The sequence below is a fragment of the Oncorhynchus tshawytscha genome, linkage group LG20 (assembly GCF_018296145.1).
Source record: "Oncorhynchus tshawytscha isolate Ot180627B linkage group LG20, Otsh_v2.0, whole genome shotgun sequence".
Classification (NCBI taxonomy): domain Eukaryota; kingdom Metazoa; phylum Chordata; class Actinopteri; order Salmoniformes; family Salmonidae; genus Oncorhynchus; species Oncorhynchus tshawytscha.
Window position 1 is genome coordinate 18381708 of NC_056448.1, and position 144179 is coordinate 18525886.

General features: G+C 42.3%; 4 protein-coding genes across 7 annotated transcripts; 2 read left to right on the forward strand and 2 right to left on the reverse strand.

The window, feature by feature from the left end:
• Positions 1–1981: 1981 nt before the first annotated feature.
• Positions 1982–23121, forward strand: LOC112219351 (glutamine synthetase). Of its 3 annotated transcripts, none has more exons than XM_024380518.2 (7): positions 1982–2153; positions 8498–8681; positions 20291–20452; positions 20626–20772; positions 20964–21091; positions 21198–21397; positions 21502–23121. In XM_024380518.2, the coding sequence occupies exons 1-7, from the start codon at positions 2142–2144 to the stop codon at positions 21809–21811; spliced, it is 1143 nt and encodes a 380-aa protein (XP_024236286.1). In that variant the 5' UTR covers positions 1982–2141; the 3' UTR covers positions 21812–23121. The 3 variants fall into 3 exon arrangements, with proteins under 3 accessions (XP_024236286.1, XP_024236287.1, XP_024236288.1); XM_024380519.2 differs by lacking the exon at positions 1982–2153 and adding an exon at positions 3174–3292; XM_024380520.2 differs by lacking the exon at positions 1982–2153 and adding an exon at positions 3180–3257.
• A 4734-nt stretch (positions 23122–27855) lies between these two features.
• LOC112219731 (arrestin domain-containing protein 1) lies at positions 27856–68115 on the forward strand. The gene is given in 9 exon segments (XM_024381258.2): positions 27856–28070; positions 55569–55679; positions 57686–57736; positions 61469–61623; positions 62000–62182; positions 62389–62565; positions 65371–65797; positions 65800–65835; positions 65944–68115. Coding segments are annotated over 9 exon segments (1332 nt in total). The 5' UTR covers positions 27856–27952; the 3' UTR covers positions 66018–68115.
• Positions 68116–82113: 13998 nt separating this feature from the next.
• Positions 82114–132599, reverse strand: LOC112219350 (myosin-IIIb). Of its 2 annotated transcripts, XR_002948746.2 has the most exons (31): positions 132269–132599; positions 131249–131314; positions 130864–130994; positions 119213–119315; positions 114502–114604; positions 114119–114275; positions 112992–113094; positions 112591–112716; positions 107387–107495; positions 106714–106830; positions 106480–106580; positions 101834–101920; positions 100984–101049; positions 100761–100874; positions 100239–100350; positions 98280–98323; positions 98029–98094; positions 97730–97849; positions 91250–91335; positions 91061–91108; positions 90803–90850; positions 88885–88976; positions 88244–88420; positions 86471–86592; positions 85972–86165; positions 85785–85874; positions 85462–85627; positions 84842–85204; positions 82762–82834; positions 82370–82475; positions 82114–82190 (listed from the first exon to the last, which is right to left on the reverse strand). XR_002948746.2 is itself a non-coding variant. In XM_024380517.2 (30 exons), the coding sequence occupies exons 1-30, from the start codon at positions 132368–132370 to the stop codon at positions 82468–82470; spliced, it is 3294 nt and encodes a 1097-aa protein (XP_024236285.1). In that variant the 5' UTR covers positions 132371–132599; the 3' UTR covers positions 82114–82467. The 2 variants fall into 2 exon arrangements, 1 of the variants encoding a protein (XP_024236285.1); XM_024380517.2 differs by having other exon boundaries at positions 82114–82475.
• A 5551-nt stretch (positions 132600–138150) lies between these two features.
• On the reverse strand, positions 138151–141068 carry LOC112219840 (putative Kunitz-type serine protease inhibitor). Its single transcript, XM_024381340.2, has 6 exons — positions 140891–141068; positions 139695–139904; positions 139163–139327; positions 138710–138778; positions 138461–138539; positions 138151–138323 (listed from the first exon to the last, which is right to left on the reverse strand). The coding sequence occupies exons 1-6, from the start codon at positions 141060–141062 to the stop codon at positions 138266–138268; spliced, it is 753 nt and encodes a 250-aa protein (XP_024237108.1). The 5' UTR covers positions 141063–141068; the 3' UTR covers positions 138151–138265.
• Between the last annotated feature and the right edge of the window lie 3111 nt (positions 141069–144179).

Consider the following 144179-nt stretch of genomic DNA (forward strand, 5'->3'; position numbering starts at 1 on the left):
TGTTAATGCGAGTGTAGCGAAATGCTTGTGCTTCTAGTTCCGACAATGCAGTAATAACGAGCAAGTAATCTAACTAACAATTCCAAAAAAAAACTACTGTCTTATACACAGTGTAAGGGGATAAAGAATATGTACATAAGGATATATGAATGAGTGATGGTACAGAGCAGCATAGGCAAGATACAGTAGATGATATCGAGTACAGTATATACATATGAGATAAGTATGTAAACCAAGTGGCATAGTTAAAGTGGCTAGTGATACATGTATTACATAAGGATGCAGTCGATGATATAGAGTACAGTATCAACGTATGCATATGAGATGAACAATGTAGGGTAAGTAACATTATATAAGGTAGCATTGTTTAAAGTGGCTAGTGATATATTTACATAATTTCCCATCAATTCCCATGATTAAAGTGGCTGGAGTAGAGTCAGTGTCATTGACAGTGTGTTGGCAGTAGCCACTCAATGTTAGTGGTGGCTGTTTAACAGTCTGATGGCCTTGAGATAGAAGCTGTTTTTCAGTCTCTCGGTCCCAGCTTTGATGCACCTGTACTGACCTCGCCTTCTGGATGACAGCGGGGTGAACAGGCAGTGGCTCGGGTGGTTGATGTCCTTGATGATCTTTATGGCCTTCCTGTAGCATCGGGTGGTGTAGGTGTCCTGGAGGGCAGGTAGTTTGCCCCCGGTGATGCGTTGTGCAGACCTCACTACCCTCTGGAGAGCCTTACGGTTGAGGGCGGTGCAGTTGCCATACCAGGCGGTGATACAGCCCGCCAGGATGCTCTCGATTGTGCATCTGTAGAAGTTTGTGAGTGCTTTTGGTGACAAGCCGAATTTCTTCAGCCTCCTGAGGTTGAAGAGGCGCTGCTGCGCCTTCCTCACGATGCTGTCTGTGTGAGTGGACCAATTCAGTTTGTCTGTGATGTGTATGCCGAGGAACTTAAAACTTGCTACCCTCTCCACTACTGTTCCATCGATGTGGATGGGGGTGTTCCCTCTGCTGTTTCCTGAAGTCCACAATCATCTCCTTAGTTTTGTTGACGTTGAGTGTGAGGTTATTTTCCTGACACCACACTCCGAGGGCCCTCACCTCCTCCCTGTAGGCCGTCTCGTCGTTGTTGGTAATCAAGCCTACCACTGTTGTGTCGTCCGCAAACTTGATGATTGAGTTGGAGGCGTGCATGGCCACGCAGTCGTGGGTGAACAGGGAGTACAGGAGGGGGGCTCAGAACGCACCCTTGTGGGGCCCCAGTGTTGAGGATCAGCGGGGAGGAGATGTTGTTGCCTACCCTCACCACCTGGGGGCGGCCCGTCAGGAAGTCCAGTACCCAGTTGCACAGGGCGGGGTCGAGACCCAGGGTCTCGAGCTTGATGACGAGCTTGGAGGGTACTATGGTGTTGAATGCCGAGCTGTAGTCGATGAACAGCATTCTCACATAGGTATTCCTCTTGTCCAGATGGGTTAGGGCAGTGTGCAGTGTGGTTGAGATTGCATCGTCTGTGGACCTATTTGGGCGGTAAGCAAATTGGAGTGGGTCAAGGGTGTCAGGTAGCCACACCAGGTAACCACACCAGGTTTGTGGGCTCATGGTAATGACTGGGGCGGAATCAGTGAAATGGCTTGCAAAACAGCATTCCTTTGTGTGAAACACATTGCATTTATTCGGCATCTTTTTTTAAATAAGATGTTTGAATTCGGTGGCTTCATACTTACCTTTCAAAAGATGATTCCTAAAGTTTATGCTTACATAGTGTCTCTCCCAATCTCATTATGCCTGGAATATTATCTGATTATACACAAGAGACACCTGATCTCTCCCTTCAGTAGTTGTTGACTCTGTCAGCATACATGTGCTTTGGGCATTGTGCCTCATCAGCATGGAAACAGACTCCGAAATACCCACCCCTTCTGTCCTTTGGCCAGCCCCCAATGTCAGAGCAGTAGTCAGTGTCATTAGAAAACTGCGTCCGTATTAGAAAAGCCAGCCTAGTGGAAAGTAGGTACGTTTAACAAGGAGCCATCCTTCTCCCTACTGGCCCGTGTTGTGTAATTGTGTGCTCCTGTGCACTGAGCTGCATACAAGGCCTGGTTCAACAAACAGCCGTAGTTCTCTCTCAGCAGATGGCCTGCCTATGAGGGCACAGGTGGGTGCTCATGTTTATTTCTCGTGGGAGGGAAGATTTTGGCTGCCTCAGTTGTACTGGTCCAATGTCAATGTTTGTCTAAATCTGGTTGTATGTTTTATGAGGGGTTTTCATGTTCATTTAGTGATTCATAATGTATAATCTCAAGAATTGAAACTGAATTTAAGAAATGTATGATAGTGTTTGCACATAGAAACACATTGTGGAATTTGAGTGGGTCAGTGCTTATGCATGTTTTAAGCCCTTTTTTGCACATATTGTGACACTGAACAGTATATTTACATCACAAGCAGTGATGGCAACTTTTACTTCACTACATTCCTAAAGAAAATAATGTACTTTTTACTCCGTACATTTTCCCTGACACCCAAAAGTACTCGTTACATTTTGACAGGAAAATTGTCCAATTCACACACTTATCAAGATAACATCCCTGCTCATCCATACTACCTCTGATCTGGAGGACTCACTAAACATAAATGCTTTGTTTGTAAATGATGTCTGAGTGTTGGAGTGTGCCCCTGGCTTACCGTCAATTTAAAAAAACAAGAAAATTGTGCTGTTTTGCTTAATATAAGACATTTTAAATTATTTATATTTTTACTTTCAATACTTAAGTACATTTTAGAAATTCCATTTACTTTTGATACTTACATATATTTAAAACCAAATACTTTTAGACTTTTACTCAACTAGTATTTTACAAAGTGACTTTCACTAGAGTCATTTTATGGTATCTTTACTTTTACTCAAGTATGACAATTTAGTACTTTTTCCACCACTGATCACAAGACACTATATTTATATTACAAGGCTTACAAAATTGAATCATGGTTAAATAAACTAGTCAAAGCCTGATGTAGATTAAAGAAACCTTTTTAGAGACAAGTTTAACAACATGTCATTATTTCTAGGAAAGACACTGAGCTTCAAAGAAGGTAAACTGGATGATTGATAGGTCAGATGTCAGTGATGAGACTACGTCACAATAAGCGCATTTACATAACCTGTGAAAAACCCTAAACCGGTTTAACTGTCTCAGTCGACTTGGATGATCTAAGGCTGAGAGGAAAAGAGAGGAAGAGAGACCAGAGCACTGCTTCGGTAAAATCAATTCTCCTTACTTCACCCATAAAACAGTAAGTAAAGATGTTTCTCTATAATAACTTTGGAAGTACAGATGATGTCATAGAAAGTGAAACTCCTACGACATACTGCAGTTAGTTTCACAATGGGTGGCAAGGAATAAATTAGTCCTAAATATTTCAAAAACTAAAAGCAATTGTATTTGGGACAAATCATTCACTAAACCTAAAACCTCAACTAAATCCTGTAATAAATAATGTTGAAATTGAGCAAGTTGAGGTGACTAAACTGCTTGTGAGTAACCCTGGATTGTAAACTGTCATGGTCAAAACATGTTGATACAACAGTAGCTAAAATGGGGAGAAGTCTGTCTATAATAAAGCACTGTTCTGCCTTTTTAACAACACTATCAACAAGGCAGGTCCTACAGGCTCTAGTTTCGTCGCACCTGGACTACTGTTGAGTCGTGTGGTCAGGTGCCACACAGAGGGACCTCTGAAAATTACAATTGCACACAACATTAATGATATGCATGTAAGTCGCTCATGGCTCAAAGTGGAAGAGAGATTGACTTCATCATTACTAGTTTTTGTAAGACATGCTTAATGCACCGAGGTGTCTGCATAAACTACTAGCACACAGCTTGGACACCCATTCATTACCCCACAAGACATGCCAGCAAAGGTCTCTTCACCATCCCCAAGTTCTGGAGTTTTGTTTTTGCATCTTTTACTTTCGGTTTTGTACAGCTTCAAACAGCTGAATGTACAATATTTTTGGTTATTGAAAATATATTTCACAGCGGTTAAAATTTTACAATCATTCAATATACAATGACTGCTTGTTTTGCCACATAAACTGACATTAGGTGAATGAAGCGTTTGTGTTTAGTGAGACCGCCAGATCAGAGGCAGTGTGGATGACCAGGGATGTACTCTTGATAAGTGTGTCAATTGGACCATTTTCCTGTCCTGCTAAGCCTTCAAAAAAGACTTTTAGGTGTCAGAGAAAATGTATGGAGTGAAATGTACATTATTTTCTTTGTGAATGTAGTGAAGTAGAAGTAAACAAACATTGCAAACAGCAAGATGGATGCTTATAAAAAACTTTGTCCATCTGTTTCAAACAGCAAGATGGATGCTTATCAAATCAAATCAAATTTATTTATATAGCCCTTCGTACATCAGCTGATATCTCAAAGTGCTGTACAGAAACCCAGCCTAAAACCCCAAACAGCAAGCAATGCAGGTGTAGAAGCACGGTGGCTAGGAAAAACTACCTAGAAAGGCCAAAACCTAGGAAGAAACCTAGAGAGGAACCAGGCTATGTGGGGTGGCCAGTCCTCTTCTGGCTGTGCCGGGTGGAGATTATAACAGAACATGGCCAAGATGTTCAAATGTTCATAAATGGCCAGCATGGCCAATAATAATAAGGCAGAACAGTTGCTTATAAAAACTTTGTCCATCTGTTTCAAACACACGATACCATCTTAACGGGATAGTTTACTCAGAATAGAAACATGATTTTCCACCTACCGTGGCTATACTTGAAGGAAGTTTTGGGATATTACATTTCCTTTCAACACTTAATAGCCATATTTTGTTACTGTTAGCATTCTCAGTAACACTTAACATGAAACTGTTCTTGTGCCTGTGTAATAAAACTGTAACTACTTTTGGAGCAACATTGTAGTAGCATGTCACATAATACTTTAGTAATTGTATTTTAAATACATAGGAATGAGCTGAGAGTTTAACTACTGTACACAAGAGGAATAGTGACTGTTCCTTATTCCACTTGTGTAATAACTTCATAAGAACTTGATGTTCAAGAAACAGAAACAATGACGCCTGGGGAAGGAACCAAAGGGAGTGGCACATATAGGGCAGGTAAATAAGGAGGTGATGGTGTCCAGGTGAGTGTCATAATGCGCTGATGCATGTAACGATGGTAACAGGTGTGTGCCATAACGAGCAGCCTGGTGACCTAGAGCCCGGAGAGGGAGCACACGTGATAGTACCCCCTCCCAGATGCGCGGCACCAGCCGCAGGATGCCGACCAAGATGACGATCCCGGGGATCAGGAGCAGACCGGTCACCTCTGCTAAGGCGCAGGCACCTGTCGATCCAGCTGAGGCACGGGCGCATGGCGACCTAGAGGCCGGAGAGCATACGTGACAGTACCCCCTCCCCGGCGCGTTCGCCTCCAGCCGCAGGACACCAACAACAAGGACGATCCCAAGGATCAGGTGCGGACCAATCGTCTCTGCTAGGGCGCAGAAACCTGATGAACCGGCTGAGGTGTGAGAGCCTGATGACACCTTCCTGGTTGCCTACGTCAAGGCACGGGAACCTGTTCACCCTGCTGAGGCATGGGAGCCTGTTGATCCCGCTGAGGCATGGGATCCAATCAATCCCGCTGAGGGAGGGGAACCCTTCGAACCCGCCGAGGCATGGGAATCCGACAAACCGGCTGAGACCTCCCTGGTAGCTCCGGTTCTGACACCCGAACCCGACATCACCTCCAAATCAAAAACCAAAAAACGCTCCCTGATGCTTCCCTTTGGTGAGGCGTCACTCTGTAATGTATGCGTTGGGAGTCGGGTAGCAAGTTCAGGGAGTGAATCATTTAATAATAAATAAAAACAATACAAAACAAGAACAACGCACAGACAAGAAACAGAAACAATGACGTCTGGGGAAGGAACCAAAGGAAGTGACAAACTCAGCAAAAAAAGAAACGTCCTCTCATTGTCAACTGCGTTTTTTTTTCTTCAGCAAACTTAACATTTGTAAATATTTGTATGAACCTAACAAGATTCAACAACTGAGACAAACTGAACAAGTTCCACAGACATGTGACTAACTGAAATGGAATAATGTGTCCCTGAACAAAGGGAGGGTCAAAATCAAAAAGTAACAATCAGTATCTGGTGTGGCCACCAGCTGCATTAAGTACTGCAGTGCATCTCCTCCTCATGGACTGCACCAGATTTTCCAGTTCTTGCTGTGAGACGTTACCCTACTCTTCCACCAAGGCACCTGCAAGTTCCTGGACATTTCTGGGGGGAATGGCCCTAGACCTCATCCTCCGATCTGACAGGTCCCAGACGTGCTCAATGGGATTGAGATCCGGGCTCTTCGCTGGCCATGGCAGAACACGGACATTCCTGTCTTGAAGGAAATCACGCACAGAACGAGCAGTATGGCTGGTGGCATTGTCATGCTGGAGGGTCATGTCAGGATGAGCCTGCAGGAAGGGTACCACAAGAGGGAGGAGGATGTCTTCCCTGTAACGCACAGCGTTGAGATTGCCTGCAATGACAACAAGCCCAGTCCGATGATGCTGTGACACACCCTCCCAGACCATGATGGACCCTCCACCTCCAAATCGATCCAGCTCCAGAGTACAGGCCTCGGTGTAGTGCTCATTCCTTCGACGATAAACGCAAACCTGACCATCACCCCTGGTGAGACAAAACCGCGACTCGTCAGTGAAGAGCACTTTTTGCCAGTCCTGTCTGGTCCAGCGATGGTGGGTTTGTGCCCATAGGCGACGTTGTTGCCGGTGGTGTCTGGTGAAGACCTGCCTTACAACAGGCCTACAAGCCCTCAGATCCAGCCTCTCTCAGCCTATTGTGGACAGTCTAAGCACTGATGGAGGCATTGTGTGTTCCTGGTGTAACTCGGGCAGTTGTGATTGCCATCCTATACCAGTTCTGCAGGTGTGATGTTCAGATGTACTGATCCTGTGCAGGTGCTGTTACACGTGGTCTACCACTGCGAGGACAATCAGCCATCCGTCCTGTCTCCCTGTAGCACTGTCTTAGGTGTCTCACAGTACGGACATTGCAATTCATTGCCCTGACCACATCTGCAGTCCTTATGCCTCCTTGCAGCATGCCTAAGGCACATTCATGCAGATGAGCAGGGACCCTGGGTATCTTTCTTTTGGTGTTTTTTTAGAGTCAGTAAAAAGGCCTCTTTAGTGTTCTAAGTTTTCATAACTGTGACCTTAATTACCTACAGTCTGTAAGCTGTTAGTGTCTTAATGACCGTTCCACAGGTGCATGTTCATGAATTGTTTATGCATGAGAAACAGCGTTTAAACCCTTTACAGTGAAGATCTGTGAAGTTAATTGGATTTTTACGGATTATCTTTGAAAGACAGAGTCCTGAAAAAGGGATGTTTCTTTTTTTGCTGAGTTGATATAGGGCAGGTAATCAAGGGGGTGATGGAGTCCAGGAGAGTGTCATAATGTGCTGATGCGTGTAAGGATGGTGACAGGTGTGTGCCATAACGAGCGGCCTGGTGACCTAGAGGCCGGAGAGGGAGCACACGTGACAGCTATAGGCTGTATTAAGATTCATATCTACGAGCCCTCCAAACCATGTGCTTTTGATCGTATATATTTAGACTAATTCAACAAACTGTTATAGTTGTTGGTTCTTCATCAAATAGTTGGCAGCCATCAAATAAATATTTGTTTATTTTCAAATAATGTGCATATATTCACATACCTTCAAATATTATTTAGTTTTCTGACAGGTATACTTTAAAATGTTATTTGTTTTTCTGAGACCTGTATTTGAATATCAAATAAAATAGTTGCCTTTTAGTTTCAATTCTATATAAACTATATTCGACTACCTCTAAGTTGCTATTTTCAAATAAACAAAATACAATTATCTTCTGGCCAGGTCTGAATGTGTGCACATCCAGTGAAACTTACCAGGTGTCAGGTAGAGCAAATAGTTCAATGCAAGAAAAATAAACCCACAAATACGGTTGTGTGCTCCCAATATGATTTGTTAAAGTGACTTTTGATGAAGACCCATTGACAAAACATTATTGTTCTAATAAAACATTTAAATGTTTTATGCTTTTACCTTTTGTATACTGTACTGGTATGTCTATCCATCATGGCATTCAGATGACTTCAGATTGCATTTAGGCTTTCCTTGTTTGATTTTGCCCCCCCCCGTGTAAGTATCAGAAATCCACCAGGCTTTGGGTGGATCAAAGCATTTGTCAGACTAAAGGATTGGAATGAAAATACATTTTGTAAAATAGAAATGTGTTCATGAGGACAAGTGAATGGAATGGTACATGAACAGCAAAACAAATCATGATCTTGTTCAACACTTCCTGATGACACCAGCTGATGAAAAACTATGAGGAATTACCTGTTGAACTATGTGTCACTATACAGCATGTGTTCTGAGTGTCTGTTTCTCTGTTTTTTTTTACCCCCTTAGACTCTACACTTAGCCATGGCATCTGTGTCAGTCAGCTCTCGTCTAAACAAGGCCATCCATCAGCACTACATGTCCCTTCCACAGGGGGACCTGTGTCAGGTCACCTACATCTGGATCGATGGCTCCGGGGAGGGGCTGAGGAACAAGACTCGCACCCTGGACAGAGAGCCACAGGGAATAGAGGGTAACACATTGAATCAAATGTATTTGTCAAAATAATAACAAGAGGAATAAATACACAATGAGTATAGATAACTTGGCTATATAAATAGGGTAAGTACCAAGTCAATGTGCAGGGGTACAAGGTAATTGAGTTAGATATTTGTATTCATTTATCCCTTATTTTACCAGGTAAATTGACTGAGAAGACATTCTCATTTACAGCAACAACCTGGGGAATAGTTACATGGGAGAGGAGGAATGAGCCAATTGTAAGCTGGGGATGATTGGATGACTGTGATGGTATGAAGGCCAGATTGGAAATTAGCCGGGACACCAGGTTTAACACCCCTACTCTTACAATAAGTGCCATGGGATCTTTAGTGACCACAGAGAGTCTGGACACCTGTTTAACATCCGATCTGAAAGACAGCACCCTACACAGGGCAATGTCCCCAATCACTGCCCTGGGGATTTGGGATATTTTTTTTAGACCAGAGGAAAGGGGGCCTCCTACTGGCCCTCCAACACCACTTCCAGTAGCATCCGGACTCCCATCCAGGGACCAACCCTGCTTAGCTTTAGAAGAATACCAGTAGTGGGATGTGGGGTGGTATGCTGCTGGCAATGTATATATAGGTAGGAATAAAGTTAATAGGCAACAGGATAGAAGATAAACAGTAGCAACAGCGTACAGTATGTGACTAGTCAAAAGATTGCAAAAAGCGTCAATGCAGATAGTCCGGGAAGCCATTGACCATTTTTAAGGCCTTCCTCTGACACAGCCTGGTATATACAGTACATGGCCAAAAGTAAATGGACACCTGCTCGTCGCACATCTCATTCCAAAATCATTGGCATTAATATGGAGTTGGTTCCCCTTTTACTTTTATAACAGTCTCCACTCTTCTGGGAAGGATTTCCACTAGATGTTGGAACATTGCTGCAGGGACTTGCTTCCATTCAGCCATGAGAGCATTAGTTAGGTCAGGCCCTGATGTTGGGCAAGTAGGCCAACCTCCTAGTCGGCGTTCCAATTCACCCCAAAGGTGTTCGGGTCAAGGCTCTGTGCAGGCCAGTCAAGTTCTTCCACACCAATCTCAGCAACTATTTCTGTATGGACCTCTGTGCATGGGGGCATTGTTATGCTGAAACAGGAAATGACCTTCCCCAAACTGTTTCCACAAAGTTGGAAGCACAAAATCCTCTAGAATATCGTTGTATGCTGTAGCGTTAAGATTCTCCTTCACTGGAACTAGCCCGAACCATGATAAACAGCCCCAGACCATTATTTGTCCTCCACCAAACTTTACAGTTGGCAGAATGCATTCAGGCAGGTAGCGTTCTCCTGCACCCGCCAAACCCAGATTTGGCCGTTGGACTGCCAGATGGTGAAGCGTGATTCATCACTCCAGAGAATGGGTTTCCACTGCTCCAGAGTCCAATTGTGCATGGTGATCTTAGGCTTCTGTGTGGCTGCTCGGACATGGAAACCCATTTCATGAAGATCCCAACGAACAGTTCTTCTGATGACGTTGCTTCCAGAGGCAGTTTGGAACCGTTAGTGAGTGTTGCAAACGAGGACAGGCAATTTTTACGTGTTATGTGCTTCAGCACTCAGCGGTCCCGTTCTGTGAGTTTGTGTGAACTACCACTTCACGGTTGAGCCGTTGTTGCTCCTAGACGTTTCCACTTCACAATAAGAGCACTTACAGTTGACCGGGGAAGCTCTAGCAGGGCAGAAATTTCACAAAATGACTTGTTGGAAAGGCGGCATCCTATAAAGGTACACCATTGAAAATCAATGAGCTCTTCAGTAAGGCCATTCTACTGCCAATGTTTGTCTTTGTAGATTGCATGGCTGTGTGCTCAATTGTATACACCTGTCAGCAAAGGGTGTGGCTGAAATAGCCGAATCCACTCATTTGAAGGCGTGTCCACATACTTTTGTATATATAGTATAGGTCCTGGATGGCAGGGAGCTTGGCCCCTGTGATGTATTGGGCCTTACACACTACCCTCTGTAGCACCTTGAGGTCGCATGCCAAGCAATTGCTATACCAAGCGGTGATGCAGCCATTCAAGATGCACTCAATGATACAGCTGTAGAACATTTTGAGGATCTGAGGGCCCATGCCAAATCTTTTCAGCCTCTTGAGGGGGAAGAGGCTTTGTTGTGCGTTCTTCACAACTGTGTTGGTGTGTGTGGACAATCATAATTCCTTAGTGATGTGGACACCGAGAAACTTGAAGCTCGTGACCCCCTCCACTACAGCCCTGTCGATGTGGATGGGGGCATACTCGGCCCTTCGTTGCTTGTAGTCCACGATCAGTTCCTTTGTCTTCATCACGTTGAAGGAGAGGTTGTTGTCCTGGCACCACAATGCCAGGTCACTGACCTCCTCCCTATAGGCTGTCTCCTCATCGTTGGTGATTAGGCCAACCACTGTTGTGTCATCAGCAAACTTAATGATGGTGTTGTAGTCATGCGCTGCCAGGCAGTCATGGGGGAACAGGGAGTACAGGAGGGGACTAAGCACGCACCCCTGAGGGGCCCCTGTGCTGAGTGTCAGCGTGGTGGCTGTGTTGTTGCCCCTGACCACTTGGGGTGGCCCATCAGGAAGTCCAAAATCCAGTTGTAGAGGAAGGTGTACAGTCCCAGGGTCCTGAGCCTAGTGATGAGCTTGGAGGTCGCAATGGTGTTGAACGCTGAGCTATAGTCATTGAACATCATTCTCACATAGGTGTTCCTCTTGTCCAGGTGGGAGAGGGCAGTGTGGAGTGCAATAGAGATTTCTGCATCCGTGGCTCTGTTGGGATGGTATGCAAATTGGAGTGGGTCCAGGGTTTCTGGGATGATGCTGTTGATGTGAGCCATGGCCAGCCTTTCAAAGCATTTCATGGCTACAGATGTGAGTGATACAGGGCAATAGTCATTTAGACAGGTTACCTTATCGTTCTTGGCCATAGGGACTATGGTGGTCTTCTTGAAACATGTAGGTATTGCAGACTGGGCCAGGGAGAGGTTGAAAATGTCAGTGAAGACACTTGCCAGCTGGTCAGCGCATGCTCTGTGTATGCGTCCTGGTAATCCGTCTGGCACGTCCTTGTGAGTGTTAACCTGTTTAAAGATCTCAAACCTCATTCACATTACAAATAAGCATGTTGCGCCAGATATCATGCATTTCAACGGGGACGACCACAATGGAGTGAAAAAGCAACTCAACTCCTTGCGGTTGAAGGCTGCATACTTTGACTTTCTTCAAACTTTGCGTCGTCTTCCGTTCAGCCAGAGTCAATCAAAGAACACGAAGTTACCAAACAGAAGTAGATGAAAATATTCGGTTTTCAGTGATGGCTTTATGGAATAGCTAGCAACTTGTAAACAATTACCCATTCCCTCTGTCTGTTAAGCCAACTATATTATATGAATGTTGCCTACCGTTTAAGTTTATTGTGATGGTAATGACATTTGTTTTTTATCATAATTTTCAGGTAGAGGGCGCTAGCTACAATGGTATCTTCAACCTCGCATAGCTTTCAGCTGCAAGCTAGATTGACATGCTATAAAGTTAGAGAAACAAGTTGAGGAAAAAGTTGCTTAACAAAACATGTTTTATTATCACCTGAGACAGTATATGTATCCTGTCTTGAATGAAAATGTCATATTTTGCAATCTCCGAAAATAAATGTGTTCTCTGACGAGGCAGGTTCTTCTCCATCTTGCAATACAAACACTACACTTGTCCATTCAGTAGTGGGACAAGACTCTGTGAAGATGACTTATGGTGTAACGAAATACGTCACAATGTAAACTGGGGCATTACTCACATCGGTTACGGAGAGTGAGATTACACAGTCGTCCGGAACTGCTGATGCTCTCATGCATGGTTCAGAGTTGCTTGCCTCAAAGCTTCAAGATTAATGTCCAGCTCTAGCCTTTAGCTCAGTGCAGATATCGATGGCTTCTGGTTGGGATATGTACGGTGCCTTGCAAAAGTATTAATCTCCCTTGGCGTTTTTCCAATTTTGTTGCATTACAACCTGTTATTTAAACTGATTTTGACTTAGATTTCATGTAATTGACATACAGAAAATCGTCCAAATTGGTGAAGTGAAATGACAAAAATAACTTGTTTCAAAAAAAAACAAAAAAAAAAAAAAAAGGAAAACAGAAAAGTGGTGCGTGCATATGTATTCACCCCTTTTGCTATGAAGCCCCTAAATAAGATCTGGTGCAACCAATTACCTTCAGAAGTCACATAATTAGTTAAATAAAGTCCACCTGTGTGCAATATAATTGTCACATGTTCTGTCACATGATATCAGTATATATACACCTGTTCTGAAAGGCCCCGAGTCTGCAACACCACCAAGCGGCACCATGAAGACCAAGGAGCTCGCCAAACAGGTCAGGGACAAAGTTGTGGAGAAGTACTTTTAAAGTTAATATCTCGTATCTTACTCCGCTATATTAGGCTTCCCTGCAATTTCTAGAATATATTTCAGTATTGTTTTTTTAATTGGTTGGGTTTTCCTGTTCGCATAGAATTACCGTATATTTCACAAAGACAAAACCCATTTAATATCCTCGCTGTATATCAACCAGTTTTCATGAGGACTATTTAGGTATGTCTTTTGAATTTGATCTATGGCTAATACTACGTTAATTAACCATTTAAGTTATCCTATTTGTACAAAATCCCTGTCCTATCTCACAACACCTATTCAAATCCGGCTTTAACAAACCTTGCAGGCCGTCACAAAGGTGACCAGATCTATTAAGCTAGTTTTATTTCATGGTAGTGCACATGTACCTCAGGTCATTGCGGACCTGCACAATTAGTTAACTATCGACGTACACAAAAGTGACGCTTGGTGATATCTTAAATCATTCCCCCAAATTCGTGAATAAAGATTACTGACCTTGTCTTGAAGACTGGGAAAAGCAATGTAGGTTGGATCTTGTCACCAACTCTGTCGTGTACCAGTTCACCACTGGCCTGAAATAAACCCTCAATTCAGAGGTCAGGTCTTTGTCTTACGGATCCTGGATCCGCCCGTGCATGGTTTTCAGCAGTTCCTTGGGACGACAGAGGTAGGTATTGAGATCTGGCTCGAAGGACCAATTGATAAGAGAATTATGTTCTCCAGGTACATAACCCAATTTAATTATATTACTCTCAGTCTGCAAACCAGAATGTGTAAGATCCTGGTCGAATGAAACAGACGGAGGCCCAGCTAAAATAGTCAAAAAGGTTTATTCACGGGAACATTCTAAAGTCAAGAATACAAAACAATTAATTTTATACTGACTTCTCATGCACACACGCACACACATACACACAAACAGACGCACACAATGTCCTGCTACGCACACACTGTCTGTCTCTCTACCCAGCCGACAGAGATCAGTGACCTTGTCCTTGAGACGTACTTCCTGTACTCTCCCAAACCTCTAGTCAGGTCGGCACCAAGCTCAGACAGTCTGTTTAAAATACCATAAAGACATATTGTTTTACCCTAATTCTGGCGAGAACTACACATTTATTGCTTATGATTTTATAAATTCTATTCAATTCCATACAATTATATGTTTCAGGGGGGAATATTCTAATCATTCAATTAACAGATAATTCTCAACTAACAGTTATGAAAAAATATCAGAAACTTTGAACATCCCACGGAGCACCATTAAATCCATTATTAAAAAAGGGAAAGAACCTGGCACCACAACAAACCTGCCAAGAGAGGGCCACCCACCAAAACTCATGGACCAGGCAAGGAGGGCATTAATCAGAGAAGCAACAGAGAGACCAACGATAACCCTGGAGGAGCTGCAAAGCTCCACAGCGGAGATTGAAGTATCTGTCCATAGTACCACTTTAAGCCGTACACTCCACAGAGCTGGGCTTTATGGAAGAGTGTCCAGAAAAAAAGCCATTGCTTAATGAAAAAAATAAACACGTTTGGTGTTCACCAAAAGGCATGTGGGAGACTCCCCAAACATATCAAACAGGTACTCTGGTCAGATGAGACTAAAATTGAGCTTTTCGGCTATCAAGGAAAACACTATGCCTGTAGAAAAACCAACATCTCTCATCACCCCGAGAACATAATCCCCACAGTGAAGCATGTGGTGACCACATCATGCTGTGGTGACGTTTTTCATAGGCAGGGACTGGGAAACTGGTCAGAATTTAAGGAATGATGGTTGGTGCTAAATACAGGGAAATTCTTGATGGAAACCTGTTTCTGGAGTAGAGACAGTGTCATTGACAGTGTGTGGTTTAAGGCAGTCTTGGAATGGCCACTCAATGTTAGTGGTGGCTGTTTAACAGTCTGATGGCCTTGAGATAGAAGCTGTTTTTTGCAGTCAAAAATCCCAGTGGCTAGGTCCCAGCTTTGATGACATACCTGAGGCTGACCTCGCCTTCTGGATGACTTTGGGGGGTGAACAGGCAGTGGCTCGGGTGGTTGATGTCCTTGATGATCTTTATGGCCTTCCTTGTAAGCATCGGGTGGTTAATTTGCCACAATGTAAATGTCCCAAGTGTTTTGTGTTCCTGGAGGGCAGGTAAGAACTGTTGCCCCTCGGTGATGGCCGACAAGAAATTGGATAATATACAGACCTCACTACCCTCTGGGGAGCCTTACGGTTGAGGGCGGTGCAACAGCTAATGCCATACCAGGCGGTGATTTTGCCCGCCAGGATGCCTCATGATAAGCTGCATCTGTAGAAGTTTGTCTATATTTTTCATAGTGCTTTTGGTGACAAGCACACTCAACAAGCTGTTCTTTAGCCTCCTGAGGTTGAAATGCAGAGCGCTGCTGCAAAGAACCATTACTCATTTTAAGCGGTAAATTATGTCCTGTTAACTGTGTACCTATTGTGGACCAATTCAGTTTGTCTGTGATGTGTATGCCAGAAGAACAGAACTTAAAATGAAAGACTTCTTTGCTACCCTCTCCACTACTGTTCCATCGATGTGCTCCCGATTGGGGGGCTGTTCCCTCTGCTGTTTCCTGAAGTACTCTGTTCATCATATATGCATAGTCACATTTACCATACCTACATGTACATACTACCCCAATCAGCCTGACTAACCGGTGTCTGTATGTAGCCTCGCTACTTTTTATAGCCTGTCTTTTTACTGTTTTATTTCTTTACTTACCTATTGTTCACCTAATACCTTTTTTGCACTATTGGTTAGAGCCTGTAAGCATTTCACTGCAAAGTCTACACCTGTTGTATTCGGGCACGTGACAAATAAACTTTGATTTTTGGGGGGGGTGCTGTGGTCGTTTTAGACTATGAAAAATACAGAGAAGAGATTCAATTCAGTAATTAACGTTTCTATAGAACTGATCCCACACTGGTGCTCCAAAGGGATATTAACTCAAATCTGGAGCATGCCACATTAAACAACCTTATCTCACAGCCTGAATATGACTACCTTTGCTGCATATGTGCCATACATGCCTGTACATTTAGCTTGAATTACATAAAACACAACAAGGCAATTATCCAAGCAGCCCAGTGGTCGCAGGAATAGTGCAAACATTGCCATCAACTACAGATTTTACAAACAAGATCTCACCAATAACGGGATTAACAGAAGACTGTATTTATCTCACATTAGATGTCGAGTCTGCACACCAGCATTCTCCACACGAGGGGATGGCAGCTCTAGCTCACAACTAGTCGATCGCCAAAAATGTCTGTAAAAAAACAACGATAAAGCCTTCTGTTCCTTTTTTTTATTAGTCTCGGGCTGTTGATGGTAGGTGCAGCCAATTCAGCTGCCCTGCGCGCCGGGTAGGCAAACTGTTGCCATTTCATGTGTCTGAAGGTACAAACTCTTGCTTCCGGTGGGCCTGGAGAGGAAATCAAGTGCACTACCACACCGCTGGCCAGTCAGATTACTCAAATGACCGAGTCTGCAGCAATGTAGCAGGCATAAAAGAAAGCTACGGCAAAATGTATACTGTGAGATTTCAAAACGTTTCAAACAATGACTAGAGGGAGACTGTCAACGAATACAGCAAAGAGCTGCTGTTTGTATGAGTCCGTTAATGTTTAAATTCTTACTCAGCACTGTCAACACTTTGTATGCAACACTTTTATAAACCATAAAATGCGTGTTCTTTCTATTTCCCCTCAGCACTACAACAAGCAGTGCAGCAGTAATGAATGAGTAGGAAAGTGTATCTATAGGCTTGCGTTGTTGTTATTATTACCGGCTTGGTTTATTTTTTAATATCAAGGGATATTTCATTTTTTCTGTTCATAGGAGTAACAACATGAATTTTTGCACAAGGCAGAAATAATCCGGTGAGACTCGAGTGTCCCTTTTTTTTATCAGTGTCTGCATCTGAGACTGACGATCAGATGCAGACACCATCAGCCCAGTAAAATAAAAAGCAAATTATTTAAATGTATTCTCACTCAGCTGTGCCTCACAAGTAATACAACAATGGTTCAATTACCGGTGTGATCATATAGCCTACCTCAAATGTCCCGAACAACAATGCATTGGCTGGTAAATTCAAGCAAAGCCAGTATGCGTGATAATGTATTGGGCCTATAGCTTACTGCACAAACATCATTGCTACAGTACTGTTTTTAATTGGTTAATGTTGCATAGGCTTACATTTTTAAAAATCATGTTAATAAAAAAAAATCATCGTGGTAGATCTCGGCATACATTTTGACTCAAAGTGATCTTGACTCAGAAAAGATTGGTGACCACTGCTCCAGAGCTAAAGAACACTCAGTAATGTTCACCACCACATATACTTTGAGCTCCCGCAAAGTGGGCGACGCTGTCAAGAAACACTGGCATGATTAATCCTCGGACCCAGTTTTGTCAGCTGAATTTAAGAACTCACCACTTATTGTATCTAGGAGAGGTCGAAATTTACGTGACAAGTTGGTCTATGCCAACTGCCAGCCACAAAAGAAAATGAGCCAGGCTCTTTTACGCCCTCTTCTGAATGGTAGCTATAAATGCAGAGGCAGCACAGTGCAACAATATGATGATGTGTGAATATTTTGGCCACCCACATGCAGGAAAACGGTTCCAAATAAATGACATTATTACATGCTCCTCCACCCATGTTATCTACATGATTAAATGTCCATGTGGGTTGTGTTAAATAGGAACAACCTGTCGCTCTCACAGAGAATTAGTGAACATAAGTTAAATCAGGAGAAACGACAGGGATTATTATCCTGTTGCAGTACATTTTAATGACCAAAAACATGACATTTCTACATTTAGATTTTATGGTATAGAGAAAGTTAAGATATCAGACAGAGGGGATATAAATAATACTCTGAGCAATACACCCTCTAGACATTATTCCCAAAATGTCTTAATGATGAAATGTCCATGAATGTTATGTCATAAATGTGAACATTAACTAATGCCTTGTAGTTAAAACCACTTCAGCCTACTCAGACGTTTGTACTTGATAGGTACTTGATAGGTTGATGTCCTCATTTTGGTTTTACAGACATGTTTCATATGTTTTATGTCAATACTTTATTAGAATATTTCTGAAATGCACATTGTTATATTGGGTAACACATTCGATGCACTGAACACTCACAAAAGCTCTGACGAAGGCCTTCAGGCCTATGAGTAAAAGCTTAATAAAGAACAGTGATACTAGCAAGAGCAGTGCGGGATTCTGTTATTCAATGCTATTCAATTGTTACCATGCACCTTCAACAAAGATAGCTCAGATGTGCCTTTTGAATGCAGGGAAACTGAAATCCGTCTTACCCCATTTTTACCAGCATGTCACCTGTGCACAGAAACACATACAAGCACACCCTCGCCCTCCATTTGGAAAATCTGACCATAACTCTATCCTCCTGATTCCTTCTTACAAACATCGACAACGTCGTCCCCACAGTGACCATATATGTACAGTGGCATGCAAAAGTATTCACCCCCTTGGCATTTTTCCTATTTTGTTGCCTTACAACCTGGAATTAAAATAGATGTTTGGGGGGTTTGAATAATTTGATTTACACAACATGCCTACCACTTTGAAAATGCCAAAAAGTAACTTTTGTGAAACAAGCAAGAAATAAGACAAAAAAACAGAACTTGAGTGTGCATAACTATTCCCCCCCAAAATAAAAAGTCAATACTTTGTAGAGCTGCTGTTTGCAGCAATTACAGTTGCAAGTATCTTGGGTTATGTCTCTATAAGCTTGGCCTATCTAGCCACTGGGACTTTTCCCCATTCTTCAAGGCAAAACTGCTCCAGCTCCTTCAAGTTGGATGGGTTCCACTGGTGTACAGCAATCATTAAGTCATACCACAGATTCACAATTGGATTGACTTCTGGGCTTTGACAAGGCCATTCCAAGACATTTAAATGTTTCCCCTTAAACCACTCAAGTGTGGCTTCAGCAGAATGCTTAGGGTCATTGTCCTACTGGAAGGTGAACCTCCGTCCTAGTCTCAAATCTCTGGTAGACTGAAACCGTTTTCCCTCAGAATATCCCTATATTTAGCCCAATCCATCATTCCTTCAATTGTGACCAGTTTCCCCGTCTCTGCCTATGAAAAACATCCCCACAGCATGATGCTGCCACCACCATGCTTCACTGTGGGGATGGTGTTCTCGTGGTGATGAAAGGTGTTGGGTTTGCACCAGACATAGCATTTTTCTTGATAGCCGAAAAGCTCAATTTTAGTCTCATCTGACCAGAGTACCTTCTTCCATATGTTTGGGGAGTCTCCCACATGCCTTTTGGCGAACACCAAACGTGTTTGCTTAATTTTTCTTTTAGCAATGGCTTTTTTTCTGGACACTCTTCCATAAAGCCCAGCTCTGTGGAGTGTATGGCTTAAAGTGGTCCTATGGACAGATACTCCAATCTCTGCTGTGGAGCTTTGCAGCTCCTCCAGGGTTATCTTTGGTCTCTTTGTTGCCTCTCTGATTAATGCCCTCCTTGCCATGTCTGTGAGTTTTGGTGGGCGGCCCTCTCTTGGCAGGTTTGTTGTGGTGCCATGTTTTTTCCATTTTTTAATAATGGATTTAATGGTGCTCTGTGGGATGTTCAACGTTTCTGATATTTTTTTATAACATGATACCATGATCTGTACTTCTCCACAACTTTGTTCCTGACCTGTTTGGAGAGCTCCTTGGTTCTTCATGATGCTGTTTGATTGGTGGTGCCTCTTTCTTAGTGGTGTTGCAGATTCTGGGGCCTTTCAGAACAGGTGTATATATACTGAGATCATGTGACACTTAGATTGCACACAGGTGGACTTTATTTAACTAATTATGTGACTTCTGAAGGTAATTGGTTGCACCAGATCTCATTTAGGGGCTTCATAGCAAAGGGGGCGAATACATATGCACCCACCCCTTTTCCATTTTTTTTTCTCCCCCAAAAACTTTTTGCAAAATATTTTTCTTTTTCATTTCACTCCACCAATTTGGACGATGTCCACTACATGAAATCCAAATAAAAAAATATTTAAATAACAGGTTGTAATGCAACAAAATAGGAAAAACGGGGAAAAAGGGGGATGAATACTTTTGCAAGGCACTATATATCTAGGACATTATATTCCATGATGTTAATGTTGGTATTGCTATTGCCAGATATTCCAGAGTGGAACTTTGATGGCTCCAGCACCTACCAGGCCGAGGGATCCAACAGTGACATGTTCCTGATCCCAGTGGCGATGTTTAGGGACCCTTTTACACTGGAATCCAACAAACTGGTTTTGTGTGAGGTCCTGAAGTACAACCGCTTGCCTGCAGGTAATTGTAAACATAGCAAGAGAGACTTTTCTTACTTCAGTTGACAGACACGGAGACCAAATGGTTTTGGTCTATGATTGAAGCTGCTGTCTATCTAATTGACTGCTTTGACTGTCTCCTATTCCTATCAGTCAAACTAACCCTGCAATATACACCTTTTCCCTCCTGTACAGAGAGTAACCTGCGGTCAGGTTGTAAGAAAGTGATGGAGGAAGTGAAGCACTATATCCCCTGGTTTGGAATGGAGCAGGAGTATACTCTCCTGGGGATGGATGGTCGCCCCTATGGCTGGCCCCAAAATGGTTTCCCAGGACCCCAAGGTGACTGACCCTACTATATTTTACCATGTGTCCTTTTGTAATGTAAATGGTCTTAAGCAATTGGAAAAGCACTATATATATGAAATATATCTCTATATTTCTAGAAGTCCTACTACATAAGTCCTAATGTTATCAAATAGGCCTTTGATTTTGATCTCATCTAACTCTCTCTTTTTCTATTTCTCTCTCAGGTCCATACTACTGTGGGGTTGGTGCAGACAACGCCTATGGAAGAGACATTATGGAGTGTCACTACAAGGCATGTCTCTATTCTGGAGTCAAAATTTGTGGCACCAATGCTGAGGTCATGCCATCTCAGGTAAACATTTACCTTTTGCTACAATGCTGTATGACAAGTCTTTCCGGAAGGTTCTACAGATTGCTATATCATATTTCCTAACTCTCCTTTTATCTCCCTCTCTCAGTTTGAATTCCAGGTGGGTCTGTGTGAGGGGATAGAGATGGGAGACCACCTATGGATGGCACGTTTCCTGTTGCACCGTGTGTGTGAGGACTTTGGAGTTGTAGCCACTCTGGACCCCAAACCAATGAAGGGGAACTGGAACGGGGCGGGCTGCCATACCAACGTTAGCACAAAGGAGATGAGGGAAGAAGGGGGGCTGCAGTGAGTATGACTGCAAAAACATTATTGCACTGTAAGTAAGGTTCTGTGAGGCTGTGTAACTACAACATTTAGTCCAACACCTAAACTCTCCCCTCTTCTAACAGACATATTGAGCAGGCCATTGAGAAGCTGAGCAAGCGCCATTCCCAGCACATATGTGTGTACGACCCTCACGGAGGCCAGGACAACATCAGACGCCTCACAGGCTTACATGAAACCTCCAGCATCCATGACTTCTGTTTTGGTGTGGCCAACCGCGGGGCCAGCATCCGGATCCCACGCCAGGTGGCCCAGGAGGGGAAGGGATACTTTGAAGACCGCCGGCCCTCCGCCAACTGTGACCCGTATGCCGTGACTGGTGCCATCGCAAGAACCTGCCTGCTCGGGATGGAGGAGGAAGAGGAGAGTACATGAGAGAGTGACCAGACTCATAAACACATATAATCCTGTATTTGGTGGAAACTGTCCCTTAGATTTGGCATGATTGTGCGATAGAACTATATTGTAACCAAATAAATCTATACTTAAGACTACTGGTCGGGGGCCTCCTGAGTGGCGCAGCGGACTAAGGCTCTGCATCGCAGTGCTAGAGGCATCACTACAGATGCGGGTTCGATCCCAGGCTGTATCACAACCGGCCGTGATCAGGAATCCCATAGAGCAGCGCACAATTGTCCCAGCATTGTTAGGCTGGGGGGGCTTTACTTGGCACATTGCTTTATATTGAATACTACTCGTTGGATGCTTTAAAGTTTCATTACTTGAATGCAGGTTGAATGTTAATTATATTTTTCAGTCTTTGGTAATTGCAGCTGGTCCAATGGGCATATTATTCAGTTTGTTTAATGTTTATTGTTTGAAGTTGAGATTGAATAAAATGAAGCTGAATTGAATACAAACCACATGTTCTTTAAAATCACTACTAGATGGAATCCCAATGCAAGTTTTAATTGTCCCCCTTCATACTGGACATGAATGACAATGAAATGAGTATTTCCCACGAGCTAACCTTTTACTGTAAATTATTTGAATATATTGACAACACATGACAACCAGTCAAATAAGACTGTAAATGCATTGAATTAAGTTAGCTAATTCATTACCAACAATTCAGCAAGAGGAGGCCTGCTCACTGTCATCTGCCATGTCTCTCCATACTTTCCTTCTGTCCTATGTTGACACCCTGGCTCAACCTTAGCACCCTAGCCTTAACCGTAGTTTCATGTTTACTCCATTGCTCAGCCTTAACCCTAGCTTCATGTCCACACACCCTGGCTCAACCGTAGCACCCTAACCTTAACCGTAGTTTCATGTTTACTCCATTGCTCAGCCTTAACCCTAGCTTCATGTCCACACACCCTGGCACAACCTAACCCTAGCTTCATGTCTACACCCTTGTTTCAACCCTTACCATAGACATAACCCCAACTCTAACCCTGCTGTCTATATATTAGTGTAAACACTGTCTGTGCTGAATAACATAGCTGAATCTGGGACCAATTTAACAACCGTCATCATGCAGACCATGACGTAAAAAGAAAAACTGCGTCATGAGACCATGATGTAAAAACGAAAACTGAACTGACTTCCATAAAACTGATATTTGATGGAAAACATTCTACTGCAGTAAAAAGTTGTTACTTGTTACTGCAGTAAAAAGTGCAGTTATTATATTGCTGTAGTATTGCAGTCAAAGTGCAATAAACAGTTATGTCACACCCTGATCTGTTTCACTTGTCTTTGTGCTTGTCTCCACCCCCCTCCAGGTGTCGCCCATCTTCCCCATTATCCCCCGTGTACTTATACCTGTGTTTTCTGTGTTGCCAGTTTGTCTTGTTTGTTCAAGCTCACCAGCGGTTGTTCCTGTCTTTTCCCAGACCCTCTTTTTCTTGTCCTCCTGGTTTTTGACCCTTGCCTGTCCTGACCCTGTACCCGCCTGCCTGCTGTCCTGTACCTTTGCTCCACCTCTGCCTGACCTGACCCTGACCGTCCTGTACCTTTGCTCCACCTCTGCCTGACCTGACCCTGAGCCTGCCTGCCGTCCTGTACCTTTGCTCCACCTCTGCCTGATCTGACCCTTCGCCTGCCTGTCGTCCTGTACCGTGGCCTCTGCTCTGGATTATTGACCTGCCGTTTGCCTGCCCCTGTGGTTACAATAAACATGGTTACTTCACACAGTCTGCACTTGTGTTTTACCTTGATTCCTGATAAGTGATGTTACTACTGTACTGCTACTGCAGTACAACTGTACATTAAATGCATATAAAATTATCAGAAATGTGAAATTCAATAATGACTTTATTCAAAAAATCCCAAGGTCAATTGTAATGACATAAATTAATAAAACAAACTCTTTGCATTACTTTAAATAACTCATTAAGACTAAGCCAAGAGAAAAGCAGTGTGTGCGCGCGCATACATGAGAGAATTACGGCCTCTGCTTCAAATCCTTGATTTCATTAACGATAGGACACAGCAGGTCAAGGTGGTACAGTGGATTTCAGACAAGTGCACCACTAGCGTAGGATCTGTGCACTTTCTCGACTGTTGTACACATTGTACACTAATGACTTTAAAACCCTACCCTGGTAGATACCTGATCAAGTTTGCAGACGACACAGCACTGGTCAGTCTGTTCCAGGGTAACGAGGAGGAGCATGTGCCAGTCTTGGAGGACTTTTTCATGTGGTGTGACGACTCTCACTTAGTGCTCAATACAACAACAACCAAAAAGATACACATCGATTTTAGGAAAAATGTAACACCTTCCCCACCGACTGTTAAGGGACAAGACAGATGTAGTAGAGCAGTTTAAATAGTTATGTGTTGTACTTGACCGCAAGCTACAATGGGAAAAGTGTACTAAGCAGATTTGTACTTCTAAGGAAACTCAGCTATTTTAATGTTGATCGTGTTCTATTGTCCCTGTTTCACAAGCCATTTATTGAAAGTATCTTAACATATTAACATAATTTGCTGGTACGGAAATACTAGTGTCTCTCAGAGAAATATGTTAGCTCTGCTAGTAAGGTGCTAGGGGTCAAGCAGACAGGTCTGGATGTCATTTATGATATAAGAGCCTTCATGAAAGTCCTCTGATGGACCCCAGAAATCTCTTTACCAGGAGTTTGAGCTACTCCCCACTGGGCGATGTTACAGGGTACAAAAGAAATAGGGCCAAACAATCCTTTGTCCCAGCAGCAGGAAGGCTCCTGAACATTGTGGTTGATAGAGACCTACAGTTCACATTGTGGTTGATAGAGACCTACAACTCACATTGTGGTTGATAGAGACCTACAACTCACATTGTGGTTGATAGAGACCTACAGCTCACATTGTGGTTGATAGAGACCTACAGCTCACATTGTGGTTGATAGAGACCTACAGCTCACATTGTGGTTGATAGAGACCTACAGCTCACATTGTGGTTGATAGAGACCTACAGCTAACATTGTGGTTGATAGAGACCTACAGCTAACACTGTGGTTGATAGAGACCTACAGCTAACACTGTGGTTGATAGAGACCTACAGCTAACATTGTGGTTGATAGAGACCTACAGCTAACACTGTGGTTGATAGAGACCTACAGCTAACACTGTGGTTGATAGAGACCTACAGCTAACACTGTGGTTGATAGAGACCTACAGCTAACACTGTGGTTGATAGAGACCTACAGCTAACACTGTGGCCGCGAACCCCGGCGTCGCTGTCCTCCATTCTCTCCTAATGTCTCCCGCCATAGAAGGCGATCCTGTCCTGCCAGGATTTCCTCCCAAGTCCAGGATCCCTTCCCATCCAGAATCTCTTCCCAAGTCCAGGATACTTCCTCCTCCTGGGCACGCTGCTTGGTTGATGGGATATTCTGTCACGATCGTTGGAATGAATATCGGACCAAGGCGCAGCGTATATTGAGTTCCACATCATTTTAATGAATAAAGTGAAACTTAGCAAAGACAAAAACAAAGAAACAATAAACTAACAACGAACCATGACTACAGAGCTGCTCCATGCAATAACTCATAACAATATCCCATAACACAGGTGGAAAAAATGCTACTTAAGTATGATCCTCAATTAGAGACAACGATAGCTTGCTGCCTCTAATTGGGAATCATACCAAAACACCAACATAGAAAAAACAAACTAGAACCCCACATAGAAAATATAAACTAGACTAAACCCCTAGTCACGCCCTGACCTACTCTACCATAGAAAATAAAGGCTTTCTATGGTCAGAACATGACACATAGTGTACAGATGAACCATTGTTCGCTCATGAATTAAGCTTTTTCTACCTGTATTTATTGTCTGTATATGTCCTTTGTCTATGGTATTTCCGATTATGTGTTATGTATGCACAGAGCCGCAACCCAAATTACCCCATGGGGATAATAAAGTAATTATCTTATCTTTACACCCTGCCCTCATTATTCAGCTTCGTTCCGGATCACTGCCTTCTCTTGTACGTAGTCCACTCAACATTTCTGATTGACGTGATCTGTAGTGAAACATAAAAACACGAAGAACCATATTAGTAAGCAATAAAAACACTTCTGCTTGATTTTTCTGGTCCAAACTATATAGCACAATTAAGGCCAGCATCAAGCCAAATGCGATTAATTCATCTTGTGTGAGCTACTGCTATACTTCTAAACAGGTGTCAATAATCAGATCTCAGAAATCAAACAGGTCATCAGATAGGTTGGGATGGCTGATATGCTATAGATGCTGGGATTAGTTTAGGTATAGAGCTGAGGTTGGGTTTAAGGTTAGGGTTCTGGATAGTAGGTAAGCAATTTGTTAATAGTTAGTTGAACATTTAGGCACAATCCAAATACTGTAAAGAACATTTTTCAGTGTTTAAGTTTTAATACGTCTACATGTAGCTAAGCCTTTGTCTGTGTACATACCGATTAATTGCTGCACTTCTCTTTTGGGTCTCCCTGACAACGTCCTGGTTGCATTGGATGCCCTCCTCCCATTCAGCAAATGTGTTACCAACATTTGGACCAGTGGTTACATTATAAATGGGTTTACCTGATTTGGACCTAGTAGGTGTCTGGATGAGGACGTTCAGTGTAATGTGATGTGGGCTACTGATTTCAAGTCCTGATAGCTGAATGCCTCTATATGCTGGTGTTACAAGTACATCCATCTACAGTACACCTTCAGTTGCCGTATCATGTGACTATGAACTGCTGCTGGCATCACGTTTACATGGATTGATTTATCCTATGTAGTTGAAAATGGCACACATTTTGTAAATTACTCATAAATTGAGTAATAGATGGGGATTGACTGTGAAAGAAGATGATTATTTCAGCTACTTACTTCTACAGGCGTCTGAATCAGCAACCTGGAGGATAAACAGTATACAGTACAACACACTGCTTCAAAATTGAACAGTTATTCAAACAAGATCAGAGCCATTTCCATGGATACCGGTAGTAACTTGGCAACGACCGTGTCTGTCTGTTGTCGTGGAAGCATATGTCTCATTACATGGGATGTACTCGGCTTTTTCTGCAATTAATGACTGGGATACAGCTCAGTCATCGTCTCTCTCTCTCGCCTCTCTCTCTTTTACACATACACATGCACGCACAAGCAAGCTTGTTCGTGTGTGTGCATGAACGTGTGCATGCATGTGTGTGTGTGAATGCAATAAATGTATGTTTCACCAAATTGCACTTTTATATATCACCTATTACAGTACATGCACTATTAAAGCAGTAAAAGGTAGATGACGTACCTTAGATTAATATGGCACAACCAGCTCTTCATTTGGGAACAAAGTACAAGTCCCATTTCAGCTTGGGAGCTCAATCTCTCCAGGACACTTTTACTATTTTCTCTAAGAGCTGAGAGCTATAAACATCACATTCCTCTGCTCAGAAGCATAATTGAATCTGGGCTGAGTAGGACAAACTGATGATGTCAGCAGCATGTAGCTACACTCTGGAGATGGGGATTTCCCTGCTGTGTCTCGTTTCTAGTGATGTGGGGGTGGGGATGGATGGATGAATGGATGGAGAGAGGGGTATCCCACCATCCAGTGTTTGATGTATCCTTAGGGCTTAGGCTACTACTGAGTGGATGTGGTCTGGGAGCTCAACTCAATCAATGACTGGATGTCTGAGAAAGAGTTGTAGCAATATAGAATAATGCAAAGAAGGCCAATGTTTGTTAGCTAAAACTGGCTACTGCTGTAGATACAGTGTTACTATAATATCTACACTGGGATGTGTACTGTGAACACTGTCAAGGTGGCCTAAACACAAAGACATAAATAACCTAATATTTACATTGTGTGGTCAGTTATGGTAGAGTACCAACCTTGAATAGATTCAATGTATCCGCATATAATTTTTAAATAATGGATCAAATATTGTCGTAATGACGTCACTGCTACTGGAAACTGGGTGTTGTGCGTGCTGCAGCTGGGCCAAGAGAGCTCTGTCTGCTCTGTCTGCTCAGCCTCCTTTCAGCGGTAGACGGTTGCCTCGCGCACGACTAAGCGTTTTTTGTTGTGAGACGCTGAGGGTTGCGGAGTCATGGGTAAGCTTAAGGAATTCGATATTACTTTCACCAACAACAAAGTGGTCTACAGCCCTGGCGAATCCATAAGTGGGTCTGTGAAAATTACAACCGGTACCTCACTGCAATATAAGGGTAAGATTACATATTTTTTGTATGTATCACTGGCTCAATGAGGCGCATCAGGGTTCGATTTCGGTGGACGAACTGAACGGGAGGAGAGGAACTTTTCCTCTCTTTACATGGCCTAAACAGAAGATAACGTCCTTAAAGTGTTCTATTGTTAGTTTTATTTGTATTTTGCCATGGAAAATTGGATTGAAGTAGCCTATATTTATGTTTGATACATATTGCGCATTGGTGCTGGGTTAAGTGGACATGCCTGTTCTTGACTGAGACAGCTGCTGATTTCAGATGTTTACGGCAGTTTTGGTAAGAGATCAAATCAGACAGTAGGCTACATACTGTAACGTTACCGCATCCTGTTTAGTTCTAGTTTAGTATGACCTGTAGCTTAGTGTTCACAGTTTCACATCTGTTGCTGGTTATAACGGTATGTCGTGAAGCAAAACCATGATCATAGAAAGTCAACAGGTGTGGTTGTGTAATGATTTTCTCATTTTAATCTGGTCAATTGTTACTAAAATATACCGAATATTTTAGGACTTGCATAGATGTGCTGTTTTTGATATGGTAGATTTGAACCAACAGTGGATGAACAGTTCTAGAGAAGGTAGGTTAGGCAAGGTGGAGGGCAGCTTGTAAGGTTTCCATGGTGTTACACAAAGAATCTATTGTTTATATTGTGTGTGTAGAAGTGATCTTAGACTGGATTCATGTCAGATAATAGGGGAATGCAATCAGTCTATAGCCAGAGACAACTTTCACATAATGTCTATGTACAGTTGAAGTCTGAAGTTTACATACACTTAGGTTGGAGTTATTAAAACTCATTTTTTAACCACTCCACAAATTTCTTGTTAACAAACTATAGTTTTGGCAAGTGGGTTAGGACATCTACTTTGTGCATGACACAAGTCATTTTTCCAACAATTGTTTACAGACAGATTATTTCACTTATAATTCACTGTATCACAATTCCAGTGGGTCAGAAGTTTACATACACTAATTTGACTGTGCCTTTAAACAGCTTGGAAAATTCCAGAAAATTATGTCATGGTTTTAGAAGCTTCTGATAGGCTAATTGACATCATTTGAGTCAATTGGAGGTGTACCTGTGGATGTATTTCAAGACCTACCTCCAAACTCAGTGCCTCTTTGCTTGACATCATGGGAAAATCAAAAGAAATCAGCCAAGACCTCAGAAAATAAATTGTAGACTTCCACAAGTCTGGTTCATCATTGGGAGCAATTTCCAAAAGCCTGAAGGTATCACGTTCAACTGTACAAACAAAAGTACGCAAGTAGAAACACCATGGGACCACGGAGCCATCATACCGCTCAGGAAGGAGACGCGTTCTGTCTCCTAGAGATGAACGTACTTTGGTGCGAAAAGTACAAATCAATCCCAGACCAACAGCAAAGGACCTTGTGAAGATGCTGGACGAAACAGGTACAAAATTATCTATATCTACAGTAAAATGAGTCCTATATCAACATAACCTGAAAGGCCGCTCAGCAAGGAAGAAGCCTATGCTCCAAATCCGCCATAAAAAAAGCCATACGGTTTGCAACTGCACATGGGGACAAATATCATACTTTTTGGAGAAATGTCCTCTGTTCTGATGAAACAAAAATAGAACTGTTTGGCCATAATGACCATCGTTATGTTTGGAGGAAAAAGGGGAATTCTGTGGAAGCAATATCTCAAGACATCAGTCAGGAAGTTAAAGCTTGGTCGCAAATGGTTCTTCCAAATGGACAATGACCCCAAGCATACTTCCAAAGTTGTGGCAAAATGTCAAGGTATCGGAGTGTCCATCACAAAGCCCTGACCTCAATCCCATAGAAAATTTGTGGACAGAACTGAAAAAGCCTGTGTGAGCAAGGAGGCCTACAAACCTGACTGTTACACCAGTTCTGTCAGGAGTAATGGGCCAAAATTCACCCAACTTATTGCGGGGAGCTTGTGGAAGGCTACCCTAAACGTTTTACCCAAGTTACACAATTTAAAGGCAATGCTACCAAATACTAATTGAGTGTATGTAAACTTCTGACCCACTGGGAATGTGATGAAAGAAATAAAAGCTGAAATAAATTAATCGCTCTACTATTATTCTGACATTTCACATTCTTAAAATAAAGTGGCGATCCTAACTGACCTAATACAGGGAATTTTTACTAGGATTAAATGTCAGCAATGTCAGGAAAACTGAGTTCAAATGTATTTGGCGAAGGCGTATGTAAACTTCTGACTTCAACTGTAAATGGAGAACCTGACGAATTACCCTTATTCAAAAAGTTATTGCACCTTCCTGTCACGCCCTGGTCTTAGTATTTTGTGTTTTCTTTATTATTTCGGTCAGGCCAGGGTGTGACATGGGTTTATTATGTGGTGTGTTTAGTATTGGGGTTTTTCATAGGATTTGGGATTGTAGCTTAGTGGGGTTTTCTAGCATAGTCTATGGCTGTCTGAATTGGTTCTCAATCAGAGTCAGGTGATTATCGTTGTCTCTGATTGGGAACCATATTTAGGCAGCCATATTCTTTGAGTGTTTCGTGGGTGATTGTTCATGTCTCTGTGTTTGTTGTCACAAGATAGACTGTTTAGGTTTTCACGTTACGTTTATTGTTTTTGTATTGTTCGTGGTTCATCTTTATTAAACGTGTATCAAAACTTCCACGCTGCATTTTGGTCCGACTCTCCTTCGACGGAAGAAAACCGTAACACTTCCTCTCTTTCACATGATATTTGACCATTACACAACATTATTAAACAGTTCCTTGCTTGCAACCAAATTCTGTATACAGTACAGAGTTTTCAGATTTGTGAGGTCACAGACTGGCACACGAGGCTAGTGAGATATAAAGCATATATTAGGCATTGAGACGTTGGCCCTCCACATTGGCAGGTATGGTTACTTGAAATGGAAACCCTTCCCAGAATCTCCATTAATGTAGTCTGACTAATGCAAAGTATTCTGCAAGCATCCATCATATGACTTCCCAAGTTCCTCTTCAATCTATGTTTGCTTTCTTGGTGAACACTTGCAGATGGATCTGATCCAAATTTGAAATTACATTATACTACATGTGTTATTCAGGTATCTTATTAGTAAGTTTGAATACGAATGTTTTCCTGTCTGAATCATGTTGTGTGACATGGTGAATTCAATCCAACATTTCTTAGTGTCCTTGACTGTTTGAGTCTGACACACCTTGATATGTCTATGTATGTATTACTGGATTAAGGACCGTCCTATGTTTGCAGACCTGTGACAGATGGTATTACAAGAGTTGTACAATATTTACTGTGATATGTTATGTGAGGTCATATTAGACCTGACTGTGCACTTGACACCAGAGAGGCACTCACCAGGCTCCAGCCCGGCGAGCACACATCCCTATGATGACTGATGGGACTAATAAGGGCGTACTCTGATGACACAGACACTTGGGGGGTAGTGTTAGTAGGGAGGTGTTGTCATCAGCCTAGCACCCTAACACCCTCATGTCACCCAGCGTGGTTGGCCTAATGACCTACATACCAACAAGGTGAAGGTGTTTATTTATTAATTTTATTTCACTTTTATTTAACCAGTTAGGCAAGTGGAGGACAAGTTCTCATTTACAACTGCGACCTGGCCAAGATAAAGCAAAGCAGTTCGACAAAAACTACAACATAGAGTTATACATAAACAAACGTACAGTCATTAACACAATAGAAAAATGTATGTACAGTGTGTGCAAATGTAGAAGAGTAGGGAGGTAAGACAATAAATAGGCCATAGAGGCAATATAATTACAATTTAGCATTAACACTGGAGTGATAGCTGTGCAGATGATGATGTGCAAGTAGAGATACTGGGGTGCAAAAGAGCAAGAATATAAATAACAATAAGGGGATGAGTTAGTTGAGTGTGCTATTTACAGATTGGCTGTGTACAGGTACAGTGATCGGTAAGCTGCTCTGACAGCTGGTGCTTAAAGTTAGAGAGGGAGATATAAGACTGGATCCAGCTTCAGTGATTTTTGCAATTAATTCCAAGATACCTCATTGCTTGGGCAGTTTTAAGTAGATAGTCTATGAATACACACAAAGCACTCACATTAGGCAGTTAACCCACTGTTCCTAGGCCGTCATTGAAAATAAGAATTTGTTCTTAACTGACTTGCCTGGTTAAATAAAGGTCAAATTTAAAAAATTAGACTTCTACTGTGAAACACTTGACCAGACCATGGTATCGCCTCAGTGTGATATATGGTATTTCCTTGCTGAATGAAGACTCTTTAGGTTAAGATATTCTGGCTCCATTTCAGGCTCTTTCTCAGCCAAGACACCATGCTTCAATGTAAATGCTTAGTTATGTGATCAATGAAATCATCCTTTTAAATGCAATGGCTGCCCTATTTGATTTATGGCATCATCATCCGTTAAATGCCTTGGCTCTAAATCTGATCAATGACAGACTGGTTTAAATGCCCTGTCTGTGACCTGAGAAATTGTCTTAATGTAGTCATGATTTGCCAGTCATGTTTTTCTATACAGTGATTGGTGAAACATTACGACCTGATGAATAGGGTGCAGGAATACTCTGTGTTCCTATCAGAGGCTATACATTCAGAAGAGTCCTATTCCAATCCCCTCACTATCCATCTCATAACACCAGACAAATAAACCTTTTTTTTAATCCAACCAAAATCCATTTAGATTAGTGAGAGAAATACATGGTGTTTTTCTGTGTCCTATCCTTAACATTGAGATTCACATTAGGAATGCCAGTGTTAAAATGTATGACACATGTATCCCATCTATTCTTGATATGGTTGCTGCTGCCCCACTCTAAAGCAATGATAATAACCCTACTGTCCATTGTGACAAATGTCAGCACTCAGTCTTATTTCTCCCTCTTGAGTTTTTTTCCACCATGGATGTTGCCTATAGAAGCTCCACTCCTCAGAGCGAGAGGAGGCAAAATTGGGTGAAATTATTCTCTTTCTTCTTGCCGCACCATTGTCCGTGAGCTGCCTAGTTTCTACACAATCAGCCTAGTCTCCTCTCATTTAGTCAGTCTGCATGAAGTCTGTGAGGCCCTAGGAGACAGTCCTCAAGAGCTTTTTAAAATGATTCTGCTGAAGTGTAGCCAAGTCTATTTCGCTAGCCAGCCCTAGCAAGCTGTGAATCGTGTTGAGGAACATCAGACACTGGTTCTTGTGTTTCATTATGCCATCGTCACTATAGGCAACAGGACTGCTGTGAGGATATTTTAGTAAAGGAGATCGATCTAATTGAAGTCACATGGGTGCGTCTTTTCTGTGGGTAAATATGTGTATCTGTCTGTATCAGGCACTACAGTGTATGCTAAATGTGTACCATTATTACATGCATTACTTCATCATATGAGCTATATGGATTTGCTCCATAGCCGCCATGTATTTACATTGTGATCTGAGTGAGGTGTATACAGTTACCCAGTATTGTACTGCAATAAATAGATTAGTAAGTACTGTGATGTCTGCAGCCCCCGATGTGTCTGCTATGGTTAGTATGTAGAGCTGTAAAATGGATGATGAGGGAGATTAAGTGGCCAACTGTATTATTGATGAAGAGTAGACCATTAGTTTGTATTTCCATTGATTAGTTAGCAGAGGAAGACAAACACAAATAAACACACACAAATAATGCACCTGTTATTACAATTTGTTATTATTTAGTTGTGCATTTCTAGCCATATCCCCAAAAAAACTTTAGGTCGGATTCTTTGCAATTAATTCAGCATAAGTACACATACAGGCTAGCACGGGTACACTACAGGCTAGCACGGGTACACTACAGGCTAGCACGGGTACACTACAGGCTAGCACACGGGTACACTACAGGCTAGCACGGGTACACTACAGGCTACAGGCTACAGGCTAGCACGGGTAGCACTACAGGCTAGCACGGGTACACTACAGGCTACACTACACTACAGGCTAGCACGGGTACACTACAGGCTAGCACGGGTACACTACAGGCTAGCACAGGTACACTACAGGCTAGCACGGGTATGCTACAGGCTAGCACGGGTACACTACAGGCTAGCACGGGTACACTACAGGCCAGCACGGGTACACTACAGGCTAGAACGGGTACACTACAGGCCAGCACGGGTACGCCAAGGCTTTACATTTTTTTGTGTATTCAACTTAGCATTCATTCAGTGACAGGGAAACCCGCAGAGTCAATAATAAGAGTGTGACCTTCCCTTTATAGATCTGACGTGGTGGCTGTGAGAGTCAGGGTGTCTATTCTATTCATTGTGCTGTTCTGTGTTGACTGGAGCTTCCCCTGAGTGAGCAGCATAGTGGGCCCCAGTCTGAATATAGACATCTGATACAGTAAGGTAACACCACTGTATTGATACTCCTGCTTTTAACAGAAAACAGGTTGTTGTCAGAATATATCATTGGTTCTTGCAGCTGATCCATCTGACAAGGCCTGATTTCTGCACTTTCAATGTGATGTTAGTAGTGGGGCTCTAGCGAGAGTAATACTTAAAACACAGATACATAGTAAGGAAAAGAAAGTGTCCAAAGGTGAGGCTTGAAGGAAATGAAACCTAACATTTCAGGTAAAAACGGCTCTACAGTCTATCTAATAACCTCTTGGAACTAGGCCAACATAGATCAACCAGAAATAAAACAGTGCAGGCCTATAGTAGTTACTAGCATCTGGAATGTTACTCTCCTGGAGTGAATAATAATGCCTGTTTGGGTTAACTGTACAAGCCTAAGCATACTGCAAACAGCAAGGTGGGGAAATCAGGCTTGGACCTATTCAGCCTGTTTGTTTGTAGCTGGCTGATAATGGATCTCGGTTGAGCTTGTGCAAACAGAAACAAACAAACATTTACAGTAACCCAACACTCATTAACCGTACCAGAAACCACTGCCCTCACTAAAAACACTCTTTACCTTTCCATGTCATGTGGTCCCGTGTGACTCAGTTGGTAGCACATGGTGCTTGCAATGCCAGGGTCGTGGCTTTGATTCCCACAGGGGACCAGTATGAAAATGTATGGACTCACTCTGGAAGAGAGTGTCTGCTAAGTGATTAAAATGTAATGACTGACTTGCTTGTTTCAGTTTGCCCTGTAAGACCCACAAAACACAAGGCTTTCAAACACATGTTGTTGGGATGGTGAGGTCATGTAATCAGTTTGAACTTTTATAGTTCATTCCCTGGTGAAGATGAGTTGGCTAGGTAACCACTAACCAGCATTAACCTTGATGACTCCCGTCTCACACCCACTTCAGCAAACACTCCCTGTCCCTGCATTCCTGGCTGTAAATGGTTGTGAGTCACAAAGAAAGACTTCCCCACAGGGCCAGGGTCTCAGTTTCTCCCTGGTCTGTCTAGACTGAGGAGTTGAACTAAATCATGATATAATCATAGCTAGGTCTGGCACAATTACTGTATAATCATGTAACCAAAGATTATGGATGAAGACCATCATGAAAATACAATGACCTCCAATAACTGTAAATAAATAAAAACAGCCTTGCTTTCATGCGGTTGAGTCTTTACAACGTGATGAAACTTTGTTGCGGCTGGCTGAAACAAACAAGGTGTTGTAGCAATGCCCCCTCCCTGCAGCAGCAGCACATTCAGGGCCCATTCCTCTGCCCAGGCGTTGCTGACGCCTGCCAAATCTTACAACACCTGGATAGGTATTTTACCTATAAGCTAACCGCATCCTATGTTATAGCAATCTGGTTTCCAACGGCACAGTCGAAGATGTGGCACGCAACCATTGGTTGATGCATGCAACGTCTTTGCAGGGGAACGCAACGTATGTCATGAGCGGAGGCAATAGGAAAATGTACGTATTTAAAAAAACAAATGCTATTCAAACTATTTTAACGGTGACCACGGTCATTTGTCTAACCAATAACCTATGATCATTCTATGATCGTCACAGCCCTAATCATAGCCCTGAAGGAGTGTGGAGGGAAGGATGTTGATGATTAATTCGCTAGATGTGTCAGACTTATGAGGCAAAAGGTCCAAGCATTGCTTTGCCTCAGACGTTGATGGGATTACTTACAATGGTTAAAAAAGCTTCATACAATATTGTTGAATTGCTCAGTCCTGGCAGCATTAACAGCCACAACCCACTACCTCCCCTTTTGGCTCAGACATATGATTGGACCTTTTCTGACCTGCGTACCCCAACTCCCTCATAAACCTCTACTCTATCAGAAGCCCTCGGTGGAAGCCCACCACTTCCTCAACCCCCACGCTCCTTTCCTTTCTCCTCTTCCCTTAATCTCTTCCTCTAACAGACAGCCAACAGGACTTAGTTCCCTAAAGTTATATTTGCCTGGCTAGTCTACTTGGCTGCACTGGAGACAGGGGTTTGTAGTTTATTTCCTTTCTTGACAAGTGTAAGCAATAAGCTGATGCCCATTATTTGACTGGCTTTAACTTGTTCAATTGTTACAGATCAGTGCAGACAGGTAGATAGTCTAAAGATCATACTCTTCCTGGGTGGGGATGGATGAGCCACCTACCACTGATGCATTGTGTAGGAGGCAGGAACATTGGTATCCTGCTTTGAGATACAGATTATATTTTTATTGTCATTATCTACCCACCAGCTAGAGTTTCCATTTAGCGTGTGCTGTTATCTGTTGTGACACAATGTCACAGGCGATTGGCTGTTTTATTGTTTACTGGTACTGTATAAGCTTACGAAACTAACTGATTTCCTCTAACTGACTAGTTTCCTTTAACCCTCACGATGACAAGGATGCAAACATTGATCAAGCATTGGAACGATTTTCTTGAAAGGCCAGGGTTCAAGTGAACCCAGCCTGGAGACAGAAGTGGTGGGCTGGAGACTAGAGAGGTTTTGTTGTGGGTAGTGTTGGGCTGGAAGCTCCTCTGGAATGTCACACATTCCACAGTACCACTCTCTACTGCTGGAAACAGAATGGAAGGTTTGATGGGTCTGAGCTGACTACCCAACACACAAGTCTACTGAGTGTACAACTTCTATTACCTGAGACAGGTCAGAAGGCGTGTGTGTGTGTGTGTGTGTGTGTGTGTGTGTGTGTGTGTGTGTGTGTGTGTGTGTGTGTGTGTGTGTGTGTGTGTGTGTGTGTGTGTGTTAACATGCCAGCAACTCTTAAGATCAGTGGCCACTGGAGAGAGGGGGTTTCTACTCTCCTTCTTCGCCTCTCCACCTGTAATAGTCTAGGTTCCAGGTGCCCTTTCTCACTCTGCCCCTCCCCTCTCCTCTCAAAACAAAGGCTCCTCTGGCCACAGGAGTTTCTCCATCTCCCTCTAGTTTACATCATCTCACACAACAGTTTATGCTACTCGTATTCAGTTGTTTGGTAATGGAGTCATGTTGGAAATCCATTTATCAGGTCACAGATTTCTCTATTTGACCTAGTTTGCTGTGTCAGATCAAGTGGAAAAAGTATTTAAGGATTTATCACAAAATGGCCCAAACTGATTATGATTTCCTATTTGGCACAAGGGTAAGCAAGAGTAGCAACATTCATTTGTTTCATTCATTTGTTGTGTTTGAACTGCTCAGGATTCTATGAAATGCTCTGAAGTAGTTTAACAAATTACTTTAATGAGTCTTTAAAACCAGGCCTTAATATAGAAACACATTGATGTGCATAGATTTCACAGATTTCCACAAATTACATTCTAATCCTTCCACACTAATTCAGCAGATCCTCCAGCTCAATAATGTGTACTTATAAGTCATTTCCATGTAAAAGGACCCATGAGCACCAACATGTGTACAATTCGGTGTCAAATGAAAGCTAAGAGTTCATATTTTTTGAGAAATGAAGGCAAATATACATTTTCCAACCATTACAACCTAAAAATCCCAAACATTTGGAATAAACAAAGGCTCTTATTTCCGGTCAAACAGATGGAAAAGGGAACTTAGAAACCATCTAGCAGAAAAAAATACCCCGGCCAACTAATATCAACACTTATATTTAGTTTTGGAGACATTTGTCTGCCTTCTGTAAGTTTAAGAAACGTTGCCTTGTGCCTTCAAATTCAGTTACCAAAAACCCACATATCTTTAAGATATTTTCACATTTCTCTCCCTCGTGAGGAGGGAGGATAACGAATGTTCACAGAAGTAACAAGTAAAGGTAGACCTATCAATTAGTTATAGTGTTTTTACTGGTATCAATTTTGTCAATCAATTATTAAGTGATTAAAACTTGAAAACGGAACTTCTGCAATTGAATTGGCTACAATGGGAAATCATAGTGCTTCTACACCTGCATTGCTTGCTGTTTGGGGTTTTAGGCTGGGTTTCTGTACAGCACTTTGAGATATCAGCTGATGTAAGAAGGGCTATATAAATACATTTGATTTGATAGTAGTCACAAACCACAGTTGAGTTCACAAGTTGGGACAGCACAGTACAGCACAGTAGAGTGCAGTAAAGAAAGGTAAAGTACACAGTAGTTCAGTAGAGTAGAGTTCAGTACAGTACACAGTAGAGCACACTAGAGTTGAGTACACTATAATGTATTGTACTGTACTGTACTGAACTCTACTGTACTGTACTAAACTCGACTGTACTGTACTGAACTCTACTGTTCTGTACTGTACTTTGATGTCTATGATTGGTTCAGATTTGGCCTGGTCTTGTTTGGGGGCAGAGCTCATTAAAATAATAGCCAGTGTGTAGAATAATCCCCGAATATGCAAAGGTGACTATTACATACCTTTGTGTACCTATTTAGGATACAACATCATGAAGAGAATGACATTCATATCCATAATTATGCATTCCTGTGTAGTACAGATCAGGGACTCGTGATGAAATTTCATTAACGCAATTCTATTACTGGGTGTAAATTCATTTCACTTACTGTAGTTCAGTAAGTCAATGTGTCATTTCATAGCTGACACCCCATTCTTTCTGTAGACATCGTTGAATCTTAATTCGGAGCAGATACAGTGGGGCAAAAAAGTATTTAGTCAGCCACCAATTGTGCAAGTTCTCCACTTAAAAAGATGAGAGAGGCCTGTAATTTTCATCATAGGTACACTTCAACTATGACAGACAAAATGAGGAAAAAAAATCCAGAAAATCACATTGTAGGATTTTTAATGAATTTATTTGCAAATTATGGTGGAAAATAAGTATTCGGTCAATAACAAACGTTTATCTCAATAGTTTGTTAAATAACCTTTGTTGGCAATGACAGAGGTCAAACATTTTCTGTAAGTCTTCACAAGGTTTTCACACACTGTTGCTGGTATTTTGGCCCATTCCTCCATGCAGATCTCCTCTAGAGCAGTGATGTTTTGGGGCTGTTGCTGGACAACACGGACTTTCAACTCCCTCCAAAGATTTTCTATGGGGTTGAGATCTGGAGACTGGCTAGGCCACTCCAGGACCTTGAAATGCTTCTTACGAAGCCACTTCTTCGTTGCCTGGGCGGTGTGTTTGATCATTGCCCAGCCACGTTTCATCTTCAATACCCTTGTTGATGGAAGGAGGTTTTCACTCAAAATCTCACGATACATGGCCCCATTCATTCTTTCCTTTACACGGATCAGTCGTCCTGGTCCCTTTGCAGTAAAACAGCCCCAAAGCATGATGTTTCCACCCCCATGCTTCACAGTAGGTATGGTGTTCTTTGGATGCAAAGAAATGTCTTCCATTTCCTAATAATTGCTCCCGCAGTTGATTTCTTCAAACCAAGCTGCTTACCTATTGCAGATTCAGTCTTCCCAGCCTGGTGCAGGTCTACAATTCTGTTTCTGGTGTCCTTTGACAGCTCTTTGGTCTTGGCCATAGTGGAGTTTGGAGTGTGACTGTTTGAGGTTGTGGACAGGTGTCTTTTATACTGATAACAAGTTCAAACAGGTGCCATTAATACAGGTTACAGGTCTGTGAGAGCCAGAAATCTTGCTTGTTTCTAGGTGACCAAATACTTATTTTCCACCATAATTTGCAAATAAATTAATAAAAAATCCTACAATGTGATTTTCTGGATTTTGTTTTCTAATTTTGACTGTCATAGTTGAAGTGTACCTATGATGAAAATTACAGGGCTCTCTCATCCTTTTAAGTGGGAGAACTTGCACAATTGGTGGCTGACTAAATACTTTTTTGCCCCACTGTTTTTACTTTATGGAAAAAGTGGACAAATAAATCTGAGGGAGATTTTACAGATTTTCTGTAACCAAACATTGCATCTGCACAGTTCTTCCAGTAAATGTGTTTTTGTAAAATGTTCATTGTAAATTGTTAGAAGTAGTCCTTGTGCATCGAGTTGTATGGTTTGTTAAACTTTGAAATGAATAGGTTTTGGTTAGCATACTTTTTAAGTCTCTAACTTCATTCATACTGGACACAGGGACATAAAAATGGTATCCACAAGTTCATCTGACTCTGGGGAAGTAGATAAAGGGCCTCATTGCCAAAAACCTGAAGTATCCCTTTAATGTTAATGAGATAAGCAGATAATGGGAATCAGTAACAATTTTTAAAAAGTCAAATGTGCCTTTTGGTGGCTGATTTTACATTAGGAATACTGAGGAGGAAAGAGATCTCAAGGCCATCACTGGGGCATATAGTCATCCTTCTGTTGGCTTATCTTTATGTACACAATCAAAGCAGATACATGTATCTTTCTTACAAATAGCCCCCATAAGCAGGTGTGAAAGTAAGCAGGAATAGTCGGGTACGGAGTACCGGCAAAATAAATAGTGGGGGTACGCCGTGCCGGTAAAACATGAGCCTGTAGGCTATTACACTATTTATCATTACCAAATGTACTGTAAGTCGCATGACAAATATGCGAATAAACTTGAAAACTTGGGGAATACACTCCAAAATGCGGTGTGGTTCAATGATAACACAGAGATGAGACAGAGACCCATGAGGACAGCAGTGAACACATCAATTCAATTTAAAAGACCTGTGTGGGCCTAATGAATGACAATCACCGAATGTCTTAAATAACACTTTGGGGTGTCTCTTTGCATTTATCAAATGGCACTGTATGAATGACGGAATTATTTTAGAGTGGAGTAGTCTAATAGTTGGTATAGCAACTGAAGTCTGGACACAGACTGTAGCCAGTTATAATATTAACTCCTGCAGAATTAAGTGTTCCTCACAGTAAAATGACAAATCAAATGTTATGTTTGTCTTGAAAACAGGAGTGGAGAAATATGATTTATTTATTTCAGCATTTTGAGAGAATACAATTGCGAGCTTAGGGACCTGTTGTGTTGACTAAACGTGTAATTTCTTTCAGCGACATAAAAGCTGACAGTATTTCATTTTCAATCACATAAAATACGCATCCAAGACGTGCTGAAATACTATCAGAAATATGTTTGATCGTTGTCACAGCTTTCATTTCCTTAAAACAGGTCAAACTGATGTCATTTGTGGGCCTCCCGAGTGGCACAGCGGTCTAAGGCACTGCATCGCAGTGCTTTAGGCGTCACTACAGACCCATGTTTGATCACAGGCTGTGTCACAACTGGCTGTGACCAGGAGTTCCATAGGGCAGCGCACAATTGGTCCAGCGCTGTCCGGGTTAGGGGGGGTTTGCCCGGGGGGTGGCTTTACTTGGCTCATCATGCTCTAGCGACTCTTTGTGGCAGGCCAGGCGCCTGCAGGCTGACTTCAGTAATCAGTTGAACGGTGTTTCCTCTGACACATTTGTCTGGCTGGCTTCCGGCTTAAGCGGTGGGTGTTAAGCGGTGCGGTTTGGTATGTCATGTTTCAGAGGACGCATGACTCGACCGTTGCCTCTACTGGGCCCATTGGGGGAGTTGCAGCGATGAGACAAGATCGGAATGGGAAATGATGTCAATTGGAAATCCTCGCTCTGTGAGAAACCAGAAATGAAAGGGAAAACTTTACCGATGTCAACTAGATTGTTGATGATGCATTGATCATTCTATAAATGTATGACATTATTCTGGTGATCAAGGCTTTATTTATACTGAACAAAAATATAAAAGCAAATTGAAACAGTTTAAAAGATTTGACTGAGTTACAGTTCATATAAGGAAATCAGTCAATTTAAATCAATTCATCAGGCCCCAATCAATGGATTTCACATAACTGGCCAGGAGTGCAGCCATGGGTGGGCCTTGGAGGGCATAGGCCCACCCACTTGGGAGCCAGACCCAGCCAATTATAATTATTTTTTCCCCCACAAAAGGGCTTTATTTAACGACAGAAATAGTCCTCAGTGTCATCAGCTGTCCGGGTGGCTGGTCTCAGACGATCCCGCAGGTGAAGAAGCCGGATATGGAGGTCCTTGGCAGGCATGGTTATACGTGGTCATTGGAGGCAGTTTATGGTAGAGAAATAAGCATTCAATTATCTGGCAACAGCTCTGGTGGACATTCCTTCCGGCAACATGCCAATTGCAGGCTCTGTCAACTTGAGACATCTGTGGCAATGTGTTGTGTGACAAAATTTGACATTTTAAAGTGGTGTATTATTTTCCCCAGCACAAAGTGCACCAGTATAATGATCATGCTGTTTAATCAGCTTCTTGATATGCCACACATGTTAGGTGGATGGATTATTTTGGCAAAGGAGAAATGCTCACTAATAGGGATGTAAACAAATTTGTGCGCAAAATTTGAGAGATGTAAGCTTTTTGTGCGAATGGAACATTTCTGGGACTTTTTATTTCAGCTCATGAAACATGGGACCAACACTTTACATGTTGTGTTTGTATTTTTGTTCAATGTAGTATTTTAGGCACATAGAGATGTACTTAGGCACATAAATCTACTTTCACCCCTGCCCATAAGTATTTCTCCAGTGGTGTCTTTGCTAATAATCTCAGTGATCACTGTCCAATTAGGGATACCAAACAGATTAACACTGATTCTCATATAATTCTGAAGAAACATTTTCCACCCACAAGCTTTTCTTCATGATATATGTTACTCTGACTTCTCTATCAGCTGCATGCCTGACCCTGAATTAGCATCTATTTTTATCTCTCTGGCAAACACGCTCCCTTTAAGCGCCTTAGAGTATAAAATAGAACAAATCCTTGGTTCTCTATAGAACTTTCAGATGTTGTTATGATGAGTAATCAGGCCTGGGCCAAGGCTAGAAAAACGGACTCTGTAGCTGATTGGCAGCTTTTCCAGATATTGAGAAATAGATGCACTTCCTCAACCAAGAAAATTAATCTAGCTACTTTCTAAGTTCTTTCTCGGACTCGGCTGATGTTAAACAGTTAATGCACTGAAGCTTGGAAATTCCTCTCCTTCACTGGCAAAGCAAGTTGTGTCAGACTCTGGCATCATTACTGAGAAAAATGTGATAAGTGATTCTTTTAATAAGCATTTTATCTCAGCTTTTTATTTGTAAGAAATTATGGTTTAATTGACCCTGGTCAGCCAGTCGCCTGCTTGCCCCTCTCCCATTTCAACAACTTTGTACTGATGTGTTAGACGCCTTGCCCAAGATTGAAAGAAAATCCACTGATTTGCTTGATAATTTCTTGCAGCAGCTTTCTGCTCCTCTGATTGCAGAATCTTTAACAAATATTTTTTATCTTACAATTCTTTCTGGTACCATCCCCAGGGTCAGGAAAGCGGCCCATATACTCCCCCTTTACAAAGGAGGTGGCCCGTGTGACCTAAATAATGATCGTCCCATTTCCAAACTCTTTTGCAAAAATTGTAGAATCCTTGGTAAATATCAAATAAAATTATGGACATAATAAGTTACAAACAATGCAAAACAAAAAACACAAAAGACCACAGTTGGTTTGGTGCCCTTAAAACGGCAGCCGTCCCCTCCAGCGCCATTGTCTACAGCTTTGAAATGCTTTAACTTCGAAATGTATATGGGGCTGCAGGGTAGCCTAGTGGTTAGAGCGTTGGACTAGTAACCAGAAGGTTGCAAATTCAAATCCCCGAGCTTACAAGGTACAAATCTGAATAGGCAGTTAACCCACTGTTCCTAGGCCGTCATTGAAAATAAGAATTTGTTCTTAACTGACTTACCTAGTAAAATAAATAAAATTCCTTTTAATTGACCTGTCTGAAGTCTTCGACACTGTGGATCACCCATTACTTATTCAGAGGCTATCATCAACTGGCCTGGACCAGGCTGTGTGTAGCTGGTTTGAAAATGATTTAAAGGACAGAACACAGTATGTATTTACTGATGGTGTTAAATCAGGTTTTCTGGACATAACAAAGGGTGTCCCACAGGGATTACGTTGCAGCCTTATTCTAAAATGTATTCAATAAATGTTTTTCCTCGTCGATCTCGTCGATACACCATAATGACAAAGTGAAAACAGTTTTTTTGAAAACCGAAATACGTTATTTACTTAACTATTTAGACCCTTGCTATTAGACTCGAAATTGAGCTCAGGTGCATCCTGTTTTCATTGATCATCCTTGAGATGTTTCTAAAACTTTATTGGAGTCCACCTGTGGTATATTCAATTGATTGGACATGATTTGGAAAGGCACACACCTGTCTATAGAAGGTCCCACAGTTGACAGTGTATGTCAGAGCAAAAACCAAGCCATGAAGTCGAAGGAATTGTCTGTAGAGCGTTGAGGCACAGATCTAGGGAAAGATACCAAAACATTTCTGCAGCGTTGAAGGTCCCCCAGAACACAGTAGCCTCCATCATTCTTAAAAGGAAGAAGTTTTGTACCACCAAGACTCTTCCTAAAGCTTGCCACCCAGCCAAACTGAGCAATCGGGGGAGAAGGGCCTTGGTCAGGAAGGTGAACAAGAACCCAATGGTCACTCTAACAGAGCTCCAGAGTTCCTCTGTGGAGAACCTTCCAGAAGGACAGACATCTCTGCAACAATCCACCAATCAGGCCTTAATGGCGTTCCCACCACCGCAGTGGACGAGCGTCGTAACCACTCTTCCACTGCAGGGGCCTGTCTGGCTCAGAGTCCATGGAAGCAGGGCCGGCTGATATCCCAGGACGCCCTTGAAGGAAATCCGGTGGAGGAGTGACGAAGTGATTTCTGGGCATAATCGGCCCAGGGAAGGAACCTGGTCCACTCCCCCTGCCGGGCCTGGCAGTGACTCCTTGGGAACCTCCCCAGCTCCTGGTTGGTCCTCTCCACCTGTTCGTTGGAGAGGGATTGGATGGTGCGGGTGATACCTGGGTGTCCAGCGGCGAGGGTGTGCCCAGGTCAACAGCCAATCTCTCACCCCCGTGGGGACATAGATGCGCTCTGGAGGGCAGGTAGCAGGAGCGGGTTCCTTCTCCAGAGCCTGGCAAATATTCACATATACGTCCCAACACACAGGGCCAACAATTCGGGAGGACAGATTGATAGACTGGAGGGGACTCACAGGACCCTCCACAAACGTGGGTGTGGGAAAGCAGGTCAGGTCCTCTGGGAATTCTGGTCCCCAGGCGGTAAGTTCAGGGAGGAGGCAAGGGCCTGGTCGATGAACTTCCCAGCGGAACCGGAGTCCACTAGAGCTGTAGAGACAACACTTGAGGGACAGCCAGTCAGGGAACCAGAAAGAGTTTGGTGGAAAATGATGATAATAGAATACTCATGCCTACCATGGGAGATGGATGGTCATGGGGCCACCTCTCTGCTCTAGACGACCCTGGGTTGGGACACACTGGACACCGCTGAAGCTGGTGCCCCTCCTGGCCAAAATAGGGACAGAGCCCCAGCTGTCTCCGGCGATGCCGCTCTGCTGCGGAGAAGTTTGGCACCTACCTCCATGGGTTCAGGCTCTGCCTCAGGACAGTCAAAGAAGGGAGACGAGTGACGAGGTGGACACTTGCACTCCCGAAGAAGGCTATCCAGACGGATGTCCATCGCGATGAGAGTTTCCAAGGATATGTTGTCTTCCCGACATGCCAACTCCATCTGGACCTCCTTGCGCAGTCCACTGTGGAATAGAGTGCAGAGCGCCGGCACATTCCATCCACTGCCACAGCCCGAAAGGTGAGGTTGTACTCCGCAGCGGTCTGGGCACCCTGCTGGTCGCTCACCTCCCTCTCTGCCCTCTGGAGGATGGTTGAAGGCCCACTGAACAGAGCCATGAACCTCTCATAGGAACCCAGCTCCTCCTCTCTTCTGTCCCAGATGACCGTAGCCCACTCCAATGCCCGTCTGGTCAGCAGGGAAATGACCGTGGCAACCTTGGACATCTCAGTGGTGGAGGCTCCTGTCTGATAGGCGAAATAGAGGGAGCACTGGAGTAGGAAGCCACGGCATTTCGATGGAGTACCATCATACTTCTCCAGAAGGGACAGTCGGGCATGGTTAACCTGGGCAGATGGCTGGGTAGGCTGGGTGACTGGCTCACTGTGACGACATGTGGTAGGAGGCCCTCCATCATAGGTATGGAGAACCTCGCTGGTGGTCTGGAGGCGGTGGAGAACATGGAGGAATTATTTCATGGTCGTACCCAGTGGAGCCAGCTGGTCGTGATGTTGGTGTAGATGACAGGCAGTATTCTGTATCGTATACACAGGGAGTCAAAAAGCAGATGCAGAAGGTGAGTTTAATAATAAGAAGCATGATGATAAACAAAACAGGAGTAGCGTACTGAACGTAAACAAAACCAATACTGCCTGAAGACTGAGGCTACTGAGGGCTAAATAAAGGGGAAGTAATCAAGTTAATGATTAAGTCCAGGTGTGCATAACGATGGGGAGCAGATGTGCGTAATATGGGCTGCCAGGTCCGGTGGTGAGTAGACCGTCGAGCGCCAGAGAAAGCGAACATGAGTAGGCGGGACATCTTCACTATTTACATTAACAATATTGGTTCAATCTGTAAAAAAGAAATACCTGTATGCAGATGACACTGTAGTGTATTCTATTGCCCCCACAGCTGAAAAGGCTCTGTCAGAGCTTCAATCTTCCTTTATTGCCCTGCAGAAAACCTTTGTTTAGTTGAAATTGGTACTTAATGCAGTTAAAACCAAGTATATGTTATTTTCCAAATCACGTAAAAATGTATCTCATGATTTATGCATACATACTATGGATGGTGCCCTCATTGATCATGTCCCATAAATATTTGTGCATCTGGATTGATGAAACACTATCTTTCAAAAGGCATGTTGATGAGTTGGTTAAGAAATTAAGAATTAAAATAGGCTTCTTCTATAGGGACAGGTCCTCTCTTTAGTTAAATAGCAGAAAACAAATCATTCAGTCAACATTCATTCTAGATATTGACTATGGCGATATAGTCTATATGAATGCAGCTGCCACCGTATTGAAGCCTTTGAACAGAGTTTATCATAGCGAATTTGGGTAATTACAGGTTCAGTACACATCATTTCATTTTGTACCAGAAAGTAGGCCAGCCCTCCTTAAAATCTTGTAGATCGATGCATTGCGCTCTTTTTGTCTATAAAGCCCTTGAGCATAAACTTCCGCCATACCTTACCTCTTTGTTAACCTTCAGACGTATAAGTTACCAGACCCGGACTCAGGGGTGGCTAACCCTGGAGATCCCTTCAATCGCCACCGAGTCAGGTAAATCTGCATTTTGTTTCTTTGCGCCTTTCATCAGGAATGATCTCCAAAAGTCCTTAAAGTTGGTGGAGTTGGTGCCTCTAGGGAAATTTAGGGGGATGTTAGAGGGCCTTTTACTGAAGAATGTGTTTGTTTCATGTGATTGTGTTTTGCTTTTTGTGTTTGGTGTTTGCTTTTCATGTATTTTCTAATAGATATGTATAGCATAATAGTTGTTTACTGATGTGTATAGTGGGCTCATCTGCAAAAGAGAACATGGTCTCAGAATGACTCCCTGCTTAAATAAAGGTTCAATAAAATACAAATGATTTGAACTCTGCAAGATGGTTGGAGGAAATGTACAAGACACATGGTCTAAATGTACATGGTCTAAAAAGGAGGTCAAGAGTTTATGGTACCTGGTATGTGCTGGCAGTAGTGGTGACTTGGTGAGATTCTCTGTGGGCTAGACTGGTTCAGACAGAGGATGTATGTTAGGGGAACTTCAGGCCAAACTCCTATGGTAATGTACTGTATCTGTCTGTCCTGCACTAGTGGATGTGAGACTGACTGGACAAAGGAGAAGACAGACAAAGCAGCTTTTCATAATGACTAAGCATAAACAGCCCTCTGTTGAGATTATAGTGGTCAGTAAGTGCTCTCTCTTTCACTTCACTCCTAACTCTGACTCCGGGTCTGGGGCTAGGTCTGGGGCTAGGTCTGGGGCTAGGTCTGGGGCTAGGTCTGGGGCTAGGTCTGGGGCTAGGTCTGGGGCTAGGTCTGGGTCTGGGGCTAGGTCTGGGTCTGGGGCTAGGTCTGGGGCTAGGTCTGGGTCTGGGGCTAGGTCTGGGGCTAGGTCTGGGTCTGGGGCTAGGTCTGGGGCTAGGTCTGGGGCTAGGTCTGGGTCTGGGGCTAGGTCTGGGTCTAGGTCTGGGTCTCTGTCTAAGTCTGGGGCTATTTCTGGGTCTAGGTCTGGGTCTCTGTCTAAGTCTGGGTCTAGGTCTGGTTCTAGGTCTGCGGCCAGGTCTGGGTCTATGTCTAAGTCTGGGTCTAGGTCTGGGTCTAGGTCTAGGTCTGCGGCCAGGTCTAGGTCTGGGTCTAGGTCTGGGTCTAGGTCTGCGGCCAGGTCTAGGTCTGGGTCTAGGTCTGGGTCTAGGTCTGGGTCTGGGTCTGGGTATGGTGCTACAGCGGGAGCACGCAGAGAGAAAGCGATAAACCTGTAGCATTATATAACCTCCCCCAGGCTAAGCCTCTTATGCACACTAAACATGCACGCACACACGCATTCACACACATACACACGCTTTGAATGCAAACATAATGATTCGTCACCCTACTATACTAGTAGAAAATGGTGTATGCAAAATACCTTAAGACACAATCAACCATCTGGTAGTACCTATTACGCTGAATAAAGATGCTCTTGGTTACTCTAACCAAAGGCTTATCCAGGAGGAATTTAACTTTAAATGCAAATCCTAACGATTGGACTTGTCTTTTGAGAGAAACTACCCCAAGTCTTGTGGAACCTTAGCTGTAGCAACAGTTCTGCAGTCCTGTCGGTGCAGAACTCGCTTACAGGCATTTTAAATTCTAGATAATTAGATAAACTGTCTGTGTGCTCTTTGAGTGTTACTGAGAGACAGTGAAAGGGAGTAGGAGGGAGAGCACTAAGTGGAAAGCCAGATTCTCTCTACTTGTTTGCAGCGCTTTAAGATTTGATGGTGATAGTGAGTGTGGCATTGTATTACTGGAGTGTCTGGATGAGATGTGTTGAGAATGCCTACAGTAAGTAGTGTCTGGATGAGATGTGTTGAGAATGCCTACAGTTAGTAGTGTCTGGATGAGATGTGTTGAGAATGCCTACAGTAAGTAGTGTCTGGATGAGATGTGTTGAGAATGCCTACAGTAAGTAGTGTCTGGATGAGATGTGTTGAGAATGCCTACAGTAAGTAGTGTCTGGATGAGATGTGTTGAGAATGCCTACAGTTAGTAGTGTCTGGATGAGATGTGTTGAGAATGCCTACAGTAAGTAGTGTCTGGATGAGATGTGTTGAGAATGCCTACAGTAAGTAGTGTCTGGATGAGATGTGTTGAGAATGCCTACAGTAAGTAGTGTCTGGATGAGATGTGTTGAGAATGCCTACAGTAAGTATGGGTGGTCTCTGCACTGCTAATAGGCCTAATTTAAAACTGGAGGCTACCAAGGTTTTCTTTGTGGTACCTTTACATGTGACATATGCTGTGCATACAAACATTCAAGTCATCTCACCAGGACTTCAGAAGCTGTCCTGTAGTATGTTAAACTGTTATGAGCACAGCAAACACCACTATGAGTGTGGTAAACACCACTGTAGCTAAGGGGAGTTCTATGGATTTGGCTCCGTGAAAGGTTCCACCCTTTTTATCTAAGGGTGCTTTATCTTAGAGGAATTTATGTGCATGTGTCTATTCACTTGTGTGCTGGTGTGTAATGCTACTGTTGATGTCAGGTTCCTCTGAGACCATCCATGGAATGTTCTTCCTGGTTTCCCAACAGATTCAGCAGACCTTCTTAATCTGCTCATTAATACTCCTGACCCAGTTGTGATGAAACCCCAGCCTCTGGACAGGCACAATCTTCCCCTTGTCTTAGCCAATGTGTCCGACTGTCTGCCTGCTCCTTCTTTTGGCTGGGGGATAAAGAGCTACCTCTGTCTGTATTGTTCTCTTAAAAGCCGGACATTAAACAAACCCGCTGTAGCTCCTCTGTTTTCAGCCCCACCAGTTAGAACCCTATTCAGGGTGCACGTAAACAAGGAATTATCGTTATCAGAGGGTTAGTCTGTCTATCTGCCTCCCTGCCAGTTCCTCCTGCCTGGCTCACATGCTGACTCATTGCTGCCATGCAGTGATGTCACTAGGAGTCATGTTCTGTAAATGCATTTCTTTATATCATGGCCCTGATTGGTTACACAGTAAAGGCTGGGACAACCCTCTATCTGTTATCAAGGAGTTTTTTCCCCCATTAAAGATGTTTGGATTGCCCTCCTAGGCATGTAACAAAAGATGAACTAGGCCTATAACATGAAGCACATGTTTAAACAGCCATGTCCATTCACAGGGGCTATAGTATCTTAAGTTAGAAATAACACAGACACATTATAAACAGTAATGCAAAATTGCATAACAGTTTCCGTGAAAGTGTCTGCTAAAGATAGACAATCCTGTGGGAAGAGAAGAAAGCTTGGAATGTCAGGTATAAATAAGCCCTTCATACATAGACAAAAAAAGGTATTTCAAACCTACTGGAAGAAGTGTGAGAAAAAGAAAGAGTGACAATGTGAACTATTTGAAGCTCTTGACTGAGTGGATATAGTAAAACTGTGTGTCAAAGGTCCTGATCATATTAATAGTCCCAGTATTGTAGAGATGGAGTAGCCTATGCTGTCTGATCCTTCTGGGATCAGCTGTAATAAAAGAAGCTGGTGTTCTCCACGCCTACAGCCATGTTTCTCTGACACACTTAAGGTTGAAGAGGCCTTGGAAAGACTCCAGTGTGTTTGAGTGAACACAGACACTCGACAAAGACACAACTCAACAAAGACACAATGCATTCAATGATCATTCTTCGTGGTTGTTTGACATGTAGAGTTTGTAATACTTCATGGGTAGTCTGGTGAGAGATGACTTAAAGCTGCTAAACTCTTGTTCACATTACTATGTGTGAGTGATCCCTGTGGGCACTGCTTGTAGGTGTGTGAAGGAATCACTCACTGTAATTTGATGACAGGAAGTCATATGATGCCTAGTATGCCACGTAGCTAGCTGCCTTATCTGAGTTACTGTTCATTAGACACGTGTAACTTCCTGGCATTGCAAACCTTTGAGGGCAAAAGCTTGACTTGCTCTAATGCTTGAAATGCTACTGTAAATTCCCCCAAAACATTGGTTTAACAGCACTTTACTGTAACAGTAATGTACTGTTAAACCAAAGTTTCTCAGGGATTTACAGTAACATATCGTACCTTTTTACAGTAACTTACAGGTAACTAACTGGCTTCAAGTAAGTTACCGTAAAAACAACACTTTTACAGTGTAGGTTAGTGATGGGGAAAACATTTTATACAGTTACATATCGTGATATTATTTTTGACAATATATCATATCATTTTGACAATATCACAATATTATTTTTGCGCTTGTTGGCTGTACCTGCACTAAGTATTTTTCCTTCATAGCTTGATCTCCACTTTCTTTTTAAGTAGGGAGCCAATTTGTTTTCAGTACTTTTATTTCCATGACTGATCAAAAATTGTTTTCTCGTGCCTCTCTCTTGTCCCTCTGCAGCAGACATATGGTGAGCAATATGTTTGTAACATGGAATCGCAATAAAATTACTGTATTGAATCGCAATACATATAGGATCGTGATAATATCATATTGTGAGGTCCCTGGCAATTCCCAGCCCTAGTGTAGGTCCGAATACAGTAGCTGGCTTTTGTAGTTTGTATTGAAGATGAAGATGAACAAAGAGGAGTTGGAAGCTTTATTACTCTTGAATGATCCAGAAGGAAATCAAACCATGTTTTTTAAGAGCTTGGGCCTGTCTTAGGTACCCTTGACTTGGTGTTGGAATAGTGTTAGGAAGGCTTCAACACTGCCTGCCGGCATCTGCTACATATTAACACATATTGTGGTCTCTGCCTTAATGCCTTGTTTTCCTGTGTCATGATGCCATCAGACAGACTCACACAACAGCTCCATCTGTTTCAGAGTGGCACTGGAAATACCGATCCATTGCAGCCATCCAGCTTCTCTGCCAATCTGCCCCTTCTCTTATTCACCATTCAACCCAACTGCTGCCTGCCAGTCTTTCTGCTGTGGTGATGGGGATAGCAGATTGGAGAAGCTAGCTAGCTAACTCTACTGTCAAGAGTGATTACCCAACCTTTTCCTGCCATTTACTATATTTGTCTCAACAAGGGTTTGTAAATACTGGCCAGCTGCTGCTGCTAGTTATGTTTGTGTACAGTGTACACATATTTAATGCCCCTCCCCTTCACAAATGTGACCGACCGGCTCAATTCGGTCCTATGTAGCAACATTTTAAATTGTATTTTTTACATAGGATAAAAGTAGAGACTCAAAGCTAGAAAATGGTATATCATACACTGCAGTTGAGGAACAATTGAAAAGTAATTCTGCTTTGAAAGTTTATAAACTTGTAACCCCACTTTTGAGAAAATGGACCTCAAATGTTTTGGTAAACCTACTGGAGAGCTCTACTTTGTCTACACCAATTCAGCATTATTCACACGCTCTTAAGCCTTAGCCCCACCCATCTCTTTAAGGATTCACATGTGTGGCCATGTGCTAAACTGAGTAAGGTAGTGTAGTAAATAACCTAAGATTTCAAGACTAAAAGTGATGAAAGTAGTAACAAAAATACACTTTATCTAGTCCTTGGCCTACATCCTAATCTGACTTTGGTGCAGGACATGTTGTCCTTCACATTACCGGTAAACACACACTATATCAAATAAAATCTAAGTTGCACATGCACAGGAATTATTTGATGATTCTTACCCAGACACACTTGTCAAAATGAATGGTTCATGTGAAAGAAATGCTATAACAACCCCCCAGCCACATCTAGCTAAGTGGAGAGGTCAGTATTGTCTAGGCATGTACACATATTCTTGAAATACAATAGATTACCGTAGTCACCCACAGACACACATGGCTAACTTGATATATCATGTAATCATCTGGCAAAGCAGAGTCTTTTGTTTAGACATGTAGCTTGCTAGCTAGTTAGCTAAACAATGAACCTAATGGTGCTTTCAAGACGAGGTCAAATCATGACGTCAGTGATTTTCAGGTCGGAAAGTTGGGGCTCTAGAAAGAGGCCTGAGTTCCCGAGTTTGAATTCTGAGTTAGATGACTATTCAAAATGATTTTTCCCAGTAGGAGCTTATTTTTTTCCAAGTTCCCAGTTGTGCTGAACGCACTGAAGTCGGAGGTCAGAGATTTCCAAGTTCCAGAGTTCCCAGTTGTTTTGAATGTGCCAATAATCCCAACCTATGCTACTAGCAATACAAACTGATTGTCATAGCTAGCCACCATGCATGAATCTGCAGGTAGCTAAAGCTAACCAACTAGGTTCAATGTTAGCTAGCTGACATTAGGCTATAATTAGCAATGCAAATGGATTTCAGAATAAGAATGCCTAGTTTCTTAAACAAATGTGTTGATATCAAATGGGGTGAAGAGAGAAGTGTGTAGATGCATTATGCTAAATGGGGCAGATAGCTTTGTTTTTAGCATTGTTTTTTTAATGCCCACATGGGCCGTTAGTTTGAAGGGCGCTGGTCTTTTCTGTGCACTGTGAATTTTGCTGTTGTTCTCCCAGAGCAGAACAGAAAAGCTCTGCCGGTGGAGGGGAGCCATCTGCTACTTGTGTGTGTCTCTGGTGCCAACATGGGCTTCTGCATGGGTGTGGTGGGTGTGAGCCTGTGGTCGCTCTGTCACACAGTCCATAACTGCACAGTGTCATATGCCACCACTTCCGTCCCCTGCACAGATCTCTCTTCTCTAAATCTGACCTCTTTCTCCCTCCCTCAATTTCTGACAATGTGATGCCATGAGGGAACATGATGCTATGGCGATGCAGGTTTCTGTAAGAGATGAGGAACGTGACCTTGTGTGAACATTGTGTTCAACTGCACATTATCAAAATGTTTCAGTTCCTCCTTAGAGAGAGGAGGGGGGAGGAGAGATAGATAGATAGATAGATAGATAGATAGATAGATAGATAGATAGATAGATAGATAGATAGATAAACAATACATTTTGTTTTCCAATATGTTTTTTTCTAACCATCATTGAACACAAAATAGCGTCCATTCGACACCAGTTTCACATGAATATTGGCAGCACTGATACTGTTTCTCCTATTTCCTCCTCCCTCTCCATCTGTTGATAACTACACAACACAATCAAGACCAAAGTAAGGCATCATGACCAAAGTAAGGCATCATGCTTTGTGAGGGTCTGTGGTGTGCCTCGGGTAAGGTCATTATGATGCTAATAAGTCTGCGGCATTCGCTGTGTTTTTCTCTCCAACGGTATGGAACTCAACACAAAGGCCTTTAAACCACACAGACCCTCTCCATACATCACCCCACTGAGCACTGAGCACAGACATCAATTCAACGTCTTTTTCACATTGGTTCTATGTCATTTCAATGAAATGACATGGAAACAACGTTGATTTAACCAGTGTGTGCCCAGTGGGACGTCATATGTGTTGTGACCGCTGTGTGCAGTCTGATCAAAATAACCCTCTGGTTCATTCTCAAAGAAGGAGATAGGAGCTTATCACAGGACATCAGATTAGTAGTGGCTGCATGTATGCAGCATCATGAAACATGATCTAATCTCCTGGTACATATCTAGGTTGACCTGTACTTATATAATGATAATATTACCCAGAAAACATCTGGTTCATCTGAAGTTTGACGTAGTTGTAGAGTCTGCCTGTCCCGATGGGGCAAGGCTGGCTGGCTCGCCCCATAAAGGCTAGCTATTGGATTTGACTTGCATTAGAATCTCAGCAACATAATCGATAGCCCCATCGAACAGGTGAGCGGCGAGGCTAATACAGTCTGTGATTCAAATAACTCTACCAACCCATCACTACTGAATGTTGAGTGCTGCTGTTTTTATACACAGTGAACACACCAGGACTCAGGGTATTCTCTCTAAAGGGAATTCTCTCTGAATATTGGGCTTCTAGTCAACAGAAAAACATATTTATAGACACCATTAATTGAAAACTCTGGTATTCGGTGTTTGTAGCATCCATACCATTTATGGGCTCTGTTTTTTTATACCAGCTCATTACTTAGATTTTTTAAAAACATTGTGAGTACTACCATTTTAGAGAGTTATGGATGATAGACTAAGTTAGTAAACTGTATACGGTTGATTGACTCTTTTCTTTCTTTCCATTCCAGCCATTAAGGTGAACTGCCTGGGATCATGTGGGGTCTCCAACAAAATGAACGACATGTCATGGACACTGGAAGAGCAATACTTCAGCAGCACACTGTCTGTAGCTGACAAAGGTGAGGACTATGGAAGCCATTTTGGGGCCACTAATTCAACATGCATAGAGTATAAGGTATAGAATGAGAATCTAAATAGAGGCTCTTCAGTGGCCGTGTTGCAGCCCTCTTCATCTCTGTTGATTATAAAATGTATGATAATGTAGCTTTCTGCCTCTCGATTGGGTTTTTGTCCGCAAGAGTGGTTTTGCATTTAGATTGGTGATCACTCTAAGGGATAATTAACATTTTCCACAGCTCTTGTGACAAAACTAGTGAAACTGCCATCAGCTAAAGTAGTAGTTCCCTGCATATGGGTGTTCCTGCACTAAATGTTCTGTCTGCCCTCTCAGATGAGAAACATGGCTGTGCCTAACAATTACTGATCAAGAGAAGAGATGTGCTGTGCTCCACAGATCCCATCTGTTTAACTGTCTGGTGGTGCTCTGTCCTAGTACTGGTCAGGGAGTTCAGTATGTGATCTGTGAAGAACGTAATTTATGCTGGTTAGATTAACGTACCACCAATATGTTGCTTAATATTTAACTCCACCACCTCTCTCACCTATAGACCCAGTGTTTTTACCAGAGAGCAGGCTGTTCAACTCTGTTTTCTTTCTTCCTGTCTACATATATAGTATAATCCATAGTCTTTCCTTGTTATTTTTATATATTCTATATCCATACTGATGAATTAACCCATAACTTTGGTGTTGAAAGCACTTTGCTCCAACAACCCACTAAGCCGTACAATTACAATCTGAACCGCACAATTACAGTCAATCGAGCTGATTTAATCTTTTTGATGTAATTTAATAATAAAATCAGGGAGGTAGAACTTCTAGGCAGAATTCCTCTGTCCAGTGTCTGTGTTCTTTTGCCCATCTTAATCTTTTCATTTTATTGGCCAGTCTGAGATATTACTTTTTTTTTGCAACTCTGCCTAGAAGGCCAGCAACCCGGAGTCGCCTCTTCACTGTTGATGTTGGGACTGGTGTTTTGCGGGTACTATTTAATGAAGCTGCCAGTTGAGGACTTGTGAGGCGTCTGTTTCTCAAACTAGACGCTCTAATGTACTTGTCCTCTTGCTCAGTTGTGCACCGGGGCCTCCCACTCCTCTTTCTATTCTGGTTAGGGCCAGTTTGCGCTGTTCTGTGAAAGGAGTAGTACGCAGCGCTGTATGAGATCTTCAGTTTCTTGGCAATTTCTCACCTGGAATAGCCTTCATTTCTCAGAACAAGAATAGACTGACGAGTTTCAGAAGAAAGGTCTTTGTTTCTGGACAAAAAATTTGCTTTTCTTAAAAAACAAGGACATTTCTATGTGGCCCTAACTTTGAACGGTAGTACTGTATATATATATATACAGTACCAGTCAAAAGTTTAGACACACCTACTCATTCAAGGGTTTTTCTTTATTTTTACTATTTTCTACATTATAAGACATCAAAAATATGAAATAACACATATGGAATCATGTAGTAAGCAAAAAAGTGTATATATAAAAATATAAATATATTTGAGATTCTTCAAAGTAGCCACGCTTTGCCATGATAACAGCTTTGCACACTCTTGGCATTCTCTCAACCAGCTTCACCTGGAATGCTTTTCCAACAGTTTTGAAGGAGTTCCCTCATGTGCTGAGCACTTGTTGACTGCTTTTGCTTCACTCTGCGGTCCAACTCATCCCACACCATCTCAATTGGGTTGAGGTCGGGTGATTGTGGAGGCCAGGTCATCTGATGCAGCACTCCATCACACTCCTTCTTGGTCAAATAGCCCTTACACAGCCTGGAGGTGTGTTTGGTGATTGTCCTGTTGAAAAACAAATGATAGTCCCACTAAGCAGAAGCCAGATGGGATGGCGTATCGCTGCAGAATGTAGTGGGAGCCATGCTGGTTGTGTGAAAACTTACACGGGCTACTAGTCAGTCTGTCTTGCTTTCTTTGTCTGTGTGTGTCTGTGTATGTATGTCTGTCTAAATGTGATTTTGCTTGTCTATCTGACCAAGTGAAATCTCTCTTACAGGTACACTGGCAGCTGGCGAGCACAGCTTCCCCTTTCAATTTCTCATTCCAGGTATGTTTGAAATTAGTCTGGAAAAGCTGTTGAACTGCATTCCACCATGTCAACCATACTGAGGTCAATGTAAAAAAAACAAAAAACATCTTTACAGTATACCAGAACTGTTGTTAGTGACGTTGAAGGAAACTGGTAAAACAGCTGATAACGTGAAGTTTCTGAACAGGCACAGTGTTTGTTGCCTTTGTAGTATTGCCTAATGCCCTTGGCTCTTTGTCTCACAATGAAAGAACATTCAGTACAGTTTTTTCAGGTAAATAAAGAGATGTCTTTTCATATCACAGGTAGGGCACACTATTGACTCTGTCTCTGCACTTGTGCTTTATGCACTTCACCTTAAAGAGGGGCTGAACTTCCTGATTTAGCCTCGGTTTCAATTCCCCTCATTAGGAAATGCGACTGAGAATGAGATTTGGGTTTTGGAGGTGTGCTTTGATGTGGGTGTCTTGTGTGTACGGTCAAACATGGGAAGTGTTTGTACTATCACTGACAAAACAGTACACAGTTACAGTCACTCACCCTTCTCAATAGCTTGAAACAGTTTAAGGTCTTGTGTCTGGAAGGAGCCTAGGCAAGCTAGCCAACTTCTTTCCCCAATTAGCTTCAGCCGGTGTGCGACTGTGGCAAAGGTGGTTTGACTTTGGATAGCCTATCTCTGGGGATAGTTAGAGACCATCAATAAATTACACAATGTAAATGAGGCAATATTTTCATGTTGCCCAGATTTGAGTTGTCTCATTAAATGCTTTAAATATTTGTATATGAATTTCTACAATTTATAGGTGGTTTGAGGTTAAGTCATTGACATTTGGAGCTATTGATTAAAAAAAATATTGTCCCATGTACATTGTGTAATTTACCGGTGGTCCCTAACTAGCTCCCATAGGGATATCGAATGTCATACCAAGTTTACCATGGGCATTATGATCGGTGCGCTCCGAATTGATGATTACTTGGGTGCTGCCAGCTGTAATCATGTGGGCAGGATTGAAATCAACCCAACTCAAGAAAGACTTTTACGGTACCCTTCATTCCATGATATATATTTTATTCCTAATTATCTCACAAATTGCCATTTTTGACGAGACTGACTTTATAAGAAAATGTATCCTATATACACTTTGTCGTCAATTTTGACTCTGGAATGTTTTTGACTCATATTGACGCCACTTTCAAAAGGAGAAGTTGTCCCGTTCGTCATAGTGATGAGACCAAGGTGCAGCGTGATAGGCGTACATACTACTTTAATAAAGAACAAACACTGAACAAAACAACAACCCGAACGTGAAGCTATATAACAAGTGTGCTGACAGGTACAAACCAAAAAAAACTAAATGGAACATCGCAACCTAAATAGGATCCTCAAGCAGACAACGATAAACAGCTGTCTCTGATTGGGAACCAATTCAGGCCACCATAGACCTACATATACTTAGACATACTAAAACCCATGTGACATGGGTTTATTTTGTGTTGTGTTTATGTATGGGGGTTTTTCGTAGGTTTTGGGATTGTGGCTTAGTGGGGTTTTCTAGCATTGTTTGTTGTGTTTGTTGTTCACCAGATAGGGCTGTTTTGGTTTTCATTCCGTTTTTGTATTGTTCGCTTTTCTTCTTTATTAAACATGTATGTAAATTACCACGCTGCATTTTGGTCCGACTCTCCTTCGACGGAAGAAAACCGTGACACAGAGGTTGCTTATTACGTTAATTTATCAATATCTATCACTCCCGTGTTTAATTGCTATATCTTAATTACCTCGCCACTGTGGCCTATTTATTGCCTTACCTCCCTTATGTTATCTCATTTTCACACTGTATATAGACTTTTCTCTACAGTATTATTAACTGTATGTTTGTTTATTCCATGTGTAACTGTGTTGTTGCATGTGTCAAACTGCTTTGCTTTATCTTGACCAGGTCGCAGTTGTAAATGAGAACTTGTTCTCAACTAGCCTACCTGGTTCTGGTGAAAAATGGTGAAATAAATAAATAAAATTAAAAAAATAAAATACTAAATTTGCTCTTTAATCCTAAATGCTTCAGTCAGCCAATATCTCCTGTCTAAGTGGGTGATATATGTCAAAGTCGGCCATGTAAGTCATCCCCGACCAAGTACTAACACAAAGGCAGAGTTAACAAGTGCTAGTAGCCGAGAGAGTCATATTGTGTCCCCACAGACACACCCCTGTGTGATAACACATGACATTTAGAATGCTTCTTTTGACTGGACTGTGAACTCGAGTACATGCAGGTGTGAGGTCACAGACAGTTCAGTGTCTGTCCATTAGGCTCCACTCTGTCTGGGCTCGGTGGGGTGGGATGGATGTCTATATATAGTCCTTTAGTCCTGTCAGTGTTTAATTGCGCCTTGTGGGCCCCCTGCCCCCCCGCTGTTCCTCCCACCCTCGTCTACAGAACAACAGGCAGAAGACATGATAATTCCAGAGCTGATGACGGGATCATCCAGGCAGTGACCCAGTGACAGTGCCCCCTGCTTGTTGTCAGGTCAGGGGCTGACAGGGGAGGCTTTAACATCTAGGCTCGAGAGCTCCTCCAAATAGGATGCTACATTAAAACTGCTGTTCATGCTGTGAGGACTGGTGGATGTACTTAAACACTGACAAGTAAAGCCTTAAAAACAGGAGCCATTGGTTCTGTGGAGGATGCTGGAGAAGAGATAGTGGAAGAGCTTTTTGTCAGGCCCATAGACTCAGTCAGACAAGTGCCCCTGGTGCTGGGTTCCCTCTGGCCAGGAGCCTGTCTGTGTCTGTTCTGCCAAGCCTTTTCCACCCAGCCTGCTGCTCCTCACTAATCCTTATTGACAGCAGGAAATTCCTCTGTGCAGCACCCACTACTGACATTATCATTTAAATGAGTCGGAGTGCAGAATTAGAATGGATCATACTGAGAAGTCCAGAGACTTGTTTGTTCTGTGTACACCTTGAAAACTCTACCATATTGAATCAATCTATTTATTCCAATGATTTATAGGAATGTACAATAATGTGTTTGGTTCAAGGCCAATGGGTAAATCAGTGGACACCACGCATTCTAATTTGAATGTATGAGCACCTGTCATGCTTTAAGGCATGAGCTGAAAACAATAGATGGACATTTCTATTACACAGTATGACCTTTGTAAATGTATTCGGATTGAGGATATACTGTAGACGTATCTCTGTTTGTCCTGAACTTCATCCTGTAATTCTCCATCCAACCTCTCAGAATTGTTATTTTTGTCTTTCCCTTCTCCAGTTTCCTTTCCTCATTCCCTTCCCCTCCTCCTTTATCATCTGTCCTTTCTGGACTGTGTAAATCAACAGTGTCCTCCTCCTGTCCTCTTAGGAGGGGATTTGTACAGCTCAGACAGATGAGCACAGACACTTGGTGACAGCGCTGCTAGGAGCACTGAGTATCTGTCCCCCTGATCTGATCTATCTGCCTCCCACTGCTCAGACCAAGCACTGACTGGCATTTCTCTGATAAAGCACACACAATGACCAGACATAACTTTAGACTGCCAGTCTGTTTTAGTTAGAATCTCATATCCTTGCTTATAGGATTCATCTGCAGACAGCACAGGCTTTGGTTAATGTCGATGCAGTAGCTGTAGCACTTGATGTTGTGAATTATTTATCTCCATGAGTACATTTTTGTATACAACCTTAAACTTTCTGTGGTCAATCTTGCACTGTCTAATAGCTGTATTTCTCTCTGCCCAACCAAGTGGCTGCCCCGACCTCCTTTGAAGGGCCCTTTGGGAAGATTGTTTACCGTGTGAGAGCCATCATAGACACACCTCGCTTCTCCAAGGACTACAAGGCCCAGAGGCCCTTCTACCTACTTAACCTGCTCAACCTCAACCAAGTGCCCAACATTGAGGTAAAGACCAGTCAACACTGTCTCAACAATATAATTCAATTGTTTTGTAATGCAGTCATTTCAATGGAATTACCTAAAAAAATAACTAGATATAGTACTTGGCTAGAGACCGTCTACTGGAACAGTAGATAATGTCTGTAGAGGACAGTGAACTACCCGTAGAATGCCCACTTATTTGATCATGCCTTATTTAGTTTGATAGTTATGGGATTTGATTTCAGCACAATGAGCGCAGCACAACCACTATCTTGTCTTTTATTAAAGATTACAGGAGGACTCCTCCTTACCCCCAGCTCTAATTTCTCTGTTTCTATGCTCTGTTCACCTGTCCGTTGGAACGGCTTGTTTTATCCTTCCTATGACTGCTTCTCCCCAGCAACCCAGTTATGCTGTGACCACTAAGAGGTTCAGCTACCTCCTGGTGAAGACGGGCACCCTCATGATGAAGGCTTGCAGTGACCAGAGGGGATACACACCAGGCCAGATCATCAGACTAGCCACTGAGATCCACAACAAGTCAGGCAAGGACACGGGCTGCGTGCTGGCCAGCCTCATACAGGTACTCAAGACCTATTTAATGTCTCATGTGCTCTTGTTCCTTTACCTATTTTGTCCTGCAAAACAGATAGTCTGACTGGTTTATGGGCAAATGCTGATATACCGTATATTTTGATGTGAAGTGAAGTGATGTGATGCTTTGCTCTGTATTGTCTCATCTGTATGTTGGTCTGATGGGCTTCACTCTGATGAATCTCTCCTGATCAGAAAGTGACTTATAAGACCAAACGGGCTGTTTTCGACCTGCGGACCATAGCAGAGGTAGAGGGGGCGGGAGTGAAGGCGGGGAAACACGCTGAGTGGCGGGAGCAAATCATCGTACCGCCCCTACCCCAGTCTGTCCTGGCCGGCTGTAGCCTTATAGAGATCGATTACTTCATCCAGGTTAGTAACACCCTCAATGAAGTGCACTTGTTGGGATCCCCTCAATGAATAGTGTTGTTCACAAGTGGTGCTTTAGACTTGTAGCAGTTGTACAGTGTTCTTTCTATAGTTGTAGTTAAATAAAGTTGTAATATAAACCAGACACTGTTCCTCATACTGTATCATAGTGCTGTAATCCTCTCATTAACCCAATGCACCTGTGATGTAGTATGCTGTAAATCATTCATGCTCAGTCTCAGATGTCTCTTTAGTGAGTTCAGGGATTATAACTATGGTAATCTCTTGTTCCTAATACAGTATGGCAAAGCTATTTTTGTCAGTACAGTCCTTAAAGGCCCAGTGCAGTCAAAAATGTGATTTTGCTGTGTTTTATATCTATTTCCACACTATGAGGTTGGAAAAGTACTGTGAAATTGGGAAAATGATGTAGGGCTGACCCCATTTAGTTGACTGTTCGATTGTTTGATCAATAGGCTGTTGGTCGACTGAGATTTTTGTAGTCGAGCAGTTGCAAAAAAACTAAAAACATGGTGTACAAGACACCTGTCTGAGTGGACTGATCCGTTCTGGAGGCTGTGGGGATGGCTCAGTCCATCAGTCTTAAGACATGTGCTACTGAAATTGTATATGGTTATAATATGTAAGAACAATGGTACAACAGAAATAAAGATTTTATTATTTTATAACACACGCGCTTTCTCGTGTTGAATAGAGGTCGCTGTCCGCGGTTCTGGAACACATCAACATTGGTGTTGAGAACAATGCAGCGGAGGCAACAGCGGAGTTAGGAGATGAGAAAACAGCCCTTGTCTTAATTGTCTAAGAAAAGTGAGGAGAGAGGAAACGCCAAATTAATTAGGTCTATAATCAATCGCCTTAACTGTTAAACGTGCCTGGCTTTATAAATCATCCATACATATCTACAGAAATAAGACAGATCCTGCTTCTGTTGCCTGTTTAAGTGTTTGGTTGATAGCCTACCGATTCCGTGAGCATCAAACCTCACGCAACAATTGAACAAATTGGGCTGTTTTTAATCTTTGCTATGCTCTAATATATTTTGTTAGACCAGCCTCTCTGGTGTTATTTGTAATTTATTTAGTGTTGTTTACACTGTTCCAAATGTCAGAAATTATTATTTATAATAATAATAATAACCCTCCTTTTCCCTTGAGCTCCTTATTGTTATTATTATTATTATAACTATTATTATAATAATAAGTAATGTCATTATCATTAGTAGGCTTAGTATAGCAGCCTTGTATAACCACCGTAGGTCTAAGAGCACATCCTGCTTAGTCTTAATATCGTAACTTACTTAGGCCTATATTTCAATAGTTATATAGGCTACTGTATCAATCATCCATTCATTCGTTCATGTCATCACACAGCATACGAGTCACTCATGATGTGAAATGCAATCAAGCATTTTAGTTTTCAAATAAAATAAAGCGATAATTTGACTAATTAGTGTAAACAATAAATAGGCCTAAACCGTTCCATTTCAGAAATTGCATTCACGAATGAATGCGACTGTTTTTAGTCTTTGCTGTAATAAAGGCTTTACCAAAAATAATAAAGAATTACACCAGACTCTCTGGTACGCTAATCATTTATTTAGTGTTGTTTACAATGTTACAAACGTCAGAAAAATTATATTGTAAACTAACAGCGCCTGTTTGGCACACACAGGCCCAATATGCACACAGTTCTTGCTTCTTATCTTATTTTTCTTGGTCTCCAGTATTTTCCACAACTAGTCAAATTTATTCCACACATCTTCCCCTTTACCTCCTGCGCAACCAGCAACCTGCTTCGAGTTTATTTGTCACTTCCTCTGCATCCATTATGCTGTCATGTGTTACGGTGTTCAGAGTTTGTTATAACCAATATATTGATGTGATTATGATATGCTATAGGTCAGGCCCTATTGGTCACGTGCATTCGAAGCATACATGTGTCACATAAAGAGAGCAATGAGGGATTTCGGTAACAGAACTTTTCAGTCAGAAATGGGTGTGATCATGTTGCAGCTTCAGCAACATGGACAGTGCATTACACACTGATGTTATGTGGTGGTCGCTGCAGCAGGGAAGAGAGAGAGACAACGGGTGCTAGTCACACAATCACTGCCGTCTTTCTCTTTTTCTTTACACAGCACAGCAAGTCTGAGCCAGATGGCACAATCAAATGAATTGCCGTCGGATTCCCTCTAGTCATTTGTGTCTCTTAATTATTTCATCAAACAGTTCGCTTAAAGCATTAGACAAGCTCAGTGTATATAGTTGATTTGATTAAAACACAGGATGTGTCTATATATGGAAAAATGCATGTTTAAAAATGTTGTCCAATCGATTGGTCGAAAGAACAGACAAGTCTTGGTCGACCAAGATTTTGTTGTTGTTGGGAACAGCCCAAACATTATGACAATGCCCTTTTACTGTAAGAGCTTTTTGAAAAGACCACCTGAAATTTACCAGCCGGTAAATTAGTTAGTAGACCAATAAGAAAGAGCGTTCCAAACCGCTCTGCCAATAACAGCTAGTTTTCAGTTTTCCCCTCCCCCTCAGACCAATCCCAGACAGTCCTAGCCAAATTCTTGCTTGAGAAATTACTCTTTACTAAGAAGCTATTTTTGTTTCTTTTTTACAATTTTAATTGAAAACAATCACATTAAGGTACTTAATTGTTACCCATAAATGATTTGATATTGAGATGAGAATAGCTGCATTGGAGTGTTAAAGGAGCATCTTGGAATGATAGGATAATTAAACACATTTACATTGTATCTTGTGACCGCTGCAGGTATCACTAAAGTCCCCCGAGACAGTTGTCACTTTACCCATCTACATCGGGAACATCGCTGTCAACTTGATCCCGTCACGACCTATGCCCTCAACTCCAGCCCCAACAACCATCAGCCCCAACCCCGGCCCAGAAGGGGTTACCCCGAGCGCGCCCCCGGCTGAGGAGGACTTGGAGGAGGTGTTGGGTGCAGGGGGTTCAGTCAGCGAGGAGATCCCCACAAAGAGTCACTCCCAGCAGGACCAATCCGGCCAGCCCCCCACCATGTCCCCCAGTGCATTCAGCTATGCTCCCGGTGTAGATTTCCCCCTCAGCCAGCGACGTGCCAATGACACCTCAACGCCTCTGTTCTGTGTGTCTACTGGGGCCACCATCCCCTTCTTCACAGAAGGAAACGCCACCCCAGTGCCCACGTCCTGTCCTCTCATACTCCCCCTGAGTACAGCACCTGGGACTTCACACATGGTGAGTCACCCCCCCCCCAAACTGTGTCAGTATGATGATCAATGATTAGTAAACAATGCCCTACTATATAGTCTGACTGTTTCTCTGGTTTGTCTGTGTATCTTACAGAACCCCCTCCCACATATGAGGAGAGCTGCAGCAGTAACAACTCCAGCTTCAACAACAGCAGACCGCAGGAGTGAGGACTGAGCATAATGCAGCTCACAACCACAATTACACTCCCTAAAGGACCAATAGGATACTGCAACCCTTTCTCCAAGTGCACAGAACTTGCTCTCCTCCTAAATATTACTTTTAAATATATTTTTTAAAGGGATCATATAAGATTTTGTATTATAGTTTATACCCCCTTCTCCCTGGCTTAAAGGACCTGCTGTTATAAAGATGGAATGAGAGTGCAAATTCCCTGTGCAAAACAGGAGGACTTCAGAGATAACTTATAGAAGGTAGGATATTCCATAATTGGAGTCTATTGGAGACTAAACATAGTGGGTAATACAAATTGTGAATATTCTTGCATTGTTGACTTGAAATTGTTGTAGGCCTGCTACTATATCTCCTTTTTCATCCTTCAAACACAACCAAAATCTGGTCTTTATTGTAGTTTCCTTCCAAATGTGCACACTACTGTAATTCCGATCCACTTCCACCGCAGTGGCTCCCTCTTTTGATGAGTGGAGTAGGGGTGGCCTAGCTGGACATGAGGTTCTTAGCATGTCTACCTCCTGGTGGCCATCAACGGAAGAGAATGGAGCCTATTGGAAAAGCTTCAGATCTTCACTTAAGTTCAATGATGCCTGCTGACGAAGAACATACTCCATCAACCTGTGATCTACTGACAAGGAGCTTCTGGAATGTGCATCTTATCTTGTCACACCTCGTCATCCTGAAACAGACAAGCGGGACATTGTACTCTTGGGTATGCAGGGGAACTGACGTAGCAAGGGTTGATATGCATTTATGACATCTGATGCAAACACCAACTTTTCTTTCACCTTCTTTACCCTGAATTAATGGAGATGATCTGTTGATTTTCCCCATGTGGCCTTAACTCAGTCTGTTCTAACTACATTACTATGTGCTGATGAAGACAGTTGTCTTCAGGGTTGCTGTTGCTTTTGAAATGGCAGTCCATGCTGATCAAATGTGTTGGTGTGACAACCAACAGTGTTAAATGTTCAAGCACAAGACAGCACTTTTTGACAGTTTGAAAACTGTGCATGTATCTGTTTTTGTGTGTGAATGAGTATATAGTGTACCAGTTTGTGTGTGAATGAGTATATAGTGTACCAGTTTGTGTGTGAATGAGTATATAGTGTACCAGTTTGTGTGTGAATGGGTATATAGTGTACCAGTTTGTGTGTGAATGGGTATATAGTGTACCAGTTTGTGTGTGAATGGGTATATAGTGTACCAGTTTGTGTGTGAATGGGTATATAGTGTACCAGTTTGTGTGTGAATGGGTATAAAGTGTACCAGTTTGTGTGTGGCTGATCGCCCCTCCTGTCTTTGATAGTTGATAGCGTTGGACATCTCAATTTGAAAGCCAAACATCAGGCAACATCATCCACTCTGTTTGTATGAGTGTTTGTTTTGTATGTCTGTCTGTCTTGTTTCTGTCTCAATTACAGCATCCTTTTCTATTTGTAAGCCAACCTCATTGTGGCTTATGTATTCACAGAGTTGTATGAAACAACCTTTAGCACCTGCTGTGGGAATACATGTACCGCCATCCCTCCTCAAAAGGTAGCCTATATAGTACAGTCACAGCCTTTAATACCAGAAAATAGATTGCAGATGGTATTGGGAATTGATCTATACTCATTTTTTATTTGTATTTTACCATTATTTAACTAGGCAAGTCAGTTAAGAACACATTCTTATTTTTAAGAAGGTATCAGCTCTGAAAGAACCATAGAAATGACACGTGTATTTACCATGTGCTATTCCGTTATCTCCAAGATTGCTACGGCAGCTTGGTTCTCGAGTCATTTCAGGCTGCCTTTATCAATCCTGCCCCATTGTTTGTATTTCTCTTCACGAAAGTACTATAGCTTTATAAACTCCGACATGTTTTTCATTGTCCATTCTTTTCCCCTCACAAATAGGTGTGTGGTTTTGTATTTTTCTATTTGTAAACAGCTTTCTGGTGCACATGGTAGCCATTTGAGAGAGAGAAAATATTCTGGAAAATAGTAGCATCCTGGTTAATCAATGTAATATTTCAACTTGTCTAAATTGTACAGTGTACCAATAAAATTATCTGTCATATCATTTGTACTGGCTTTGTAAAGTAAAGTGGTTTGTTGGGCCCTATATTTAAGAAACCTGTCCCGAAGTACATAGATTGTTAGATTATGAAGCTATAAAAGTGGTTGGCTAAGGAGAATAAAAAGGTGACCTCAGGTGCCGTCAAAATAAATGGGTTTATCAACCATGTGCGCTCTGCCAGGGATTTCTTCCCATCATGCCTCATGCTACAGAAACAGGAGACAGGCTCTTGGTCCTATGAGCCATTCCGGCTTGTGCAAGGCTACTTACTCACATATCTTGGTGTGACTATTATACACTATACTTTAGCTGCCTTCCTTATAATGCTTTGACAATGGAACGATAGCCAAGATAATGGGCGCAACAGGGGAGAGTGTGAGAGGAGCAAGGAGGAACCAGCCTGATCGTCTCAGGGCTCACCACTTCACTGTTTACTGCAGCACCGCTCTTCCTCTGTTGCCATAGAAACTGCTTAGCCTGACTCCATCATCCTCCCTGTGTTACACAAGGACATGGACCACAGAGCTTATGTCTGTTTGCATACATGCCTTCGGATGGAGGGACTATAATCTGCAAGGGCAACATAATATCACATAATTTCCCATAATCTGTGCTCTATCACTGCATAATATTCTATGCTGGAATGAGTATCCCATGCTGATTTTGTTCAGGTGTCATGATACAAAAGGTACACTGTTGGATCTTTTCTAAGGGAAGAAAATATTAGGGCCAACTTCTATACTCTGTATTGCATTGTCCTGAGTGCCACCATCTGCTGTGATGATGACACCGACCAGGTGTGTGGACTGTAGGCCTTTATCATTATCAGGGGATAGCCAGCATGAGGGTTTGCACTCAGGCTAGAATGGAAGGCTGCCGGTGCGTAGGAGAAAAAATATCTGTAGTTCAAAAGGTACTCGTAGTCAAAACCATGAAAAACAAACCAGGGAGGCCGAAATGCAAAAAAAAGTATTCATTTAATCCAGTCGGGAAAGAAATTGAAAGTGCAAAGTGGCTATAAATAAATTACAATTGTCTGCATAGGTTTTGGCCTTCATCAGCGCTGTACAAACATATTAAGGAGACACACATGCTGAGTATTAAACGCTACAAGTGCAAACAATTTATGAGATACTGTTGAATCTATATATCATTAACCACAGGAGGGAGATAGAGAGCCAATAGTGGTGCATTAAAGCGTTTCTCTTGTTTACTGCTAAACTGTTCACCACTTTAATTCACAACATACTCATTTTATTTTTTTATATTTTTTTTAATGTACATCAGTTTGTTAAACAGAAATGACTGTAACAGGCTTTAAAACATGTTTACTTGGTTTTTGACATTGTGCAATAACTATAATGTTTAGGCCGACAACAAATATATTTGTAGATGTGTTTAAAATATTTTTGCATTAAAGTAGTTTATTACATCCAAAATTATTGTGCACAGGCTTTAAAAATATATATTATTTAGTGTCAAGTCCTCCCTCAAATCAGCAGACCTGAAAAGATGAGTTGGAGCCAACATCTCTGTCAATAAGGCCCATAATGATACCAGTCCTCCTCAGGTTGAGGCTGTGAAAGAAGGCAAGGGGAGGTTCAAATTCCTCCCTAGAAAGTGAAGGATTTAACTCAAGGTACACCATCAATGTTTCTATTTACAAGCTAGAATCCTTAGTTGTTACATTGTTTTTTTAAAACTTATGAATTATATGTGTTTATAAATTCCTCATGAGCTTAGTTCAACTGCTGTACCCCATCAGAACCCAATATATAAGCTTGTTTTAATCCAATGTTGGTAAACCATGCAGATCAGCTTGTCTAGTTGTCCAGTCCTCTGAGGCAGATCAGGACCAGGGTCCTCATGAGGATGAATATGTGCAAAATACAGATAAGCATTGATGTTTCATGTGTTAGGTTCTTATTTTTCAGAGTCAATAACTCACGGACACTAGAGAAGCTTTAGCCAAGTTGAATTCTGCCCAAAGGTTCTGTACAGCTGTAATTCAGACAGCAAAACATTTCTCACCATCACAGTTATATACATGCCACTTAAGACACTCCTCCTTCTCTCCAATCCTTATATTTTATGGTTCAACAGGAAAAGGTTAACAGGATACCTAACCCTTATTACTCCCTTAAGGGGATCTGACCTCACCTCCTGACCTCAACCTAATCCACAGATGTCCATCTGTCTTTCCTGTATCAACACAGTGCTCTCCTCCCATCCCCCAACATATTCCAAAGCCACGCCATTTATATAAACTTGGAAATGACTAATAAATGGATAAAAAATGTCAATAAAACATGAATTAAACAAACAAATGGAACAAACAATGAACAAACATTCACCGCAAGGTTTACAAGTTCAGACTTATGGCCTCTTATTTCCATCTATCTTTTATTTCCATCTTTCACACATAACAAAATTCCATTCCAGTTGAATCTGCGGTCTTGTTATATGTCATATGGAGCAGCTTTTAGATTCTCTACTTCCCCCGTCTGGTTCCTAAGAGAGTCAGAGCACAAGACTTGGAAAGCAACAAAAAGGCACACAAAACATAACAGTATTAACAATGTGATAAGCTATGCATAATTATATATGCTTGAAAACCAAAGTCTGAGACCCTGACAATTCCCACTCTCTCTTCACCCGACTCTATGCCTCCCAGATACTTTCCTGCAGAGTTCCACAAAAATGAAAGCTCTAAAAAGCTTCCTCATGCTTACGCCCAGTCTACCCCTTTCGGCCCCCGGTTCCGAGAGGTGTTCCCAAGTCATGTCATTTTCACTTTGTTCCCCATCTCCTCCATTTCACCTGATAGGCACGTCACCTGATATGCAAGTGTGTATCCCTAATCAACATTACATCCTCTTGAGGTAACTCAGCACTGTATCTGCTTTCACATCAATGCCTTCAACATTTTGTTCAGAGTACAATTACGACTCTATCATATGATGCATTAACCAATAAAACATCTAACCCAACCCAACTATGATGTGTAAAGTAGCTCCCAGACTCAACCCATCTGTATGTCTTACAATGGAATCTAGTCTCTCTCGCTCCGCTTCCTCTATCATGGTATTTTCACTCACCCATTATGCAGTTGAACCTCACTTCACATGACGAGACACATAACAATCTTTACCACTGCAGGTACTGTACGGAGTAGTGTGTGTCCAAAACCAACGCTGTCCCAACTCCCCGGCCTGGTGTCTCTTGATGTACACTCATTCTCCAGTGTTCAGCCTGTGCCATTGGTTATATCTCTGCTTTCACCTGAGGATATACACACACTGCAACACATGGGTCATTTCCTGACAACATCATTTGTGATATTTGAATAACCGCATCACCTGTCCTCCCATGGTCCCCCAGTTACCAGTCCATGTGACATGAGTCGTCATAAACTGATATCCCAACAATGCTACTAAAGTAACCATTGCTACTTAGTAACCATTGCTATTTCCAACATGGCCCTCGACTATAGTCTCATAATACCCCTCATTTGCGCAGTGGCCCAATTCCATGCTGTCAATAAGCATCCTTCGCTACTAATACTGCTCCTTCCGTTACTGTCCCTACAGCTCTTTCCGTTACTGTGCCTACAGCTCCTTCCGTTACTTTCCCTACAGCTCCTTCCGTTGCTGTCCCTACAGCTCCTTCCGTTACTGTCCCTACAGCTCCTTCCGTTACTGTCCCTACAGCTCCTTCCGTTACTGTCCCTACAGCTCCTTCCGTTACGGTCCCTACAGCTCCTTCCGTTACGGTCCCTACAGCTCCATCCGTTACTGTCTCCTTCCGTTACTGTCCCATCAGTTACTGTCCCTACAGCTTTCCGTTACTGTCCCTACAGCTCCTTCAGTTACTGTCCCTACAGCTCCATCCGTTACTGTCGCTCCTTCCGTTACTGTCCCATCAGTTACTGTCCCTACAGCTCCTTCCGTTACTGTCCCTACAGCTCCTTCCGTTACTGTCCCTACAGCTCCTTCCGTTACTGTCCCTACAGCGACTGCCGTGAGAATACCTCTTGCGTGTAATCTGTCAAATGTTGCCCGGCTGTTAGAAATTGGAATTAATTCATTAATATCCAACCGAACAAAACTCTGAGTCACAGGTGTCCGTCCTGAAAGTTTAACATAGTGTCTGAATTGCCACCACTATCTCTTCTACTCTTACCATAATGTTAAACTAAATCCCCATATTGTGTACAGCTATCTGCTATCCCTCTTCTATGAGCTTCTCCTATATCAATATTCAGTCTCTGGGAATGATACTCCTCTATCATTACATCTAACCCATAACACACTATACTTCTTATGCATTTTCTACAGTTATAAACGTACTAACACGTTCTGAAATCAGTTAGTCAATATACATCATTCCCTCCTCTGGAACAATGAACACTCATGTTCCACCAAACCTAAAAACATATTGACTTGAAAAGAAAAGAGAAACAAAGTACATGTTTAATAACTTAGCACCACTCATTGATGCAATGTAACATAACAATTCTGAATACAGGGTAAAACAAAAAAAACTTTCATGGTTGTCCCAAGCTATGATCCAGTGATTCCCCCAAACAAACCACTTCCCCTCAGGATGACACTTAGAGATACGTTTCTGGAGACCCTCTCTTCCAAATAAATGTTGGCAGAGCCCCCACCCCTCATCGTGCTTTCGCAATTCTCTCTTGCTGTATCCCAATCACAACTAAAACATTTGATAAATTATCCAACCCAAATTTAGATCGACTGACCTCAATGCTTACTTTGAGTCTAGGGCTCAAATTCCGGTTTATCAACTTAGCACAGATCCTCTTTGTTAGAACATACATTTATAGACATATTTTTATTGCTGGTCATAACACTTCTCAATTACAGCCCCCCTTTGTCCCTGTTTTCCTGTCATGATTGGCCTGGTAAAGAAAGATCAGTATCTCAATGCATTCTTAGTCTAAATAGTTTGCAGGGCGTATAATCCCCACCCCCCTTTCCTTCACCTGGCACTTATCGTTCTGGTATGTCTTCTTTAGATATCGTTTACAGTTCATTTTCCCAACGGCACATGTAACTTTTGCCTGTCACATTTCATGGCCCTTGATAATGTCCCGATTTTAATATCCAAGTAGACACCTCCCTTTCTCCCACGTACAGGATTCTCTCACCTGAGCTTGTTCTCTCTCTCCACGCTCACTCCACACGCGCTCTCAGCACCCTGGCCCTGGTTTATGGCTCGGACTCAGATAGGAGTGGTAAAAGTCACTGTCTCTCATTGCACGCCTTTGTCGCTCTTTCTTCAGCCGATTAGGGAGGGTTTTGAGGTCTACACACACTGTCTATGGTCAAATTATTCTACCATGCATTAAGACACGATCTGACGTCACCTTCCATGATAACCTCAAAAAAAGCACAGATCACAACAGTCAAGTTCAGTACATTTCTGTTTCAGGAAACCAGACAAACATTGACTATATGACGAATTATGACATTAACCTTTTCTTAATAACATCTCTAAAAAAGCACAACATAATGTTACTGCTAAAACTATTTTCTAAATTACTCCATACTCCCTTATTCTACTGGTGATCTCTAGGAAGAGTTACCAGATCATGAAGATAGCACCCTAACCCCTCACAGAATTCCCACTCCAGGATCCCAATCTGGTGATATTTGTATCAAAACAAAAACACAACATGAAATCAGCAATACCTATATCACAATCCATTTGATGTAACTGCCATCCCTTATTAACATATAATTTTCTTTCTATATGCAGCCTGAACACAGTACCACTGTATAAGTACCCAAAGACCAGGACCTCAGGGAACTGGTCATTTTCCCCTTTCAAACGTGATTAAAAAAAACATGTTAAATCAAAAATAAAACAATTCGAATAACCAATCAACTTAGAACAATCTCCTAAAGTAATGGTACAACTTGGATAGAGAATGCTGTTTCTCATTAATTTTATAATGAAATCCCCCTGTTCTGTCAATTTCTAATGAGGGTGATCATTTCTCATTAGGATTTTTTAGTATACAGGGCTTTCTACACCATTAAAATGTTTCCTATCCCTTCCTTTCCCTTTCCTTCGGAAACCCTTTAAATACCCCCTAATTTCCATCCTCCTGCATACCCAATTTAACTGAAATGAAAAGACTCCATCCAATAAATCCCCCAACACAGCGACAGTCTCTCTCCAACGATTCACTGGTCTCATTTTCCCCACGTGATTCTCCATAATCACCATACACATAAAAAATAATGTGAAGTTAATTTTAGGTTAGGTAACCACTATGCTAATTCCTTGTGACCCCTCCCTCCTTTCATCCATTCTAGAATTCCATTCCAGAATAAGACGACATCAAACGTAAATTTCTTTCAAAATAAAACCACATAAAATGTCTAATGGTTTAAACCAACCCTAAGGCCTTCTGCATTTGCAAGGAGTGATTGGCCATATAATTGAAATGTGTTACCCTTTAGAATCCATTCCCCTGGCATTTCGCCTAGAATCTCCAACCCAAAATACTATTTCCTGTGGCAAATTTAGCCAATTTCTCCTCGTAAGGAAACCGCAACATTTATATGTGGTTCTCTAACACCTTCTCCCACCAAGGCAGCCAGCCGCCTTAGCCATTTCATCTGCTTCACGATTACCTATGGCGATTTTATCTGTACGACTAGTATGACCTTCACATTCCACCACTGCTAATTCACTGGGTAACTGACATGCTTCTAATAATGCCTCTACCCCAGACCATTTTTTTAAATTGGTGTTCCTGTCACTGTGAACATGTCCCGTTGTGACCACAATGTCCGAAATAATAAACTACTCCAAATGCATACCACACACAGCGTACCCCGTTACTCTATTCGCTCCTGTGTTCATGTAACTAGAGCCATCTGTATACAATACTTTTCCAAATTCCAATGCTGTCTCTTGCAAATCAGGCCTAGGTTTAGGAGTAATCTGATCTGGGTCACATGTAGGCTATTCACCCTCCCCAGACAACAGCATTAACGACGCAGGTTTCAAAGCACCAATCTTATGAAATTGTAGATTTTCCCCATTTAACGTTACCTCCCAGTTTGTCCATCTTGCACTACTAACATGTTGTGCTTTCGTGCTGTTCACTATGGTTTCTAATGCGTGTGGAACATACAAATCTACTTTTTGACCCATTATAATAGAAGCCATGTTATGCAACACCATTTCAGTCGTCTGTACCCCCCTAAGGCACGGTGGCATTCCTTTTGCCACCAAGTCTAGCTATTTACACCAGTACATTTACTGGTCTCTCTCTCCTCCCACGACTCTGCGCAACCACCGCGCCACAACGTCCCTCCTGTTCACAAACAAACATTTTAAAAGATCATTTTATGTTTGGAAATCCCAATGCTGGCACTTGACACAATTGCTTCTTTAACTCGACAAACACTTCCCTCACACTCTTGATTATTGTACCATCACATAACCTACAATTGACACCCTTTAAATGATTGTTTCAATGCAAAATGATACCAAGTGGGACTTTTTGTAAATCCCATCGGTACTCTACTAAAAATTTGATAAAACATGCTTTTTACGTCTTGTCTTCCATCACATAGAAACTGTAATCTCTATGAACCACTTATCAATCGAACAGAGACTATACACCGCTCGGTGAAAGTTCCATACTTGCTAAACTCATCTTTTGAAAAAGATGCAAACTCTTGCCTGGCAGCATTTGCTACAAATACAGCAGGCTCCATACCCACTTTACACTCCCTTTTCCAATGACCAAAAGCCCCACACCTAAAACAGCCAGTGTTCCTCAGTAAGGAAAGTAGAAATTGGCTGTCCTAAAAGTCGCAAAATGATGTCATAACCTAATTTGCATCATTGACCATGTGCATGATCCAGAGGAGGAATGGGGGAAGGTCATGTGGTCTGATGAGACAAAAATAGAGCTTTCTGGTCTAAACTCCACTCGCTGTGTTTGGATGAAGAAGGGTGAGTACAACCCCAAGACACCATCCCAACCGTGAAGCATGGAGGTGGAAGCATCATTCTTTTGGGATGCTTTTCTGCAAAGGGGACAGGATGACTGCACCGTATTGAGAGGATGGATGGGGCCATGTATCGTGAGATCTTGGCCAACAACCTCCTTCCCTCAGTAAGAGCATTGAAGATGGATCGTGGCTGGATCTTCCAGCATGACAATGACCCGAAACACACAGCCAGAGCAACTAAGGAGTGGCTCCGTAAGAAGCATCTCATGGTCCTGCAGTGGCCTAGCCAGTCTCCAGACCTGAACCCAATAGAATGTCTTTGGAGGGAGCTGAAAGTCCGTATTGCCCAGCGACAGCCCCGAAACCTGAAGGATCTGGAGGAGGTCTGTATGGAGGAGTGGGCCAAAATCCCTGCTGCAATGTGTTCAAACCTGGTCAAGAACTGCAGGAAACGTATGATCTCTGTAATTACAAACAAAGGTTTCTGTACCAAATATTAAGTTCTGCTTTTCTGATGTATCAAATACATCTTAAAAATCATACAATGTGATTTTCTGGATTTTTGTTTTAGATTCCGTCTCTCACAGTTGAAGTGTACCTATGATAAAAATTACAGACCTCTACATGCTTTGTAAGTAGGAAAACCTGCAAAATCGGCAGTGTATCAAATATTTCTTCTCCCCACTAGTTTTGATGGACGCCATAGGAGAGGAATAACATCATGGGAGAGACAAAAAGTGAACTACAAATGAACTTTCTTCTGTCGATTCTTGTTTTTTTTATGTCACAAATCCAACCCTCCTCCTTTATACGGGCTTGGGACCAGCAAAAGTGACCCAAGAGACTGGCAGAGTTACTTCGTTTTTTTTTCTAATTTGGTTTGGTTTTTAACCTTGTGATCCACTTAGGAACCTACAACAAGTCACAGTAAAACTAACATTTTTAAGTATACAATCTAAATGGACCAAAAAGAGACAACAGAAGAAGAAAAAACTGTCAATGGCAATGTGAGAAAATTATGGTAACTAGTCTGGCCCTAATTCAGTTTTATTTTCTTCATGTAAACCAGGGCGGGATGAGGCTTCCCGCGTGCATGATTTATTTGCAGTCTGGACGTGGAGGGGTGAACAGCGGGCCGCCTGTGTGTTTTGGGACGGGGTCCACGGCAGCACCCGCTGCTAGTTGAGAAGAGTAAGAAGGATACATGCTTTCACGTCAGTCTCCAATAACATCAGAAAAAGTCGCTAGATTTGTTGCTCGTCACTTTTTTGAAAATGTTTCGCTACAGGGGTCTGAATACTTGCTAAATATAGCAACAAAGTCGCTAAATTGGCAATACTGACTGTCTCCCTATGCTTTGATGCTTTTCCGCTACATTTCTTTGTCTTATCTTGGCCATTGAAACTATAGGTAGGCATTTTCTCGATGGCCCTATTAACCCCTTGCACGTCTGAGTTGAGCTGAGTTATATTCCACTCTCAAAACATCGTCTTGAATTAAATACACTCCCATTCCCAATCCTTATGTAGCCGCGTACGAGTACTCATTCCAGGTTTATCGTGATGCATTTTCTGTTGATTAGAATGCTGACATCAAAACATTGGTATATTGAGCTCTTGATTCTGGTTTTATGCCAAGTCATAATTGCCTCCCTGAATTCTTTATTAGATTTGAAATTCTCCGTCAGGGAAAATGTTGAGCAAATTAGACAATTTTTCAATAGTCAATCAATAGTTATTACTCCCTACACTCCCGACAGTGTTCAGGGTATTTTAGATTTCTTCACTCCCGTCTATAATACATACCTTCTATTAACTATTTTCTAAGATAGCACTACACACTTCCCTGGATAATAGTTCATTGGTCCCGGGACCTAATACCTTGTATTACATCCGCGAATCTATTACTGGAGAATACGGACAGGACTTTGTCCTATTCCAGTACTGCCTCAAATATCACTATTATTGCTAACCCACATCAAAATTATTCACACTTGTCTTCCTATTTCCACATAATCTGCCATGGTTCACCACCCCAACAGGGCACACAATTAACCTTCCATTCACACACACACTTATGGCCAATACAACTAGGCTCTCACCCAGTTCTAGCTATGCTGTGAACCAATCCCGCCGGATTTACCCCCTAGGATTTACCCTTCGCAGGTTCCAGTCTGGCGGGCTTACCTTCCGGGACTCACCCTATATTTATAGTAATCACAGGTATCAACCTACTGGGATTTACTATTGACTTTATAGTACTAGCAGGAACCAACCTACTAGGGAGTTACCCCCTAGGACTTACCCTACAGCCTGTATGAGTTTACCTTCCGGGCCTTATCATTTACTACAAAGCTACGACCGGTCGTTACACAATGGGCCTATAGAATTAAATTTAGGCTCTCCAGGTCCGTATCCCATAATTAGTTCAGCCAAAGATTCCCAAGATGTCAAAATGAGTGGAAACAGATATAGGAACTAGCCTACCTTGTTTGTTGCCAGCTCTGCTCCACTGATCTGGACTCTTTGGTTTGACTACAAATCTTGGTGAATCCTGCTCGCAGCGCCATCTGTTAGGTTCTTATTTTTCAGAGTCAATAACTCATGGACACTAGAGAAGCTTTTTAACCAAGTTTAATTCTGCCCAAAGGTGCTGTACATCACAGTTATATACATCCCACTTAAGACACTCCTCCTTCTCTCCAAACCTTACATCTTATGGTTCAACAAGAAAAGGGTAACAGGATACCAAACCCTTATTACTCCCTTAAAGGGATCTGATCTCACCTCCTGACCTTACCTAATCCACAGATGTCGGTCTTTCCTGTATCAACACGGTGCTCTCCTCCCATCCCCCAACACATTCCAAAGCCACTCCGTCTTTCTACAGATGTCACTCCTTAATATAATATGCGTCTGATCTATCATGTCTTTAATATCTCAATGTTCAAAATGTCAAATCCAACACGTTTGATGAACACAAACTACGTAGGTCTGCTGATATTCAGATCACCTTTCTCTCCCGTCTCAACCACCCTGCGCAGTGCCAAAAGCTGTCACATTTACACTTGAGTAGAGTCTTCGTTCTAAACCCGAGGAGAAGCACAAACACTATTTTTCAGGATGTCGTCTGCTATCAGCAAAGGCTTGCGGAATCTCTTCAAAACGTTCCATCAACAAGAACGTGTAAGACTTATTATTTTTTTTAAATACTGTATTCAAATCCTTTCCATTGTTTTAATACTTTCTTTCTCATATTTCACTGGGGTGTAACCCATATGGTTAAAAGAAATGAGTTGTAAAATAAGTCACATATACTCTATATGCTCCCAATAATCAATGTTTCGGGGAATGCAGTGCCTTCTAGAGAGTAATAAATTAACACAAAGTATGCTGCTTGAGTGGAAACCCTGGATCAGATCACCAACCACTGACTCATTTAATCACTAAACAGACTGTATGTTGAAGAGGAAGTAATTCACTGATCGGAGGTTCAACAAGCTGTTTAATCTATCCATGTGCATTTTGTTCAGCCTCACCAATTTTGAGTTGTTATTGCTAGTCACTCACCACATTTGAGTTGGCTAATAAAGCAAAAGCTAATTAGGGTTAATTGAAAATCACAGTTAATTTATTAAATGATTCAAATCAGTCATACTTCTGTGAAATATGAACATTATAAAAAGGCAACTTATGAAAAAAATATTGTGTGTGTAAACAGAACAAAAAGACTTGAATTTAAAACACATTAATCAAAGTTGTCACGGTGACTCCACTGTCGGGAACTGGCAGGATCTATATCCTCATCTTCTCATGATCGAGTTCAGTTTTTCCCGCATCAGTTGAGCTTTCCTAATCTGCATGGCAACACCCAGGACCTTCTTCACTCTTGGGTCTGCACAGTACTTCCTCCCATTGGCATGTAATCTACAGTACAAGAAGAGAGTGGGATGTTGAGGGTGCAGTCCAGATATAGGTACTTCTCTGATCTTTACAATGCCTGGAGAAGTATTTTGCATCTAATCAACCACATTAATATGATGGAACTCTAATGTGTATCTGGAATGCACCCGCACCAGTCTTATGGTTATTGGCGTGTAACGTAATGTGTAACAGAAGTAGGGAATAGAGAATCTTGAAAGATAAGACCAGAGGTGTCATGCCCATCGATCTGCTCAGATTTGTCCACATGTTTTTCTCCAGATGTTAAATGATTTACTAAACTTTGTTTTATAATTGCTTATAAAAATAAGATCTGTCAGCCGTATTTTCAGGAGGGGGCACAATGACTGGACCAGGCAAAGAGTACCCCCATTTGTTTGGAATGGTACCATGGTTTCCATTTGTTTAATACCATTCCATTTACTCCATTCCAGTTATTATTATGAGATGTCCTCCCTTCAGCAGCCTCCTGCCTCCAGGCAGTATCATCAGCGGAGGAGGAGAAAGAGTTTGATATGATTTTAGCTGCAAGTGATGGGCAGGATTCACAGGACGTATGTTTGTAAATTAATTCATTAGAACAAGCCATGTACAGTAGCCTGTTTATTCCTTCATGATAAATACATTTAAAAAACAAAATGTTTCTGTATACTACAAGCCACCTAGCAATTTTATGAAGTTGGCTTTAGCTAGTCAGGTTCTCAATCTCCCAACCTAATAACTAGCTACCAAGCCATTTCAGGATAATCAAGTTAGAGTAGCTTGTCTGTCTTTTCTGGCAAGCCTATGGGGTTGTTGTGTTAGCAAAGACAGTAGCCTGCCCTACATGCAGTGGCGTTCTACTACTTAAGTAGTATCTGTACTTTACTTTTTATATTTTTGCCAACTTTTACTTCACTGCATTCCTAAAGAAAAATAATATACTTTCCACTCCATATATTTTCCCTGACATCCAAAAGTACTCGTTACAGTACATTTTGACAGGGAAATGGTCAAATTCACACACTTATCAAGAGAACATCCCTGGTCAGCTCTACTGCCTCTAATCTGGCGGACTCACTAAACACAAACGCTTCATTTGTAAATGATGTCTGAGAGTTTGAGTGTGCCCCTGGCTATCGATCAATAAAAAAATTGTGTTGTCTGGTTTGCTTAATATAAGGAATTTCAAAGTATTTATACTTTTGATACTTAAGTATCAAAATGAAATGGAATTAAGTATATTTAAAACCGAATACTTTTGGACTTTTACTCGAGTAGTATTTTACTGGGTGACTGAGTCATATTCTATTAAAAGGTATATCTTTACTTTTACTCAAGTATGAGAATTGAGTACTTTTTCCACCACTGCCTACATGCACTATTTTCTTTCGAGAAATTGTGACATTACAGAACAAGTGGTGAGGACTCACACAACAGCGTCGATCTCACATGCACCATGGTTGTGTTGGACCTCATATCGCTCGACTCGCATTAGTATGCTCAAAGGAATGTTCCTGGATGTCCCAACACAACATTTTGGGATGGCTCCTGAAAGAGGCAGTTCATTCATTACAGTAACCATGTCAGAACTACACAAAGATCCAGAATTCACATGATATTCCAGAGTAACAGATGAATAACCAATCCCCAAAAATGCCTAATGAAAATCCATCAATACTGAATCAATTAGAAACCAGTAAGATCACACCCCTCAAGGACTGGAGTTGTGCACACAGTATATAAATAAAAAATGTCACTGGTGCATCACATTACCTTGGATGGAGTATATGGTGACACACAGCACAAAAGCCAGAACCCTGAGATCCATCAAGGAGATTTGGAGTCCTACAGTATCTGGTTGATTAGATATATGCCACTGTCTAATTTGGTTGATTTAGATCTGTCACAGTGTCAGACTCCTGTTTGCCTGTTGTGATCTGTCTACTACTCTGAATGTGGTCACTGGATGGAAATATATCAGTTAAAAAACAAAACCACTCCTCTCTACAGGTCTGCGTGCCTATTGGCTGATTCTTTAACAGTAAAAAAAACTCACTGATGACTGAAGTGAAAGAGAGCCATGATGTGTTAACACCGAAGCATTTTCATGCAGATTTTATTATGATGGGGGAAAAAAACAAACTTGAGGACAACCAGATATCTAAAATGTAAACAAATAAAAATATTCAGTAAATCACAGAATGTAAACATTCCCACTGCATAATTTACATTTAAATAAACATAAACAACAATACAATCAGAAACATAAAACCCCTTAACACACATCAATTTAAATCGTTACAGAGTAAAATACTAGTAAACAAGGATGTATCTCCTTACAATTTGTTCATGGATAAAGCTTAGACAGAATATGGTCCAGTTAACTCATTCAGTTGGGGAAAAACAACAAATAGCATTAACTCCCTCCATCCCATGGGTTATGAATCTGCAAAAGACACAAAAATAGCATAAGTCAGTGTAAACCACTGCTTGGCTAAATACTTGATTCTATTTGAAAAGGGGTTATTTATATGTATATAAAATACATGCAAGAAGAAAGGCGTGTACACTCAGACTTGCACAACATTATGGTGTTTTGGGAGGCTGCGTGGGAACGTAATGAAATGTAAATGAATAGAGCTGACATCATTCCCTATTCTACTTGATCGAGACATGTCTAAAAACAATATATTGCACAATGTTATGCCCTGCATGCCAGAACTATGACCTACCGGTCCTCCTCCAGGAGGGGTTGGTGGTACTGTGGGAGATAGAGGGGCTCTGATCCTGGCCATCTGGAAAATGCTGCAGAAACGATTGACCCCACGTTAAACAATTTAAAGGCAATGCTACCAAATACTAATTGAGTGTATGTAAACTTCTGACCCACTGGGAATGTGATGAAAGAAATAAAAGCTGAAATAAAATCACTCTATTATTCTGACATATTTCACATTCTTAAAATAAAGTGGTGATCCTAACTGACCTAAGACAGGGAATTTTTATTAGGATTAAAAATGTCAGGAATTGTGAAAAATGGAGTTTAATTTTTTTGGGTTAAGAAGCATGTAAACTTCCGACTTAAACTGTATATATATATATATATATATAACGGTCGTGAACTAACAGGTTATAGAGCAAACAATGCAATTATCACAACACATAGGTTGTAATATGTTATTTTATTTTTTCCCCCCAGTGATTTTACCCACACCACTATTGTTCATAAAGTAAGTGTCATCCAAAACAGAGTTTGGTAAGTGACTGCGTCGCTCTGCATGGCACAGTACCCTGGGCAGGCGGAGACATCTCCTTAGGAGGACCAATAGAACGGTCAAAAATCAGTACACCCTGACCACATGGGGCACCGGGTCACTCAAAGCAAACTTGCCGACTGGTACCTCTTCCCCAGACAAGGCGTGTGGTTAGTACTTGCCCTTTCTTGGGAAGTAGCTACTCTAGTGAAAATGGGATTCCCATTTTGGCTGTGTGCATGGGAGTCCATAAAGTTATTCAACAAACCTGGACAGATTGCCAGGATATGGATATGGGCTGTCAAAGAATCAAACCTGAGACTGGTGTGTTGTTGGTAAGTAGCAGTGGCGCCTGGAGAAGTGGGTATACTCTAACTTTGCCAAAATTTCCCCAAACGGCCCGCCAACCAAAGGAAAGGCGCCCTCTTATTAATTAAAATGAGAAAGCTGGACGTTTTACTTCATATTATGAGGCATGTCTTACCTTGCTTCAAAGAAGCCTATAGCCAAAATGCACCATAGAAATGTGGAGACATTTATTTTATAAAGACTTCCTCATATGAGTTCTCCTGTTCTATTAGTTTTCTTTCAACTTTCTATCATTGTCTATCAGTCAAAGACATTATCCTAGTTATATTAGCAACCCATGATGGTTGTTGCATCTTTAGATCTCCCCTCTTTCTACATTTCCATCTCTGTCCATGAAACCGCTCGCATGAGTGGTGTGCATTTTAGAACGGTATTTTTGCGCGCAGGTCTACTGCCGTGTGCACATTGCTGCGCCTAAAATGTGAACGATGGAGCATTCTGAACTGCTCCATCAGCCTTATTAGGGCTCCTGGGTGGTGCAGCGGTCTAAGGCACTGCATCTCAGTGCAAGAGGAGTCACTATAGTACCTGGTTCGAATCCAGGCTTTATCACATCCGGATGTGATTGGGAGTCCCATAGGGTGGTGCACAAGTTAAATAAAGATTAAATAAAATAAATACAAATTAGAGAGGAAGATATGCATAGCTAACATTGTACCTGAAGACAGGTTTGCTCCCTGTTAGTTAATCATGCAAACCGATTACATATTTGATGCATGTTGCCAGCTTGCTTTCAATAATGTTTCAACTCAAACTGGTTAGCTACTGTCCTTCTGTTGTGATTGAATGGCAGAAACAACCACACCCGCCAAGACAACTCTTATTTGCCTCCAGCCATGGCCACTGGCATTTCTTAATGAGCATGGATGAAAAACAAGGTCAAATCAGGAAGTGCAGATGCCCTTTAATGGTTCAACAACACCATATAATGACTGCTATCTATACGCAGATGTACCTACACCAGTTCTAGCAATAGACCAAAATGTACACAATCAGTTCTATAGACTGACATTTCAAGGTGTGTAATTTCATTGATAAACAATGATAACCTGGATCCAGCATTAATACATAGGCCATTCAAAGCAACACCATGTGTCCAATCACACATTAAAGTCTGCCTCTACATCTCTCGCTCCCTCCATTTATCCATCCTTTCTCCCTTTTCCCTCTCCTTATCATTGCCTCTCACCTGTTGGATCTCCCTCATAGCCAATCGGATGGAAGGATACAACCGGGGGAATGACCTGCTCTTGTAGTCAGTCTCATCCTCCTCTTCTTCCCCCTCTCCTCTCTCCCCTCTACTCCCTCCACGGGCCTCCCCTCCTCCAGCCACGGCCCGGTGTCTTCGGTCAGATATCCGCCTGAGGACAGGTGGTCTCTGGGACTCCAGGCTGGGGCCCTGCCCCGGGGGCAGGAAGAGCCGCTGGAGTTCCAGGTGGACAGGGTCGGGGGTTGACTCACCCTCCTCCCCAGACTTGGGGCTCCCGTGGTTGGCTGTAGCCAGGAGGTCCAGGCCCTTCAAGTCCTCATAGTCTGTGTTCTGGTCACATGTCTGAAACAGCAGATTCAAATTTGCTTACATTAAATCTGGAACAGTCCATGCATGTAGATTGTAAAATACTTGCTATAAGCTTTCTGAATAGCTTATGGCTCTTCCCAGACGACATAAAATGCATAAATGTTTGATGATGCATTGTTACTGTTCAGTATTGCATACAGGTCCTGGCAGACACTGTTCAACTGTGGGTATATTCAAGACAGTATTTGACAGGAGCCAGACCCTAAAAAGGGGTTTGACCCGATGCTGACCTGTCCACAGGGCGTGCTGAGCAGCTCGTTGAAGGGCTTGATGCCCACCTGGCTGTGGTGTTGCACCAGATCAGGCAGGGAGGGGTGGGCTTTATCCTCCCCCAGGATCACATACTTCCCATTGGACTGCATCTCAATCATAAAGTGCCTGCAGCGGTTCGCCCCCCTGACAGTGGATAGATGGAGAGGCCAAGGTCAGAGGGTAAAGGGTACACATAGGTCACAAAGGATGAGGTCCAAACGGGAGGTTAGGGGTTTAATGTCTCATGTGTCTTTGGTGGATGAATCTGTGTTTAAATCCAGTTTGTCATCCTCAGTCTTACTTATATGTTAGTGTGTAGCCCTCCCGGCTCTGTCCCACACGAATCAGAAAACAGCCCACAGGCTTGTCCGTCATCAAATCCTCTGCTTGTCTGTAGAGGAGACATACACAGAGAGACTTGTTAAAACCACAATGAAATCTAAATGAGAATTTGCATACATGTGCATTTGACATCCTCTCTTACTGACCTGCGTGTAATCATGCCATGGAACCAGCAGGGGAAGGCTCCATTGTGGACCACCTTGCGGGCCTGCGTCTCCTTGAACCAGCGGATGGTGTTCTTCCTCTTCTTGCTCCTCTCCCTAGCTCGCTCCTCTCCCCCTACCTGGCCCACCAGCTCAGCCAGTTCAATATGCACCTCCAGGTTGTCAAAGGGAGTGGCCTGGGAGAGACAGAGGGAACCATAAATCGTAGGGTCGTTTAAGGCTCAGTTTAAGGTCAAATTTAGTCATCAAAGACTGCGAGTGGATGTCAGGGTATAGAGTGGGACATCGATTGCCAAAGGGTACAAGATCAGTCAATAGCATGGTTCCCACCAACATGCTGTCTGTGGGCTAGCCAGTGCTGGCTAGCACCAGAGATATTTAAAACAGAGGGGCTGAACATGAGATTACTTCCTGCAAATGACTTCTTACAGTTCTCAATTAAAATCAAGGTTACCAGTGTAGACTCTTGAGTATAGCTCACCTCAAACTGTTTGCTGCGGGGCCATGGGACAGGAGCCAGGTGGGTAGCAGTGGGCAGGGTAGAGCGAGGCTGGGGCTGTGGCTTCTTTTTCCTGGGTAGGGGCACAGGTGGAGAGAATGGCCCTGAGACACACACACACACACACACACCCCGATTAACACAGCACTCAAAGCTACACTGGCTGTACAAAACATTAAGAACACCTGCTCTTTCAATGCCATCGACTGACCAGGTGAATTCAGGTAAACACTATGATCCCTTATTGGATGTCACTTTTTAAATCTACTTCAATCAGTGTAGATGAAGGAGAGGAGACAGGTTAAAGGAGGATCTTTAAGCCTTGAGACATGGATTGTGTATGTGTGCCATTCAGAGGGTGAATGAGCAAGACAAAAGATTCAAGTGCCTTTGAACGGGGTATGGTAGGTGCCAGGCAGACTGGTTTGTGTCAAGAACTGCAATGTTGCTGTGTTTTCACGCATAACAGTTTCCCATGTGTATCAAGAATGGTCCACCACCCACAGGACTTGATACAACCTTGGGAAGCATTGGAGTCAATATGGGCCAGCATCCCTGTGGAACACTTTCGACACCCCTAATGAATTGAGGCTGTTCTGAGGGCAAAAGGGGAACTTAATATTAGGACAGTGTTCTTAATGTTCTGTACACTCAGTGTAGTCATACAATGAGTGACAAGGATCATTACACATTCTTGAATGCTGAATTATTGATCTAAGTCAGACTGAAATGTGTTTGTCAACGTACACAGAGGGGTAGAGAGAGAGAGTTTGGAGAAGGGTGGAGGTAAATAACAAACTTAGAACAGCGTTAGGGAGAAACAGAACAAGTAGGTAAATGTCAGTAAGGGAGATACAGTGCATTCAGAAAGTATTCAGACCCCTTGACTTTTCCATGTTTCAGCCTTAGTCTAAAATGAATGAAATAGTTATTTTTTTCTCTTCATCAATCTTTTGGCAAACACCAAGCAGGCTATCATGTGCTTTTACTGAGGAGTGGCTTCTGTCTGACCACTCTACCATAAAGGCCTGATTGGTGGAGTGCTGGTGGAGTGCTGGAGAGATGGTTGTTCTTCTCAAAGGTTCACCCATCTCCACAGAGGAACTCTGGAGCTCTGTCAGAGTGACCATCGAGTTCTTGATCACCTCCCTGACCAAGGCCCTTTTCTACCGATTACGCAGTTTGGCTGGGTGGCCAGCTCTAGGAAGAGTATTGGTGGTTCCAAATTTCTTCCATTTAAGAATGATGGAGGCCATGGTGTTCTTGGAGACCTTCAATGCTGCAGACATTTTTTTTTGTGTTTTTTTTTTGTTTCCTTCCCCAGATCTGTGCCTTGACATAATCCTGTCTCGGAGCTATACGGATATTTACGTCGACCTCATGGCTTGGTTTTTGCTCTGACATGCACGGTCAACTGTGGGACCTTATATAGACAGGTGTGCCTTTCCAAATCATGTCCAATCAATTTAATTTACCACAGGTGGACTCCAATCAAGTTGTAAAAACATCAAGGATGATCAAAGGAAACAGGATGCACCTGAGCTCAATTTCGAGTCTCATAGCAAAGGGTCTGAATACTTATGTAAATAAGTATTCAGTTTTCTGTTTTCAAATTTTTTTAATACATTTGCTCATATTTCTAAAAACATTTAAGAATAAGGCTGTAACATAACAAAAAGTGGAAAAGGGGAAGAGGTCTGAATACTTTCCGAATGCACTGTAGGTGAGTAAGAGAGAGATATTCTGCTTCCTTACTCTTGTTCTCCTGCTCCATGTCCAGTCGCCTCATCTCCTCCTCCAGCTCCTGCTCCCTCCTCTTCTCCTCCTCCTCCCTGGCTTCTCTCTCTGCCCTCTCTCTCTGGGCCTGCCTCTGTCTGTGCACTTCCACCAGCAAGGACAGGTACTTCCTCCTGCAGCGCATTGAACGGTAGTCTGCAACACACAGCAACAGTGAGAATGTGAAGAGAGAGAGAGATGCAGTGACAAGAGACATAGAAAGGAGAGACGTAGGGAGGAGAGAAACATTAATGAATGGTATGTGTGATAAAGGACCACATTACGATGCAAAATGATGCTACAGTAAGCACAGGCCATGAAATCAAGATACCAGACAGTATGCCAGAGAAATCATCATCTATCTTGCAGTGGGGTGAGGGGTCGCAACGCAAAGACTGAAGGTAGCCCTTAAAACTGCATGCATCTTGCTGATGGTAATGTTTGTTTAATCATGTCCCTTCATGATTTATTTCAATGTTTATAACCTAGTCTACAGACCTGAAAAGGGTTTTTAGCCTCAGGCCTGAGTTCAAAAGCAGCAACATCTCACAGATGGTAATTAAATTACTTTGACAGACATTTGAGAGATTATGTTCCAGAGACTAGTTTGTGGCCCTTACCTTTCTGGATGACAAGTGCTGCCTTGCCAAGTCTCTCTAACAGCCTGGCCAACTCCTCCTGGTGCCAATACTTAAAGAACATACGAGACGAGCTGCCACAAAAAGAGGGAGACAGTTAAAACAATGTTTATAGATATTGAGCATTATTTGCACTGGGAATTGTTGCATAAAGCACTGTTAAATCAGAGAGAAAATTAGAGAAAGATTTCCAATCAACTTCAGTACTGTCATTAAGCCATATTCATACACTATATTTACAAAAGTACTTGGACACCTCTTCAAATTAGTGGATTCGGATATTTCTGCAACACCTGTTGCTGACAGGTGTATAATATCGAGCACACAGCCATGCAATCTCCATAGACAAAACAAACATTGGCTGTAGAATGGCCTTACTGAAGAGCTCAGTGAATTTTAACGTGGCTCCGTCACAGGATTGTCAGTTTGTCAAATATTTGCCCTGCTAGAGCTGCCCCGGTCAACTGTAAAATTGCTGTTGTGAACTTGTGAAGTGGAAACATCTAGGAGCAACAACAGCACATCTGTTCTTTGTCCTCGGTTGCAACACTCACTACCGAGTTCCAAACTGCCTCTGGAAGCAACGTCAGCACAATAACTGTTTTTACGGAGCTTCATGAAATGGGTTTGCATGGCAGAGCAGCCGAACACAAGCCTAATCACCATGCACAATGCCAAACGTTGGCTGGAGTGGTGTAAAACTTGCTGCCAATGGACTCTGGAGCAGTGGAAACGAGTTCTCTGTAGTGATGAATCACTCTTCACCATCTGGCAGTCCGATGGACGAATCAGTTTGGCGGATGCCAGGAGAACGGTACCTGCACCAATGCATAGTGCCAACTGTAAAGTTTGGCGGAGGAGGAATAATGGTCTGGGTCTGTTTTTCCATGGTTTGGGCTAGACCCCTTAGTTCCAGTGAAGGGAAATCTTAACACTATAACACACACATTGTAGACGATTCTGTGCTTCCAACTTTGAGGCAACAGTTTAGGGAAGGCCCTTTCCTGTTACAGCATGACAATGCTACCGTGCACAAAGCAAGGTCCATACAGAAAAGGTTTGGTGAGATCAGAGCGGAAGAACTTGACTGGCCTGCACACAGCCCTGACCTCAACCCCATCAAACACCTTTGGGATGAATTGGAACACCGACTGCGAGCCAGGCCTATTCGCCCAAAATCAGTGCCTGACCTCACTAATGCTCGTGGCTGAATGGAAGCAAGTACCCACAGCAATGTTCCAATATCTAGTGGAAAGCCTTCCCAGAAGAGTGGAGGCTGTTATAGCAGTAAAGGGGGGACCAACCCCATATTAATGCCCATGATTTTGGAATGAGATAGACACCGGCTCGTTGAACGTCTACATACCTTTGGTCATGTAGTGTAATTTTTTGACATTTCTAAAGAGCCACACAGCAGGAGAAACCAAGAGCGGGAACCGAGAAGGGTGAAAGAGTACAATTGAGATAAAGATCTTTACTCAATATAAACCCTGAGCTGTCCTCACAAGCCAAAGACAACACAGCTGTTAACTGAAGAATGAGCTGTTTTTGACAGACTGATTCTCAGTTGACAGTTTTATAAGACCGCATTTTGGACTAGGCGAGTTGGAACCTGGGAGAATTATTAGTGATGAGTGTTCCCATGTCTCAATGGAGGCAGTGATCCAAATATATTGAAACTGAACTCTAAATCAACTATTCACTGACTTGTTCCTTCCAGCATAAAAACCTGAATAATCTGATTGGAATACAGCCCGAACGACATGCTTGGATGAAGTTATGAAAGATTTGTTACAGGAAGAGCCAGCAGTAAGTAAGTTAGTCTTCTCAGACTGATTGTGGCAAATCATTTTCTAAACCAATTCATTGAACACAACAAGAACAACTAATGAAGCCTTACCCACACTTCCAGCCATGTATCTCAGTAGTGTTGAGGATGGACATGCAGCTGAAAAAAGACACCAACCACACAGGTTACATTTCATAAGATGGACAAATGTCTACGAAATCACCTAACATGGTGTATGGCATCTTTTTTTAATTGCAGGAACGGGTGCAAGTGTCTTTATATATAGGCCATCATTGAAAATAAGAATTTGTTCTTAACTGACTTGCCTAGTTAAATAAAGGTAAAAAATAAATCATAATGAATACATACCTTTCCTTGGTTAGTGGTAAATCTGGCTTGATCAGCAGAATGTTGAACCTGAAGAGGGGAGACAGAAGATTTTAGCACGGTGTGCTGAAAATAAAACTGCAGTGCACAGCAATATCATGCATCCAATTTTTTGTGTTGGCCAAGATTGCAGTAGCCATGTTACCAATTCATGCACACACACACACACACCTCTGAGCAAATTCTTTGAACGACGGTCGCCAGGAGAAGCCATCTCGTCGTATCCTGATGGTTTCTAGCAGGCCGTTGTATCTTAGCTGGAAACATTTGAATTATCCTTTGTTATCATATAATATACACTGCTCAAAAAAATAAAGGGAACACTAAAATAACACATCCTAGATCTGAATGAATGAAATATTCTTATTAAATACTTTTTTCTTTACATAGTTGAATGTGCTGACAACAAAATCACAAAAATGTATCAATGGAAATCAAATTTATCAACCCATGGAGGTCTGGATTTGGAGTCACACTCAAAATTAAAGTGGAAAACCACACTACAGATGATCCAACTTTGATGTAATGTCCTTCAAACAAGTCAAAATGAGGCTCAGTAGTGTGTGTGGCCTCCACGTGCCTGTATGACCTCCCTACAACGCCTGGGCATGCTCCTGATGAGGTGGCGGATGGTCTCCTGAGGGATCTCCTCCCAGACCTCGACTAAAGCATCCGCCAACTCCTGGACAGTCTGTGGTGCAACGTGGCGTTGGTGGATGGAGCGAGACATGATGTCCCAGATGTGCTCAATTGGATTCAGGTCTGGGGAACGGGCGGGCCAGTCCATAGCACCAGTGCCTTCCTGTCAGCAGTTCCTGCAAGACACTCCAGCCACATGAGGTCTAGCATTGTCTTGCATTAGGAGGAACCCAGGGCCAACCGCACCAGCATATGGTCTCACAAGGGGTCTGAGGATCTCATCTCGGTACCTAATGGCAGTCAGGCTACCTCTGGCGAGCACATGGAGGGCTGTGCGGCCCCCCAAAGAAATGCCACCCCACACTATGACTGACCCACCGCCAAACCGGTCATGCTGGAGGATGTTGCAGGCAGCAGAACATTCTCCACGGCGTCTCCAGACTCTGTCACGTCTGTCACATGTGCTCAGTGTGAACCTGCTTTCATCTGTGAAGAGCACAGGGCGCCAGTGGCAAATTTGTCGGGCCCTCATACCACCCTCATGGAGTCTGTTTCTGACCGTTTGAACAGACATATGCACATTTGTGGCCTGCTGGAGGTCATTTTGCAGGGCTCTGGCAGTGCTCCTCCTGCTCCACCTTGCACAAAGGTGGAGGTAGCGGTCCTGCTGCTGGGTTGTTGCCCTCCTACGGCCTCCTCCACGTCTCCTGATGTACTGGCCTGTCTCCTGGTAGCGCCTCCATGCTCTGGACACTACGCTGACAGACACAGCAAACCTTCTTGCCACAGCTCGCATTGATGTTCCATCCTGGATGAGCTGCACTACCTGAGCCACTTGTCTGGGTTGTAGACTCAGTCTCATGCTACCACTAGAGTGAAATCACCGTCAGCATTCAAAAGTGACCAAAACATCAGCCAGGAAGCATAGGAACTGAGAAGTGGTCTCTGGTCACCACCTGCAGAACCACTCCTTTATTGGGGGTGTCTTGCTAATTGCCTATAATTTCCACCTGTTGTCTATTCCATTTGCACAACAGCATGTGAAATTTATTGTCAATCAGTGTTGCTTCTTAAGTGAACAGTTTGATTTCACAGAAATGTGATCGACTTGGAGTTACATTGTGTTGTTTAAGTGTTCCCTTTATTTTTTTGAGCAGTGTATGTTCCACATACCCCAAGCAGAATCAGGTGTAATTGATGCCCATATCAGAGACCTACAGGACTTACTTCAACAACTAAATGCAATGTCAAAGCTGAACAGCAGGTGGCAATGTAACATAAAGCACAGTTATGATGGTGATGAGGGATTGTTTAAAAAAAAAGCGATTTAACATAGTCTTAACCTAGTCTTGCGTATGGAGGGCAATAGAGCTAGAGCAGAGAGCTCAATGATGAACATTGTAAACATCATGCCATTATAACCACATACATATGTAATGAATAAGAAGTTAAATCAGCTTTAACACAGACTACCCACCACAAATGTCACAGTTATTAACCATTGTTTCAGTTAAACCATAGTCTACCCAACCGCCAACACTGCATTGTACTGTTATATCAGTTCAGGCCTAGACAATCACATTAAAAAGCATTGATTATAGATGAGAGAGGGAGGGAAGAAAGAACCCTGCTGTCAGATTAGACAGCAGTGTTCACTGACGGCAGGGTATTGACCAGCTTCATTGTTTCATCAGGGCTATACTAACCCTCCCCTGGGGCCAAATCCACATCCTATTAACACAGCACCCGTCAGTCAGACACTGACACACTAGCCTAGTGCCTAGATTCTGCTGCTTAGCTAACCACTGATTACCATACTGGGGACTGGGTCTTGATCATTAGGGCACACTGAAGCAAAACGCTTTGAAAAGTGTTTCTTATTGGTCAAGTTCAGATAGTTTTAGTCCATTTTCTTCCATTTCATGTGTACTGAACACAACCCTCTCTGGAGTTGGCCCAAACCACAATATAGACCGATACTGTGTTTATAAAACTTTTCACATTAAACTGTGCAGTTCACATACACTACCGTTCAAAAGTTTGGGGTCACTGAGAAATGTCCTTGTTTTTGAAAGAAAAGCACATTTTCTTGATGTTATTAAAATAACATCAAATTGATCAGAAATACAGTGTAGACACTGTTAATGTTGTAAATGACTATTGTAGCTGGAAATGGCTGATTTTTATGGAATATCTACATAGGCCCATTATCAGCAACCATCACTCCTGTGTTCCAGTGGCACGTTGTGTTAGCTAATCCAAGTTGATCATTTTAAAAAGGCTAATTGATCATTAGAAACCCCTTTTGCAATTATGGTAGCACAGCTGAAAACTGTTTTCCTGATTAAAGAAGCAATAAAACTGTCCTTCTTTAGACTAGTTGAGTATCTGGAGCATCAGCATTTGTAGGTTCGATGACAGGCTCAAAATGGCCAGGAACAAATAACTTTCTTCTGAAACTCGTCAGTCTCTTCTTGTTCTGAGAAATTAAGGCTATTCAATGCAAGAAATTGCCAAGAAACTGAAGATCTCGTACAACGCTGTGTACTAATCCCTTCACAGAACAGTGCAAACTGGACCTAACCAGAATAGAAAGAGGAGTGAGAGGCCCCGGTGCACAACTGAGCAAAAGGACAAGTACATTAGTGTGTCTAGTTTGAGAAACAGACGCCTCACAAGTCCTTAACTTGCAGCTTCATTAACTCCGGGATGCTGGCATTCTAAACAGAGTTCCTCTGTCCAGTGTCTGTGTTCTTTAAAAAAAATATATATATTTCACCTTTATTTAACCAGGTAGGCTAGTTGAGAACAAGTTCTCATTTGCAACTGCAACCTGGCCAAGATAAAGCATAGCAATTTGAGACATACAACAACACAGAGTTACACATGGAATAAATACAACAGTCAATAATATAGCAGAACAAAAGAAAACAAAAAGTCTATACACAGTGAGTGCAAATGAGGTAAGATAAGGGGGTTAAGGCAATAAATAGGCCATGGTGGCGAAGTAATTACAATATAGAAATTAAACACTGGAATGGTAGATGTGCAGAAGATGAACGTGCAAGTAGAGATACTGGGGTGCAAAGGTAAATAAATAAATACAGTATGGGGATGAGGTAGGTAGATAGATGGGCTGTTTACATATGGGCTATGTACAGGTGCAGTGATCTGTGAGCTGGTCTGACAGCTGGTGCTTAAATCTAGTGAGGGAGATATGAGTCTCCAGCTTCAGAGATTTTTGCAGTTCGTTCAGTTATTAGCAGCAGAGAACTGGAAGGAAAGACGACCAAAGGAGGAATTGGCTTTGGGGGTGACCAGTGAGATATACCTGCTGGAGCGCATGCTACGAGTGGGTGCTGCTATGGTGACCAGTGAGCTGAGATAAGGCGGGGATTTACCTAGCAGAGACTTGTAGATAACCTGTAGCCAGTGGGTTTGGCGACGAGTATGAATCGAGGGCCAACCAACGACAGCGTACAGGTTGCAATGGTGGGTAGTGTATGGGGCTTTGGTGACAAAATAGATGGCACTGTGATAGACTGCATCCACCTTGTTGAGTAGTGTTGGAGGCTATTTTATAGATGACATCACCGAAGTCAAGGATCGGTAGGATGGTCAGTTTTAATAGGGTATGTTTGGTCGCATGAGTGAAGGATGCTTTGTTACGATATAGGAAGCCAATTCTAGATTTAATTTTGGATTGGAGATGCTTAATGCAAGTCTGGAAGGAGAGTTTACAGTCTAACCAGACACCTAGGTATTTGTAGTTGTCCACGTATTCTAAGTCAGAGCCGTCCAGAGTAGTGATGCTGGACGGGCGCTCAGGTGCGGGCAGTGATCGGTTGAAGAGCATTCATTTAGTTGTACTTGCATTTAAGAGCAGTTGGAGGCCACGGATGGAGAGTTGTATGGCATTGAAGCTCGTCTGGAGGTTAGTTAACACAGTGTCCAAAGAGGGGCCAGAAGTATACAGAATGGTGTCGTCTGCGTAGAGGTGTACCAGAAAATCACCAGCAGCAAGAGTAACATCGTTGATGTATACAGAGAAGAGAGTCGGCCCAAGGATTGAACCCTGTGGTACCCCCATAGAGACTGCCAGAGGTCCGGACAACAGGCCCACCAATTTGACACACTGAACTCTATCAGAGAAGTAGTTGGTAAACCAGGCGAGGCAATCATTTGAGAAACCAAGGCTGTCGAGTCTGCCAATAAGAATGTGGTGATTGACAGAGTTGAAAGCCTTGGCCAGGTCGATGAATACGGCTGCACAGTAATGTCTCTTACCGATGGAGGTTATTATGTCATTTAGAACCTTGAGCGTGGCTGATGTGCACCCATGACCAGCTCTGAAACCAGATTGCATAGCGGAGAAGGTACGGTGGGATTCAAAATGGTCGGTGATCTGTTTGTTAACTTGGCTTTCGAAGACCTTAGAAAGACAGGGTAGGATAGATATAGGTCTGTAGCAGTTTGGGTCTAGAGTGTCACCCCCTTTGAAGAGGGGGATGACCGCGGCAGCTTTCCAATCTTTGGGAATCTCAGACAATACGAAAGAGAGGTTGAACAGGCTAGTAATAGGGGTTGCAACAATTTTGGTAGATAATTTTAGAAAGAGAGGGTCCAGATTGTCTAGCCCAGCAGATTTGTAGGGGTCAGATTTTGCAGCTCTTTCAGAACATCATCTATCTGGATTTGGGTAAAGGAGAAATGGTGGGGGCTTTGGGGGTGTGCTGTGGAGGGTGCCGGGCAGTTGACTGGGGTAAGGGTAGCCAGGTGGGAAGCATGGCCAGCCGTAGAGAAATTCTTATTGAAATTCTCAATTATAGAGGATTTATCAGTGGTGACAGTGTTTCCTATCCTCAAAGCAGTGGGCAGCTGGGAGGAGGTGCTCTTTTTCTCCATGGACTTTACAATGTCCCAGAACCTTTTTGAGTTACTACTACAGGATGCACATTTCTGTTTGAAAAAGCTAGCCTTAGCTTTCCTAACTGCCTGTGTATATTTGTTCCTAACTTCCCTGAAAAGTTGCATATCACGGGGGCTATTCGATGCTAATGCAGAACGCCACAAGATGTTTTTGTGCTGATCAAGGGCAGACAGGTCTGGAGTGAACCAAGGACTTAATCTATTCCTAGTTCTACATTTTTTGAATGGGGCATGTTTATTTAAGATGGTTAGGAAGACACTTTTAAAAGAATAGCCAGGCATCATCTACTGACGGGATGAGGTCAATGTCATTCCAGGATACCCCGACCAGGTCGATTAGAAAGGCCTGCTCGCAGAAGTGTTTCAGGGAGCGTTTGACAGTGATGAGGGGTGGTCGTTTGGTCGCAGACCCATTACGGATGCAGGCAATGAGGCAGTAATCGCTGAGATTCAAAACAGCAGAGGTGTGTTTGGAGGGCGAGTTAGTTAGGATGACATCTATGAGGGTGCCAGTGTTTACGGATTTGGAGTTGTACCTGGAAAGTTCATTGATCATTTGTGTGAGATTGAGGGCATCAAGCTTGGATTGTAGGATGGCCGGGGTGTTAAAGCATGTCCCAGTTTTTTGCCCATCTCAATATTTTATTGGCCAGTCTGAGATATGTATTTTTCTTTGCAACTCTACAATGTAGATATTACACACAAAAAATCTGCCGTTTCCAGCTACAATAGTCATTTACAACATTAACAATGTCTACACTGTATGTCTGATCCATTTTATTTTCACGGACAGAAAATGTGCTTTTCTTTCAAAAACAAGAACATTTCTAAGTGGCCCCAAACTTTTTAACGGTAGTGTAGATGTACCATTTCCTTAGCTTTTGAAAGCATGGATTATTCTGAAAAAGGGGTCAAACTGTAAATGCACAAAACGACTGGTGTTATTTCAGGCTTGTGCATCCAAGCATAGGAAATAATCTAAAGGAAATGCTGCTACTGATGAAGGCTGCTACCTTCATCACCAATGTAAGATAGACATGCCTACAGTACATCTAAAATAACATATTAAATATTGGTTCTCACCTGGTCCATGACTATTTTGTTGTCCACCTGATCAGGAAGCTTGCTGCCGTTAGGTTTGATGCAGCGGACAAAGTGAGGACTGGCAACAAACATCTTCTCCATCAACACAGCCAGAGAGTGCTGAAGGTATGACACACTAACCATTATATGTGGATATTTATATTTTACAGCAGTTCAGTCTATAGGTAGGCATATTTACAGGGGTTTTCATTATTGTTCATACATCATTTTGAAATATAACACTCAGAAATAGGAAATGTATAAATCCAGATGTGTAACAAAGTCGACGTCCACCTTACCTTAAACTGGGCCCCGACCGACTGTTTCCTAGTTGAGTTAAAGTTGTCATCTGCCTTTTGCATGAGCTAAAAGAAAAAAATATGGTTAATAATTTAAACCCACATTCTGGCTCTGACTTTTGCACTGTAAGAAAGGTCCAAATATGACCCTGGCTGTTTGGAACCAAAAGCAATTCATTCTACAGAATCTACTGTATATCATATTTTTTTCAAACTGGACTTCTGAATATTTTATGATCTACAGTGCCTACCTTGGCTTTGCGTGGCATCAAGGTGCCTGTTCTGGAGATTGTGGCTGAAAAGACATCAAATATGAATCATAAGTGAATATTAGATGCGAGATGACAGGCAGTGATCAATGTTTTAAACTAGAACAATTTTCAAACTGAGTCTGTGAATGCTATGTTGCTGTCCTACATAATTTTCTAAGAAGAGGTCAGGGGGTATATTTGTCCACAAATCCACATTGAAAACAAGCCCACGTCATTGTGTCAGCTCTGATCCATGTTACGCATCTTTACAGAACTGATTTAATAGCTATAGATCAACATTCATGGTGTACACAAACGTAGAGTACCAGTCAAAAGACACCTAATCATTAAAGGGTTTTTATTTATTTTGACTATTTTCTACATTGTAGAATAATAGTGAAGACACCAAAACTATGAAAAAAACACATCTGGAATCGTGTTGTAACCAAAAAAAAGTGTTACACAAATCAAAATATATTTTATATTTGAGATTCTTCAAAGTAATCACCCTTTGCCTTAACAGCTTTGCACACTCTTGGCATTCTCTCAACCAGCTTTATGAGGAATGCTTTTCCAAGAGACTTGAAGGAGTTCCCACATATGCTGTGCCCTTGTTGGCTGATTTTCCTTCACTCTGCGGTCCAACTCATCTCAAATCGGGTGATTGTGGAGGCCAGGTCATCTGACGCAGCACTCCATCACTCTCCTTGTTGGTCAAAATGCCCTTACACAGCCTGGGGGTGTGTTTTGGGTCATTGTCCGGTTCAAAAACAAAATTATAGTCCCACTAAGCGCAAACCCGATGGGATATCGCTGCAGAATGCTGTGGTAGCCATGCTGGTTAAGTGTGCCTTGAATTCTAAATAAATCATTGACAGTGTCACCAGCAAAGCACCCCCACACCACCACACTTCCTCCTCCATGCTTCACGGTGGGAACCACACATGTAGAGATCATCCGTTCACCTACTCTGCATCTCACAAAGACACAGCGTTTGGAACCAAAAATCTCAAATTTGGACTCATCAGACCAAAGGACAGATTTCCACGGGTCTAATGTACATTGCTCGTGTTTCTTGGCCCAATCAAGTCTCTTCTTCTTACTGGTGTCCTTTAGTAGTGGTTTCTTTGCAGCAATTCAACCATGAATGCCTGGTTCATGCAGTCTCCTCTGAACAGTTGATGTTGAGATGTGTCTGTTACTTGAACTCTGAAGCATTTATTTGGGATCCAATTTCTGAGGCTGGTAACTAACAAACTTATCCTCTGCAGCAGAGGAAACTCTGGGTCTTCCTTTCCTGTGGCGGTCCTCATGAGAGCCAGTATCATCATAGCGCTTGATGGTTTTTGCGACTGCACTTGAAGAAACTTTCAAAGTACTTCATTTTCTGGATTTACTGACCTTCATGTCTTAAAGTAATGATGGACTAATTTCTCTTTGCTTATTTGAGCGGTTCTTGACATAATATGGACTTGTTCTTTTACCAAATAGGGCTCTCTTCTTAAACCACCCTTACTTTGTCACAACACAACTGATTGGCTCAAACGCATTAAGGAAAGAAATTCCACAAATTAACTTAAGGCACACCTGTTTGTTGAAATGCATTCCAGGTGACTACCTCATGAAGCTGGTTGAGAGAATGCCAAGAGTGTGCAAAGCTGTTATCAAGGCAAAGGGTGGCTACTTTGAAGAATCTCAAATATATTTTGATTTGTTTAACACTATTTTTGGTTACTATATGATTCCATATGCGTTATTGCATAGTTGTGATGTCTTCACTATTATTCTACAATGTAGGAAATAGTTCAAATAAAGAAAAACCCTTGAATGAGTAGGTGTGCCCAAACTTTTGACTGGTACTATACATAAATCAGCGATTGTGCAGTAATAAAAACATGGGTAATTTCTGGCAAAGTGCAGAGCGGTTGAATACAAAAACATTCAGATTCCCTCATGTACCTGCGAAGAGGAGACTGAGTAGGGGCGTGACACTGTTAATGAAGAGGCTTCTGATGCTGGCTGGGATGGTGTCTCTGTTCTTCTCTAGAAAGCCTAGTCCATTATACTGGACCTGGACACAGAAAGGAGAGAATTAGCTATGCTTCATAACCACACGCATAATGAGTTATAATGCAGTCATGATGTAGTATAGATGCAGTTATCAATACACAACTCCTAGGCATTATACAAGTAACTGTCCAGTGAAAATCTCACTTTTAAGAGTTAATATTATGTTAACTCACCCTATACTCGTATTTGTGCCCAGAGCACAAATCCTGAGAAGGATGAGCTGGCCAATCAGCGGTCTACTTGAATATTTGCATGAATATTTTTAAAGACCGGTGTGCGCCCACATCATTACATTCGCAGAAAAGCTGCTTTTTAACATAATTAATTATAGATCAAATTGAATAGAAAACTGGAAACACTGGACAGTTAGATGAACTATTATTATAAAGTAATGTATGAATGTAACCTCACCTTCCCAGCATAGTGAACCACAGTGAAGAGGGGGCTGTGACTCCGGACCACCTCATAGTGGGGGCTGCTTTTAAATTTACTGTTCAACTTGTCCACAAAGTCTCTGTCTGACGCCTGAGGGCACAAATAGTGAAAAGAAATTAGAATGAATACATATACATTAAGACAAAGATGTAGGGGAGGGTAATTTCCCCAAAAAACTGTATGTAGACCACTTAGGTACTTGGGGAAAGGCACTCTGCTCGTCCAGGAGAGAAAGGATTCCAATGGGTTTAGTGAGGAACAGGTCCTGCGGGAGAGAAGCACATCAAATTAATTAGTTGTAGGAAAAACACCTAAACAAATACAGTTCTTTACTGTGAAAATGCATATTTGAGTTAATCTTGCCAACTGTTAACTGATTGAAACATGGTACACAACTACATGACTTTAAAACATGCCTTCTCACAGTACAAGGATCATATATTTTAGTCCTATCCTGAAAACCTTGTTCCCCGATCTTTATTGACTATGGCCCCTGCACTGTAAAATGCTCTACAAGTTGTATAGTGCTCTGTAGGCGTTAGGACTTAGAGTGGGTACACAGAACAGAGCTGTGGATCCAGGTTGTGCATTACTCGCCCTAGGCCCAATCCTACTCGCCCTAGGCCCAATCCTAACTCGAGTTAGAATCCTTCCCACAACAACTAATGTGTCCATCTTATCCCATAGCTTACAGAGTGGCTGTACTCATACCTTCAGCATTGGACAGGGACACTATTCTTGGCCAAATGAAACCAGTGGCATCCATATAGACAGATGATGATGCCACAGGCTAAAAGCAGAAGTGCCCATTAAGCTCCTGGTATGTGACTGAACACTGCCCCGTCAGCATAACCCCTTCCTGGGGTCTCGGTCACTTTGTTCTGGTCTGTCTGGCAGACTCACACTGTGTTTAAACAACCAGTCTGTGTTATTACTGAGAGAGATGGGAGGGAAACGGAGAGAGGGAGGGTGAAAAAGGGGGACAGAAAAAAGGTTGAGAGAGAAAAAGAGTACTAAGTGATGAGAAACAAGAGGAAATGTCTTTTTACCAGGATAGGCTTGTTGTCTTTGAAGGAAATGGATTCCCACTCGATGCCCTCCTCCTTGTATTCATTCTGCTCCATCAGAAAGATGTGCTGCAGGACAACAAATACATGCGAAGACGTATGAACGAAAAACAAAATTACAACAGGTATTCACACTTTCTTTCAGAAGTGCTTTGCCTAATCATTTCATTAGAAGTTGGCACATTCAATTGTGTGTGGCCTTCAGTCACAAAATTACCATAAGAAGCCTTATGCATTTAATTACACTGAACCAAAATATAAATGCAACATGTAAAGTGTTGGTCCCATGTTTCATGAGTCTAAATAAAAACGTCCAGAAATGTTCCGTACGCACAAAAAGCTATTGCTCTATTTGTTTATATCCCTGTTAGTGAGCATTTCTCACCTGACATGTGTGGCATATCACGATGCTGATTAAACAGCATGGTCATTACACAGGTGCACCTTATGCTCTCGACAATAAAAGGTCACTCTAAAATGTGCAATTTGTCATACAACACAATGCCACAGATTTGTCAAGTTGAGGGAGCGCACAATTGGCATGCTGACTGCAGGAATGTTCACCATAGCTGTTGCCAAATAATTATGTTAATTTCTCTACCATCTGAGACCAGCCACCCAGACAGCTGATTAAACTGAGGGTTTGCACAACCAAAGAATTTCTGCACAAACTGTCAGAAACCATCTCAGTGAAGCTCATCTGCGTGCTCATTGATCTCACCAGGGTCTTGACCTGACTGCAGTTCAGTGTCATAACCAACTTCAGAGAGCAAATGTTTACCGTCGATGGCCACTGGCACGCTGGAGAAGTGTGCTCTTCACGGATGAATCCCGGTTTCAACTGTACCGGGCAGATGGCAGATGTGGGCGTCATGTGGGCCAGCAGTTTGCTGATGTCAACATCGTGAACAGAGCACCCCATGGTGGTGGTGGGGTTATGGTATGGGCAGGCATAAGCTACGGACAATGAACACAATTGCATTTTATCGATGGCAATTTGACTGCACAGAGATACTGTGACGAGAACCCGAGGCCCATTGTGGTGCCATTCATCCTCCCCATGTCCACATGTCGCAAGGATCTGGTCACAATTTCTGGAAGCTGAAAATGTCCCAGGTCTTCCATGGCCCGCATACTCACCAGACATGTCACCAATTGAGCATGTTTAGGATGCTCTGGATCAACACATACGACAGCGTGTTCCAGTTTCCGCCAATATCCATCAACTTCACATCGCCATTGAAGAGTAGTGAGACAACATTCCACAGGACACAATCAACAGCCTGATCAACTCTACACGAAGGAGATGTGTTGTGCTGCATGAGGAAAATGGTGGTCACACCAGATACTGACTATTTTTCTGATTCATGCCCCTACCTTTTTTTAACTTCTTGGTGACAGGGGGCATTATTTTCACGTCCAGATGAAATGCACGCCCAAATTCAACTGCCTGCTACTCATCCCCAGAAGATAAGATATGCATATTATTAGTAGGATATTTGGATAGAATACTCTGAAGTTTCTAAAACTGTTTGAATCATGTCTGTGAGTATAACAGAACTTATGTAGCAGGCGGAACCCCGAGGAAAAACCATTCAGATTTTAAAAAAAATTGAGGTCACTCTTTTCAATGGGTTTTCATTGGGAATCCAGATTTCTAAGGGATCTTCTTGCAGTTCCTACTGCTTCCACTGGATGTGTCAGTCTTTAGAAATTGGTTGAGGTTTTTCCTTTGTGTAATGAAGACATTTTGGATATATATATAGACAGAATTAATCGAACAAAAGGACCATTTGTGATGTTTATGGGACATATTGGAGTGCCAACAGAAGAAGCTCGTCAAAGGTAAGGCATGATTTATATTTTTATTTCTGCGTTTGTGTCACGCCTGCAGGGTTGAAATATGTTGTCTCTCTCTCACCATAGATGTTCAAGGTTTTTCTCTCAGATAATAGCATCGTTTGCTTTCGCCGAAAAGCCTTTTTGAAATCTGACATGTTGGCTGGATTCACAACAAGTGTAGCTTTAATTTGGTATCTTACATGTGTGATTTCATGAACGTTTGATTTTTATAGTAATTTATTTGAATTTGGCGCTCTGCATTTTCTCTGGCTTTTGGCCAGGTGGGACGCACATATCCCAGAGAGGTTAAGGTATCTGTGACCAACAGATACATATCTCTATTCCCAGTCATGTGAAATCCATAGATTAGGGCCTAATGAATTTGTTTCATTTGACTGATTTCCTTATATGAACTCTAACTCAGTAAACATTTTGAAATTGATGCATGTGCAGTTTATATTTTTTGTTCAGAGTAAATAATGTAGTCCACTCCAATATAATGACAGCACAAAACATTAAGAACACCTGCTCTTTCAATGACAGACTGACCAGATGAACCCAGTTGAAAGCTATGATCCCTTGTTGATGTAACTTTTTAACATCCATTTAAAATCAGTGTAGATGAAGGGGAGGAGGCAGGTCAAAAAAGGATTTTTAAGCCTTGAGACATGGATTGTGTATGTGTGCCATTCAGATGGTGAATGGGCAAGACAAAATATTTAAGTGCCTTTGAACAGGGTACGCTGCTGGGTTTCTCGTGCACAACAGTTTTCTATGTCTATTAAGAACGGTCCACCACACAAAGGACGTCCAGCCAACTTGACACAACTGTGGGAAGCATTGGAGTCAACATGGGCCAGCATCCCTGTGGATCGCTTGATACCTTGTAGAGTCCATGCACCAACGAATTGAGTCTGTTCTGAGGGCAAAGGGGGATGCAACTCAATATTAGGAAATTGTTCTTAATGTGTTTGTACACTCAGCGTATAATGCAGTGTAGTGATCCGACAATGATAAATAATCACAAGCAGATTTCTACCCCCACCCAGCGAAGTACTCAAAAGCTGTAAATGACAGAGTGGAATATGAGATTAAACACAGACCCCCTTTCATATAAACATTTTGTATGTCAAAAAGAAAAGGGGTTAAGGGAGATTTCATGGCTGGTGGTGATGAGGCCTCACATTTCAGTCCTAAGGGAGAAAGTAAAGCCTGCGCTTCCTGATCTGGTGTCATGTTTATCAATGTGCAAGTCAAGTATATCAGGAAATCTACTCAAAAAGGTTTGTGGGCATTTGTTGGATTCTTTTCTTCCTATGGCATTTGTATCAAATACTGTTTGTGGGACTTGTGGACAATATTTTTAAACCAATATACTCAGTGCTCACATGGTGCTGAAAAAAGGCCCAACAGGTAAATTGTCTAATATTAACTATTAGAGCATGGTGCTCCAAACTACAGCAGCATGACTAGTAAAAATAAGCTGTCTTTAACTCCATAATCACATGCATATGTACAGTGTCTTCAGAAAGTGTGCATACCCCTTGACTTATTCCAAAGTTTGTTGCATTACAGCCTGAACTGAAAATGTATAAAATGTTTTTTTCACACCCATCTACACGCAAAACTCTGTTTGCAAATGTATTAAAAATTAAATACAGAAATAGGACATTTACATAAGTATTCACACCCCTGAGTCAATACTTTGTAGAAAGAAGCAGCTTTGGCAGCAATTTCAGCTGTGAGTCTTTCTGGGTAAGTCTCTAAGAGCCTTCCACACCTGAATTGTGCAACACTTGCCCATTATTATTTTCAAAATTCTTCAAGCTTTGTCAAAAATTGGTTGTTGATCATTGCTAGACAACCATTTTCAAGTCTTGCCATAGATGTTCAAGTGATCACACAGGAACATTCACTGTCATTTTGCTAAGCAAACCTAGTGTACATTTGGCCTTAGGTTATTGTCCTGCTGAAAGGTGAATTCATCTCCCAGTGTCTGGTGGAAAGCAGACAACCAGCTTTTCCTCTAGGATTTTGCCTGTGCTTAGCTCTATTCCGTTTATTTTTTATCCTGAAAAACTTCCCTGTCCTTAACGATTGCAAGCATATCCTTAACATGATGCAGCCAACACTATGCTTGAAAATATGGAGACTGATACTCAGTAATGTGTTGTGTTGGATTTGCCCCAAACATAAGGCTGTGTACGCAGGATATAAAGTACATTTTTTTGGACACTTTTTTTTGTAGTTTTACTTTAGTGCCTTAATGCAAACAGGAGGCATGTTTTGGAATATTTGTATTCTTTACAGGCTCACTTCTTTTAGGTTAGTATTGTGAGGTAAACACGTTTTTGATCCATCCTCAGTTGTCTCCCATCACAGCCATTAAATCACAAATATAATTTCACTGACATTATGGGGTATTGTGTGTAGATCAGTGACACAAAATCTACATTTAATACATTTTAAATTCAGGCTATAACACAACAAAATGTGGAAAAAGTCAAGGGGTTTGAATACTTTCAGACTTAATTCATTTTTCTGAAGCCTTTCACTGAATATGCATTTATAGCCATTTCAAAAAGCAGAACCTATTGTAGAGTATCTTCACAATTTTCCTGTTCCTCTACTAATACTAAATAAAGAGACAAGCTGGCCACATGTTTCTGTTAAATGTTTGAGTCTCAAGTTAACAAACCCTACAGGCTGTCATTTTATGGGACTTAAATAGAGAAACACCCTAGATTACAGGGCTACTTCCTTGTGGCAATGATATTTACACTTACATGGTTAAAGAAGTACTGCAGCTGTTCATTGGCCAGGTTGATGCAGAGCTGCTCGAAACGGTTAACAGCAAAATTCTCAAACCCGAAGATGTCGAGGATACCTGTATTATAGAACAAGAAAACAGAACAGTCAATCTGACATCGACCATCTCTACTTGCGATGAAGAAAACATATGAAGAGTTTAGCCATTTTATTACATTTGAAGCCTTAAAAAGTTTCCCCTTGAAACTCACCTATTTCACTGAGCTCAACGTCAAAGTCAACGTTGGGAGCCAGCAGTTCGTTAACTTTACTGACGATCCAGCCGAATACTCTCCCGTAAGCCACTTTGGCGATGGAGTCCCTGGCATCTGCAAATACGCATATTAATATTAATGGAGTCAAGCTCTCTTGAAAAAACATTAATAGCATTTCCATACTGAGCTTTTGCTCTTTTTTCCCACTCCCATTGATGCTAAAAGCTGTCTCTATTTGCACTAGTTGGTCAGCCAAACATGGGCCTCATTTAAATACTCTAGGAGGAAGTTGTGGTCAGCTTACCCTCCCTAAATCCCAGCCTTAACCATTAGGGTGAAAACTCAAAGCTGTCCAAGTACCTCAAGGACATGCCTGGTTGGCACTAGTAATAAGCGCTAAAGACACACCACATTGATTGTACGAAACCGTATCCTGTTATGTTCATACTTGTGTTCTAGCATTGTCAGGTATGTAGCTACACAAACATAGTGCTCTCCGGTTTCATGGAAAGACCCAGTGAAAGAGGAAACCGGACCCAGTATTAACCACCATGGAACAGTTAGTATCCATGGTGGTTAATACTAACTCAGGCCCTCCTTCGTAATGGCCAAGGTGATGGTGGTAGGGAAAGTTGATCCCGGACCAGTGCTTGAGTGTTTTTCTCCTTACCCTCAGCCTGCTGCTGGTTGTGCAGCCTGCGGATGGCCTCTCCTCTCATTACAGACAGAGTACAGGTCAGACTCCTCAGCAACTCCTCCTCCTGCACCCCAAACTGACCCTGAGAAGGCAAACACACACAAATATTAATCACACAAAAACATAGGTCTAAATAGAAAGTGCACAAAGCAGACAAGTTATATTTTACACACAAAAAAAATAAAAATCACTGCTAGGTTCATAAATAAACAAACATTTAGACCACTGATAAAGTGATACACTGGTATAGTGAGTGACACACATTTTAACCAAAAGCAACCTCTATGCTAGCCCCAAGGCCCCTTTAACCCAGAAGTGGCCCTACTGAACATGCAAAGCTAAGGTCATGGCAATGCTAGGCATGCAAAATTCCTGCCAGATATCAAACAAAGGCCATCCTCAGACAACGATACTTTCAATTAATCAATGTCAAAAAGGGGAAACAGACCAAGTGCTGTAGATTTCACAATGTAGTACTACTTTATTACTAATTAGCCTTCAAAATGTATAGTTCAATCAAAATATACATTCGGCTCATGTCTGTATACCCAGTAGTATTCAGCGGACCAGAGTCAGCAACCCAACATTTTGGGTTTGTCTATATTAGCAACAGTTTAGCATTAGCATCACAAAAGGAGAAACACTTACAGTGATAAGACCCCTGCTGCTAGCATGCTCTAATCACCCTGGCTGCTAGCATGCTCTAATCACCCTGGCTGCTAGCCAAGGTTATTAAACAGATCACCATGACCACTGCTAGCATGCTCTAATCCCACCATATCTTCTCCACCATTGCTGCTATGCAAAATCTGGTTTAAAAAACAGAGCTGGTCAAAATTATCAGGGTGCACCTCAGCCCTGTTCACAAGGTCCCCAAAGATAAACAAAAAGGGGGAGACACTATCATAATCCGCCAAAATCGATAAAACAGTACTGTGCAGCCACTATGCAATCTGGTTTCAGAGCTGGTCATGGGTGCACCTCAGCCACAAGGTCCTAAACAATATCATAACCGCCATCGATAAAACAGTACTGTGCAGCCATATTCGTCGACCTGGCCACGGCTTTCGACTGTCAATCACCGCATTCTTATCAGCAGACTCAATAGCCTTGGCAGTCATTTGAGAAGCCTCGCCTGGTTCACCAACTACTTCTCAGACAGAGTTCAGTGTGTCAAATCTGAGGGCCGGTTGTCCGGACCTCTGGCAGTCGCTATGGGGGTGCCACAGGGTTCAATTCTCGGGCCGACTCTTTTCTCTGTATATATCAATGATGTCGCTCTTGCTGCTGGTGATTCTCTGATCCACCTCTACGCAGACGACACCATTCTGTATACTTCTGGCCCTTCTTTGGACACTGTGTTAACAAACCTCCAAACAAGCTTGAATGCCATACAACCCTACTTCCGTGGCCTCCAACTGCTCTTAAACGCTAGTAAAACTAAATGCATGCTCTTCAACTGATTGCTGCCCACATCCTCCTGACTAACATCACTACTCTGGACCGTTCTGACCTAGAATATGCGGACAACTACAAATACCTAGGTGTCTGGTTAGACTGTAAACTCTCCTTCCAGACTCACATTAAGCATCTCCAATCCAAAATTAAATCTAGAATTGGCTTCCTATATCGCAACAAAGACTCCTTCACTCATGCTGCCAAACAAACCCTATTAAAACTGACTATCCTACCGATCCTTGACTTCGGTGATGTCGGTTATTGTCCCCAGCACAAGGTGCACCTGTCATCATGCTGTTTAATCAACTTACAGCCCCCAGCACTCTACTCAGAAAACTGGATGTAGTCTATCACAGTTTTGTCACCAAAGCCCCATAATACTACCCACCACTGCAACCTGTATGCTCTCGTCCAGGTCATCTAGTCTTTGCTAGGGAAAGCCTAGCACGCGCTCCAGCAGGTAGATTGCATTCCCAAACACTTAAAACATTTTTTTTTTTTTTAAATGTATTTAACTAGGCAAGTCAGTTAAGAACAAATTCTTATTTTCAATGATGGCCAAGGAACACTGAGTTAACTACCTTCTTCAGGGGCAGAACAACAGATTATTTTTAAATATTTTTTTTTACCTTGTCAGCTCTGGGATTTGATCTTGCAACCTTTCGGTTACTAGTCCAAAGATCTAACCACTAGTCTACCTGCCACCCCAATTACTCTGTTGCCAATGACTGGAACGAATTGCAAAAAAAAAAAAAAAAAAAAAAATCACTGAAGCTGGAGTCTTATATCTCCCTCTCAAACTTTAAGCATCAGCTGTCAGAGCAGCTTACCAATCACTGTACCTGTACACAGCCAATCTGTAAATAGCACACCTAACTACCTCATCCCCATATTATTACATAACCTCTTGCTCTTTGCACCCCAGTATCTCTACTTGCACATCATCTGCACATCTATCACTCCAGTATTAATGACCTATTTATTGCCTACCTCCCTACATTTGCACACACTGCACATAGATTTAATATTTTTCTTTTCTATTATGTTATTGACTGTAGGTTTGTTTGTGCCACTCTGTTGTTTTTGTTGCACTGCTTTGCTTTATCTTGGCCAGGTCGCAGTTGTAAATGAGAACCTGTCTCAACTGGCCTACCTGGTTAAATAAAGGTTAAATAAATACAAATAAATCACCCCTGCTGTTAGAGCTAGAATCACCTCAATAACCAGGATCTGTGAAGTTGTTTTGCTCATATTAAAACTGGGCAAAGGGCAGCTGATCCTACGTCAGTTGGAAGTACACCTAGCATTGTGAGCAATACCTCTCCATTCAACTCCAAATATAGCCCCTCGTGACCTTTTACAAGCACTGTGTCTTATCTGAGCTGGCCAGATGTCGGCTCAGCCCACCACCGCCAGCCTGCCTGGGAGGCTGCTTATGGGGGAGTTACTGTGGAGGAGGGGGCAATCATTCACCTGTTTAAATAGAAGGCACACGTATGTATGCACACACACACACACACACACACACACACCACTATCACCTGTGGATCTGTGCATCTTTGCATGTGGATCTATGCATACACAAACTAATGGACACAGTAGAACGTTTAAATATAATGCACATACACACGCAAACTAGTTGAACACCAAGAAACACACACTCCTTTCGCTAAAAAAAAGTGTCTACACTGTGTCTCCAGGAGCAAGCAGCTGCCCATGTTAGAACGGTCCATGGTCATTATGTGAGGACTGTAGCAATTAGCTCAACAATCCCCTTGTTTATTTTACTATGAATGCTTAGGACTGACAACACTAGTTTTTTTCCCCCCAACCGTAGTCCTTGGACACCTCTCTTCTGCTGTTTAAACCACTATAATGGAACAGTGAAGCAGCCTAAGCTGAGAGCTCCTGTACATAAGTATGTAAATATACAACTTCCTGACTGTTGCCAAGTTAAAATATCTGACTGGTGGTATTGACTAATGGCAAATCAGTTTGTTTGTTTGGATTGGCTAGCTAGCTGGCTACGCAATCATTTTAAATGATGAAACACAGCACCGGCTTTTTGTGCCACCTGCACCGGTTTCTAGAAGGCTGTGGCCTGCAGTGTGAGGAGATGAGGCTCGCCTAGTCTTCTGCCGCTTTAACAATTGCCAAAGCTTCACCCAGCTGGTTGCTACAATTTCGTTAGTTAACGAACCAACCTACCTACGGAGGAACAGGAGACAAGGTGCCCGATGATAAGCTCCGGACCGGACTGATCTCCCTCCATTCCGCTACCATTGCAGCTCCCGCCACTCAAGCTAGGCCTACTGCCCTTCTGAACGGTCTCAACCTTTCATCTGAAGTTGTGGAAGACCATCGTCCAATAACTACCAGAACGCTAGAAGTTTATTTTGTAAGGGACTTTGAGATGCTCATTGTAATGAAAGGCACTATATAAAATATATAGAAAAATATATATAAACACAACATGTACAGTGTTGGTCCCATGTTTCATGAGCAGAAATAAAAGATCCCAGAAATGTTCCATATGCACAAAAATATTATTTTTCTCAAATTGACCACACATTTGTTTACATCCTTTAGTGAGCATTTCTCCTTTGCCAAGATAATCCATCCACCTGACAGGTGTGTCATATCAATAAGTTGATTAAACAGCATGATCACAGGTGCACCTTGTGCTGGGGACAATAACCGGCCATTCTAAAATGTGCAGTTTTATCACACAACACAGATGCCTCAAGTTGAGGGAGCATGCAATTGGCATGCTGACTGCAGGAATGTCCACCAGAGCTGTTGCTAGATCATTTAATGTTAATTTATCTACCATAAGCTGCCCCAACGTCGTTTTTGAGAATTTGGCAGTACGTCCGAACGGCCTCACAACAGCAGACCACGTATAACCACGCCAGCCCAGGACCTCCACATACAGCTTCGTCTGAGGGGGTGCGTCGAAGTATTTCTGTCTGTAATAAAGCCCTTTTGTGGGGAAAAACTCATTCTGATTGTCTGGGCCTGGCTTCCAAATGGCCCACCCATGGCTGCACCCTTGCCCAGTCATGTGAAATCCATAGATAGAAATTAGACCCTCTCTTTCAATTGACTGATTTCCTTATATGAATTGTAACTTATTAAAATATATTATTATTAGTCCAACACATGGACTCTTCTACTGTTGGAGCTGTTCTCGAAGTCTCTCTTTTGTTATGTCAATGTCAGGGATGAAACTATTAGAGGAAAACAAGCTAAATGTGAATTGCCTATTTGGAAAAACACCCACAGGTCAATAAGGAAATTGTAAATGTTAACAGACAGTTGCTTCTGTAATTACTGTACTTCAGATAAAGGGAACCGTTAACAAACAAGGACAAAGGTGAATAAATTGACAAAAAGGACAAAGGTGAATTTATGGATTATTCATCAATCCATAAACATAAAAAAAAGAGATCCTCAAGTTGGTAATAATTGAGACAGTATCTAAACCATGGCTCTCCAACCCTGTTCGTGGAGAGCTACCGTCCTGTAGGTTATCTAGCTCAACTGATTCTAGTAATTAGCTGGTTGGTAAGCTGAATCAGGTTATAGTAACTGGAACGAAAACCGACAGGAGGGTAGCTCTCCAGGAAAGTTGGAAAGCCCTGATCCAAATCATTTTCTTGTTAAGTAAAATAAGACGGGATGAAAGAAGAGGAGAGGAGGCTGTAGAGTAGACTCACGGCTGTGGCTTTGAGCCAGCCCATAGACTTGTCGGTGACCCTGAGAGCGTCGGTCTCTGTGGGCTCAAACATGATGTTTCCCAGAGAAAGGATCCCTGCTAGAATAGTCATCATGTCTACCTTCTCCTGATGACACAACATATACATATGTATCAGTCCATTTTGTCAGTCAATCAATCATCAAATCAATTGGTCAATTATCTTTTGGTTAATCAGCTTATTCATCAACCCATTCGTTTATCAGTCAATCAACCAATTAGACGAACATTAAAGTACATTCAGATGTTCATGGAGAAAATGTGAAATCCCAGCCCATGGCAATACGGACAATATGAGTTTGCTTTTATGACCGATATACTGTAAGAGGATGAGAAAGATAGTTTTCCAATGAGAGGTCTTACCTGTTCCTCAAATCCCACCATGTCCATGGCGTTACACACCTCACTGTACTTCTCCCCCCATTTCCTTACTATGTCCTCCGAGCCGTACCGCCCATTCAGATACCTGACAGACACATAGCCACAGAAACACATTTATACAGATCTGATGGGTGAGCACAGATAACTACACACACACACACACACACACACACACACACACACACACACACACACATATATATATAGGCTTCATATGAAGGAATGAGGGTAAATACATTATATACATTATGCATCTCGGATAGACAAACACTGAGGCTTCTACATTGGTGCACTGTATTGTAAAGGCTGTACAACATAGTAGGGAACCCACTATTGTAGGGCACAACAACTACATTGTATGGTAGGCCTCTACACACACCACATTGTTTGAATACCTAGCATTTCACTCCAGGCCTGTTCAACTGTCAAGAAGAAGTGAAATACAAGTAGCATATACATACTGTAGAACACTGAGAACTCTGTGGTCGCTACTCGTATAAGCCATGAGAACCAAAAAGACAGTAATATTAGACCTAGATAGCAGAGTTTCAAAACAAACACCTTGGTTTATGCCAGGAAAAAATATGAATTACTTAGACACTTACAGCTTGAAACTGTGATAAGAAAGTGACAAGAAGAAAATACAATATGTTGTATGATATTATATGAGTTATTACTGGAAGATAGTCAGCTTAATCAGCTTGGGCTCCCGAGTGGCGCAGCGGTCTAAGGCACTGCATCTCAGTGCTAGAGGCACTGGTTTGATTCCAGGCTGTATCACAGCCGCGATTAGGAGTCCCATGGGGAGGCGCACAATTGGCCCAGGCTTGTCTGGGTTAGTGTTTGGCCGGGCTAGGCCATCATTGTAAATAAGAATTTGTTCTTAATTGCCTTGTCTAGCTAAATAAAGCTTGAATTTTAAAAAATAAGTCAGTATCTCACCCTGCAGAGAACATTACAGTAAGATGACATCATGGCTATTAGTGATTATAGAGTGTGTGTGAACTATGACACACAGTGTGGTATTTTTGAACTGATTCCCAGACCACACTCACTGTACTCACTGTTGAGGAAACGTTGCAGGGTGATTACATCACAGTCGGACCCACCTGTACTGCGTGGGATCCAGGAGTCCATACATGTCTTTGTCCTCCGGGGAGATGCCCGCCAGCATGCAGTAGAAGATATGGAAGTTCCTCTCGCCCTCATCCTGGTGGACCACACGAGACTTCTCCAGGAGGTACTCGTTGATCTTAGCTCCTTTGACTGTCAGATAACAGCACCATACACATACAGGTTCAGTGTTACAACACATTATACGCTAAAATAAGTCGTCCTGCATCTGAATGTCTTTGTCGTATCAATGTAATCATCACGTAATTCACAGGAAATACTTTCTCTCGCAAGTGTATAAATAAACTCATTTTAACATAAGCACACGCCAATAGATGATTCAAAAACTTCACACACACACACACAAACACACACACACCTGAGGAGTTGTGGAAGCGCAGCTGAATGTACTTCCCGAAGCGACTGCTGTTGTCATTCATCACAGTCTGGGCATTGCCAAAGGCCTCCAGCAGAGGATTCACCTAGAAATACCATACAGTACAAGATTAGTACAGCTCCAGAACTTACATGATAGTGATCCTAAATGAGTGCCAGGAGTTTGCCGTGACCAAGCCCCAATCATAAAGACATAAATAGATTCTTGACATCCATTTGCAACCTTCCATGAGGCATCAGTACTAGAGTAATTCACTAGCCGTGTGCCTGACGACATTACATCAGAGAGAACATTGGCCAGCTGTCACATGAGGCTAGGCATCAAAACACACCGAGGGTTTATTATCTGATACACAGGGGAGAATTAAAACATTGTAGTGTGGACGCAATAAAATATGAAATTCATGACCAGTGTCTCTTGTTTCTTTACTAGAAAGTAAAGGCTGTGTTAATATGAAAGCCCAATACCAGAGCAGCAACATCAAGAGTTCTCCACTTTGCATGGAGGAAATGAATACCCAAGACAAAAGGTCATTGGATTAATTAGGAAATTCATTATATCTGACACCTCAGGAGAAGAGAGGAAGTGGAAGTTGAAAGTAGAAGACAATACATGCTCTTATTCAGGGACAAACAGCAGGCTCATTGTAGCTGTAAAAATAAATGGACATCTTTTACTTGATATTACAAGTCATGTCAGCGTGTTGAAATCTAACAGGCCATTGGAATTGATGTGGTGGTGAGGACTTAACCAGTGTGCAAAAGTTAACAGTAAACATACAGAAGAATGCAGTAAGAGCACTAGACTTGTTTTTTTTCAACAATATTGTTAAACAAATTGTAATGCAACCAATGTCCTAGTTGGCGGTCCCCACACTGAGAGGATTGCATACAAATCAATGACACAGGACATCCTGTCAACATACAGTATGTCACCCTTATAACTTCACATCTAAATGCTCACTTCCTCCATCCCTTCAATTACACGGCCAACTGTTGAGAACAGTCAGAGGGTAGAAACTCTACCATATTTTGGATCAGTCAAGTGAGGTTGTAAATACTATTTACTTGTTCCAGGGAGCACCTTTATAAAACAGAATTGTTTGGTGTGAACAGTGAGTTATGAAAAATAGTTGTAGAATTTGCATTATGAGTGTTTATTTGGACTCGGAGACCCTAAGTTAGTATCAAACACATCAGAAGAACGCAAGAGAACAGCAGGAGGAAATGGAAGATGTAAAAGTCTGGAAAATATGTTGTTTTGACTGCTGGAAGTCTCTGTGTTCCCTCTACGGCGCTTCCAATTCTCCCTGCTCCGCTCAGAAGACACACACACACAATTGTGTGGCATAGAGAAAGTAGTGACTTTGAACATGTGGCCATCTCTGGCAAAGCATATTTCCATTCTTACTGTATGTCGTCTAGTATTGGTCAGTTAAACTACATTTCCCACTCTTCCAAAAAGGTGTAGAATACTAGAGAGAACATGCATCTGTAACACTTCCGTGTAAGAGAATAAGTAGTGAATGTACATGGACCTAGTACTACAGAATACTGACTTAAGAAATACTGTACAAGATAATCAACTCCATATCTACTCTAATCACATCAATACTGTATGTACTCTTGAATAATGTTAGTGTAATATAAACGTTTTGTCAAACACAGGCTTTCGCTGAACCCTAGCTCATAGCCAAGGAGCCAGCCAATCACTCCCACCAAGTCCCAGAGATACAATTCCCTAGAAAGGCCGGCAGAATTTCCCACACTTCAAGAATTTTCCTCAAGACCATCTCATCTCGTCTCCCACAGAGAGCTTCTCGAGCGTGAGAGAGGAGAGACCAAAGAAAGACATCGGTCATGTCTGTTTGTTTACCATTATACTCACAGTCGGGACGCCAAGAGGATGTAACAGGTATGATATTTAATTTGCATTTCCAAAATGGTGGGAAGGAAGTTTCTCTTGGGTTGTGGCAGAAAACCAGAAACATGACCAATTAGTGAAAAAAATATCAGAATTGGGCAGCCTTAGGGCCAACTGAACTTGTCGAGTCTTGCCTGCGGGAAACAATAGGCAACCGGAGACTAGTTCCTACGAGAGGTGTGCAATGAACTGAGGTCTATGCTAATTGGTTAATTTCCCAAGTGTGGGTCTCTGCATAGTGCATGGTGTGCTCTGTTTGTTGGAACATAAGTGTGAACACTGGGACATCAGGTAATCTAACCTGTTCAAGATTATTATACCCTCTAGAACACGCACATCTTTATCACTGCTACATCTTCTGACTAAACAGTGGGCAGGACTATGATAATACAACAATCAAGGCCATTTTTTTAATGCAAACATTACATGTCATGGTTTCTCTCCCATAAAAGCCACGTCAACCTGAAGGTGGGACCGTAAAAGAACAAAGTAGGACAATAAATGGCCCGTTTTCGAACTGAATGACTCACAAAAATGGCTGACTCACAGACGTTGGAATGAGTGTTCTGAGCAGGTCACGAGTCCCCGGCCAACCCTATATTTATCTGCACACAAAGATGAGCATCAAGGTGGTGATGTCATCAAGGTGTGATCACACATCCTTCATGTGCCAGTGCTACGGTTGCTGTATACAAGTTGACAAACTGGATCAGTGTTTGGGGCAACCTCATCCAACGCCCATTCAGCTATGCTCGAGGCAAAAAGAAGAATGTTCCATTCCATGTTCATTTAAATTGAGGTATGAGAGCAAGCCTGAGGTGTGGTAGAAGGGTTGTGTCGAAATCAGTCTACTCTGTTAGCTGCAGTATCGGTCTCCCATATCTGCAGCACCCAACCCAATTGTTATTACTCTTATTTGTCTGATATACACTGAGCATACAAAACAAATCAAATCGTATTAGTCACATGCACCGAATACAGCAGGTGTAGACCTTAGTGAAATGCTTACTTACAAGCCCCTAACCAATAATGCAGTTTTTAAAAAATATATGGATAATTAATAAAAGTAACAAGTAATTAAAGAGCAGCAGTAAAATAACAATAGCGAGACTATATACACAGGGGGGTACTGGTAGAGTCAATGTGCGGGGGCACCGGTTAGTTGAGGTAATATGTACAAGTGGGTAGAGTTAAAGTAACCATGCATAGATGAGAACAGAGCGTAGCAGCGGCGTAAAGGGGGGCGGGGGGGGTCTGGGTAGCCATTTGATTGGGTGTTCAGGAGTCTTATGGCTTGGGAGCAGAAGTTGTTTAGAAGCCACTTGGACCTACACTTGGCGCTCTGGTACCGCTTGCCATGTGGTAGCAGAGAGAACAGTCTATCAACTAGGGTGGCTGGAGTCTTTGACAATTTTTAGGGCGATCCTCTGACATCACCTGGTATAGAGGTCCTGGATGGCTGGGAGCTTGGCCCCAGTGATGTAGTGGGCCGTTCGCACTATCCTCTGTAGTGCCTTGCAGTCGGAGGCCGAGCACTTGCCATACCAGGCAGTGATGTAACCAGTCAGGCAGGATGCTCTCGATCGTGCAGCTGTAGAACCTTTTGAGAATCTGAGGACCCATGCCAAATCTTTTCAGTCTCCTGAGGGGGAATAGGTTTTGTCGTGCCCTCTTCACGACTGTCTTGGTATGCTTGGACCATGTTAGTTTGTTGGTGATGTGGACACCAAGTAACTTGAAGCTCTCAACCTGCTCCACTGCAGCCCCGTTGATGAGAATGGGGGCGTGCTCGGTCCTCTTTTTCCTGTAGTCCACGATCATCTCCTTAGTCTTGATTACGTTGAGGGAGAGGTTGTTGTCCTGGCACCACACGGCCAGGTCTCTGACCTCCTCCCTATAGGCTGTCTCCTCATTGTCGGTGATCAGGCCTACCACTGTTGTGTCATCGGCAAACTTAATGGTGTTGGAGTCGTGCAGTTATGAGTGAACAGGGAGTACTGGAGGGGACTGAGCACGCACCCATGAGGGACCCCTGTGTTGTGGATCAGCATGGCGGATGTGTTGCTACCTACCCTTACTACCTGGGGGCAGCCCATCAGGAAGTCCATGATCCAGTTGCAGAGGGAGGTGTTTTGTCACAGGATCCCTAGCTTATTGATGAGCTTTGAGGGTACTATGGTGTTGAACACTGAGCTGTAGTCAATGAACAGCATTCTCACATAGGTCTTAGTGTTCTTGGGCACAGAGTGATCAGGTGAATCCAGGTAAAAGCTATGATCCCTTATTGAAGTCACTTGCTAAATCCACTTTAAATCTGTGTAGATGAAGGGGAGGAGACAGGTTAAAAAGCCTTGAGACATGGATTGTGTAAGTGTGCCATTCAGAGTGAATGGGCAAGACAAAATATTTAAGTGCCATTGAACAGGGTATGATAGTAGGTGCCAGGCGCAACGGTTTGTGTCAAGAACTGCAACGCTGCTGGGTTTTTCACACTAAATCGTTTCCCGTGTGTATCAAGAAAGGTCCACCACCCAAAGGACATCCAGCCAACTTGACAACTGTGGGAAGCATTGGAGTCAACATGGGCCAGCATCCCTGGCTCAATATTAGGAACTTGTTCCTAATGTTTGCTATACTCAGTGTAAGTGAGCATTATTATAGATATAATAGAGCTCTAGCTTACTGGCAATATGTTGCTCCGTGTTAGCATTAGATAAGAGAATTACAAATGTCTTTCTTGACATACATTGGTGTAGGTATGAGGTCTTACCTGTAATATCTGTTGCTCCAGCTGAGAGTTGGCTCTGCACAGCTCCATGATCTGTCTGAGCAGCAGCTTGGTGCTCTCCGTTTTTCCTGCTCCACTCTCCCCACTACGGTCACGGTAAAAAGACTCCATTAGAAATAACTGGCAGTGTATCATTTGAGTTATGTAGTACGTCTGTAGTATGACATTGAATATAGACATTATCAATTTCTCAAATGTAAAGAAAAAAAAAAAAGCAGTGTATTGCCATCATACACAGACTACCAAGATACAGAGCGCACCACTAATATTGGCATGCTTGGTAAATATGAGCAAAACGGGCAATGATTTTTTTATATTACTGTTTAACATAATTAATTATCTCGGAGTCTTCTCCTATAATGAGTAATGAGGTTGGAGAACACAACACTCTCCAGAGCCTTCAAATTTGGAGATTTCCCACTTGTGGACTCTCCTCTTCATCTCATCCCACAGGTTTTCTATGGGGTTTAGGTCAGGGGACTGAGATGGCATGGCAAAACCTTGGTTCTGTGGTCAGTGAACAATGTGTGCTGATTTGAGGTGTGCTTTGGATCATTGTCCTGCTGGAAGATCCAACCAGTCCTTTGGAAGAAATACAGGCCTACAACAAAGATCCACCACCATACTTCACAATGAGGATGTGGTTATTTTCTGCATGGATATGTTTCTGTCTATGCCAAACCCACCTCTTGTGTTTGTTTCCAAAAAGCTCTATTTTGTCCTCATCTGACCATAGAATCCAGTCCCATTGAAAGTTCCAGTAACGTTTGGCAAACTGTAAACACTTGAGTTTGTTGTTTGATGACAGCAAAGGCTTTTTTTTATTGCAACCCTCCCAAACAACTTGTGGTTATGTAGGCGTCGTCTAATCATAGTTGGAGACTTTCTGACCCCAACACCCAACTAACGTCTGCAATTCTCCAGCTGTGATCCTTAGAGATTTTTTGGCCACTCTTCACTGTGCGTGGGGTCAATATAGACACACGTCCTCTTCCTGGCCGATTGTTAACATCTCCAGTTGCTTTAAAAACGTCTTAATTATTGCCCCAATAGTGAAAATGGGCATTTTCAACTGTTGAGCTATTTGTGCAGCTCAACAACCTTTTGTCGCACATCATTACTGTATTCTCAGATCTTTCCCATAGTGATGGATGATGATGGGAACTTGGCCTGTCACATCTCATATTTATACCCCAGTGAAACAGGAAGTCATGGCTTACCTCTTAATTGTTCCCAAACACTCAGGTGAACTTAAAATATGAATGGGAAGATACTTCAGTTACATTTTACTCATAAGAATTTGTGGCACACAAACTTTTCACATTTATTTTAATCATTACACTTCAATTAAAAGGTTAGATTTTTGTGAATATTTTGAATGAAAGACCAAGAGGACAAACAGCAAAGACATTTTCTTCACAGCCCGTTTTGCTCATATTTACCAAGTGTGCCAATTTTAGTGGAGGGCACTATATACACCTTTTGAACACTGTGACTGTAAGATTAAATTTGGCACAGATAACACAATATCACTACAATATCAGCTCAGAACGTCATCCTACCTTTTCGGGTTTCTAGTGACCAATAATTAAAGACATTTGGCAGCCAAATTGCAGGAGCTTGATATGTCTCTCCCAAATTGATAAGCTGTACACATGAGTAGTACTTGAAAACCAGTGCAGGGTTTTGCATGAGCAATAGGACTTGCAAATGTGCATGTGCTGCTGATAGTGCCTTCACTGTATGTAGTCTACACTCTGTTGATGCCACCATGCTGCTTCCTGCCAAGGGGAGAAAGCCAAGCATGGCCTAGGGCTTTTGTGATAAGCTCTGATTGCAAATGGCATTTTACTAATAGATGTTTTTAAACCTTTTTTCATTTCAATGCTGGGCATGTTTCCATGACATCATCGCTGGTTGTTTTTCCAGTATAGCCTCAGTCTCGACTTTCTGCATGATGTTTGCTTCAGAACTCTCTACATTCCCCAACTGCAAGCCCAAGAACTACATTCATAGTTCAAAATCCTGGGAGAACTGATAATGCCTGGCTGTTGAATGAATTACTTCCTTATCCCATTTAGAGTCTAGACTCCATTGCAACTCTTTAGCATGTTTATTGGCCTCCAATGAAGCGAGATCAACACCCATGTTATAAAATAGATATATTACCTATGAGACATACATTCCCTTTGTCGGACCCTTTCCATTGTTAAAAATAGAAGTGTTATTTACATGCTAATGTGTGGGTTTACCTTTGCATTTAGGCGGGTGATCTCTCCCTATCATTGTACAAGTCATGTTACAGTAAGTTGTCACATTCTTTCCTTGTTACCGCAAGCAACTTTTGGCCTCATCCAGCCCCTCCCACCCTGACTGGCTGACCGGCTCATTCATCAGTGACAGCGCTGTAACACGGGACGACTGGCCCCATTCAACCACTGCGGAGGCTGCTGGTAGGCATGTGCTTGAAAAAACAAACTGCCAAATACTATACAACCAACAACCGTACACAAGTCCTTCCAATCTTGCATTCATGTATTTATATCAAGCACCCCTCTTTTCAGATGGATCCACAAGCTTCCATGGATGTGAAACAGAGCAACATCTCACTTTTATTGTAGGTTCTATATGGTTTCAACAAAAGCTTATCCATCAACCTGTCACGCTCAACAGTTTCCCGTGTATCAAGATTGGTCCACCACCCTACGGACATCCAGTCAACTTGACAACTGTGGGAAGCATTGGCGTCAACATGGACCAGCCTCCTTGTGGAATGCTTGACACCTTGCAGAGTCCTTGCCCCGACAAATTGAGGCTGTACTGATGGCAAAATAGGGTGCAACTCAATATTAGAAAGGTGTTCCTAATGTTCTGTCCACTCAGTGTATATCCTGTAAACGTCTGCAGTACCAGTTCTGCAATTTCAAGAACATTTTATCTTAGAGAAAAGGGATAAGACGTGGCTTTTGACAAACATTAATGAAACATTAACATGAAGGTTGCATATGTTTCACTTTCATGGAAATTACTAAGTGAAATTGCAGTATTAAAATCCCTACACCTACATTTTAAAAAAATAGGGAGACGCTGTAGCCTGCAGCAGTGGCGAGCAAACATCCGCAAAGTACAGTACAAAATATCCTCCACTAGAATGATTGACAGGACTACATTACAGTTAAACTCCTAAACTTCTGCTAAACACATTGAGGAGAACCTCCCTCATGTTAACCAAGTTTACTGTAGGTTTATGCCGGGGCAGACCAGTGTAAATTAATTCCTTAGGGAGCAATCCATATTACTGTATTTGAAACCTCTGTAGCTTGATACCGAAGGCTGCAGTGATCTGATCATGCTCCATTGCTATAGTGTTATTGTAATTATGGATCCCAAATCTGCTCAAAAATATTTTCCAGGAGATTGTTTGGTGACAACTACAGGAATCTAGGATACCACATAGGACTCCTGAGGAGAAGGGGTTATGAGGAAAAACTCAGAGGGGATTTGCAGGGAGAGAGAAAAAAAGAAAAAAGAAGAGTGATATGAAAGATGGCGCCAGAAAGGATGGCTGACGTTTGATTGGCTCGGAACCAACCGTGCTATTTTGTTTGTTTTTTCGCATTGTTTGTAACTTATTTTGTACATAATGTTGCTGCTACCATCTCTTATGACCGAAAAGAGGTTCTAGACATCAGAACAGCAATTAATCACCTCGAATTAGACAAATAACTTTTCTTTAATGAGTCGGAAGGGAAGGATATACTCCAAACAGGCCCTCATCCCCGTCATTCGCTGGGAAAAGAAACAGATTTCACAGAAGGAGATCGGGGTGAGGATCAGGCGACGAGTGGCTAATCTGCCTTTGCCATCCGTACTATTAGCTAACTAATACTATATTAGCTAATAAATGGGACGGACTGAAAGCACATATAACCTACCAACGAGACATTACAAACTGTAATATCTTATGTTTCACCGAGTCGTGGCTGAACGATGGCTATTAATATCATACAGCTGGCAGGTTATACACTCTACTGGCAGGATAGAACTGCAGCCTCTGGTAAGTCCCAGGGCGGGAACTATGTATATTTGTAAACAACGGCTGGTGCACGATACCTAAGGAAGTCTCAAGGTTTTGCTCGCCTGAGGTAGAGCATAAGCTGTAAACCACACTATCTACCTAGAGAGATTTCGTCTGTATTTTTGGTAGCTGTCTACATACCATTATTTTTGGTAGCTGTCTACATACCAACACAGACCGATGCTGGCACTAAAACCGCACTCAATGAGCTGTATACCGCCATAAGCAAACAAGAAAATGCTTGTCGCGCTCCTAATGGCCGGGGACTTTAATGCAGGGAAACTTAAATCAGGAGGAAAAAATAATAATAAAATAAATTAAAAAACACCTCTAGACCACCTTTACTCCACACACAGAGATGCATACAAAGCTCTCCCTTGCCCTCCGTTTGGCAAATCTGACCCTAATTTTATCCTCCCGATTCCTGCTTACAAGCAAAAATTAAAGCAGGAAGCACCAGTGACTCGGTCTATTAAAAAAAAGTGGTCAGATGAAGCAGATGCTAAACTACAGGACTGTTTTGCAAGCACAGACTGAAAAACATTCCGGGATTCTTCCGATGGCATTGAAGAGCACACCACATCAGTCACTGGCTTCATCAATAAGTGCGTCGATGACGTCGTCCCCAAAGTGACTGTACGTACATATCCCAACCAGAAGCAATGGATTACATGCAACATTCGCACTGAGCTAACGGGTAGAGCTTCCGCTTCCAAGGAGCGGGACTCCAACCCGGAAGCTTATAAGAAACCCCACTATGCCCTCCGACGAACCATCAAACAGGCAAAGCTTCAATACAGGACTAAGATCGAATCCCACTACACCGGCTCCAACGCTCATCAGATGTGGCAGGGCTTGCAAACTATTACAGACAACAAAGGGATAGCCGGGAGCTGCCCAGTGATATGAGCCTTCCTGATGAGCTAAATAACTTCTATGCTCGCTTCGAGGTAAGTAACACGAAAACATGCATGAGAATATATGCTGTTCCGGACAACAGTGTGTTCACGCTCTCCGCCGCCGATGTGAGTAAGACCTTTAAACAGGTCAACATTCACAAGGCTGCAGGGCCAGACGGATTACCAGGACGTGTCCTCCGAGCATGCGCTGGCCAAGTGGCAAGTGTCTGCACTGTCATTTTCAACCTCTCCCTTTCGGAGTCTGTAATACCAACATGTTTCAAGCAGACCACCATAGTCCCTATGCCCAAGAACACTAACGTAACATGCCTAAATGACTACCAACCCGTAGCACTCACATCTGTAGCCATGAAATGCTTTGAAAGGCTGGTCATGGCTCACATCAACAGCATTATCCCAGAAACCCTAAACCCACTCCAATTTGCATACTGCCCCAACAAATCCACAAATGTCGCAATCTCCATTGTACGCCACACTGCACTTTCACACCTGGAGAAAAGGAACACCTATGTGAGAATGCTATTCATTGACTACAGCTCAGCGTTCAACACAATAGTGCCCTCAAAGCTCATCAATAAGCTAAGGATCCTGTGACTAAACACCTCCCTCTGCAACTAGATCATGGACTTCCTGATGGGCCGCGCCCAGGTAGTAAGGGTAGGTAGCAACACATCCGCAACGCTGATCCTCAACACGGTTGCCCCTCAGGGGTGTGTGCTCAGTCCCCTCCTCCCCCCTGTTCACTCATGAGTGCACGGCCAACACCATCATTAAGTTTGCTGATGGCACAACAGTGGTAGGCCTGATCATCGACAACGATGAGACAGCCTATAGGGTGGAGGTCAGAGACCTGACCGTCTGGTGCAAGGACAACAACCTTTCCCTCAAAGTGATCATGACAAAAGGACATGATTGTGAAAAGGAGGACCGAGCATGCCCCCATTCTCATCGACGGGCTATAGTGGAGCAGGTTGAGGACCTCAAGTTCCTTGGCATCCACATTGCCAACAAACTAACATGGTCCAAGCACACCCAAGACAGTCATGGAACAGGCACAACAAAACCTATTCCCCATCAGGAGACTGAAAAGACTTGGCATGGGTCCTCAGATCCTCAAAAGGTTCTACAGCTGCACCATCGAGAGGATCCTGCTGACTGGTTGCATCACTGTCTGGTATGGCAACTTCTCAGCCTCCAAACACTAAGCACTACAGAGGATAGTGCCTATGGCCCAGTACATCACTGGGGCCAAGCTTCCTGCCATCCAGGACCTCTATACCAGGCAGTGTCAGAAGAAGGCCCTAAAATTGTCAAAGACTCCAGCCAACCTAGTCATAGACTGTTCTCTCGGCTACCGCATGGCAAGCGGTACCGTAGCGCCAAGTCTAGGTCCAAGAGCCTTCTAAACAGCTTCTACCCCCCAAGTCATAAGACTCCTGAACAGCTAATCAAATGGCTAAAACAGACTATTTGCATTGCCCTCACTCCCTCCTTTACACCACTGCTAATCTCTATCATCTATGCATAGTCACTTTAATAACTCTACCTACAGTTAGAAGTTTACATAAACTAGTTTTAATGACTCCAACCTAAGGTGTTTCAACCACTCCACAAATTTCTTGTTAACAAACTATAGTTTTGGCAAGTCGGTTAGGACATCTACTTTGTGCATAACACAAGTCATTTTTGCAACAATTGTTTACAGACTGATTATTTCACTGTATCACAATTCCAGTGAGTCAGAAGTTTACAAACCGTAAGTTGACTGTGCCTTTAAAAAGCTTGGAAAATTCCAGAAAATTATGTCATGGCTTTAGAAGCTTCTGATAAATGATGTCAATTAGCCTGAGTCAATTGGAGGTGTACCTGTGGATGTATTTCAAGGCCTACCTTCAAACTCAGTGCCTCTTTGCTTGACATCATGGGAAAAATCAAAATATATCAGCCAAGACCTCAGACAATAAATTGTAGACCTCCAGAAGTCTGGTTCATCCTTGGGAGCAATTTCCAAATGCCTGAACGTACCACGTTCATATGTACAAACCAGAGTACGCAAGTATAAACACCATGGGACCACCCAGCCGTCATACCGCTCAGGAAGGAGACGCCTCCTGTCTCCTAGAGATGAACGTACTTTGCTGCAAAAAATGCTAATCAATCACAGAACAACTGCATAGGACTTGTGAAGATGCTGGAGGAAACAGGTACAAAATTATCTATATCCACTGTAAAACGAGTCCAATAAGTCCACATAACCTGAAAGGCCGCTCAGCAAGGAAGAAGCCACTGCTCCAAAACCACCATAAAAAAGCCAGACAACGGTTTGCAACTGCACATGAGGACAAAGATCATACTTTTTGGAGAAATCTCCCCTGGTTTGATGAAACAAAAATAGAACTGTTTGGCCATAATGACCATTTATGTTTGGAGGACAAAGGGGGAGGCTTGCAAGTCGAAGAACACCATCCCAACTGTGAAGCACGGGGGTGGCAGCATCATGTTGTGGGGGTGCTTTGCTGCAGGAGGGACTGGTGCACTTCACAAAATAGATGGCATCATGAGGCAGGAAAATTATGAAGCAACATCTCAAGACATCAGTCAGGAAGTTGAAGCTTGGTTGCAAATGGGTCTTTCAAATGGACAATGACCCCAAGCATACTTCATAAAGTTGTGGCAAAATGGCTTAAGGACAACAAAGTCAAGGTATTGGAGTGGTCATCACAAAGCCCTGACCTCAATTCTATAGAAAATATGTGGGCAGAACTGAAAAAGCAAGAATGCCTACAAACCTGACTCAGTTACATCATCTCTGTCAGGAGGAAATGGGCCAAAATTCACACAACTTTTTGTGGGAAGTTTGTGTAAGGCTACCTGAAACGTTTTACCCAAGCTTAAAATTGTTTTAGGCAATGCTACCAAATTGAGTGTATGTAAACTTCTAACCCAGTGGGAATGTGATTAAGGAAATAAATCATTCTCTCTACTATTACTCTGACATTTCACATTCTTAAAATAAAGTGATGATCCTAACTGACCTAAGACAGGGAATTTTTACTAGGATTAATTGTGAAAAACTGAGTTTAAATGTATTTGGCTAAGGTGTAAGTAAACTTCTGACTTCAACTGTACATATTACCTCAATTACCTTGACACTGGTGCCCCTGCACATCGACTCTGTACCGATACCCCCTGTATATAGTCCCGGTATTGTTTTTTTACTGCTGCTCTTTAATGATTTGTTATTCTCATCTCACTTTTTTTCTTGTATTTTCTTAACTGCATTGTTGGTTAAGGGCTTGTAAGTATTTCACTTCAAGGTCTACACCTGTTGTATTCGGCGCATTTGCCAAATAAAATGTAATTTGAATATAACAGAAATACAATATAGATACAAAAGTATGTGGACACCCATTCAAATTTGTGGATTCGGCCATTTCAGCCACACCCGTTGCTGGTAGGTGTATAAAATCGAGCACACAGCCATGCAGTCTCCATAGAGAAACAGTGGCAGTAGAATGGTCTTACTAGGGTTGAATATTTTCACAAATGTTCCATCCAAAGAATAAATACATTTTCTCCCAGGTAACCCTGTATTTCCCGCCAAAACCGGATGTTTCATTCAAAAGCATTATAAACCATATAAATAGGGATTTGCTTAGAGCTTTGATCGAAAATTCAAGCCTGATGCCACATGAGCCATATATTAAATACATTATGAGTCCTAAATTAAAATACATTTATGGAGCCCAAGCAAGGCCAAATGATTGTGCCTTTATCCAATACATATATGATATAGGCTACTGCACATTACACATGACAGAAAAACATTGAAGCCCATAGATGTAGCTAGCTACAGTAAATGTTCTCTTGGGTAAATAAATTAAGTAAATGTGAATTACGCACATCGTTCAAACCATGATAAAGCAGAAGAGTAGTGATTCTGGTGCAGCACATGCGGCCTTCAAAGTTACAAGTATAGGCTAGCGATTTTGAAAATATAATAGGGCCTATTTGTATAATTAGTAGGCTGACGCATATATACACACCTTTCATAATATTTCCCCTAATGTTATTAGCCTACCTCTCTCTCCATTGTTGCATCATGCCTTCAACAGTTAAATGAAATAAGTTCTGTTGTCTTCACTAATAGATGCAGAAGGCTTTGACTTCTCTTCACGAAGATTGAATGGTTATGGGTTTGAATAAAAGACCTTAAGCCTACCGTCATTGCGCGTTCACCCTTTCATACTACCTGTGAGTTCTATTGGCTGCTGTATTTAACATTTAGCAAACAAGAGCTTGCGTCCCTCTTCGAATAGTCTATTGGTATAAGAAATTATAAAAAACATTATGTCCAGCAAGTGAATGTAGTCTAGCTTTTCCTGCATGGGACTCCAAGAGCCGAGGAGCATTTAAGGAGAGCGGCCAGCGGAGCCCAGGTACGTGCCTACTGCGCAAAAGACAGAGGCTAAAATTAGAAGATTATTATGCATAACCCATCATTAATTAACTAAATATAAGCTAAATACTGCATTGAATGTATTACCTGAAAAGAGGTAGGCTAGGACATTTATATATAGGGCTATATATCAATCTGGAACCATTTTAGATGCAATTTGATGGAGAGAGAGAGAAAGACAGCGAGAGAGTGCTACGATATTCAAGTGACAGGCTCTTTTAATTTATTTATTTAGAGTTATTTGGGGAGATTTTCAAAGCAGAGGAACAGAACAAGCGCCTTTTCAAAAAAGATTGAGGAGGTGGTCACCTCATACAAGGCATCAGATTGCCTTCATGTGGATGCTGATCCTTTTGTGTGGTGGAAAACAAACCAGTCAAAGTTTCCCCATGTTGCAAGACTTGCCTGAGTGTCCTGGGAACCTCTGTTGCAAGTGAAAGTTCTCTCCACCGCAGGGGACATTGTCAGTGCAGTCGTTCTCGTCTTGCTTCAGAGAATGTTGACATGCTTATCTTTTTACAGAAGAACCTCAACATAAAGTAATAGATACCTCATATAGGGTACCAACTTAATGTTGCACTTTGTTATTTTCACATTTAATATTGCCTATACAAATATGTACCCTGTTTATTTAAAATAGAGAAGGCAAAGCACCTACAGGTCAGGTCGTCAAAGCTAAGAAGCACTTTTACTTTGAATGTTTTTCTCCCCTTGATTACCTACAGTAGAGACAGAAACCAGGCCTAGTGCTGCCATTTTTCGTAATGGAAAGTTTAATTGTCTTACAGGCAAAATAAAGAGTTCATTGTTTAAAGGGTGATGTTTTTATTTTTTTCTGGAAATATAAAGACACCGAAACTGTACCGTTACCGTGGCCCACAAACCGTGATACATACTGAATCGTGGGCCCACTGTACCGTTGCATCCCTATTGTGATGTGGAAATCTATAGGAGCAACAACTGCTCAGCCGCGAAGTGGTAGGCCACACAAGCTCACAGAACGGGACTGCCGAGTGCCGAAGTGTACAGCTCGTAAAAATCTTCTGTCCTCGGTTGCGACACTCACTACAGAGTTCCAAAATGCCTCTGGAAGTAACGTCAGCACAATAACTGTTTGTCGGGATCTTCATGAAATGGGTTTCCATGGCCGAGCAGCCGCACAAAAGCATAAGATCACCAAGCGGCAGCTGGAGTTGTGTAAAGCTCGCCACCATTGGACTCTGGAGCAGTTTGACGCCCATTCTCTGGAGGGATGAATCACGCTTCACCATCTGGTAGTCCGACAGACCAATCTGGGTTTGGCGGATGCCAGGAGAACGATACCTGCCCAAATGCATAGTGCCAACTGGAAAGTTTGGTGGAGGAGGAATACTGTTCTGGGGCTCTTTTTCATGGTTCAGTATAGGCCCCTTAGTTCCAGTGAAGGGAAATATTAATGCGACAGCATACAATAATGTAACAATCTGTCGTTCTGCCCCTGATGTGTATGTCGATTAAGGCAGCCCCCCGCACCTCTCTGATTCAGAAGGGTTGGTTAAATGCGGAAGATATTTGAATGCATTCAGTCGTACAACTGACTAGGTATCCTTCCCAGAAGAGTCCATATTAATGCCCATGATTTTGGAATGAGATGTTCGACGAGCAAGTGTCAACATACACTACATGGCCAGAAGTATGTTTTTCTTTCCTCTGCAATTAAAGGGTTCCATATTTCACGCTGGATGAAGGTCACCAGAGGCAAACAAGGACATTGTGTTCTCACCAGGAGGCTACACAAGACCTATTTACCACTACAGTGTAGAGCAGCAAGGTCATGTTGACATGACTCAAGCCTGGGCCTGCTGGTCTGCAGGCACCACAAACACAGGCTAACACAGCTAAGCAGCTGCTGTACTGGGAGTGGCATGTCAATGTGAGAGAAAAAAATACCCGCTGACCTGAGCAAAGCAGACACACCTGCCACTGGTGTCTGTTGCCATTTGTTAGGGTGGTGTTCAGGAAACCTTATATATATCTTTTAGACACAACCCAAACTAAACTGTGCCGGCATGGATATTTTTGGTTCACATTATCCTTTATAACATGTTTCCAGCAACTATTTTAGTGGATGTGTGACAGGCTGGTGCAGTACAGCTTGGCTCAGTAAAGTACTACTGTAGACTGTTAATGGACCCACCTGATCACAATGCATTGGTTTCGGGGTCCTGTGGCCAACCGTCCCAGCATGGACTGGTAGGCCCTGTCTGCCACAGCAAATATGTGAGGAGGTAGCTTGGTCTTCTCATGGTACTTATAGCTCTCTGATACCTGAACAGATAGAAGGAGGAACATCTCTAAAGCCACTGTCTACAAACAGTTTAGTCGATTTTTCTAAAGATTACTGGTCAGTTATGTTGGTTAAATCCATAATAAGGCAAGCTTAAGTGTAGAAGCCTTTGAAAATACTTGGTGGAACTTCTATGTTTTCCAGGTCATAGGGAGTCATTGGACAGCTAGGGCAGCTTTTAGGACTAAATCTGCCAGCACAGCTGAATGCTTATTTGTCTTGTAGCAGTACTTACCTCTTTCTCATACAGAGGAAGGTATTTAAATGGATTTATGGCCACCAAGATGTCCCCAATGTAGGTCTGGTAGAGATAGGCAGTGGAAGAAAGAGAGCGAGAAAGAGTTTACCATCAATGTCAAGGTTAAACTGGTTTTCAAGTGTTTCCCTTTCAAACTGAAGTCAGCTCAGGTTGTTAGCCTCCACTGTTAACGAAACCTCCCTTACACATTAGCAGAGTAAACCAGTTTTCCTTACTTGAAAAATGGAAACACCTTAAAAGAAATCAGGCCATTTATATCTTAATCTATTTTATGTTTCACAGAGTCGTGGCTGAACTACGACATTAAGAACATACAGCTGGCGGGTCATTAATGTGTGCTGTACGTTCAAAGACAAACACCACTCGTGTCACTGCACAAAGTTCTTTGTTCTGTCAGCCAACAACGACATGAAATAAAATGGCATGTTGATATATGACTGCATCAGTGGAGGCTGCTGAGGGGAGGACGGCTCATAATAATGTCTGGAATGGTGTGTTTGATACCATTCCCGGCCATTATTACGAGGCAGCCTCCCTTCAGCAGCCTCCACTAGACTGCCTATTTGTGTTATTCATCGATCCCGACCCTTCAACACTGTTGAGTTTACTGCCGTGTCAAGTAATAAAATACATTGAAACAGATTTAGATAATCTAGCTGTTCTGTCAGTATGTTAAGGGTTGAGGTATTTGATTTGTTGGGATTTGTTGCAGATTAAAATACATCAAATTACAGGGATTTTTACAGAGTGCAGAGTCCTGTGTACACATGGGTGACGTGGTAGAACATGGGGGGGGATCGTGTCCAGGGATTGTACTGTAGTGTCAAAGTGATATAACCTGAGGCACAGTAATGGTCTCATCACAATAACATAACAGTATCAGTGTTAACATTTAATCATTGGTCAGATACAAAATATCCTCGTAATGGGGGAACAAATTGTATATTTTTCACAGCAGTCATATGCACATAAATCTGAAGTTGTAAAGTTACTTACATAGATGCGATCTTGTCTGAACCGTTGACTCAGGGATTCCAACAAACTTTGTTCATCCAAATCTGACAAAGCTGCCAAATCCTCGTGGAGGAGCACCTCCATTTCTTTCAAAAATCGTATCTATTCAATAAAACGTGGGCGCAATATTATATGTACTGGACAATACTGAAGCTTGATAAAAAACAACAATTGACTTCCTTGTTTTTCTTGCGTTTAAATCCAACCTATACTAAAAACGACAAGGTTGTGCCGTAATTCAAATAAAATAAATGTAAACACTGTGACAGCAGCGCACACAGCGTATGTGAGCTGAGTTTACTCTATTCCCAGGGGAGCAGTGAATTTAAAAGGCGTGCAAAGCAAGGGTTCTCTCTCCCCTCCCCTTTCTTAGAGAGGAGAAGTTAACTCTTGCCTCTCCACACCCATGCTCGGCATGCGTCATTCATCAGAATTAAGAATTAAAAGTGACTTCTTTCTTTTTTAGAGGTTAGAGATTTACTCAAATGCAGTCATGTAGTTTACATGCGATACCATACTGCAAGGCAGTAGAGATAACATGTTAGAATATCTGGATATCTTTCCAGATTAAATGTTTACAGATGATATTCGTGTATGACCAACGCTGCTTACACCATTATATAACATTATATAAAATCTCTATTCTCTGACTAAAATGCCGTCACCTCCATTTTTAAATACTAATTACCATCCTGTGCATGTTACTAAGGGCAAAGCAGTGAAATTATCGACTGAGGCAGAATGAACCATGTACAGTTGAAGTCGGAAGTTTACATGCACCTTAGCCAAATACATTTAAACTCCGTTTTTCACAATTCCTGACATATAATCCTAGTAAAAATTCCCTGTTTTAGGTCAGATAGGATCACCACTTTATTTTAAGAATGTGAAATGTCAGAATAATAGTACAGAGAATGATTTATTTCAGCTGTTATTTCTTTCATCACATTCCCAGTGGGTTAGAAGTTTACATACACTCAATTAGTATTTGGTAGCATTGCCTTCAAATTGTTTAACTTGTGTCTAACGTTTTGAGTAGCCTTCCACAAGCTACCCACAATAAATTGGGTGAATTTTGGCCCATTTCTCCTGACAGAGCTGGTGTAACTGAATCAGGTTTGTAGGTCTCCTTGCTCGCATACGCTTTTTCAGTTCTACCCACAAATGTTCTATAGGATTGAGGTCAGGGCTTTGTGATGACCACTCCAGTACCTTGACTGTGTTGTCCTTAAGCCATTTTGCCACAACTTTGGAAGTATGCTTGGGGTCATTGTCCATTTGGAAGACCCATTTACGACCAAGATTTAACTTCCTGACTGATGTCTTGAGATGTTGCTTCAATATATCCACATCATTTTCCTCCTCATGATGCCATCTATTTTGTGAAGTGCACCAGTTCCTCCTGCAGCAAAGCACCCCACAACATGATGCTGCCACCCCCGTGCTTCACGGTTGGGATGGTGATCTTCAGCTTGCAAGCCTCCCCCTTTTTCCTCCTAACATAATGATGGTCATTATAGCCAAATAGTTCCATTTTTGTTTCATCAAACCAGAGGAGAGTACGAGTACAAAAAGTACGATCTTTGTCCCCGTGTGCAGTTGCAAACCGTAGTCTGGCTTTTTTATGGCGGTTTTGGAGCAGTGGCTTCTTCCTTGCTGAGCAGCCTTTCAGGTTATGTCGATATAGGACTCATTTTACTGTGGATATAGATACTTTTGTACCTGTTTCCTCCAGCATCTTCATAAGGTCCTTTGCGGTTGTTCTGTGATTGATTTGCATTTTTTGCAGCAAAGTACGTTCATCTCTAGGAGACAGAATGCGTCTCCTTCCTGAGCGGTATGACGGCTGCGTGGTCCCATGGTGTTTATACTTGCGTACTATTGTTTGTACACATGAACGTGGTACCTTCAGGTGTTTGGAAATTGCTCCCAAGGATGAACCAGACTTGTGGAGGTCTACACTTTTTTTTCTGAGGTCTTGGCTGATTTCTTTTGATTTTCCCATTATGTCTTAATTGCATTGTTGGTTGAGGGCTTGTAAGTAAGCATTTCACTGTCAGGTCTACACCTGCTGTATTTGATGCATGTGACAAATACAATTTGATTTGATTTTAATTTACCATGGCTTTTAACCCCCTTCCGCTTCAGATATACACAAAAGCTTGTCACGGCAGATTTCCTCCTCTTCCTCAGAAGAGGTGAAACAAGGATCGGACCAATATGCAGCGTGGTAGGTGTCCATGGTTTTTAATAAGAAAAACTAAACATGAACACAATTACAAAATAATAAAGTGAACTGGCAACGAAACAGTCCCGTGTGGCACAAACACTGACACAGGAAACAATCACCCACAAAATACCCAAAGAATATGACTGCCTAAATATGGTTCCCAATCAGAGACAACGATAGACAGCTGCCTCTTTTATTTTTTTATTTTCGTTTCACCTTTATTTAACCAGGTAGGCTAGTTGAGAACAAATTCTCATTTGCAACAGCGACCTGGCCAAGATAAAGCATAGCAGTGTGAACAGACAACACAGAGTTACAGATGGAGTAAACAATTAACAAGTCAACAACACAGTAGAAAAAAAGAAAAAAAAGTCTATATACATTGTGTGCAAAAGGCATGAGGAGGTAGGCGAATAATTACAATTTTGCAGATTAACACTGGAGTGATAAATGATCAGATGGTCATGTACAGGTAGAGATATTGCTGTGCAAAAGAGCAGAAAAGTAAATAAATAAAAACAGTATGGGGATGAGGTAGGTAAAAATGGGTGGGCTATTTACCGATAGACTATGTACAGCTGCAGCGATCGGTTAGCTGCTCATATAGCAGATGTTTGAAGTTGGTGAGGGAGATAAAAGTCTCCAACTTCAGCGATTTTTGCAATTCGTTCCAGTCACAGGCAGCAGAGAACTGGAACGAAAGGCGGCCAAAATGAGGTGTTGGCTTTAGGGATGATCAGTGAGATACACCTGCTGGAGCGCATGCTACGGGTGGGTGTTGCCATCGTGACCAGTGAACTGAGATAAGGCATAGCTTTACCTAGCATGGACTTGTAGATGACCTGGAGCCAGTGGGTCTGGCGACGAATATGTAGCGAGGGCCAGCCGACTAGAGCATACAGGTCGCAGTGGTGGGTGGTATAAGGTGCTTTAGTAACAAAACGGATGGCACTGTGATAAACTGCATCCAGTTTGCTGAGTAGAGTATTGGAAGCTATTTTGTAGATGACATTGCCGAAGTCGAGGATCGGTAGGATAGTCAGTTTTACTAGGGAAAGTTTGGCAGCGTGAGTGAAGGAGGCTTGTTGCGGAATAGAAGGCCGACTCTAGATTTGATTTTAGATTGGAGATGTTTGATATGAGTCTGGAAGGAGAGTTTACAGTCTAGCCAGACACCTAGGTACTTATAGATGTACACATATTCTAGGTCGGAACCATCCAGGGTGGTGATGCTAGTCCGGCGTGCGGGTGCAGGCAGCGAACGGTTGAAAAGCATGCATTTGGTTTTACTAGCATTTAAGAGCAGTTGGAGGCCACGGAAGGAGTGTTGTATGGCATTGAAGCTCGTTTGGAGGTTAGATAGCACAGTGTCCAAGGACGTACCGGAAGTATACAGAATGGTGTCGTCTGCGTAGAGGTGGATCAGGGAATCGCCCGCAGCAAGAGCAACATCATTGATATATACAGAGAAAAGAGTCGGCCCGAGAATTGAACCCTGTGGCACCCCAATAGAGACTGCCAGAGGACCGGACAGCATGCCCTCCGATTTGACACACTGAACTCTGTCTGCAAAGTAGTTGGTGAACCAGGCAAGGCAGTCGTTAGAAAACCGAGGCTACTGAGTTTGCCGATAAGAATATGGTGATTGACAGAGTCGAAAGCCTTGGCAAGGTCGATGAAGATGGCTGCACAGTACTGTCTTTTATCGATGGCGGTTATGATATCGTTTAGTACCTTGAGCGTGGCTGAGGTGCACCCGTGACCGGCTCGGAAACCAGATTGCACAGCAGAGAAGGTACGGTGGGATTCGAGATGGTCAGTGACCGGTTTGTTGACTTGGCTTTCGAAGACCTTAGATAGTCAGGGCAGGATGGATATAGGTCTGTAACAGTTTGGGTCTAGGCAACCATAGACATACAATTTACAATTGACCTAGACAGGAAACAGCCCCATAAACATACAAAACCCTAGACAAGACAAAACACATAAATCCCCCATGTCACACCCTGACCTAACCAAAATAATGACTGAAGGGCAGCTCCGGACTGAAGGTCAGCTCCAGGCTGAAGGGCAGCTCCGGACTGGCTGACGACTCTGGCAGATCCTGGCTGAATGGCGGTTCTGGCGGATCCTGGCTGACTGGCGGCTCTGACGGATCCTGGCTGACTGGCGGTTCTGGCGGATCCTGGCTGAATGGCGGCTCTAGCGGATCCTGGCTGAATGGCGGCTCTGGCTAATCCTGGCTGAATGGCGTCTCTGGCGGATCCTGGCTGAATGGCGGCTCTGGCAGATCCTGGCTGAATGGCGGCTCTGGCGGATCCTGGCTGAATGGCGGCTCTGGCGGATCCTGGCTGAATGGAGGCTCTGGCAGATCCTGACTGAATGGCGGATCCTGACTGACTGGCAGACTGGGGGCTCTGGCGGCTCCTTGCAGCTCTGGACAGGAGGGAGACTCTAGTAGCTCTGGACAGGCGGGAGACTCTAGCAGCTCTGGACAGGCGGGAGACTCTAGCAGCTCTGGACAGGCGGGAGACTCTAGCAGCTCTGGACAGGCGGGAGACTCTAGCAGCTCTGGACAGGCGGGAGACTCTAAGCAGCTCTGGACAGGCGGGAGACTCTAGCAGCTCTGGACAGGCGGGAGACTCTAGCAGCTCTGGACAGGTGGGAGACTCTAGCAGCTCTGGATAGGCGAGGCACACTGTATGCCTGGTGCGTGGTGCCGTACTTGGGCGAGGACACGCACCTCAGGGCGAGTGCGGGGAGGAGGAAAAGGGAGTACTGGGCTCTGGACAGGCACAGGAAGCCTGGTGCAGGGGGCTGCCACCGGAGGGCTGATTCACTGGATAGACCGGACCGTGCAGGCGCACTGGAGCTCTTGAGCACCGAGCCTGCCCAACCTTACCTGGTTGAATGCTCCCGGTCGCCCTGCCAAAACACACCTCCAGGCTTTGTAAGGGCTATTTGACAAAGAAGGAGAGTGATGGAGTGCTGCATCAGATGACCTGGCCTCCACAATCACCCAACCTCAACCCAATTGAGATTGCTTGGGACGAGTTGGATCACAGAGCAAAGGAAAAGCAGTCAACAAGCGCTCAACATATGTAGGAACTCCTTCAAGACTGTTGGAAAAGCATTCCAGGTGAAGCTGGTTGAGAGAATGCCAAGAGTGTGCAAAGCTGTCATCAAGGCAAAGGGTGGCTATTTTGAAGAATCTCAAATGTAAAATATATTTTGATTTGTTTAACACTTTTTTGGTTACTACAATATCTTATTTCATAGTTTTGATGTCTTCACTATTATTCTGCAATGTAGAAAATAGTGAAAATAAAGAAAAACCCTTGAATGAGTAGGTGTTCTAAAACTTTGGACCGATAGTATATACATATACAGTATATAAGTCTGAAGCCAGTTTGAGAGTTGATCAATGCTTTTGATCAGATCAGAGTTGATCAGATCAGTCCTGTTACAACATTCAACCTGCAGTTTTGTATTATTTACAGGTTGGTTAATGTTCATTACCTACTGTACTATGTCAACAGCAAATACAAGGGGGATAGTGTCTAGCCATGTCTATCCAATGTCAAAAACATTCCACAGTAAAAAAAAAAGAAATATATATAGATAAAGCATGGCATACATTTTCCTTTTTTATTCAACCTAAATGGAGTACAACATTTTAATTCCTAACAAATGTAAATGAAATCCTAAGCAAAAAAGGAATTTGAAAATGGTGTCGAGTGTAAACATCTCTAGGACATCTCAATAGGTAGTTCCTGCTCTCTCCCATCTTTGCTTGATGTCCCTTTCCTGTGAATTTGAAAAAGAATGTTATAAAATGTCAGAATGTAACACACTTATTGATATTACCATGACATTTAAATATTGTTCTCATCCCTTTCCTTAAAAAAAGGTTACTGTATTGACTTTGTAAGAATACCTACTACCTTTGGACAACAAAGAGAACAATAGCAGAGATCACTGCCACGGTGAACACAACTCCTCCTAAAATACCCACGATCAGTCCTGAGAAAAGGGAAAACACAACAGACAGTTAAAAATAAATCTTTCATAATGACAATATAGGTCCATTACCAAGATAATCATCAAGATACTACCTAATTTGTTAGGGTCAACATGATCTCCAACTCTAGATAATCAACTCTACAAAAATGGCACAAGAGGTATTGATGTACCTGCATTAGTGGAACTCTCATCTGGGTTAGCTCCTGGCTCTGCAGCAGCACCACCCCTGGCTCCTTTGGCTGCAGAAGAAGAACAGCTCACATGAACAGGATGAACAAGCATCAGTAATATACTGTAGTTGTAATGAAGTGGTGGAGGAAGGACCTCTAGTGGACTAAAGAAAAACTGTCAAGACAGTGGAAGTCAGCTGAGTGTCTGTTGTGCAGTGTAAGGAGGAAATGCACCTCATTGTCTAAAATGCCCTTTAGTGTCTACAGACTATTTTCATACACATTTCATACATAAACATGCATTTACATATAGCAGTAGAGACAAAGAGAAATGTGTATGTTCTTTATATTGAAAATGGGGTGTTGTTATCTTTGGGTACATATTATCATTACCTCAGATGTAGAGGGAGAGATAAGAAATAGTGGTATCACAAAAATAGATAGTGAACTGACCCATGCATGTCTGTTGACAGTGCTCTCTGGTCTCGAAACGGTTGCCATTGCCCTGACAGCCCCCGTAGTGGAAGATACGGCAGGTTCCCTCTACTGCGTTGTAGTAGTACATCAACAACATGGCAAAGCAACTGCCATGGTCTAATCGAAGGTCACACACTGCACCTGAGAGAGCAGAGAGAACATATGAGGGGAAATTATGGGTTTGATGAACTTCTATGAATAACTCAACAATTCTTCCTTAAATGGATGGATCATTTTGAGAGAGGAGCGTAGCATAATAATCTGATTATAGAATTGCTGTGTATGCTATGTCTATTTGCTTATTATATGGTTTGGACAATATCTTGTCCATTATGAGTTCATCAATCACTAATCATTATTATAAAATCCAATACACCAATGCAACACTGTACAGTTTGTTATCTGTCATATAGACTTCCTGTCTGTTAGTCCTCTTTGAATCTACACCTAAAAAAAATGGCCACCATACAGCAGCCACTCTCTCTCCCCACTCTCTGTAGCAGCCTACCTGCAGCTGGGTAGAGCTCGTCAAACTTGGCAGAGCAGGCCTCCATGCACGTCCTGTCTGTGTTGAAGCGGTTCTCATTCCCTTCCAGTCCTTTGTAGATGAAAGGAAAGCAGATGCCTGCCCCCTCATCGTAGTAATACTGCAGTTTAGTGAGATCTTCCTTTCCCTCCGCTGGCTTTCCCTCGTCCATCTTCCTACTGCAAAACGGTTCTGAGAGAAGAAGATCAGCGTTGGGGAGTAGTGAGCTACATTTAGTTCAACTAGTAATTTAATTACATTTTGCAGTAGCTTGGTGGTAGTTTAACTAAATTCAAGTTGCAATTTTCAGTAGTTAATTACTTTTTTTGCCATGTAGTGGTTTGGCTAATTACTGGAACTACACATCTTTTTTAGCAAAAATAAAATATGGGTGAAGTATGCAATGCCTAATTCTCACTTTAATCACTTTTTGTGTGCCTAATTCTCACATTTTGTTTTTAATAGTCTAAATTGCACATTCTGTTAACATCTGACTTCAGAGTGATCTTTTCTTGCAATTTGTAGTCTATGACATTTCAGATTTAGATATAATTTTTCACAAAGTAGTTTGGATGTAGAACTACTTTTTCTAAGTCACTTTAGTTAAATAAGCTATGTTTTTCTTAATGGTAGCTTAAGTATCGCTTGAAGTAATTGTTAACAATTGAAACTATATTTTCAGAGTAAATTCCCCAACACCGAAGAAGTAACTGACTAGTAACAGCCCATGTTCTGAGTTCTTTAACAGTAAAAACAGTGTGGATTTATGATTTGCAAGTGCATTCTCAATCTAGTTTGAACCATCTCAGTTGTGTATTTCCTTCTTTATTTCCGACACACCTCAAAAAAATGTCAATATGCATCTGAATAATATTGAGAAAGGACCCCATTCACAATGTAAACCCAGCCTTACATGTAAGATGGGATGGAATACATGATATCATCAGTCATTCATTTCCGAGGAAAAAAACAAACATTATTTCCACTACTAGATTTAGTAACCATGTTGGCCTTACTTGATTTTGGTTTGATATGACTGGCATAAAGAAATTATGACAAAGTAGGAGTGCAGGTACTTCTTACAGTAGCACACATGCTGTAGTTAAATCGAGGTGAGAAAGCAAAAAAGGGTTCCTTGAGAGAATGTAGATATGTAAAGAAATATAGAATATACTCACCAATGGACAAAGCTATAGGAAGCATAACTCCTAGGAAAAAGATATTCAACAGTGGATTTGCCATCATTTTGTCGCTGGTAGGCCAAGACCGTAAATTCCCCCCAACAGAAAGATGTTGATTTCTTTTCAAATCCTGTTCTATAAGCTTCTGTCCACAGGTATGTAACATCATTTGTAGCCCTTATCAATACTTAGGTTTTTATGACCTAGGAGTGTCTTTCTCTCTCATTCGGTCATAGACCCCATGGTTTCAGTCATAAAATAGGTAAATGACTGGCAGTATCTTGCCAAACTTTTTCAGTGTTCATGTTTTTATTGTAGTTGAGTAATCAAGCATTTCACACACATAAATTCATAAATAATGCAAACATATCCCCAACTACAAAACCTTATGGTAACCTTTCTTTTATCTTCAAAGAAACGTCCGTTACATTGAGTGGAGCTACCCAGAGCGGAGCTACCCAGAGCTGAGCTACCCAGAGCGGAGCTACCCAGAGCTGAGCTACCCAGAGCTGAGCTACCCAGAGCTGAGCTACCCAGAGCTGAGCTACTGCACCTTGGGTCAAAGAGTAGAAGAAGGATAAAAGTATTAAAGTACTAATCCTAACCCTAGAATGGAATACATTTTACTAACAGCAGTAACCCTAGAATGGAATACATTTTACTAACAGCAGTAACCCTAGAATGGAATACATTTTACTTACAGCAGTAACCCTAGAATGGAATACATTTTACTTACAGCAGTAACCCTAGAATGGAATACATTTTACTTACAGCAGTAACCCTAGAATGGAATACATTTTACTTACAGCAGTAACCCTAGAATGGAATACATTTTACTTACAGCAGTAACCCTAGAATGGAATACATTTTACTTACAGCAGTAACCCTAGAATGGAATACATTTTACTTACAGCAGTAACCCTAGAATGGAATACATTTTACTTACAGCAGTAACCCTAGAATGGAATACATTTTACTTACAGCAGTAACCCTAGAATGGAATACATTTTACTTACAGCAGTAACCCTAGAATGGAATACATTTTACTTACAGCAGTAACCCTAGAATGGAATACATTTTACTTACAGCAGTAACCCTAGCCATAACCCTAAACTTAGCTTCATGTCCACCTCCTGGTGCAACCCTAAACCTCAGCCACAACCCTGATTACCAATAACGACGAGACGGCCTACAGGGAGGAGGTGAGGGCCCTCGGAGTGTGGTGTCAGGAAAATAACCTCACACTCAACGTCAACAAAACTAAGGAGATGATTGTGGACTTCAGGAAACAGCAGAGGGAACACCCCCCTATCCACATCGATGGAACAGTAGTGGAGAGGGTAGCAAGTTTTAAGTTCCTCGGCATACACATCACTTTGGTGCGGAGAGAAACATTCGCAGTTTTACAGATTATTTCCTGAAATTCTACACATTTTGACATGAGATGGATAAACATTTTTGCCATTTTTAAGCAAATTTCCTAAAATTCTACACATTGGCCATGACTTATGCCATGTTAATATGATATTTTAGTGACTAACAAAATCAATGGGGCACCTTCGAGGTCAGGGCCCCTGGGCACGTGCCCTTCGTGCCCAGGGAGTAATTTGACCATGATTTCTATAAATTTAGATAGCTGGGTAGACCACTTTACCAATCTAAAAACATAAGAGGAAAACTACTAATGTGCAACCAACTTTTGAAATAGCACCTTGTGCATTCTATTCTAACACTCAACAGTAAGTTGAGATCCTGACTGAGTTCTTACATTATTATTTATTTTTGGGTGGTTGGGTCACCTGGCGGCCAGGGGCCCTAGGCGACCGTCTATGTCACTTATGTCCAGGACCGCCCCTGGCCTCAACCACAACCTTAACCCTAGCTTCATATCCACATCCTGATTCAAACCTAACCCTCAACCACAACCCTAACCCTAGCTTTATATCCACATCCCGGTACAAACCTGATTCTAGCCTCATCTACAACCCTAACCCTAATATTGGCATAACCCTAGCCTTTTGTTCAACCTTGGATCAACCCTTACCTTAACTCCTCTAAATCAGGCTCCTCCAAATTCTCAATTCAATCCATGGTCCTGACTCATTAGATAAGAATATCTTATGCTATTACATAAGAATGGATTTGAAGTAGATGTATTTATAGCCACAGCCAAATAAATATTATTAATCATACATTTGGGATGTGGCACCAACTCAACAAAAACCCATCTGTGAGTAAACAATATACTTTTCTATTTTTCATTCTCTCGATACAAAAACATAATATATCACATAATATCTGACATATCTACTTCCTATTTCATAGGGTCTTCCAAAATGAATCAGCATCATATGAACAGCCAAGTCTGATATGTAGAAGCAAAAAGGAAATTGCACAGACACACCAATCAGAAAGCTAAACCTGGTTTCCTCCATCCAAATGGTTTATTGGGCCAATAAATAGGCTATTACGTTTACTTATTATATAATTTTAGGAAGTGCATAAGATTGCTGAACAATGCTATACTTAGTCTCAATAGTCTAAAGGAGATTCCTGTTTGTCTGCTTCCCCTCGTCTGCACTGATATGAAAGATCCTGAAAGGTAATAAATGTCACATTTCTGAAATCCCCCATACTGCTATCTCTAACCCTTTGTTTTCAGATTACTGCAGATGAAGCACAGAACACTAGGAAAGGAAGCCACTAGACTATTGTGATTAAGCCTCCATACAGGTAGTCAAAGCTGAGTTCAAATACATGTGTTTTTTAGTTATTTTTTCTGTGGACTTGAGTATTTGAGTTTCAAATAACACAGCCCAAAACAAGTACTTTTATTTAAGTAAAAGATTATTTGTAAAAAAAAAAATAGTCTTTGTAATTGAAAGTATTTTCAAATACCTATTTCAAATACTATTTTCAAATACCTAGGATAAATGTATGGGAGTGTATTTGAGTTAGTGCATTTCAGTATTTTCAAATACTTTTCAAGTGTATTTCCACATACATTCCAATATCCAACTACGTGTTTTTTTCAAATAAAGGTTATCTGAATACGTACATCAGAATGTATGGAAAGTAATTTAAATATTTGTAAATGTTATTTGAACCCATTGGACTAAATTATTTTGGATGAAGTCCACTAGGAGTCATCAAGTATTGAGTTTTGAGTCTCACTCTCACCTATAAAACATGACAGGTATCAGTTTACAGTAGGTAATATAACATGCCTGAGAGCTACATCAGAGAGGCTGGCCTAGTTATTATGACAGAGTCAACAGAGCCGTTT

What these genes read in the sequence shown, in the direction of transcription:
- LOC112219840 (XM_024381340.2), bottom strand. Translation starts at nt 141,062, where the DNA reads ATGATGTTACATACCTGTGGACAGAAGCTTATAGAACAGGATTTGAAA. An exon ending in CGAGCTCTACCCAGCTGCAG is followed by an intron (nt 139,328 to 139,694) that starts GTAGGCTGCTAC and finishes CTGCTCTCTCAG; the next exon opens with GTGCAGTGTGTGACCTTCGA. An exon ending in GTTCTCTTTGTTGTCCAAAG is followed by an intron (nt 138,324 to 138,460) that starts GTAGTAGGTATT and finishes TCAAATTCACAG; the next exon opens with GAAAGGGACATCAAGCAAAG.
- LOC112219350 (XM_024380517.2), bottom strand. Translation starts at nt 132,370, where the DNA reads ATGGAGGTGCTCCTCCACGAGGATTTGGCAGCTTTGTCAGATTTGGAT. An exon ending in TTCCTCTGTATGAGAAAGAG is followed by an intron (nt 130,995 to 131,248) that starts GTAAGTACTGCT and finishes CTATCTGTTCAG; the next exon opens with GTATCAGAGAGCTATAAGTA. An exon ending in CTATGAGGGAGATCCAACAG is followed by an intron (nt 82,835 to 84,841) that starts GTGAGAGGCAAT and finishes TCGTTTCTGCAG; the next exon opens with CATTTTCCAGATGGCCAGGA.
- LOC112219351 (XM_024380518.2), top strand. An exon ending in TGGTTTCCCAGGACCCCAAG is followed by an intron (nt 20,773 to 20,963) that starts GTGACTGACCCT and finishes TTTCTCTCTCAG; the next exon opens with GTCCATACTACTGTGGGGTT. An exon ending in AGGGAAGAAGGGGGGCTGCA is followed by an intron (nt 21,398 to 21,501) that starts GTGAGTATGACT and finishes CTCTTCTAACAG; the next exon opens with ACATATTGAGCAGGCCATTG.